Source organism: Aythya ferina, assembly GCF_964211825.1.
Source record: "Aythya ferina genome assembly, chromosome: 1".
NCBI classification, from domain to species: domain Eukaryota; kingdom Metazoa; phylum Chordata; class Aves; order Anseriformes; family Anatidae; genus Aythya; species Aythya ferina.
The window spans coordinates 7457680-7593806 of NC_140296.1; the positions used below are offsets into that span (position 1 = coordinate 7457680).

Below are 136127 nucleotides of genomic sequence, written 5' to 3' on the forward strand. Positions count from 1 at the left end.
TTGAGGTTGGAATGGACCTCCGAAGATCACCTGGTTCAATCCCCCTGCCAGGCAGGATCTGCTAGAGCATGTTGTGCAGGATGACATCCAGGCAAGTTTTGAATATCTCCAGAGAAGGAGACTCCACAACCTCTCTGGGCCACCTGTTCCAGTGCTCTGTCACCCTCACAGTAAAGATGTGCCCCCTCATATTCAGCCAGAACCTCCTGTGCTTCAGTTTGTGGCCATTGACTCTTGTCTTGTCACTGAGCACAACTGAAAAGAGACCAGCTCCATCCTCGTGACACCCTCCCCTCAGATATTTATATACATTAATGAGGTCTATTTATAGATACAGATTTAAAGATATAGATATTTATATATGTTAATAAGGTAATATATTTATATACATTAATGCAGCCAGGAGAAAATAAGGGCCCTTTAGCTTCTACACAGTCCTCTCCATCACAAGTCTAATTCTAACTCTGTATACAGGCATGAACATCCATGCCTAAGAGATATTCAGGACCGATTTATTTTCCCAAAATCTGTTTTGGGATTGTGTGTGAAATGAATTCTCAGCCTTCATGCCACTAGATGGTGCATTTTTTGATCATTTGGAATTCAACCTCCAGAGTTCAATTTGGCCTGATAATACTTTTTGTGCAAATGCTTCATGTCTGCACCTACACAGATCAGAATCGCTCTTGTAGGCAGCCTGCTTCTTTGGGTACTGCCTGTGCACAAATTATTCTAGCCTGAAGGCAGGTAACAGTACTGTTCTTACAAGGAAGGGTGCACACACTGTTTGGCAGCTAGGGAAGGTGTCTCTTACTCTAATTTTCAGATTAACACATAGACTGTTTTTCCAATTCTGGGTTGTGCCAGAGCACTGCTTATATCATCATTTACAGTCTAATCTCATCTTGAAATTGATTGCATGAGCTGGCCATGCAATCTATCATTTCCATAGTACCATCAGGTTCTCCATCACTGCAATGACAGAACACAGCCTGGCCGCACTGTCTTCATTCCACTCCAACCTCTGTGGTCTCTCATAGAGTGAGCACACCAAGCTCCCCTGGTGTCACCAATACCCAAGGTTGCAGGCTATGTTCTCAAGGCTATGCTGCTCCGTGCAGGGCTTTCTGCTGCAGCCGGCCCCTCAGATGTGCAGGCCTGAGTGATGCTGTGGCCATTAGCCAGGGAGCCACGAGGAAGCCTTGCGGTACTGGTGCAGTGAGAGGCTGTGGCTGTGAGAGCACCTGTGTGTCCACAGGGATGAGAGCACGGGGGCTCAGCTACGGGACCAGCTAGGAAGCTGGTAAAGGGCCGAGAACACAAGTCCTATAAGAAGCGGTTGAGGGAACTGGAGTTGTTTAGTCTGGAGAAAAGGAGGCTCAGGGGAGACCTTACCTCTACAGCTACCTGAAAGGAAGGTGTGGCGAGCTGGGTGGGCCTCTTCTTGCAGATAAGTAGTGATAGTACTAGTGGGATTGGCATCAAGTTGTGCCAGGGGAGGTTTAGGTTGGAAATTTCTTGAAATTTCTTCTCAGAAAGAGTATTCAGGCATTGGAACAGATTGCCCAGGGAGGTGGTGGAATCACTGTCCCTGGGTGTGTTCAAGGAAAGGTTGGATGTGGTGCTTCGGGACATGGTTTAGTGGGTGATACTGGTGGTAGGGTGATGGTTGGAGCTGATCATCTTGGAGGTCTTTTCCAACCTTAATGGTTCTAGGGCTCTGTAGCACATTATAGCACCTTTTCCACACTCAGCCCCTCCAGGTGAATAAACCCCCAGGCTCAAAAGCTCCTGACCAGAGTTTATAATCTGAGAGGCTGTAACGAAGATTGGATATGCAAGAGGCAAGTACAGCCTCTTTCACCCAGAAGCACCCAGAAAAGGAGAAGTGGCTTCTTCTATTTATTCCCTTTTTTCCAGCCCCTGCAAGATCAAGGGCTGAAAAAAAAAAAAAAAAAAAAAAAAAACCTGACAATCCAGGGGCTGTCTCTTTATCAGCCACAGCTGAGCTCATGGGTTTTGCCAGCTTACTTCCCTTCTCATGGACACATCACTCCTGAGTGCAGCCCTGTTGAAGAGCTTTGTTCAGGATCTGCATGATGGGGCTGAGTGTACCCTGCAACACCCTGCAGACAAAACAAGCCTGGGAGGACAGGCTGGGGAAGGGAGCCAACATGAACCTCCTGAAGCTCAACAAGGACAAGGGCCAAGTCCTGCCTCTGGGGAGGAACAAGTCCATCTACCAATTATGTGCTGGGGGCCAACGAACTGGAAAGTAGCTTGGCACAGAAGGACCTGTGAGTCCTGGTGGAAACTACGTGAAACATGAGCCCCCAGTGTGCCCTTGCTGCAGAGAAGACCAAGCATGTCCTGGGCTGCAGTAGACACGCCATCAGGTGGAGGAAGGTGATCCTTGCCCTCAACTCAGTGCAGGTGAGGCCACACTTGGAGCACAGTGCCCAGTTAGGGCTCTTCAGTGCAAGTGTGACACAGACATGCACATACAGGAGAGAGTCCAACAAAGGACCAGGAAGATGACAAGGGGACTGGAGTATCTCTCCTGTGGCTGGAACCCTTCTGCCTAGAGAAGAGAAGGCTTAAGCAGAAGGGGGGTGGGAAGGAGGAGGGAGTTAAGTGTGGCTTCAAAGCCAGAGAGGCTATGGAGTCTCCCATCTTAGCGAGATTCAAAAGCAGGTGGGATATTGTTATGGGAAACTTCCTCTGGGTATCCATGCCAGAGCAAGGGGCTTGGAAAAGGTGACCTAGAGAGGTCCCTCCCAACCTCATCCATTCTGTGCTTCTATGCAGATTGGAGCAGCACAGGGCATACTCACTGCTCCATTAAGTGCAAGGACCTGCTTCAGCAGACAGAGATGCTACAGGCTAAACACAAGCCTGGCACTGCTGCAGCACTACCACTGAAAGCTTCTCCACAGCATGCTTTAAAGCAATAAGCAGGGAATCTTCCTGCAGCTGCCCAGGGCCTTCCTCTCGCAGCCTTGCAAGAGCTGGCCTTAAGCACCCCTTCCCATTCAGGACAAGCCATCCAGTTACAGGATTCTCATGTTGTATCTGGTGTGCATTATGTTTATTAGCATTCCCATAGCTACCATATTTGCTACAGTATGGATAATTCCCTACTTCATGGGTAATATTTCCACACCGGGGTCAGCACTATTGCCCCAAGTTTCTGTCAATGTTGTTTAAAAGGCACCTTTGATAACACAGTATATTGCAGCCAGGATTATGTGTAGGGAACAAAACTTCAAAATCCTTCCTGGGACTGAGTATGATCTGTTGTTTTTAGAAATCTAGACAATCCAGACACAGTTGCTGCTGCTAATAGAACAGCAATCAGGGACAAGGCCTTTTCACTCTTTCTAGGCACCTGGGAGAAAGTCCAACATTTTTTTCAAGATAGAATTCGAGAGACGTTCCGGATTAATTGGAAATGCTGATTATTTCCCCCCATCCTATCACTAATCTATTGAGAACAAGTATTACCAAGATAAGGCTAAAATACATCATCTCTCTATATATATACCCCTACAATAACTAAGAAATAATGATTAAGAAAAATAATAAAAATCACAAACTAATAAGGATTCTTCTGGTGGGAATTAAATACTCCACCTTCTTTTTGTCCCACTTTCAGGGAGTTTTTCCTGGAAAAACTAGTGTACTAGCAGAGTGTATTACACTCTGTGTAATACAATACCTTTTACACATGCATTCATTAAGAATTCTTCTAAGGAGAAGCTAAAGGTTTACAATAGTTAGTTTCAACAGTTTTAACTTTAAAAGTCTTTGTTAAGGCAGTCTCTCAGGTATCAGGCTTAACTGATGCTTTTACCAGCGTATAGTGAGTACACTCTTTCTCAGCCATGCTTACTGACATCTCAGTAGTCAGGAGCACTTGGAACACTCCGTCCCACTCACGTTGCAGCTTCGATTCTCTCCATGTTCGTAGCAGAACACAATCTCCTGCTCGGAATTGATGGATCAGGACTTCCAAGGGCAGGGTCTGAGCAAACAATCCACAGGTCCTGAGAGATGACAAAGAGGATGACAGCACACATATATAGTTCTTAAGAAAAGCATCTTTTGTGTTGATTTGAGGCAATTCATTCCCTGTTTCCAGGTAGAGAAATCCAAATATTGGTTCATATGGTGAAACTACCACATCTTTTCTTGGTGCAGTTTGAATTCAGAGAAGAGCCAAAGGTCAGCATTTTGTTCAGGGGAGCCTTAATCAATTGCTTCTTTACTGTCTGACCTGCTCCACCCTTCCAGAAGAAGGAGGATGCCAAGGAGTATGAAATTTCCACTTAATTCCTAAAGTCCACATTAGCCCTTGCAATATTTGTGACATAAAGTGACTTCCTAGATCAGAGTCGATATTTTCAAAAATTCCATACCTGGGAATTATTTGTTTATGACTTACTTCAGCTGCTGTGTTTCCAGTAGCAGATACTGAAGGGAAAGCACCCCCTCCCCGCTGATAAATGTTCATCCAAGGCAAAGAAGTATTTAAAACTACCTACTCGAAAGAGTTCTGTAAAACCTCGGGTCCTTTCTAGGTTCTTTCTAGGGTCCTCAACTTAAGACTTCATTTCTGAAAAAAACAAACAAAAAACCTTAAACCTCCTAACTTCTCCACTGGTAAGTGGGGAGGTGGGGGGCATTCACATAACCAATTAGTCCTTATTCCACTGGAATCTCTGTAAGAGGATACACAGTTAGTGTTAGTACTTCTAGTATCAGGGAGGGCAAAATTCTCAATTTCTCTTCTCCATTGTTCTAATTCTTACCACAGCCTACCGTGTGCTCCTTCTCCAGGGACAGTGTCAATTGCAGTCCCTGTCGTCCTTGCTGGAGCAGCTACTCCTGCCTCCGGTGCAATATTAGGGTTAGAGGAAGCATAACTTGATTCCTCCTGCGGAAAAGGAGTCTTACTGTTTACATGTAAACTTGAAGTGGGAATTTTCATTAGACCTGTGTTGTGGCCAAAGGAGCAAAGTTCCTTTTAATGGCTTTTCAGGCCAGACAATTGGACAATATCTAACCTGTGCTTTTTTATCCTTTTCCCTAGTTTTGGGGTTGTTTTTCCAATTGCTTTTCTTTCTCCCCAAAGGACTAGCTTTACGCACCATTCTGAGGATTGTGCTTCTGAAGATCTCCAAGGATGGAGACGCCACAGCCTCTCGGGGCAACCTGTTCCAGCAAAGACACCGTTGTGTTACCAACACTGTTTCAGCCACAACTCTGAAGCATAGGACCTGCTTCAGCAGCCAGAGAAGCTGCGGGCTAAACAGCAGCGTGGCACAGCTGTGGCTCTGCCGCTGAAAGCTTCTCCACAGCTTGCTCTTAAAGCAAGGAGCAGGGAATCTTCCTGCGGCTGCCCAGGGCTTTCCTCTCGCAGCCCCGCCAGAGCCCGCCTCAAGCCACCTCTCTGCCAGCTCCACTGCCTCCCTGGTGCCTGCCTTCTCTGGGAGCCCTTCACAGTGCCTAGAGCCACAGGCCTCTGGCTGCCCGGACACGGGAGGAATCCCTGCTCCTGCTCCTGCTCCTGCTCCAGCTGCACTGCCAGGGCTGCCTGATGGGCGTCCAAGCTCGAGTGCAGTCTCTGCTGATGTGTGGGCAGTCAGGCAAAAGAGCCAGGAAGCTTACGAAGACGACCGAGCAGAGCATCTCCTGGCAGAGCAGGTAACGAGCACTTGATGGGACCAGTTAGAGAGCTAAGCTGACTCCCCTGAGAAAGACTGAGCTGGGGCTGAGCCAGGGGCACTGGCTGGAAGGAGCCAGAGGTACCTGCCAATGCAGACCCTGCTGTGGGTGTGTGAGACGGAGTCCCTGGGGTGCCTGCCAGGACATGGGCCTGAGACTGGACCCTCACCTCTGCACTCCTACACCATGCTGTAACCATGAGCCAGGGAGCCACGAGTAAGGTAGTTGCCCACTCGCTCTCAGGAGAGCAGCTCTGTCAGGAGGCAGCAGCTCCCCTGGGTGTCCATTGGACTTCGTGGTCAGAGGACCTGGAGCACAGCATGGAGGAGCAGCAGAATAGGGATGACTCCCAGCCCGCTGAAGGGCAGCGGAGCGTACAGGAGCGGCGCCAGGTGAGGCTCAGGGAGCGAGACATGGACAGCAGCGTGACAGGATGGCACCGAGAGCAGCAGGATGAGGAGAACGGTGCTGCAGCGAGTCAGCCAGCTGGCCCTCAGTACCTCCGACCTGGACACAAATATTCCCAAACCTGGGGCTTCTCCAAAAAGAGCCCACCCCCAAGACAGCCAAAGCCCACGTGGCCCTGGCAGTTCTGTGCTCAGAGGCACAAAGAGCAGCGTGGCCTAATTCAACCTGGCTGTGCGCAGCCAGGAGCTGCCTCCACTATCCCTCCATGCGGACAGGCTGCCAGTGCGGTCATGCCCAGAGAGCGTGCGTCACACTGGCACCTGCCACACGGAGTCGGGAGCCCCAGGAGGGTTCGGTCGAACATCTTTGGCAGCCCTGGCACCCTCCGACGAGCAGACGGCACTTGCAGGAAGAGAAAGACAGGTCATTACTCTGGCAGGCTGAGCCCTGCTCGTTGTAGGCAGCTGCCAGGACATGCCAGGGGCCGCTTAAGGGCAGCTCACAGCAGCACTTCTAGGGGGTACACTGAGCAGATAATGGCCAGAACTGGCAGAAATGGCCAAAGTAACTTGGCCTTTCTCCTCGCTTCTCTTGCAGATGGAGAAGAAGCCGCAAGACATGAAGACACTGCCTCACCGTGGGGTGCAGCAGGCAGAGAGAATGCAGCTGCCAGCCGTGCCGCCTTTGCCAAGGCAGACAGCGACTCAGGCAGCAGCACCCAAGCAAGTGCCTGCAGCACAGTCATCATCGTCTCAAAGGGCCACTTGCAAGCTGCCCCCTCTGCAAGCAGCAGCCTCTGCATCTTCAGGGGGAGGAAGGCCAAAGGCGTCAGGCAAAGAGGCCCGCAGCCACCAAGAGCTTTTGCCACCTCTTCCCTGCATCTCTGGCAACAGGGAAAGGGCAGTGAGGGCAGAGAGGCGGGAACGTGGCCCACACAGCCCGGTGGCCCCTGACGAGGATGTGGAGTACTCAGTACAGTCCTTCGTCTCCACAATCATAAGAAACGCTCTACCCTGCTACGAGGGAGCCAGCAGCAAGGCAAGGCTTTCTCCCTCAAGCAGAGGTCCCAGGACCAAAGGCCCCAGAACACCACCTCTTGCCACAGCAGAGGCCCAAAACTGGAAGAGCTGGCACTTGTCCAAAAGCAGCCTTGCATCCCCAGCTGAAGAAATGGAAGACCCAGTAAAGGTCTTCATCCCCACTGCCATTAGAAATGCCCTAGCCTGGAACCAGGGAGCCATGAGGGAGGCAAGGCTTTCTCCCGCGGGCAGACCTCCAAGGAGCAAAGGACACAGAACATCACCTCAGCCCGCAACAGGGCCCCAGAATTTAAAAGAAGAGCCGGCACCCTGCCCCACACAGCCCTGCAGACTCTTGCACGGCACTGCAGGACACAGCACAGTCCCGCGTGTCTGAAGTGCTGGCAAAAACGCCAAAAAGCTGGGAACGCGGCCAACGACCAGCAGCACTGCGGGACCTGGCACACACGGGGTGCAAAGTGACAGCAGCAAGAGCAGTTGAGGTGCAGACAGACATGCAGAGGAGGTGCTCTGCCAGGGCCTGATTCCCGGGTATGTGCAGGTAAAACGGCTGCCCGGAAAGACCCTGCACCAGCTAGCCCGGGCCAGGGTGAGAAGCAAAAACAACAGAGAGAGAAAAACGTCAAACCCAGGCAGGGGACAGGCAAGGATATGCGAAGCCTGGGCCGCAGCACGAAAGAAAGCAGTCCTGTGGGATGGGATGAAGATGAGGAGATCGTCATCCTCAACTCCTGCATCAACCCCAGGTTCCCCAGCCTCTGCACAGACCCACAGGACGTTCCCCAGAAAGAGGGCAGCTCAGCCAGCAGTGTGGACAGGGAGGCAGCAGAAGAAGAAGCAGAACACCCAACAAGCGCCTCTCCTGGCTCACTGCAAACCACGGACACTGCCCCACCAGCTGCTCCCCTGGCAGAATGTCCAGGGGAAGAGAGGCACAGCACGCCTCTCACCGCAACAGCACCGGCACAGAGCAGGCCAGCAAGTCCTCCAGCAGCCCCTGCTCTGGAAGATGAGGGACACAGAACGCCTCCCCTGACACGTGGGGCTCCACAGTCAAAACCATCAGCCTGTCCCAGCCCCAGTGAGCACAGCGCTGCGGTGATGGTAGAGAGCCAGGGATGTGCCCAACATGCCTCTAATGCCTGTGATGAAGAGCTGCATGAAACAGTCAAGACTGTTGTTTCCGTAGTCCTACGCCATGACCAGGGAGCCCCAAGCAAGGCACCGAGACACGGAGGAGGTGGACCACTGCTCTGGAAGGGCACCGTCGCCACGCAATTTCAGGAAAAAAGGCTGATGGCAGAGTCCCTGCATAACCCAGCCAAGGCAGGGGTGAGTAGCAAAGTCAGTAGAGACAGATACACCTCAAACCCAGGCTCTTTGAGATTCTCCCTTGACTACAGGACACAGGGTGCCTCGTCCCACAGCAGAGCCTGTAGACTGTACCTCCTCAGCCTCTGCCTTGGCTGGAGGCCCTCTCAGGGAGGCCAACAAAGCGGCTCTTGCTGCAGAAGCAGAATCATGAGAAGGAAATGTGGCTTCTCCCTTGGCTGGAGGCCCTGTATGGGACACCAAGGAAGACATTCTCTCTGAATCAGTAGCTGTAGAGTCCTCTTTATAGGCCTTTCCCCACAAAGTGTGCAGCTCATACAACTGCTCCCTCGGCCACAGGGAACAGGGTGCCTTCTTCCACAGCAGAGCCTATAGATTGTACTTCCTCTGCCTCTGCCTTGGCTGGAGGCCCTATGGAAGAGGCCCACGAAGCCCCCCTCCATGCAGAAACAGCACCGTGTGAAGGAGACACCCATTTGCCCTGGGCTGCTGACCCTGTGGGAGAAGACATTGAAGCCCCTCTTGATCAAGTAGCAGCACCAGAGGAAGAAGTAGCTTCTCTCTGGGCTGGAGGCCCTGTGTGGGAAGCCTGTGAAACCACTCCTGCTGCAAGTTTTCCTTCAGTACGAAGAAAACAACAGGCCACATGGGTCTAGATGCCGTCGGCCATCACTCACAGCCATGCTGGGGACAGCCCAAGGCCTCAGCGAGGTTGTGGTACGGGAGGAAACCAGAACTTCAAAATGGCCGCCAGTGCTGACACTGGATGTATTGGGAGGCGCCTTGTCAGGAAGAGGTTTTTCTCTGTCTGTTCACTAAGGCAGCATCTGTCTCGTAGGGTCACTAGCGAGGTGTGCAACCCAGGACGAAAAGCCACCTCTCACCACTTCTCAGCAGAGAAGTTCCCCAAAACTGCAAGAAGAGTTAGCACCCGGCCCCCCACAGCCCTGCAGCCCCCACTGAGGACATCGGAGACACAGTATTTGCCCTCCTCTCCACATCCATGAGCATTGCCTTAGCCTCGAATGAGAGAGCCATGAGGGAGGCGATGCTTTGTCCCTTACGCAGACCTTCCAGGAACAAAGGCCGCATAACACCCTGCTGCACACTGCCCCACAGACTCTTTCACAGCACTGTCTCTCATGGTTGACGTCCTGGCGAGGATGATGGCGGAACCTGGGAACATGACCAAGGACTATGATCCTGTGGGACCTGGCACACACAAGGTGCACAATGATAATTACAAGAGCAGTCGAGGTCCAGACAGTCAGGGACAGCAGATGGACCACTGCTTTGCCAGGGCCCGATCACCAGGCACGTGCAGCTACAATGGCTGTGAGCAGAGCCCCTGCACCAGCCAGCCCAGGCAGGGGTGAGAAGGAGGGGCAGCAGGGACAGCTAAACATCAAGCCCAGGCAAGGGAGAAGCAAGGAGGAGACAAGCCAAGGTGATGGCAGGAAAGAAGGACTTCCTGTGGGATGGGATGAACAGGAAGAGAACATAAAATTCAACTCCTGGATCTACCCCAGGTTCCCCAGCCTCTGCCAGGAACCACAGGCCTTTCCCCAGGAAGAGGGCAGTTCAGCCAGCAGCGTGGACAGGAAGACTGCAGCAGAAGAAACACAACCCCTAAAAAGTGCCTCTCTTGGCTCCTTGGAGTCCACAGATGCTGAACCATCAGCTGCTTCCCTGGCAGAAGGTCCAGGGGAAGAGAAGCACGGCACGGCTCTCAACGCAGCAGCACTAGCAGAGTGCAGGCCGGCAAGTCCTCCATTAGGACCCGTTGTGTTCCAGGGGCCCGGTGCTGCTCTGTCAAACCCAGGACCAAAAGCCACCTCTCACCACCTCTGAGCACAGCGATGACACAAAATTGTAAGAAGAGTCAGCACCCTGCAAAAAACAGCTCTGCAGACCCTGCCGAGGACATCACAGACACAGCAGAGGCCCTCGTTTCCACTGCCATGAGCAATGCTCTCGTGTGGAATGAGGGAGCCAAGCGGGAGGCAGACCTTGGGCAGACCTCCCAGGAACAAAGGCCGCATAACACCACCTCTCCTCACAGCAGGGCCCCAGAATTGAAGAAGATTTAGCACCCTGCCAAAAAAACAGCCCTGCAGCCCGTGCTGAAGAAATGGAAGAAGAAGTAAAGGCCTTACTCTCCAGTGTCATTAGCAGTGCAATAGCCTGCAGCGAGAGACCTACAAGGGAGGTAACGCTTCCTCCCTTGGACAAGGTCCGAGGAGCAAAGGCCGCAAAACACTACCTCTCATCATAGCAGTGCCCGAAAATTTGAAAAAGAGTCAGTGCCCTGCCAAAAACCAGCCCTGCAGCCCCTGCCAAGGACACAGAAGACCCAGTAAAGGCCTTCGTCTCCAGTGGCATTCGCAATGCCATAACCTGGAACTAGGGAGCCATGAGGGAGGCAAGGCTTTCTACCTTGGGCAGAGGACCCAGGAGCAGAGACCACAGGACAATACCTCTACCCAGAGCAGTGCCCCAGAACTTAAAGAAGACCTGGCGAAGACGACGGCTAAAAGCCAGGAGCATGGTCAATGACTGGCAGAATTGGGGGACCTGGCACACACGGGGAGCACAGTGCCAGCAACAAGATCAGCCGGGGTCCAGACAGACATGGAGAGGAGGTGGACCACTGCTCTGCCAGGGCCTGACCCTGGGTATGTGCAGGAACAACGGCTGCCATCAGAGACCCTGCACCAGCTAGCCCAGGCTGCGTTGAGAAGCAAAAGCAACAGAGAAAGGAAAACGTCAAACCCAGGCAGGGAAGAGGCAAGGATGTGCAAAGCCTGGGCCAGGGCAGGAAAGAAAAGGGTCCTGCGGGATGGGATGAAGAGGAAGACGTTGTCATCCTCAGCTCCTGGATCAACCCCAGGTTCCCCAGCCTCTTCACAGACCCACAGGACATTCCCCAGGAAGAGGGCAGCTCATCCAGCAGCGTGGACAGGGAGGCAGCAGAAGAAGAAACAGAACACCCAACAAGCGCCTCTCCTGGCTCACTGCAAACCACGGACGCTGCCCCATCTGCTACTCCCCTGGAAGAAATTCCTGGGGAAGAGAGGCACAGCACGCCTCTCACTTCAACAGCACCGGCACAGAGCAGGCCAGCAAGTCCTCCAGCAGCCCCTGCTCTGGAAGATGAGGGACACAGAACGCCTCCCCTGACACGTGGGGCTCCACAAGGCCATCAGCCTGTCCCAGCCCCAGTGAGCACAGCTCTGTGGTGATGGTAGAGGCAGGGACGTGCCCGACACGCCTCCAATGCCTGTGATGAAGATCTGCTTGAAACAGTCAAGACTGTTGTTTCCGTAGTCCTACACCGTGCTGTAGCCATGAGCCAGGGAGCCCCACGCAAGGCACCAAGTGCTCCCTCGGCCTCAGGACCCAGCGTGCCTCCTCCCACAGCAGAGCGTGCAGACTCTGCATCCTCAGTGCCTGTGACAAAGGTCTGCGTGAAACAGCCCAGAAGCACCAGCCACAACCAGTGATCGGGGGGGATGCAGAAGCCCCTCACAAATGATGGTGACAAGCAGGCCCCCACAAAGTGAGAGGCCACGGCACATAGCATGGAACCCCCAGAACTTGGAGAAAAGCGGCACTGCTCGCTCCAGACAGCACGTTCCCTTCAGCACAAAGAACAAGAAAGGCCTCTTGCATCTAGATACCGCCCACCATCGCTGGCAGCCGTGCTAGGGACAGCCCAAGGCCTCAGCCAGCTTGTGGCACGGGCAGAAAGCAGAACTGCAAAATGGCCGCCAGGGCTGCCAGAGGGTGGGGCTGGAGCCGCCCTATCAGGGAGCAGCTTTTCTCTCTCTCTCCCTGCACTCAGGGAGCTTCCTTCCTGTAGGGCCACAACTGAGCTGAGCAACCCAGGACTGAGAATAAAATTCTCTCGTTTCTGTCCCATACAAGCCTCGAGTACATCCCACAAAGTGTGTGCGGTGATCCATTTGGGTGTGGGAAGAAAATTCTAGAATTGCCAGTTATTTCTTTCTTAAATCATGAAAAGAAATAAGAAAGAAGCAATGTACAGTCTACAGAAGAGCCTGCAGACTGTACATCCTCAGCCTCTGCCTTGGCTGGAGGCCCTGTGGGGGAGGCCAATGAAGCCCCTCTCGCTGCAGCAGCAACGCCACAAGAAGGAGGTGGAGAAGTGGCTTCTCCTTTGGCTGCAGAGCCTCTCAGGGAGGCCAGCACAGATCTCCTCCCAGGAGCAGCTGACGAAGCAGGAGCAGCAGCCACTCCCTTGGTTCCTGGGCACCAGGTAAGCACAGCACGCGTGGTGGGCACCAGGCATCCAGGGCAGCCCCAGGCAGAAGCAGTGCATTGGGTGTGCGTGCCGGGAGCTGCCCGCTGCGCTCTGTTCCCACATGCCCCGGGCACAAGGGCTGACATCCCGTTCCTCCGCTGCCCGTGCTGTTCCTCTCCCCATGCAGGTGGCCATCGAGCAGGGAGGCCAAGCGCAGTCCTCCTCCAGCACCAAAGATACGCCAGCGGATGAGCCAGCAACGTCCCAGACACAAGCGCCGTCCCAGGATCTGTTGGCCGGACCTGTTCAGCGCAGCGAGCAGCACCAAGCACAAGGTTGGCAGCACCACGCGCAGGGGGGCTGGCTGGTCCTGTGCCACCCCTTCCCAGGGAAAGGCCTTGGAGGGGGGGGACAGGCTCGCCCAGCACCCGCTCAGGCCCTAACCTACACCTCTGTGTCCTCCACAGGCATCCTTGACCTCGCACAAGCCCCGGCGCGCCAGCCACGGCCCTCCCGCATCAGGAGGGCACTTCGCGCGCTGCGCAGGGCTTTCTGCTGCAGCTGCATCGCAGGACAGCGAGAGTAGCCGTACCCGGCTGCCAGTACCAGGAGGGCGCTCAGTGCTGGACGCTGGCATCACTGATAGGAACAGGACAGTGCCCCAGGAATTCAGATGCCCCACCACATCCTGCCCCCAACCTCAGCTCAGCTGCGGCTGCTTTCTGCTGTGAATAAAAGCTCAGGCAGACTTTGCCCCCCAGTGCTCCTCTCTGTGCCGTTGATCTCAGGAGAAAGAGTGGTGCAGGCCATGCCAACCTGGCACCCGGGGCCTCTCACAGTCAGAGAAGTACAGAATCATAGAATCTACCACTGAACCGTGTCCCTCGGCACCAGATCTACACGGCTTTCGAATGCCTCCGGGGATGGTGACTCAACTACTTCCCTGGGCAGCCTGTTCCAATGCTTCAGAACCCTTTCGTTGAAGACTTTTTGCCTAGTATCCACCTAAACCACCATCCCTGGAGGTATTTAAAAACGTTTAGATGTTGAGCTTAGCGATATGGTTTAGTGGAGTACTTGTTAGTATTAGGTCAGAGGTTGGACTCGATGATCTTGAGGTCTCTTCCAACCTGGACTATTTCTGTGATTCTGTGATTCTGTAAACCTCCCCTGGCCCCACTTTCTCCTCTTCTCCTACCACCTGTTGCTTGGGAGAAGGGACTGACCCCCACCGCACTAAAACCTTCTCTGAGGTCCTTGTACAGCGTGATAAGGTCTCCCCCAAGCCTCCTTTCCTCTAGGCTACATGTAATAAATGACTGAGTCCCCAGTGGGATTGCAATTAATGTTTACAATTTATTAAACGAATAGAGGCAAGCAAACAGCGCTGGGTGCGCCGGGAGTCTCTGCTCCACCAAGACGCACACCAGTCACATCAAGAGGTTGATTTTTATGCTCCTAGGCTAGTACTTATTCAATACTACTTCTAAAAAAAACAGGGTTATTATAATTAGTTTACGGAATCCGACCCTCCTACTGGAGCATGCATATCAGTCTCCGGTGGTGTCTCTGGGGGTCTCTCGTGCTGAAGGCTCATAGTCTTCCTCCCTCCTGTCCTTCTCCTTTGTCCATCTTGGCTGTATGTCAGAGACTTGTGCAGCGTCCCCTGCAAGCTTTGTCTTTTAGTCATTCTTCAGCTTTCCCCTGCTCCTTAATCTCCTGGACAGATGTCAGAGACTTGCATAGTGTCCCATGCAATAGTCATAATAGTTAGCAGTTACTCTGACACCTCCCCCCCCAGATATCAGAGACTTCAGGAAAAGCCTACAAATACATTTCCCTTGAAGCTCTCTATTGACACGAATTGCTAAAACATTCCTTTGCAAGATACAAGAACTATATACATTAACCACTCTGTTTTTCTTAGACTTGTGGTTATACAAGGGTATGTAAGACGGAAGATCATATTCATCATACCATGCGGCCCTAGCATTGTTCCATATTGACACGACTCAGATAAACACATTTCATACCTACACAATCCCTTTTGAAAATGCAAGGTTAGTGGAATTTTCCACTGCAAGAACCTGACGTGCTGTCAGCAGCCTGCAAGCACACAAGAGGAGGAAGTGCTGCAACAGCTGTTGCTCACCAAGCAGCTGCCCGGCAAGGAAAAGACAGTCAGTAGGACATGTGTCAGGACACTTTTCCTGCCGATGCGGCCAAATTCACCTGAGAAAGAAACAGGAAAAGTCTCTTTCTTATGTGGGACTCCAGGAAGACAGGCAAAGTTCTCCGAGAGCTGAAAAGTGGGCTTCTTTACCTGGAGGAGCTCAAAGCAAAAAACAAGAGCAGCCCCAGTTTAATAAGGAAGGAGGCACCCAGCCCAGGTACTAAGACACGCTGAAAAGCAAGAAAGGAGGAACAGTATTTAAGCATTTCTGGCACTGGAAATGCAGCACGGGGCTTCCCCAACAAAGAAGATGGGCCCTTGTGCTTTGGCCACTGCTCATGGGAAGGTGCCAGATGGCGTCACTGCGGAGAGCCCTGGAGATGGCCTCAGTGTCTGGGAGCTTCCCAGCTCCCTCCTTTTTGCCCCCTACAGAAGAGCTGGGCTAACACCCTCAGCTCAGGAAAAACCCTCCACGAGGTTCCCAACTAATAGGGAAAGCCTTGAGAACCGGCTCCGGCTACATGCTGGCTTGCCTACTCGGGCCATAGGCAACGCACAAGCGCCAGGCAGTACGGATCCCGTCCTTCTGCTGGAGCTGGGCTCTTCTGTTGTGCATATTGCCAGAGCAGCAAGGGGCCCCTGGCACACCTACACTTTCCAGGCTACCGTTGGGGTGTTTCTTCTGCTTGAGGAGGTGGGCTGTGGGGTGGCAGCTGCAGGAACGAGCAGGCTACGAGGGCAGGACGAGGCTGCAAAGCCCACCTTGTTCAGTGTGAACTGCCTGTGCACGTGGTGGGGTATTGCATCCCCAACGTTCCCAGACCCTGGAAAGCAAATGCCCCAAATCCCCTTTCAGCCGTGCCCTGGGGACGGCAACAAGGCCGCCACGCAGGCGCCAGCTGCCAGAGGCTGCAGGAAGGTTCCAGAAGCAGCGGCAGCAGCCCGGGCAGGGGCAGCCGCGAGTGCAGGAGCTGCTCCTGGGCTCTGGGCTCAGGGGCAGACGCCTGCCCCTGCAGGGAACAAGGCCCACCCAGAGCCTGCCCAGTGGCATGGGCCTGCCCAGACATCCTGGGGGGAAGCCCTGGCCGCAACAAGTGAGCGGGGGGATGCAGAAGCCCCTCACAAATGCTGACGAAAAATAGGGCCCACAAAGTGAGAGGCAACCCTGCAAGACTTGCAGCAAAGAGGCACTGCCTCTCCAGAGAGCACGTTTCCTTCAGCACGAAGAAAAGGAAAGGCCTCTTGGCTCTAGGTACCGCCCGCCATCACTGACAGCCGTGCTGCGGACAGCCCAAGGCCTCAGCCAGCTTGTGGCACGGGGGGCAGGCAGAACTGCCAAATGGCCGCCAGGGCTGTCAGAGGAAGGGTCAGGAGCTGCCCTGTCGGGGAGCAGCTTTTCTCTCTCTCTGTGCACTCAGGGAGCATCTTTCCTGTAGGGCCACCACCGAGCTGACTAAGCTGGGACCAAAGGCCACAGCTCCCCACCTCTCCCCACAGCAGGGCCCCAGAATTGAAGAAGATGTAGCACCCTGCCAAAAACAGCCCTGCAGCCTGTGCCGTAGAAATGGAAAACCAAGTAAAGGCCTTCGTCCCCAGTGTCATTACCAATGCCATAGCCTGCAACGAGGGAGCCACGAGGAAGGCAAGGCTTTCTTCCTCAGGCAGAGGTCTGGCAAAGACGACGGCTAAAAGCCGGGAACATGGTCAATGACTGGCAGAATTGGGGGACCTGGCACACGCGGGGAGCACAGTGCCAGCAACAAGATCAGCCGGGGTCCAGACAGACATGGAGAGGAGGTGGACCACTGCTCTGCCAGGGCCTGACCCCGGGTATGTGCAGGAACAACGGCTGCCATCAGAGACCCTGCACCAGCTAGCCCAGGCTGCGTTGAGAAGCAAAAGCAACAGAGAAAGGAAAACGTCAAACCCAGGCAGGGAAGAGGCAAGGATGTGCAAAGCCTGGGCCAGGGCAGGAAAGAAAAGGGTCCTGCGGGATGGGATGAAGAGGAAGACGTTGTCATCCTCAGCTCCTGGATCAACCCCAGGTTCCCCAGCCTCTTCACAGACCCACAGGACATTCCCCAGGAAGAGGGCAGCTCATCCAGCAGCGTGGACAGGGAGGCAGCAGAAGAAGAAACAGAACACCCAACAAGCGCCTCTCCTGGCTCACTGGAGTCCACAGAAACTTCATCATCAGCTGCTCCCCTGGCAGAAGGTCCAGGGGAAGAGAGGCACAGCACGCCTCTCACTGCAACAGCAGCGGCAGAGAGCAGGCCAGCGAGTCCTCCAGCAGCCACTTTTCTGGAAGATGAGGGACACAGAGCGCCTCCCTTGACACGAGGGGCTCCAAAGTCAAAGCCATCGGCCTGTCCCAGCCCCAGTGAGCACAGCGCTGCGGTGATGGTAGAGAGCCAGGGACGTGCCCGACATGCCTCCAATGCCTGTGATGGAGATCTACATGAAACTGCCCAGATCGTCGTTTCCGCAGTCTTACGCTGTGCTGTAGCAATGAGCCAGGGAGCCCCGAGCAAGGCACCAAGTGCTCCCTCGTCCACAAGGCCAGGATGAGGCAGAGAGAATGCAGCTGCCAGCTGTGCCGCCTTTGCCAAGGCAGACAGCGACTCAGGCAGCAGCACCCAAGCAAGTGCCTGCAGCACAGTCATCATCGTCTCAAAGGGCCACTTGCAAGCTGCCCCCTCTGCAAGCAGCAGCCTCTGCATCTTCAGGGGGAGGAAGGCCAAAGGCGTCAGGCAAAGAGGCCCGCAGCCACCAAGAGCTTTTGCCACCTCTTCCCTGCATCTCTGGCAAGGAGGACAGGGCAGTGAGGGCAGAGAGGCGGGAACGTGGCCCACACAGCCCGGTGGCCCCTGACGAGGATGTGGAGTACACAGTACAATCCTTCGTCTCCACAATCATAAGAAACGCTCTACCCTGCTACGAGGGAGCCAGCAGCAAGGCAAGGCTTTCTCCCTCAAGCAGAGGTCCCAGGACCAAAGGCCCCAGAACACCACCTCTCGCAACAGCAGAGGCCCAAAACTGGAAGAGCCAGCACTTGTCCAAAAGCAGCCTTGCATCCCCAGCTGAAGAAATGGAAGACCCAGTAAAGGCCTTCGTTTCCACTACCATTAGAAATGCCCTAGCCTGGAACCAGGGAGCCATGAGGGAGGCAAGGCTTTCTCCCGCGGGCAGACCTCCAAGGAGCAAAGGACACAGAACATCACCTCAGCCCGCAACAGGGCCCCAGAATTTAAAGAAGAGCCGGCACCCTGCCCCACACAGCCCTGCAGACTCTTGCACGGCACTGCAGGACACAGCACAGTCCCGCGTGTCTGAAGTGCTGGCAAAAACGCCAAAAAGCTGGGAACGCGGCCAACGACCAGCAGCACTGCGGGACCTGGCACACACGGGGTGCAAAGTGACAGCAGCAAGAGCAGTTGAGGTGCAGACAGACATGGAGAGGAGGTGAATCACTGCTCTGCCAGGGCCTGATTCCCGGGCATGTGCAGGTAAAACGGCTGCCCGGAAAGACCCTGCACCAGCTAGCCCAGGCCAGGGTGAGAAGCAAAAACAACAGAGAGAGAAAAACGTCAAACCCAGGCAGGGGACAGGCAAGGATATGCGAAGCCTGGGCCGCAGCACGAAAGAAAGCAGTCCTGTGGGATGGGATGAAGATGAGGAGATCGTCATCCTCAACTCCTGCATCATCCCCAGGTTCCCCAGCCTCTGCACAGACCCACAGGACGTTCCCCAGAAAGAGGGCAGCTCATCCAGCAGCGTGGACAGGGAGGCAGCAGAAGAAGAAACAGAACACCCAACAAGCGCCTCTCCTGGCTCACTGCAAACCACGGACGCTGCCCCATCTGCTACTCCCCTGGAAGAAATTCCTGGGGAAGAGAGGCACAGCACGCCTCTCACTTCAACAGCACCGGCACAGAGCAGGCCAGCAAGTCCTCCAGCAGCCCCTGCTCTGGAAGATGAGGGACACAGAACGCCTCCCCTGACACGTGGGGCTCCACAAGGCCATCAGCCTGTCCCAGCCCCAGTGAGCACAGCTCTGTGGTGATGGTAGAGGCAGGGACGTGCCCGACACGCCTCCAATGCCTGTGATGAAGATCTGCTTGAAACAGTCAAGACTGTTGTTTCCGTAGTCCTACACCGTGCTGTAGCCATGAGCCAGGGAGCCCCACGCAAGGCACCAAGTGCTCCCTCGGCCTCAGGACCCAGCGTGCCTCCTCCCACAGCAGAGCGTGCAGACTCTGCATCCTCAGTGCCTGTGACAAAGGTCTGCGTGAAACAGCCCAGAAGCACCAGCCACAACCAGTGATCGGGGGGGATGCAGAAGCCCCTCACAAATGATGGTGACAAGCAGGCCCCCACAAAGTGAGAGGCCACGGCACATAGCATGGAACCCCCAGAACTTGGAGAAAAGCGGCACTGCTCGCTCCAGACAGCACGTTCCCTTCAGCACAAAGAACAAGAAAGGCCTCTTGCATCTAGATACCGCCCACCATCGCTGGCAGCCGTGCTGGGGACAGCCCAAGGCCTCAGCCAGCTTGTGGCACGGGCAGAAAGCAGAACTGCAAAATGGCCGCCAGGGCTGCCAGAGGGTGGGGCTGGAGCCGCCCTATCAGGGAGCAGCTTTTCTCTCTCTCTCCCTGCACTCAGGGAGCTTCCTTCCTGTAGGGCCACAACTGAGCTGAGCAACCCAGGACTGAGAATAAAATTCTCTCGTTTCTGTCCCATACAAGCCTCGAGTACATCCCACAAAGTGTGTGCGGTGATCCATTTGGGTGTGGGAAGAAAATTCTAGAATTGCCAGTTATTTCTTTCTTAAATCATGAAAAGAAATAAGAAAGAAGCAATGTACAGTCTACAGAAGAGCCTGCAGACTGTACATCCTCAGCCTCTGCCTTGGCTGGAGGCCCTGTGGGGGAGGCCAATGAAGCCCCTCTCGCTGCAGCAGCAACGCCACAAGAAGGAGGTGGAGAAGTGGCTTCTCCTTTGGCTGCAGAGCCTCTCAGGGAGGCCAGCACAGATCTCCTCCCAGGAGCAGCTGACGAAGCAGGAGCAGCAGCCACTCCCTTGGTTCCTGGGCACCAGGTAAGCACAGCACGCGTGGTGGGCACCAGGCATCCAGGGCAGCCCCAGGCAGAAGCAGTGCATTGGGTGTGCGTGCCGGGAGCTGCCCGCTGCGCTCTGTTCCCACATGCCCCGGGCACAAGGGCTGACATCCCGTTCCTCCGCTGCCCGTGCTGTTCCTCTCCCCATGCAGGTGGCCATCGAGCAGGGAGGCCAAGCGCAGTCCTCCTCCAGCACCAAAGATACGCCAGCGGATGAGCCAGCAACGTCCCAGACACAAGCGCCGTCCCAGGATCTGTTGGCCGGACCTGTTCAGCGCAGCGAGCAGCACCAAGCACAAGGTTGGCAGCACCACGCGCAGGGGGGCTGGCTGGTCCTGTGCCACCCCTTCCCAGGGAAAGGCCTTGGAGGGGGGGGACAGGCTCGCCCAGCACCCGCTCAGGCCCTAACCTACACCTCTGTGTCCTCCACAGGCATCCTTGACCTCGCACAAGCCCCGGCGCGCCAGCCACGGCCCTCCCGCATCAGGAGGGCACTTCGCGCGCTGCGCAGGGCTTTCTGCTGCAGCTGCATCGCAGGACAGCGAGAGTAGCCATACCCGGCTGCCAGTACCAGGAGGGCGCTCAGTGCTGGACGCTGGCATCACTGATAGGAACAGGACAGTGCCCCAGGAATTCAGATGCCCCACCACATCCTGCCCCCAACCTCAGCTCAGCTGCGGCTGCTTTCTGCTGTGAATAAAAGCTCAGGCAGACTTTGCCCCCCAGTGCTCCTCTCTGTGCCGTTGATCTCAGGAGAAAGAGTGGTGCAGGCCATGCCAACCTGGCACCCGGGGCCTCTCACAGTCAGAGAAGTACAGAATCATAGAATCTACCACTGAACCGTGTCCCTCGGCACCAGATCTACACGGCTTTCGAATGCCTCCGGGGATGGTGACTCAACTACTTCCCTGGGCAGCCTGTTCCAATGCTTCAGAACCCTTTCGTTGAAGACTTTTTGCCTAGTATCCACCTAAACCACCATCCCTGGAGGTATTTAAAAACGTTTAGATGTTGAGCTTAGCGATATGGTTTAGTGGAGTACTTGTTAGTATTAGGTCAGAGGTTGGACTCGATGATCTTGAGGTCTCTTCCAACCTGGACTATTTCTGTGATTCTGTGATTCTGTAAACCTCCCCTGGCCCCACTTTCTCCTCTTCTCCTACCACCTGTTGCTTGGGAGAAGGGACTGACCCCCACCGCACTAAAACCTTCTCTGAGGTCCTTGTACAGCGTGATAAGGTCTCCCCCAAGCCTCCTTTCCTCTAGGCTACATGTAATAAATGACTGAGTCCCCAGTGGGATTGCAATTAATGTTTACAATTTATTAAACGAATAGAGGCAAGCAAACAGCGCTGGGTGCGCCGGGAGTCTCTGCTCCACCAAGACGCACACCAGTCACATCAAGAGGTTGATTTTTATGCTCCTAGGCTAGTACTTATTCAATACTACTTCTAAAAAAAACAGGGTTATTATAATTAGTTTACGGAATCCGACCCTCCTACTGGAGCATGCATATCAGTCTCCGGTGGTGTCTCTGGGGGTCTCTCGTGCTGAAGGCTCATAGTCTTCCTCCCTCCTGTCCTTCTCCTTTGTCCATCTTGGCTGTATGTCAGAGACTTGTGCAGCGTCCCCTGCAAGCTTTGTCTTTTAGTCATTCTTCAGCTTTCCCCTGCTCCTTAATCTCCTGGACAGATGTCAGAGACTTGCATAGTGTCCCATGCAATAGTCATAATAGTTAGCAGTTACTCTGACACCTCCCCCCCCAGATATCAGAGACTTCAGGAAAAGCCTACAAATACATTTCCCTTGAAGCTCTCTATTGACACGAATTGCTAAAACATTCCTTTGCAAGATACAAGAACTATATACATTAACCACTCTGTTTTTCTTAGACTTGTGGTTATACAAGGGTATGTAAGACGGAAGATCATATTCATCATACCATGCGGCCCTAGCATTGTTCCATATTGACACGACTCAGATAAACACATTTCATACCTACACAATCCCTTTTGAAAATGCAAGGTTAGTGGAATTTTCCACTGCAAGAACCTGACGTGCTGTCAGCAGCCTGCAAGCACACAAGAGGAGGAAGTGCTGCAACAGCTGTTGCTCACCAAGCAGCTGCCCGGCAAGGAAAAGACAGTCAGTAGGACATGTGTCAGGACACTTTTCCTGCCGATGCGGCCAAATTCACCTGAGAAAGAAACAGGAAAAGTCTCTTTCTTATGTGGGACTCCAGGAAGACAGGCAAAGTTCTCCGAGAGCTGAAAAGTGGGCTTCTTTACCTGGAGGAGCTCAAAGCAAAAAACAAGAGCAGCCCCAGTTTAATAAGGAAGGAGGCACCCAGCCCAGGTACTAAGACACGCTGAAAAGCAAGAAAGGAGGAACAGTATTTAAGCATTTCTGGCACTGGAAATGCAGCACGGGGCTTCCCCAACAAAGAAGATGGGCCCTTGTGCTTTGGCCACTGCTCATGGGAAGGTGCCAGATGGCGTCACTGCGGAGAGCCCTGGAGATGGCCTCAGTGTCTGGGAGCTTCCCAGCTCCCTCCTTTTTGCCCCCTACAGAAGAGCTGGGCTAACACCCTCAGCTCAGGAAAAACCCTCCACGAGGTTCCCAACTAATAGGGAAAGCCTTGAGAACCGGCTCCGGCTACATGCTGGCTTGCCTACTCGGGCCATAGGCAACGCACAAGCGCCAGGCAGTACGGATCCCGTCCTTCTGCTGGAGCTGGGCTCTTCTGTTGTGCATATTGCCAGAGCAGCAAGGGGCCCCTGGCACACCTACACTTTCCAGGCTACCGTTGGGGTGTTTCTTCTGCTTGAGGAGGTGGGCTGTGGGGTGGCAGCTGCAGGAACGAGCAGGCTACGAGGGCAGGACGAGGCTGCAAAGCCCACCTTGTTCAGTGTGAACTGCCTGTGCACGTGGTGGGGTATTGCATCCCCAACGTTCCCAGACCCTGGAAAGCAAATGCCCCAAATCCCCTTTCAGCCGTGCCCTGGGGACGGCAACAAGGCCGCCACGCAGGCGCCAGCTGCCAGAGGCTGCAGGAAGGTTCCAGAAGCAGCGGCAGCAGCCCGGGCAGGGGCAGCCGCGAGTGCAGGAGCTGCTCCTGGGCTCTGGGCTCAGGGGCAGACGCCTGCCCCTGCAGGGAACAAGGCCCACCCAGAGCCTGCCCAGTGGCATGGGCCTGCCCAGACATCCTGGGGGGAAGCCCTGGCCGCAACAAGTGAGCGGGGGGATGCAGAAGCCCCTCACAAATGCTGACGAAAAATAGGGCCCACAAAGTGAGAGGCAACCCTGCAAGACTTGCAGCAAAGAGGCACTGCCTCTCCAGAGAGCACGTTTCCTTCAGCACGAAGAAAAGGAAAGGCCTCTTGGCTCTAGGTACCGCCCGCCATCACTGACAGCCGTGCTGCGGACAGCCCAAGGCCTCAGCCAGCTTGTGGCACGGGGGGCAGGCAGAACTGCCAAATGGCCGCCAGGGCTGTCAGAGGAAGGGTCAGGAGCTGCCCTGTCGGGGAGCAGCTTTTCTCTCTCTCTGTGCACTCAGGGAGCATCTTTCCTGTAGGGCCACCACCGAGCTGACTAAGCTGGGACCAAAGGCCACAGCTCCCCACCTCTCCCCACAGCAGGGCCCCAGAATTGAAGAAGATGTAGCACCCTGCCAAAAACAGCCCTGCAGCCTGTGCCGTAGAAATGGAAAACCAAGTAAAGGCCTTCGTCCCCAGTGTCATTACCAATGCCATAGCCTGCAACGAGGGAGCCACGAGGAAGGCAAGGCTTTCTTCCTCAGGCAGAGGTCTGGCAAAGACGACGGCTAAAAGCCGGGAACATGGTCAATGACTGGCAGAATTGGGGGACCTGGCACACGCGGGGAGCACAGTGCCAGCAACAAGATCAGCCGGGGTCCAGACAGACATGGAGAGGAGGTGGACCACTGCTCTGCCAGGGCCTGACCCCGGGTATGTGCAGGAACAACGGCTGCCATCAGAGACCCTGCACCAGCTAGCCCAGGCTGCGTTGAGAAGCAAAAGCAACAGAGAAAGGAAAACGTCAAACCCAGGCAGGGAAGAGGCAAGGATGTGCAAAGCCTGGGCCAGGGCAGGAAAGAAAAGGGTCCTGCGGGATGGGATGAAGAGGAAGACGTTGTCATCCTCAGCTCCTGGATCAACCCCAGGTTCCCCAGCCTCTTCACAGACCCACAGGACATTCCCCAGGAAGAGGGCAGCTCATCCAGCAGCGTGGACAGGGAGGCAGCAGAAGAAGAAACAGAACACCCAACAAGCGCCTCTCCTGGCTCACTGGAGTCCACAGAAACTTCATCATCAGCTGCTCCCCTGGCAGAAGGTCCAGGGGAAGAGAGGCACAGCACGCCTCTCACTGCAACAGCAGCGGCAGAGAGCAGGCCAGCGAGTCCTCCAGCAGCCACTTTTCTGGAAGATGAGGGACACAGAGCGCCTCCCTTGACACGAGGGGCTCCAAAGTCAAAGCCATCGGCCTGTCCCAGCCCCAGTGAGCACAGCGCTGCGGTGATGGTAGAGAGCCAGGGACGTGCCCGACATGCCTCCAATGCCTGTGATGGAGATCTACATGAAACTGCCCAGATCGTCGTTTCCGCAGTCTTACGCTGTGCTGTAGCAATGAGCCAGGGAGCCCCGAGCAAGGCACCAAGTGCTCCCTCGTCCACAAGGCCAGGATGAGGCAGAGAGAATGCAGCTGCCAGCTGTGCCGCCTTTGCCAAGGCAGACAGCGACTCAGGCAGCAGCACCCAAGCAAGTGCCTGCAGCACAGTCATCATCGTCTCAAAGGGCCACTTGCAAGCTGCCCCCTCTGCAAGCAGCAGCCTCTGCATCTTCAGGGGGAGGAAGGCCAAAGGCGTCAGGCAAAGAGGCCCGCAGCCACCAAGAGCTTTTGCCACCTCTTCCCTGCATCTCTGGCAAGGAGGACAGGGCAGTGAGGGCAGAGAGGCGGGAACGTGGCCCACACAGCCCGGTGGCCCCTGACGAGGATGTGGAGTACACAGTACAATCCTTCGTCTCCACAATCATAAGAAACGCTCTACCCTGCTACGAGGGAGCCAGCAGCAAGGCAAGGCTTTCTCCCTCAAGCAGAGGTCCCAGGACCAAAGGCCCCAGAACACCACCTCTCGCAACAGCAGAGGCCCAAAACTGGAAGAGCCAGCACTTGTCCAAAAGCAGCCTTGCATCCCCAGCTGAAGAAATGGAAGACCCAGTAAAGGCCTTCGTTTCCACTACCATTAGAAATGCCCTAGCCTGGAACCAGGGAGCCATGAGGGAGGCAAGGCTTTCTCCCGCGGGCAGACCTCCAAGGAGCAAAGGACACAGAACATCACCTCAGCCCGCAACAGGGCCCCAGAATTTAAAGAAGAGCCGGCACCCTGCCCCACACAGCCCTGCAGACTCTTGCACGGCACTGCAGGACACAGCACAGTCCCGCGTGTCTGAAGTGCTGGCAAAAACGCCAAAAAGCTGGGAACGCGGCCAACGACCAGCAGCACTGCGGGACCTGGCACACACGGGGTGCAAAGTGACAGCAGCAAGAGCAGTTGAGGTGCAGACAGACATGGAGAGGAGGTGAATCACTGCTCTGCCAGGGCCTGATTCCCGGGCATGTGCAGGTAAAACGGCTGCCCGGAAAGACCCTGCACCAGCTAGCCCAGGCCAGGGTGAGAAGCAAAAACAACAGAGAGAGAAAAACGTCAAACCCAGGCAGGGGACAGGCAAGGATATGCGAAGCCTGGGCCGCAGCACGAAAGAAAGCAGTCCTGTGGGATGGGATGAAGATGAGGAGATCGTCATCCTCAACTCCTGCATCATCCCCAGGTTCCCCAGCCTCTGCACAGACCCACAGGACGTTCCCCAGAAAGAGGGCAGCTCATCCAGCAGCGTGGACAGGGAGGCAGCAGAAGAAGAAACAGAACACCCAACAAGCGCCTCTCCTGGCTCACTGCAAACCACGGACGCTGCCCCATCTGCTACTCCCCTGGAAGAAATTCCTGGGGAAGAGAGGCACAGCACGCCTCTCACTTCAACAGCACCGGCACAGAGCAGGCCAGCAAGTCCTCCAGCAGCCCCTGCTCTGGAAGATGAGGGACACAGAACGCCTCCCCTGACACGTGGGGCTCCACAAGGCCATCAGCCTGTCCCAGCCCCAGTGAGCACAGCTCTGTGGTGATGGTAGAGGCAGGGACGTGCCCGACACGCCTCCAATGCCTGTGATGAAGATCTGCTTGAAACAGTCAAGACTGTTGTTTCCGTAGTCCTACACCGTGCTGTAGCCATGAGCCAGGGAGCCCCACGCAAGGCACCAAGTGCTCCCTCGGCCTCAGGACCCAGCGTGCCTCCTCCCACAGCAGAGCGTGCAGACTCTGCATCCTCAGTGCCTGTGACAAAGGTCTGCGTGAAACAGCCCAGAAGCACCAGCCACAACCAGCGATCGGGGGGGATGCAGAAGCCCCTCACAAATGATGGTGACAAGCAGGCCCCCACAAAGTGAGAGGCCACGGCACATAGCATGGAACCCCCAGAACTTGGAGAAAAGTGGCGCTGCTCGCTCCAGACAGCACGTTCCCTTCAGCACAAAGAACAAGAAAGGCCTCTTGGCTCTAGATGCCGCCCGACACCACTGACAGCCGTGCTGGGGACAGCCCAAGGCCTCAGCCAGCTTGTGGCACGGGCAGAAAGCAGAACTGCAAAATGGCCGCCAGGGCTGCCAGAGGGTGGGGCTGGAGCCGCCCTATCAGGGAGCAGCTTTTCTCTCTCTCTCCCTGCACTCAGGGAGCTTCCTTCCTGTAGGGCCACAACTGAGCTGAGCAACCCAGGACTGAGAATAAAATTCTCTCGTTTCTGTCCCATACAAGCCTCGAGTACATCCCACAAAGTGTGTGCGGTGATCCATTTGGGTGTGGGAAGAAAATTCTAGAATTGCCAGTTATTTCTTTCTTAAATCATGAAAAGAAATAAGAAAGAAGCAATGTACAGTCTACAGAAGAGCCTGCAGACTGTACATCCTCAGCCTCTGCCTTGGCTGGAGGCCCTGTGGGGGAGGCCAATGAAGCCCCTCTCGCTGCAGCAGCAACGCCACAAGAAGGAGGTGGAGAAGTGGCTTCTCCTTTGGCTGCAGAGCCTCTCAGGGAGGCCAGCACAGATCTCCTCCCAGGAGCAGCTGACGAAGCAGGAGCAGCAGCCACTCCCTTGGTTCCTGGGCACCAGGTAAGCACAGCACGCGTGGTGGGCACCAGGCATCCAGGGCAGCCCCAGGCAGAAGCAGTGCATTGGGTGTGCGTGCCGGGAGCTGCCCGCTGCGCTCTGTTCCCACATGCCCCGGGCACAAGGGCTGACATCCCGTTCCTCCGCTGCCCGTGCTGTTCCTCTCCCCATGCAGGTGGCCATCGAGCAGGGAGGCCAAGCGCAGTCCTCCTCCAGCACCAAAGATACGCCAGCGGATGAGCCAGCAACGTCCCAGACACAAGCGCCGTCCCAGGATCTGTTGGCCGGACCTGTTCAGCGCAGCGAGCAGCACCAAGCACAAGGTTGGCAGCACCACGCGCAGGGGGGCTGGCTGGTCCTGTGCCACCCCTTCCCAGGGAAAGGCCTTGGAGGGGGGGGACAGGCTCGCCCAGCACCCGCTCAGGCCCTAACCTACACCTCTGTGTCCTCCACAGGCATCCTTGACCTCGCACAAGCCCCGGCGCGCCAGCCACGGCCCTCCCGCATCAGGAGGGCACTTCGCGCGCTGCGCAGGGCTTTCTGCTGCAGCTGCATCGCAGGACAGCGAGAGTAGCCGTACCCGGCTGCCAGTACCAGGAGGGCGCTCAGTGCTGGACGCTGGCATCACTGATAGGAACAGGACAGTGCCCCAGGAATTCAGATGCCCCACCACATCCTGCCCCCAACCTCAGCTCAGCTGCGGCTGCTTTCTGCTGTGAATAAAAGCTCAGGCAGACTTTGCCCCCCAGTGCTCCTCTCTGTGCCGTTGATCTCAGGAGAAAGAGTGGTGCAGGCCATGCCAACCTGGCACCCGGGGCCTCTCACAGTCAGAGAAGTACAGAATCATAGAATCTACCACTGAACCGTGTCCCTCGGCACCAGATCTACACGGCTTTCGAATGCCTCCGGGGATGGTGACTCAACTACTTCCCTGGGCAGCCTGTTCCAATGCTTCAGAACCCTTTCGTTGAAGACTTTTTGCCTAGTATCCACCTAAACCACCATCCCTGGAGGTATTTAAAAACGTTTAGATGTTGAGCTTAGCGATATGGTTTAGTGGAGTACTTGTTAGTATTAGGTCAGAGGTTGGACTCGATGATCTTGAGGTCTCTTCCAACCTGGACTATTTCTGTGATTCTGTGATTCTGTAAACCTCCCCTGGCCCCACTTTCTCCTCTTCTCCTACCACCTGTTGCTTGGGAGAAGGGACTGACCCCCACCGCACTAAAACCTTCTCTGAGGTCCTTGTACAGCGTGATAAGGTCTCCCCCAAGCCTCCTTTCCTCTAGGCTACATGTAATAAATGACTGAGTCCCCAGTGGGATTGCAATTAATGTTTACAATTTATTAAACGAATAGAGGCAAGCAAACAGCGCTGGGTGCGCCGGGAGTCTCTGCTCCACCAAGACGCACACCAGTCACATCAAGAGGTTGATTTTTATGCTCCTAGGCTAGTACTTATTCAATACTACTTCTAAAAAAAACAGGGTTATTATAATTAGTTTACGGAATCCGACCCTCCTACTGGAGCATGCATATCAGTCTCCGGTGGTGTCTCTGGGGGTCTCTCGTGCTGAAGGCTCATAGTCTTCCTCCCTCCTGTCCTTCTCCTTTGTCCATCTTGGCTGTATGTCAGAGACTTGTGCAGCGTCCCCTGCAAGCTTTGTCTTTTAGTCATTCTTCAGCTTTCCCCTGCTCCTTAATCTCCTGGACAGATGTCAGAGACTTGCATAGTGTCCCATGCAATAGTCATAATAGTTAGCAGTTACTCTGACACCTCCCCCCCCAGATATCAGAGACTTCAGGAAAAGCCTACAAATACATTTCCCTTGAAGCTCTCTATTGACACGAATTGCTAAAACATTCCTTTGCAAGATACAAGAACTATATACATTAACCACTCTGTTTTTCTTAGACTTGTGGTTATACAAGGGTATGTAAGACGGAAGATCATATTCATCATACCATGCGGCCCTAGCATTGTTCCATATTGACACGACTCAGATAAACACATTTCATACCTACACAATCCCTTTTGAAAATGCAAGGTTAGTGGAATTTTCCACTGCAAGAACCTGACGTGCTGTCAGCAGCCTGCAAGCACACAAGAGGAGGAAGTGCTGCAACAGCTGTTGCTCACCAAGCAGCTGCCCGGCAAGGAAAAGACAGTCAGTAGGACATGTGTCAGGACACTTTTCCTGCCGATGCGGCCAAATTCACCTGAGAAAGAAACAGGAAAAGTCTCTTTCTTATGTGGGACTCCAGGAAGACAGGCAAAGTTCTCCGAGAGCTGAAAAGTGGGCTTCTTTACCTGGAGGAGCTCAAAGCAAAAAACAAGAGCAGCCCCAGTTTAATAAGGAAGGAGGCACCCAGCCCAGGTACTAAGACACGCTGAAAAGCAAGAAAGGAGGAACAGTATTTAAGCATTTCTGGCACTGGAAATGCAGCACGGGGCTTCCCCAACAAAGAAGATGGGCCCTTGTGCTTTGGCCACTGCTCATGGGAAGGTGCCAGATGGCGTCACTGCGGAGAGCCCTGGAGATGGCCTCAGTGTCTGGGAGCTTCCCAGCTCCCTCCTTTTTGCCCCCTACAGAAGAGCTGGGCTAACACCCTCAGCTCAGGAAAAACCCTCCACGAGGTTCCCAACTAATAGGGAAAGCCTTGAGAACCGGCTCCGGCTACATGCTGGCTTGCCTACTCGGGCCATAGGCAACGCACAAGCGCCAGGCAGTACGGATCCCGTCCTTCTGCTGGAGCTGGGCTCTTCTGTTGTGCATATTGCCAGAGCAGCAAGGGGCCCCTGGCACACCTACACTTTCCAGGCTACCGTTGGGGTGTTTCTTCTGCTTGAGGAGGTGGGCTGTGGGGTGGCAGCTGCAGGAACGAGCAGGCTACGAGGGCAGGACGAGGCTGCAAAGCCCACCTTGTTCAGTGTGAACTGCCTGTGCACGTGGTGGGGTATTGCATCCCCAACGTTCCCAGACCCTGGAAAGCAAATGCCCCAAATCCCCTTTCAGCCGTGCCCTGGGGACGGCAACAAGGCCGCCACGCAGGCGCCAGCTGCCAGAGGCTGCAGGAAGGTTCCAGAAGCAGCGGCAGCAGCCCGGGCAGGGGCAGCCGCGAGTGCAGGAGCTGCTCCTGGGCTCTGGGCTCAGGGGCAGACGCCTGCCCCTGCAGGGAACAAGGCCCACCCAGAGCCTGCCCAGTGGCATGGGCCTGCCCAGACATCCTGGGGGGAAGCCCTGGCCGCAACAAGTGAGCGGGGGGATGCAGAAGCCCCTCACAAATGCTGACGAAAAATAGGGCCCACAAAGTGAGAGGCAACCCTGCAAGACTTGCAGCAAAGAGGCACTGCCTCTCCAGAGAGCACGTTTCCTTCAGCACGAAGAAAAGGAAAGGCCTCTTGGCTCTAGGTACCGCCCGCCATCACTGACAGCCGTGCTGCGGACAGCCCAAGGCCTCAGCCAGCTTGTGGCACGGGGGGCAGGCAGAACTGCCAAATGGCCGCCAGGGCTGTCAGAGGAAGGGTCAGGAGCTGCCCTGTCGGGGAGCAGCTTTTCTCTCTCTCTGTGCACTCAGGGAGCATCTTTCCTGTAGGGCCACCACCGAGCTGACTAAGCTGGGACCAAAGGCCACAGCTCCCCACCTCTCCCCACAGCAGGGCCCCAGAATTGAAGAAGATGTAGCACCCTGCCAAAAACAGCCCTGCAGCCTGTGCCGTAGAAATGGAAAACCAAGTAAAGGCCTTCGTCCCCAGTGTCATTACCAATGCCATAGCCTGCAACGAGGGAGCCACGAGGAAGGCAAGGCTTTCTTCCTCAGGCAGAGGTCTGGCAAAGACGACGGCTAAAAGCCGGGAACATGGTCAATGACTGGCAGAATTGGGGGACCTGGCACACGCGGGGAGCACAGTGCCAGCAACAAGATCAGCCGGGGTCCAGACAGACATGGAGAGGAGGTGGACCACTGCTCTGCCAGGGCCTGACCCCGGGTATGTGCAGGAACAACGGCTGCCATCAGAGACCCTGCACCAGCTAGCCCAGGCTGCGTTGAGAAGCAAAAGCAACAGAGAAAGGAAAACGTCAAACCCAGGCAGGGAAGAGGCAAGGATGTGCAAAGCCTGGGCCAGGGCAGGAAAGAAAAGGGTCCTGCGGGATGGGATGAAGAGGAAGACGTTGTCATCCTCAGCTCCTGGATCAACCCCAGGTTCCCCAGCCTCTTCACAGACCCACAGGACATTCCCCAGGAAGAGGGCAGCTCATCCAGCAGCGTGGACAGGGAGGCAGCAGAAGAAGAAACAGAACACCCAACAAGCGCCTCTCCTGGCTCACTGGAGTCCACAGAAACTTCATCATCAGCTGCTCCCCTGGCAGAAGGTCCAGGGGAAGAGAGGCACAGCACGCCTCTCACTGCAACAGCAGCGGCAGAGAGCAGGCCAGCGAGTCCTCCAGCAGCCACTTTTCTGGAAGATGAGGGACACAGAGCGCCTCCCTTGACACGAGGGGCTCCAAAGTCAAAGCCATCGGCCTGTCCCAGCCCCAGTGAGCACAGCGCTGCGGTGATGGTAGAGAGCCAGGGACGTGCCCGACATGCCTCCAATGCCTGTGATGGAGATCTACATGAAACTGCCCAGATCGTCGTTTCCGCAGTCTTACGCTGTGCTGTAGCAATGAGCCAGGGAGCCCCGAGCAAGGCACCAAGTGCTCCCTCGTCCACAAGGCCAGGATGAGGCAGAGAGAATGCAGCTGCCAGCTGTGCCGCCTTTGCCAAGGCAGACAGCGACTCAGGCAGCAGCACCCAAGCAAGTGCCTGCAGCACAGTCATCATCGTCTCAAAGGGCCACTTGCAAGCTGCCCCCTCTGCAAGCAGCAGCCTCTGCATCTTCAGGGGGAGGAAGGCCAAAGGCGTCAGGCAAAGAGGCCCGCAGCCACCAAGAGCTTTTGCCACCTCTTCCCTGCATCTCTGGCAAGGAGGACAGGGCAGTGAGGGCAGAGAGGCGGGAACGTGGCCCACACAGCCCGGTGGCCCCTGACGAGGATGTGGAGTACACAGTACAATCCTTCGTCTCCACAATCATAAGAAACGCTCTACCCTGCTACGAGGGAGCCAGCAGCAAGGCAAGGCTTTCTCCCTCAAGCAGAGGTCCCAGGACCAAAGGCCCCAGAACACCACCTCTCGCAACAGCAGAGGCCCAAAACTGGAAGAGCCAGCACTTGTCCAAAAGCAGCCTTGCATCCCCAGCTGAAGAAATGGAAGACCCAGTAAAGGCCTTCGTTTCCACTACCATTAGAAATGCCCTAGCCTGGAACCAGGGAGCCATGAGGGAGGCAAGGCTTTCTCCCGCGGGCAGACCTCCAAGGAGCAAAGGACACAGAACATCACCTCAGCCCGCAACAGGGCCCCAGAATTTAAAGAAGAGCCGGCACCCTGCCCCACACAGCCCTGCAGACTCTTGCACGGCACTGCAGGACACAGCACAGTCCCGCGTGTCTGAAGTGCTGGCAAAAACGCCAAAAAGCTGGGAACGCGGCCAACGACCAGCAGCACTGCGGGACCTGGCACACACGGGGTGCAAAGTGACAGCAGCAAGAGCAGTTGAGGTGCAGACAGACATGGAGAGGAGGTGAATCACTGCTCTGCCAGGGCCTGATTCCCGGGCATGTGCAGGTAAAACGGCTGCCCGGAAAGACCCTGCACCAGCTAGCCCAGGCCAGGGTGAGAAGCAAAAACAACAGAGAGAGAAAAACGTCAAACCCAGGCAGGGGACAGGCAAGGATATGCGAAGCCTGGGCCGCAGCACGAAAGAAAGCAGTCCTGTGGGATGGGATGAAGATGAGGAGATCGTCATCCTCAACTCCTGCATCATCCCCAGGTTCCCCAGCCTCTGCACAGACCCACAGGACGTTCCCCAGAAAGAGGGCAGCTCATCCAGCAGCGTGGACAGGGAGGCAGCAGAAGAAGAAACAGAACACCCAACAAGCGCCTCTCCTGGCTCACTGCAAACCACGGACGCTGCCCCATCTGCTACTCCCCTGGAAGAAATTCCTGGGGAAGAGAGGCACAGCACGCCTCTCACTTCAACAGCACCGGCACAGAGCAGGCCAGCAAGTCCTCCAGCAGCCCCTGCTCTGGAAGATGAGGGACACAGAACGCCTCCCCTGACACGTGGGGCTCCACAAGGCCATCAGCCTGTCCCAGCCCCAGTGAGCACAGCTCTGTGGTGATGGTAGAGGCAGGGACGTGCCCGACACGCCTCCAATGCCTGTGATGAAGATCTGCTTGAAACAGTCAAGACTGTTGTTTCCGTAGTCCTACACCGTGCTGTAGCCATGAGCCAGGGAGCCCCACGCAAGGCACCAAGTGCTCCCTCGGCCTCAGGACCCAGCGTGCCTCCTCCCACAGCAGAGCGTGCAGACTCTGCATCCTCAGTGCCTGTGACAAAGGTCTGCGTGAAACAGCCCAGAAGCACCAGCCACAACCAGCGATCGGGGGGGATGCAGAAGCCCCTCACAAATGATGGTGACAAGCAGGCCCCCACAAAGTGAGAGGCCACGGCACATAGCATGGAACCCCCAGAACTTGGAGAAAAGTGGCGCTGCTCGCTCCAGACAGCACGTTCCCTTCAGCACAAAGAACAAGAAAGGCCTCTTGGCTCTAGATGCCGCCCGACACCACTGACAGCCGTGCTGGGGACAGCCCAAGGCCTCAGCCAGCTTGTGGCACGGGCAGAAAGCAGAACTGCAAAATGGCCGCCAGGGCTGCCAGAGGGTGGGGCTGGAGCCGCCCTATCAGGGAGCAGCTTTTCTCTCTCTCTCCCTGCACTCAGGGAGCTTCCTTCCTGTAGGGCCACAACTGAGCTGAGCAACCCAGGACTGAGAATAAAATTCTCTCGTTTCTGTCCCATACAAGCCTCGAGTACATCCCACAAAGTGTGTGCGGTGATCCATTTGGGTGTGGGAAGAAAATTCTAGAATTGCCAGTTATTTCTTTCTTAAATCATGAAAAGAAATAAGAAAGAAGCAATGTACAGTCTACAGAAGAGCCTGCAGACTGTACATCCTCAGCCTCTGCCTTGGCTGGAGGCCCTGTGGGGGAGGCCAATGAAGCCCCTCTCGCTGCAGCAGCAACGCCACAAGAAGGAGGTGGAGAAGTGGCTTCTCCTTTGGCTGCAGAGCCTCTCAGGGAGGCCAGCACAGATCTCCTCCCAGGAGCAGCTGACGAAGCAGGAGCAGCAGCCACTCCCTTGGTTCCTGGGCACCAGGTAAGCACAGCACGCGTGGTGGGCACCAGGCATCCAGGGCAGCCCCAGGCAGAAGCAGTGCATTGGGTGTGCGTGCCGGGAGCTGCCCGCTGCGCTCTGTTCCCACATGCCCCGGGCACAAGGGCTGACATCCCGTTCCTCCGCTGCCCGTGCTGTTCCTCTCCCCATGCAGGTGGCCATCGAGCAGGGAGGCCAAGCGCAGTCCTCCTCCAGCACCAAAGATACGCCAGCGGATGAGCCAGCAACGTCCCAGACACAAGCGCCGTCCCAGGATCTGTTGGCCGGACCTGTTCAGCGCAGCGAGCAGCACCAAGCACAAGGTTGGCAGCACCACGCGCAGGGGGGCTGGCTGGTCCTGTGCCACCCCTTCCCAGGGAAAGGCCTTGGAGGGGGGGGACAGGCTCGCCCAGCACCCGCTCAGGCCCTAACCTACACCTCTGTGTCCTCCACAGGCATCCTTGACCTCGCACAAGCCCCGGCGCGCCAGCCACGGCCCTCCCGCATCAGGAGGGCACTTCGCGCGCTGCGCAGGGCTTTCTGCTGCAGCTGCATCGCAGGACAGCGAGAGTAGCCGTACCCGGCTGCCAGTACCAGGAGGGCGCTCAGTGCTGGACGCTGGCATCACTGATAGGAACAGGACAGTGCCCCAGGAATTCAGATGCCCCACCACATCCTGCCCCCAACCTCAGCTCAGCTGCGGCTGCTTTCTGCTGTGAATAAAAGCTCAGGCAGACTTTGCCCCCCAGTGCTCCTCTCTGTGCCGTTGATCTCAGGAGAAAGAGTGGTGCAGGCCATGCCAACCTGGCACCCGGGGCCTCTCACAGTCAGAGAAGTACAGAATCATAGAATCTACCACTGAACCGTGTCCCTCGGCACCAGATCTACACGGCTTTCGAATGCCTCCGGGGATGGTGACTCAACTACTTCCCTGGGCAGCCTGTTCCAATGCTTCAGAACCCTTTCGTTGAAGACTTTTTGCCTAGTATCCACCTAAACCACCATCCCTGGAGGTATTTAAAAACGTTTAGATGTTGAGCTTAGCGATATGGTTTAGTGGAGTACTTGTTAGTATTAGGTCAGAGGTTGGACTCGATGATCTTGAGGTCTCTTCCAACCTGGACTATTTCTGTGATTCTGTGATTCTGTAAACCTCCCCTGGCCCCACTTTCTCCTCTTCTCCTACCACCTGTTGCTTGGGAGAAGGGACTGACCCCCACCGCACTAAAACCTTCTCTGAGGTCCTTGTACAGCGTGATAAGGTCTCCCCCAAGCCTCCTTTCCTCTAGGCTACATGTAATAAATGACTGAGTCCCCAGTGGGATTGCAATTAATGTTTACAATTTATTAAACGAATAGAGGCAAGCAAACAGCGCTGGGTGCGCCGGGAGTCTCTGCTCCACCAAGACGCACACCAGTCACATCAAGAGGTTGATTTTTATGCTCCTAGGCTAGTACTTATTCAATACTACTTCTAAAAAAAACAGGGTTATTATAATTAGTTTACGGAATCCGACCCTCCTACTGGAGCATGCATATCAGTCTCCGGTGGTGTCTCTGGGGGTCTCTCGTGCTGAAGGCTCATAGTCTTCCTCCCTCCTGTCCTTCTCCTTTGTCCATCTTGGCTGTATGTCAGAGACTTGTGCAGCGTCCCCTGCAAGCTTTGTCTTTTAGTCATTCTTCAGCTTTCCCCTGCTCCTTAATCTCCTGGACAGATGTCAGAGACTTGCATAGTGTCCCATGCAATAGTCATAATAGTTAGCAGTTACTCTGACACCTCCCCCCCCAGATATCAGAGACTTCAGGAAAAGCCTACAAATACATTTCCCTTGAAGCTCTCTATTGACACGAATTGCTAAAACATTCCTTTGCAAGATACAAGAACTATATACATTAACCACTCTGTTTTTCTTAGACTTGTGGTTATACAAGGGTATGTAAGACGGAAGATCATATTCATCATACCATGCGGCCCTAGCATTGTTCCATATTGACACGACTCAGATAAACACATTTCATACCTACACAATCCCTTTTGAAAATGCAAGGTTAGTGGAATTTTCCACTGCAAGAACCTGACGTGCTGTCAGCAGCCTGCAAGCACACAAGAGGAGGAAGTGCTGCAACAGCTGTTGCTCACCAAGCAGCTGCCCGGCAAGGAAAAGACAGTCAGTAGGACATGTGTCAGGACACTTTTCCTGCCGATGCGGCCAAATTCACCTGAGAAAGAAACAGGAAAAGTCTCTTTCTTATGTGGGACTCCAGGAAGACAGGCAAAGTTCTCCGAGAGCTGAAAAGTGGGCTTCTTTACCTGGAGGAGCTCAAAGCAAAAAACAAGAGCAGCCCCAGTTTAATAAGGAAGGAGGCACCCAGCCCAGGTACTAAGACACGCTGAAAAGCAAGAAAGGAGGAACAGTATTTAAGCATTTCTGGCACTGGAAATGCAGCACGGGGCTTCCCCAACAAAGAAGATGGGCCCTTGTGCTTTGGCCACTGCTCATGGGAAGGTGCCAGATGGCGTCACTGCGGAGAGCCCTGGAGATGGCCTCAGTGTCTGGGAGCTTCCCAGCTCCCTCCTTTTTGCCCCCTACAGAAGAGCTGGGCTAACACCCTCAGCTCAGGAAAAACCCTCCACGAGGTTCCCAACTAATAGGGAAAGCCTTGAGAACCGGCTCCGGCTACATGCTGGCTTGCCTACTCGGGCCATAGGCAACGCACAAGCGCCAGGCAGTACGGATCCCGTCCTTCTGCTGGAGCTGGGCTCTTCTGTTGTGCATATTGCCAGAGCAGCAAGGGGCCCCTGGCACACCTACACTTTCCAGGCTACCGTTGGGGTGTTTCTTCTGCTTGAGGAGGTGGGCTGTGGGGTGGCAGCTGCAGGAAGGAGCAGGCTACGAGGGCAGGACGAGGCTGCAAAGCCCACCTTGTTCAGTGTGAACTGCCTGTGCACGTGGTGGGGTATTGCATCCCCAACGTTCCCAGACCCTGGAAAGCAAATGCCCCAAATCCCCTTTCAGCCGTGCCCTGGGGACGGCAACAAGGCCGCCACGCAGGCGCCAGCTGCCAGAGGCTGCAGGAAGGTTCCAGAAGCAGCGGCAGCAGCCCGGGCAGGGGCAGCCGCGAGTGCAGGAGCTGCTCCTGGGCTCTGGGCTCAGGGGCAGACGCCTGCCCCTGCAGGGAACAAGGCCCACCCAGAGCCTGCCCAGTGGCATGGGCCTGCCCAGACATCCTGGGGGGAAGCCCTGGCCGCAACAAGTGAGCGGGGGGATGCAGAAGCCCCTCACAAATGCTGACGAAAAATAGGGCCCACAAAGTGAGAGGCAACCCTGCAAGACTTGCAGCAAAGAGGCACTGCCTCTCCAGAGAGCACGTTTCCTTCAGCACGAAGAAAAGGAAAGGCCTCTTGGCTCTAGGTACCGCCCGCCATCACTGACAGCCGTGCTGCGGACAGCCCAAGGCCTCAGCCAGCTTGTGGCACGGGGGGCAGGCAGAACTGCCAAATGGCCGCCAGGGCTGTCAGAGGAAGGGTCAGGAGCTGCCCTGTCGGGGAGCAGCTTTTCTCTCTCTCTGTGCACTCAGGGAGCATCTTTCCTGTAGGGCCACCACCGAGCTGACTAAGCTGGGACCAAAGGCCACAGCTCCCCACCTCTCCCCACAGCAGGGCCCCAGAATTGAAGAAGATGTAGCACCCTGCCAAAAACAGCCCTGCAGCCTGTGCCGTAGAAATGGAAAACCAAGTAAAGGCCTTCGTCCCCAGTGTCATTACCAATGCCATAGCCTGCAACGAGGGAGCCACGAGGAAGGCAAGGCTTTCTTCCTCAGGCAGAGGTCTGGCAAAGACGACGGCTAAAAGCCGGGAACATGGTCAATGACTGGCAGAATTGGGGGACCTGGCACACGCGGGGAGCACAGTGCCAGCAACAAGATCAGCCGGGGTCCAGACAGACATGGAGAGGAGGTGGACCACTGCTCTGCCAGGGCCTGACCCCGGGTATGTGCAGGAACAACGGCTGCCATCAGAGACCCTGCACCAGCTAGCCCAGGCTGCGTTGAGAAGCAAAAGCAACAGAGAAAGGAAAACGTCAAACCCAGGCAGGGAAGAGGCAAGGATGTGCAAAGCCTGGGCCAGGGCAGGAAAGAAAAGGGTCCTGCGGGATGGGATGAAGAGGAAGACGTTGTCATCCTCAGCTCCTGGATCAACCCCAGGTTCCCCAGCCTCTTCACAGACCCACAGGACATTCCCCAGGAAGAGGGCAGCTCATCCAGCAGCGTGGACAGGGAGGCAGCAGAAGAAGAAACAGAACACCCAACAAGCGCCTCTCCTGGCTCACTGGAGTCCACAGAAACTTCATCATCAGCTGCTCCCCTGGCAGAAGGTCCAGGGGAAGAGAGGCACAGCACGCCTCTCACTGCAACAGCAGCGGCAGAGAGCAGGCCAGCGAGTCCTCCAGCAGCCACTTTTCTGGAAGATGAGGGACACAGAGCGCCTCCCTTGACACGAGGGGCTCCAAAGTCAAAGCCATCGGCCTGTCCCAGCCCCAGTGAGCACAGCGCTGCGGTGATGGTAGAGAGCCAGGGACGTGCCCGACATGCCTCCAATGCCTGTGATGGAGATCTACATGAAACTGCCCAGATCGTCGTTTCCGCAGTCTTACGCTGTGCTGTAGCAATGAGCCAGGGAGCCCCGAGCAAGGCACCAAGTGCTCCCTCGTCCACAAGGCCAGGATGAGGCAGAGAGAATGCAGCTGCCAGCTGTGCCGCCTTTGCCAAGGCAGACAGCGACTCAGGCAGCAGCACCCAAGCAAGTGCCTGCAGCACAGTCATCATCGTCTCAAAGGGCCACTTGCAAGCTGCCCCCTCTGCAAGCAGCAGCCTCTGCATCTTCAGGGGGAGGAAGGCCAAAGGCGTCAGGCAAAGAGGCCCGCAGCCACCAAGAGCTTTTGCCACCTCTTCCCTGCATCTCTGGCAAGGAGGACAGGGCAGTGAGGGCAGAGAGGCGGGAACGTGGCCCACACAGCCCGGTGGCCCCTGACGAGGATGTGGAGTACACAGTACAATCCTTCGTCTCCACAATCATAAGAAACGCTCTACCCTGCTACGAGGGAGCCAGCAGCAAGGCAAGGCTTTCTCCCTCAAGCAGAGGTCCCAGGACCAAAGGCCCCAGAACACCACCTCTCGCAACAGCAGAGGCCCAAAACTGGAAGAGCCAGCACTTGTCCAAAAGCAGCCTTGCATCCCCAGCTGAAGAAATGGAAGACCCAGTAAAGGCCTTCGTTTCCACTACCATTAGAAATGCCCTAGCCTGGAACCAGGGAGCCATGAGGGAGGCAAGGCTTTCTCCCGCGGGCAGACCTCCAAGGAGCAAAGGACACAGAACATCACCTCAGCCCGCAACAGGGCCCCAGAATTTAAAGAAGAGCCGGCACCCTGCCCCACACAGCCCTGCAGACTCTTGCACGGCACTGCAGGACACAGCACAGTCCCGCGTGTCTGAAGTGCTGGCAAAAACGCCAAAAAGCTGGGAACGCGGCCAACGACCAGCAGCACTGCGGGACCTGGCACACACGGGGTGCAAAGTGACAGCAGCAAGAGCAGTTGAGGTGCAGACAGACATGGAGAGGAGGTGAATCACTGCTCTGCCAGGGCCTGATTCCCGGGCATGTGCAGGTAAAACGGCTGCCCGGAAAGACCCTGCACCAGCTAGCCCAGGCCAGGGTGAGAAGCAAAAACAACAGAGAGAGAAAAACGTCAAACCCAGGCAGGGGACAGGCAAGGATATGCGAAGCCTGGGCCGCAGCACGAAAGAAAGCAGTCCTGTGGGATGGGATGAAGATGAGGAGATCGTCATCCTCAACTCCTGCATCATCCCCAGGTTCCCCAGCCTCTGCACAGACCCACAGGACGTTCCCCAGAAAGAGGGCAGCTCATCCAGCAGCGTGGACAGGGAGGCAGCAGAAGAAGAAACAGAACACCCAACAAGCGCCTCTCCTGGCTCACTGCAAACCACGGACGCTGCCCCATCTGCTACTCCCCTGGAAGAAATTCCTGGGGAAGAGAGGCACAGCACGCCTCTCACTTCAACAGCACCGGCACAGAGCAGGCCAGCAAGTCCTCCAGCAGCCCCTGCTCTGGAAGATGAGGGACACAGAACGCCTCCCCTGACACGTGGGGCTCCACAAGGCCATCAGCCTGTCCCAGCCCCAGTGAGCACAGCTCTGTGGTGATGGTAGAGGCAGGGACGTGCCCGACACGCCTCCAATGCCTGTGATGAAGATCTGCTTGAAACAGTCAAGACTGTTGTTTCTGTAGTCCTACGCCGTGCTGTAGCCATGAGCCAGGGAGCCCCACGCAAGGCACCAAGTGCTCCCTCGGCCTCAGGACCCAGCGTGCCTCCTCCCACAGCAGAGCGTGCAGACTCTGCATCCTCAGTGCCTGTGACAAAGGTCTGCGTGAAACAGCCCAGAAGCACCAGCCACAACCAGCGATCGGGGGGGATGCAGAAGCCCCTCACAAATGATGGTGACAAGCAGGCCCCCACAAAGTGAGAGGCCACGGCACATAGCATGGAACCCCCAGAACTTGGAGAAAAGTGGCGCTGCTCGCTCCAGACAGCACGTTCCCTTCAGCACAAAGAACAAGAAAGGCCTCTTGGCTCTAGATGCCGCCCGACACCACTGACAGCCGTGCTGGGGACAGCCCAAGGCCTCAGCCAGCTTGTGGCACGGGCAGAAAGCAGAACTGCAAAATGGCCGCCAGGGCTGCCAGAGGGTGGGGCTGGAGCCGCCCTATCAGGGAGCAGCTTTTCTCTCTCTCTCCCTGCACTCAGGGAGCTTCCTTCCTGTAGGGCCACAACTGAGCTGAGCAACCCAGGACTGAGAATAAAATTCTCTCGTTTCTGTCCCATACAAGCCTCGAGTACATCCCACAAAGTGTGTGCGGTGATCCATTTGGGTGTGGGAAGAAAATTCTAGAATTGCCAGTTATTTCTTTCTTAAATCATGAAAAGAAATAAGAAAGAAGCAATGTACAGTCTACAGAAGAGCCTGCAGACTGTACATCCTCAGCCTCTGCCTTGGCTGGAGGCCCTGTGGGGGAGGCCAATGAAGCCCCTCTCGCTGCAGCAGCAACGCCACAAGAAGGAGGTGGAGAAGTGGCTTCTCCTTTGGCTGCAGAGCCTCTCAGGGAGGCCAGCACAGATCTCCTCCCAGGAGCAGCTGACGAAGCAGGAGCAGCAGCCACTCCCTTGGTTCCTGGGCACCAGGTAAGCACAGCACGCGTGGTGGGCACCAGGCATCCAGGGCAGCCCCAGGCAGAAGCAGTGCATTGGGTGTGCGTGCCGGGAGCTGCCCGCTGCGCTCTGTTCCCACATGCCCCGGGCACAAGGGCTGACATCCCGTTCCTCCGCTGCCCGTGCTGTTCCTCTCCCCATGCAGGTGGCCATCGAGCAGGGAGGCCAAGCGCAGTCCTCCTCCAGCACCAAAGATACGCCAGCGGATGAGCCAGCAACGTCCCAGACACAAGCGCCGTCCCAGGATCTGTTGGCCGGACCTGTTCAGCGCAGCGAGCAGCACCAAGCACAAGGTTGGCAGCACCACGCGCAGGGGGGCTGGCTGGTCCTGTGCCACCCCTTCCCAGGGAAAGGCCTTGGAGGGGGGGGACAGGCTCGCCCAGCACCCGCTCAGGCCCTAACCTACACCTCTGTGTCCTCCACAGGCATCCTTGACCTCGCACAAGCCCCGGCGCGCCAGCCACGGCCCTCCCGCACAGGAGGGCACTTCGCGCGCTGCGCAGGGCTTTCTGCTGCAGCTGCATCGCAGGACAGCGAGAGTAGCCGTACCCGGCTGCCAGTACCAGGAGGGCGCTCAGTGCTGGACGCTGGCATCACTGATAGGAACAGGACAGTGCCCCAGGAATTCAGATGCCCCACCACATCCTGCCCCCAACCTCAGCTCAGCTGCGGCTGCTTTCTGCTGTGAATAAAAGCTCAGGCAGACTTTGCCCCCCAGTGCTCCTCTCTGTGCCGTTGATCTCAGGAGAAAGAGTGGTGCAGGCCATGCCAACCTGGCACCCGGGGCCTCTCACAGTCAGAGAAGTACAGAATCATAGAATCTACCACTGAACCGTGTCCCTCGGCACCAGATCTACACGGCTTTCGAATGCCTCCGGGGATGGTGACTCAACTACTTCCCTGGGCAGCCTGTTCCAATGCTTCAGAACCCTTTCGTTGAAGACTTTTTGCCTAGTATCCACCTAAACCACCATCCCTGGAGGTATTTAAAAACGTTTAGATGTTGAGCTTAGCGATATGGTTTAGTGGAGTACTTGTTAGTATTAGGTCAGAGGTTGGACTCGATGATCTTGAGGTCTCTTCCAACCTGGACTATTTCTGTGATTCTGTGATTCTGTAAACCTCCCCTGGCCCCACTTTCTCCTCTTCTCCTACCACCTGTTGCTTGGGAGAAGGGACTGACCCCCACCGCACTAAAACCTTCTCTGAGGTCCTTGTACAGCGTGATAAGGTCTCCCCCAAGCCTCCTTTCCTCTAGGCTACATGTAATAAATGACTGAGTCCCCAGTGGGATTGCAATTAATGTTTACAATTTATTAAACGAATAGAGGCAAGCAAACAGCGCTGGGTGCGCCGGGAGTCTCTGCTCCACCAAGACGCACACCAGTCACATCAAGAGGTTGATTTTTATGCTCCTAGGCTAGTACTTATTCAATACTACTTCTAAAAAAAACAGGGTTATTATAATTAGTTTACGGAATCCGACCCTCCTACTGGAGCATGCATATCAGTCTCCGGTGGTGTCTCTGGGGGTCTCTCGTGCTGAAGGCTCATAGTCTTCCTCCCTCCTGTCCTTCTCCTTTGTCCATCTTGGCTGTATGTCAGAGACTTGTGCAGCGTCCCCTGCAAGCTTTGTCTTTTAGTCATTCTTCAGCTTTCCCCTGCTCCTTAATCTCCTGGACAGATGTCAGAGACTTGCATAGTGTCCCATGCAATAGTCATAATAGTTAGCAGTTACTCTGACACCTCCCCCCCCAGATATCAGAGACTTCAGGAAAAGCCTACAAATACATTTCCCTTGAAGCTCTCTATTGACACGAATTGCTAAAACATTCCTTTGCAAGATACAAGAACTATATACATTAACCACTCTGTTTTTCTTAGACTTGTGGTTATACAAGGGTATGTAAGACGGAAGATCATATTCATCATACCATGCGGCCCTAGCATTGTTCCATATTGACACGACTCAGATAAACACATTTCATACCTACACAATCCCTTTTGAAAATGCAAGGTTAGTGGAATTTTCCACTGCAAGAACCTGACGTGCTGTCAGCAGCCTGCAAGCTCTCCTGACGTGCTGTCAGCAGCCTGCAAGCACACAAGAGGAGGAAGTGCTGCAACAGCTGTTGCTCACCAAGCAGCTGCCCGGCAAGGAAAAGACAGTCAGTAGGACATGTGTCAGGACACTTTTCCTGCCGATGCGGCCAAATTCACCTGAGAAAGAAACAGGAAAAGTCTCTTTCTTATGTGGGACTCCAGGAAGACAGGCAAAGTTCTCCGAGAGCTGAAAAGTGGGCTTCTTTACCTGGAGGAGCTCAAAGCAAAAAACAAGAGCAGCCCCAGTTTAATAAGGAAGGAGGCACCCAGCCCAGGTACTAAGACACGCTGAAAAGCAAGAAAGGAGGAACAGTATTTAAGCATTTCTGGCACTGGAAATGCAGCACGGGGCTTCCCCAACAAAGAAGATGGGCCCTTGTGCTTTGGCCACTGCTCATGGGAAGGTGCCAGATGGCGTCACTGCGGAGAGCCCTGGAGATGGCCTCAGTGTCTGGGAGCTTCCCAGCTCCCTCCTTTTTGCCCCCTACAGAAGAGCTGGGCTAACACCCTCAGCTCAGGAAAAACCCTCCACGAGGTTCCCAACTAATAGGGAAAGCCTTGAGAACCGGCTCCGGCTACATGCTGGCTTGCCTTCTCGGGCCATAGGCAACGCACAAGCGCCAGGCAGTACGGATCCCGTCCTTCTGCTGGAGCTGGGCTCTTCTGTTGTGCATATTGCCAGAGCAGCAAGGGGCCCCTGGCACACCTACACTTTCCAGGCTACCGTTGGGGTGTTTCTTCTGCTTGAGGAGGTGGGCTGTGGGGTGGCAGCTGCAGGAAGGAGCAGGCTACGAGGGCAGGACGAGGCTGCAAAGCCCACCTTGTTCAGTGTGAACTGCCTGTGCACGTGGTGGGGTATTGCATCCCCAACGTTCCCAGACCCTGGAAAGCAAATGCCCCAAATCCCCTTTCAGCCGTGCCCTGGGGACAGCAACAAGGCCGCCACGCAGGCGCCAGCTGCCAGAGGCTGCAGGAAGGTTCCAGAAGCAGCGGCAGCAGCCCGGGCAGGGGCAGCCGCGAGTGCAGGAGCTGCTCCTGGGCTCTGGGCTCAGGGGCAGACGCCTGCCCCTGCAGGGAACAAGGCCCACCCAGAGCCTGCCCAGTGGCATGGGCCTGCCCAGACATCCTGGGGGGAAGCCCTGGCCGCAACAAGTGAGCGGGGGGATGCAGAAGCCCCTCACAAATGCTGACGAAAAATAGGGCCCACAAAGTGAGAGGCAACCCTGCAAGACTTGCAGCAAAGAGGCACTGCCTCTCCAGAGAGCACGTTTCCTTCAGCACGAAGAAAAGGAAAGGCCTCTTGGCTCTAGGTACCGCCCGCCATCACTGACAGCCGTGCTGCGGACAGCCCAAGGCCTCAGCCAGCTTGTGGCACGGGGGGCAGGCAGAACTGCCAAATGGCCGCCAGGGCTGTCAGAGGAAGGGTCAGGAGCTGCCCTGTCGGGGAGCAGCTTTTCTCTCTCTCTGTGCACTCAGGGAGCATCTTTCCTGTAGGGCCACCACCGAGCTGACTAAGCTGGGACCAAAGGCCACAGCTCCCCACCTCTCCCCACAGCAGGGCCCCAGAATTGAAGAAGATGTAGCACCCTGCCAAAAACAGCCCTGCAGCCTGTGCCGTAGAAATGGAAAACCAAGTAAAGGCCTTCGTCCCCAGTGTCATTACCAATGCCATAGCCTGCAACGAGGGAGCCACGAGGAAGGCAAGGCTTTCTTCCTCAGGCAGAGGTCTGGCAAAGACGACGGCTAAAAGCCGGGAACATGGTCAATGACTGGCAGAATTGGGGGACCTGGCACACGCGGGGAGCACAGTGCCAGCAACAAGATCAGCCGGGGTCCAGACAGACATGGAGAGGAGGTGGACCACTGCTCTGCCAGGGCCTGACCCCGGGTATGTGCAGGAACAACGGCTGCCATCAGAGACCCTGCACCAGCTAGCCCAGGCTGCGTTGAGAAGCAAAAGCAACAGAGAAAGGAAAACGTCAAACCCAGGCAGGGAAGAGGCAAGGATGTGCAAAGCCTGGGCCAGGGCAGGAAAGAAAAGGGTCCTGCGGGATGGGATGAAGAGGAAGACGTTGTCATCCTCAGCTCCTGGATCAACCCCAGGTTCCCCAGCCTCTGCACAGACCCACAGGACATTCCCCAGGAAGAGGGCAGCTCATCCAGCAGCGTGGACAGGGAGGCAGCAGAAGAAGAAACAGAACACCCAACAAGCGCCTCTCCTGGCTCACTGGAGTCCACAGAAACTTCATCATCAGCTGCTCCCCTGGCAGAAGGTCCAGGGGAAGAGAGGCACAGCACGCCTCTCACTGCAACAGCAGCGGCAGAGAGCAGGCCAGCGAGTCCTCCAGCAGCCACTTTTCTGGAAGATGAGGGACACAGAGCGCCTCCCTTGACACGAGGGGCTCCAAAGTCAAAGCCATCGGCCTGTCCCAGCCCCAGTGAGCACAGCGCTGCGGTGATGGTAGAGAGCCAGGGACGTGCCCGACATGCCTCCAATGCCTGTGATGGAGATCTACATGAAACTGCCCAGATCGTCGTTTCCGCAGTCTTACGCTGTGCTGTAGCAATGAGCCAGGGAGCCCCGAGCAAGGCACCAAGTGCTCCCTCGTCCACAAGGCCAGGATGAGGCAGAGAGAATGCAGCTGCCAGCTGTGCCGCCTTTGCCAAGGCAGACAGCGACTCAGGCAGCAGCACCCAAGCAAGTGCCTGCAGCACAGTCATCATCGTCTCAAAGGGCCACTTGCAAGCTGCCCCCTCTGCAAGCAGCAGCCTCTGCATCTTCAGGGGGAGGAAGGCCAAAGGCGTCAGGCAAAGAGGCCCGCAGCCACCAAGAGCTTTTGCCACCTCTTCCCTGCATCTCTGGCAAGGAGGACAGGGCAGTGAGGGCAGAGAGGCGGGAACGTGGCCCACACAGCCCGGTGGCCCCTGACGAGGATGTGGAGTACACAGTACAATCCTTCGTCTCCACAATCATAAGAAACGCTCTACCCTGCTACGAGGGAGCCAGCAGCAAGGCAAGGCTTTCTCCCTCAAGCAGAGGTCCCAGGACCAAAGGCCCCAGAACACCACCTCTCGCAACAGCAGAGGCCCAAAACTGGAAGAGCCAGCACTTGTCCAAAAGCAGCCTTGCATCCCCAGCTGAAGAAATGGAAGACCCAGTAAAGGCCTTCGTTTCCACTACCATTAGAAATGCCCTAGCCTGGAACCAGGGAGCCATGAGGGAGGCAAGGCTTTCTCCCGCGGGCAGACCTCCAAGGAGCAAAGGACACAGAACATCACCTCAGCCCGCAACAGGGCCCCAGAATTTAAAGAAGAGCCGGCACCCTGCCCCACACAGCCCTGCAGACTCTTGCACGGCACTGCAGGACACAGCACAGTCCCGCGTGTCTGAAGTGCTGGCAAAAACGCCAAAAAGCTGGGAACGCGGCCAACGACCAGCAGCACTGCGGGACCTGGCACACACGGGGTGCAAAGTGACAGCAGCAAGAGCAGTTGAGGTGCAGACAGACATGGAGAGGAGGTGAATCACTGCTCTGCCAGGGCCTGATTCCCGGGTATGTGCAGGTAAAACGGCTGCCCGGAAAGACCCTGCACCAGCTAGCCCAGGCCAGGGTGAGAAGCAAAAACAACAGAGAGAGAAAAACGTCAAACCCAGGCAGGGGACAGGCAAGGATATGCGAAGCCTGGGCCGCAGCACGAAAGAAAGCAGTCCTGTGGGATGGGATGAAGATGAGGAGATTGTCATCCTCAACTCCTGCATCATCCCCAGGTTCCCCAGCCTCTGCACAGACCCACAGGACGTTCCCCAGAAAGAGGGCAGCTCATCCAGCAGCGTGGACAGGGAGGCAGCAGAAGAAGAAACAGAACACCCAACAAGCGCCTCTCCTGGCTCACTGCAAACCACGGACGCTGCCCCATCTGCTACTCCCCTGGAAGAAATTCCTGGGGAAGAGAGGCACAGCACGCCTCTCACTTCAACAGCACCGGCACAGAGCAGGCCAGCAAGTCCTCCAGCAGCCCCTGCTCTGGAAGATGAGGGACACAGAACGCCTCCCCTGACACGTGGGGCTCCACAAGGCCATCAGCCTGTCCCAGCCCCAGTGAGCACAGCTCTGTGGTGATGGTAGAGGCAGGGACGTGCCCGACACGCCTCCAATGCCTGTGATGAAGATCTGCTTGAAACAGTCAAGACTGTTGTTTCTGTAGTCCTACGCCGTGCTGTAGCCATGAGCCAGGGAGCCCCACGCAAGGCACCAAGTGCTCCCTCGGCCTCAGGACCCAGCGTGCCTCCTCCCACAGCAGAGCGTGCAGACTCTGCATCCTCAGTGCCTGTGACAAAGGTCTGCGTGAAACAGCCCAGAAGCACCAGCCACAACCAGCGATCGGGGGGGATGCAGAAGCCCCTCACAAATGATGGTGACAAGCAGGCCCCCACAAAGTGAGAGGCCACGGCACATAGCATGGAACCCCCAGAACTTGGAGAAAAGTGGCGCTGCTCGCTCCAGACAGCACGTTCCCTTCAGCACAAAGAACAAGAAAGGCCTCTTGGCTCTAGATGCCGCCCGACACCACTGACAGCCGTGCTGGGGACAGCCCAAGGCCTCAGCCAGCTTGTGGCACGGGCAGAAAGCAGAACTGCAAAATGGCCGCCAGGGCTGCCAGAGGGTGGGGCTGGAGCCGCCCTATCAGGGAGCAGCTTTTCTCTCTCTCTCCCTGCACTCAGGGAGCTTCCTTCCTGTAGGGCCACAACTGAGCTGAGCAACCCAGGACTGAGAATAAAATTCTCTCGTTTCTGTCCCATACAAGCCTCGAGTACATCCCACAAAGTGTGTGCGGTGATCCATTTGGGTGTGGGAAGAAAATTCTAGAATTGCCAGTTATTTCTTTCTTAAATCATGAAAAGAAATAAGAAAGAAGCAATGTACAGTCTACAGAAGAGCCTGCAGACTGTACATCCTCAGCCTCTGCCTTGGCTGGAGGCCCTGTGGGGGAGGCCAATGAAGCCCCTCTCGCTGCAGCAGCAACGCCACAAGAAGGAGGTGGAGAAGTGGCTTCTCCTTTGGCTGCAGAGCCTCTCAGGGAGGCCAGCACAGATCTCCTCCCAGGAGCAGCTGACGAAGCAGGAGCAGCAGCCACTCCCTTGGTTCCTGGGCACCAGGTAAGCACAGCACGCGTGGTGGGCACCAGGCATCCAGGGCAGCCCCAGGCAGAAGCAGTGCATTGGGTGTGCGTGCCGGGAGCTGCCCGCTGCGCTCTGTTCCCACATGCCCCGGGCACAAGGGCTGACATCCCGTTCCTCCGCTGCCCGTGCTGTTCCTCTCCCCATGCAGGTGGCCATCGAGCAGGGAGGCCAAGCGCAGTCCTCCTCCAGCACCAAAGATACGCCAGCGGATGAGCCAGCAACGTCCCAGACACAAGCGCCGTCCCAGGATCTGTTGGCCGGACCTGTTCAGCGCAGCGAGCAGCACCAAGCACAAGGTTGGCAGCACCACGCGCAGGGGGGCTGGCTGGTCCTGTGCCACCCCTTCCCAGGGAAAGGCCTTGGAGGGGGGGGACAGGCTCGCCCAGCACCCGCTCAGGCCCTAACCTACACCTCTGTGTCCTCCACAGGCATCCTTGACCTCGCACAAGCCCCGGCGCGCCAGCCACGGCCCTCCCGCACAGGAGGGCACTTCGCGCGCTGCGCAGGGCTTTCTGCTGCAGCTGCATCGCAGGACAGCGAGAGTAGCCGTACCCGGCTGCCAGTACCAGGAGGGCGCTCAGTGCTGGACGCTGGCATCACTGATAGGAACAGGACAGTGCCCCAGGAATTCAGATGCCCCACCACATCCTGCCCCCAACCTCAGCTCAGCTGCGGCTGCTTTCTGCTGTGAATAAAAGCTCAGGCAGACTTTGCCCCCCAGTGCTCCTCTCTGTGCCGTTGATCTCAGGAGAAAGAGTGGTGCAGGCCATGCCAACCTGGCACCCGGGGCCTCTCACAGTCAGAGAAGTACAGAATCATAGAATCTACCACTGAACCGTGTCCCTCGGCACCAGATCTACACGGCTTTCGAATGCCTCCGGGGATGGTGACTCAACTACTTCCCTGGGCAGCCTGTTCCAATGCTTCAGAACCCTTTCGTTGAAGACTTTTTGCCTAGTATCCACCTAAACCACCATCCCTGGAGGTATTTAAAAACGTTTAGATGTTGAGCTTAGCGATATGGTTTAGTGGAGTACTTGTTAGTATTAGGTCAGAGGTTGGACTCGATGATCTTGAGGTCTCTTCCAACCTGGACTATTTCTGTGATTCTGTGATTCTGTAAACCTCCCCTGGCCCCACTTTCTCCTCTTCTCCTACCACCTGTTGCTTGGGAGAAGGGACTGACCCCCACCGCACTAAAACCTTCTCTGAGGTCCTTGTACAGCGTGATAAGGTCTCCCCCAAGCCTCCTTTCCTCTAGGCTACATGTAATAAATGACTGAGTCCCCAGTGGGATTGCAATTAATGTTTACAATTTATTAAACGAATAGAGGCAAGCAAACAGCGCTGGGTGCGCCGGGAGTCTCTGCTCCACCAAGACGCACACCAGTCACATCAAGAGGTTGATTTTTATGCTCCTAGGCTAGTACTTATTCAATACTACTTCTAAAAAAAACAGGGTTATTATAATTAGTTTACGGAATCCGACCCTCCTACTGGAGCATGCATATCAGTCTCCGGTGGTGTCTCTGGGGGTCTCTCGTGCTGAAGGCTCATAGTCTTCCTCCCTCCTGTCCTTCTCCTTTGTCCATCTTGGCTGTATGTCAGAGACTTGTGCAGCGTCCCCTGCAAGCTTTGTCTTTTAGTCATTCTTCAGCTTTCCCCTGCTCCTTAATCTCCTGGACAGATGTCAGAGACTTGCATAGTGTCCCATGCAATAGTCATAATAGTTAGCAGTTACTCTGACACCTCCCCCCCCAGATATCAGAGACTTCAGGAAAAGCCTACAAATACATTTCCCTTGAAGCTCTCTATTGACACGAATTGCTAAAACATTCCTTTGCAAGATACAAGAACTATATACATTAACCACTCTGTTTTTCTTAGACTTGTGGTTATACAAGGGTATGTAAGACGGAAGATCATATTCATCATACCATGCGGCCCTAGCATTGTTCCATATTGACACGACTCAGATAAACACATTTCATACCTACACAATCCCTTTTGAAAATGCAAGGTTAGTGGAATTTTCCACTGCAAGAACCTGACGTGCTGTCAGCAGCCTGCAAGCTCTCCTGACGTGCTGTCAGCAGCCTGCAAGCACACAAGAGGAGGAAGTGCTGCAACAGCTGTTGCTCACCAAGCAGCTGCCCGGCAAGGAAAAGACAGTCAGTAGGACATGTGTCAGGACACTTTTCCTGCCGATGCGGCCAAATTCACCTGAGAAAGAAACAGGAAAAGTCTCTTTCTTATGTGGGACTCCAGGAAGACAGGCAAAGTTCTCCGAGAGCTGAAAAGTGGGCTTCTTTACCTGGAGGAGCTCAAAGCAAAAAACAAGAGCAGCCCCAGTTTAATAAGGAAGGAGGCACCCAGCCCAGGTACTAAGACACGCTGAAAAGCAAGAAAGGAGGAACAGTATTTAAGCATTTCTGGCACTGGAAATGCAGCACGGGGCTTCCCCAACAAAGAAGATGGGCCCTTGTGCTTTGGCCACTGCTCATGGGAAGGTGCCAGATGGCGTCACTGCGGAGAGCCCTGGAGATGGCCTCAGTGTCTGGGAGCTTCCCAGCTCCCTCCTTTTTGCCCCCTACAGAAGAGCTGGGCTAACACCCTCAGCTCAGGAAAAACCCTCCACGAGGTTCCCAACTAATAGGGAAAGCCTTGAGAACCGGCTCCGGCTACATGCTGGCTTGCCTTCTCGGGCCATAGGCAACGCACAAGCGCCAGGCAGTACGGATCCCGTCCTTCTGCTGGAGCTGGGCTCTTCTGTTGTGCATATTGCCAGAGCAGCAAGGGGCCCCTGGCACACCTACACTTTCCAGGCTACCGTTGGGGTGTTTCTTCTGCTTGAGGAGGTGGGCTGTGGGGTGGCAGCTGCAGGAAGGAGCAGGCTACGAGGGCAGGACGAGGCTGCAAAGCCCACCTTGTTCAGTGTGAACTGCCTGTGCACGTGGTGGGGTATTGCATCCCCAACGTTCCCAGACCCTGGAAAGCAAATGCCCCAAATCCCCTTTCAGCCGTGCCCTGGGGACAGCAACAAGGCCGCCACGCAGGCGCCAGCTGCCAGAGGCTGCAGGAAGGTTCCAGAAGCAGCGGCAGCAGCCCGGGCAGGGGCAGCCGCGAGTGCAGGAGCTGCTCCTGGGCTCTGGGCTCAGGGGCAGACGCCTGCCCCTGCAGGGAACAAGGCCCACCCAGAGCCTGCCCAGTGGCATGGGCCTGCCCAGACATCCTGGGGGGAAGCCCTGGCCGCAACAAGTGAGCGGGGGGATGCAGAAGCCCCTCACAAATGCTGACGAAAAATAGGGCCCACAAAGTGAGAGGCAACCCTGCAAGACTTGCAGCAAAGAGGCACTGCCTCTCCAGAGAGCACGTTTCCTTCAGCACGAAGAAAAGGAAAGGCCTCTTGGCTCTAGGTACCGCCCGCCATCACTGACAGCCGTGCTGCGGACAGCCCAAGGCCTCAGCCAGCTTGTGGCACGGGGGGCAGGCAGAACTGCCAAATGGCCGCCAGGGCTGTCAGAGGAAGGGTCAGGAGCTGCCCTGTCGGGGAGCAGCTTTTCTCTCTCTCTGTGCACTCAGGGAGCATCTTTCCTGTAGGGCCACCACCGAGCTGACTAAGCTGGGACCAAAGGCCACAGCTCCCCACCTCTCCCCACAGCAGGGCCCCAGAATTGAAGAAGATGTAGCACCCTGCCAAAAACAGCCCTGCAGCCTGTGCCGTAGAAATGGAAAACCAAGTAAAGGCCTTCGTCCCCAGTGTCATTACCAATGCCATAGCCTGCAACGAGGGAGCCACGAGGAAGGCAAGGCTTTCTTCCTCAGGCAGAGGTCTGGCAAAGACGACGGCTAAAAGCCGGGAACATGGTCAATGACTGGCAGAATTGGGGGACCTGGCACACGCGGGGAGCACAGTGCCAGCAACAAGATCAGCCGGGGTCCAGACAGACATGGAGAGGAGGTGGACCACTGCTCTGCCAGGGCCTGACCCCGGGTATGTGCAGGAACAACGGCTGCCATCAGAGACCCTGCACCAGCTAGCCCAGGCTGCGTTGAGAAGCAAAAGCAACAGAGAAAGGAAAACGTCAAACCCAGGCAGGGAAGAGGCAAGGATGTGCAAAGCCTGGGCCAGGGCAGGAAAGAAAAGGGTCCTGCGGGATGGGATGAAGAGGAAGACGTTGTCATCCTCAGCTCCTGGATCAACCCCAGGTTCCCCAGCCTCTGCACAGACCCACAGGACATTCCCCAGGAAGAGGGCAGCTCATCCAGCAGCGTGGACAGGGAGGCAGCAGAAGAAGAAACAGAACACCCAACAAGCGCCTCTCCTGGCTCACTGGAGTCCACAGAAACTTCATCATCAGCTGCTCCCCTGGCAGAAGGTCCAGGGGAAGAGAGGCACAGCACGCCTCTCACTGCAACAGCAGCGGCAGAGAGCAGGCCAGCGAGTCCTCCAGCAGCCACTTTTCTGGAAGATGAGGGACACAGAGCGCCTCCCTTGACACGAGGGGCTCCAAAGTCAAAGCCATCGGCCTGTCCCAGCCCCAGTGAGCACAGCGCTGCGGTGATGGTAGAGAGCCAGGGACGTGCCCGACATGCCTCCAATGCCTGTGATGGAGATCTACATGAAACTGCCCAGATCGTCGTTTCCGCAGTCTTACGCTGTGCTGTAGCAATGAGCCAGGGAGCCCCGAGCAAGGCACCAAGTGCTCCCTCGTCCACAAGGCCAGGATGAGGCAGAGAGAATGCAGCTGCCAGCTGTGCCGCCTTTGCCAAGGCAGACAGCGACTCAGGCAGCAGCACCCAAGCAAGTGCCTGCAGCACAGTCATCATCGTCTCAAAGGGCCACTTGCAAGCTGCCCCCTCTGCAAGCAGCAGCCTCTGCATCTTCAGGGGGAGGAAGGCCAAAGGCGTCAGGCAAAGAGGCCCGCAGCCACCAAGAGCTTTTGCCACCTCTTCCCTGCATCTCTGGCAAGGAGGACAGGGCAGTGAGGGCAGAGAGGCGGGAACGTGGCCCACACAGCCCGGTGGCCCCTGACGAGGATGTGGAGTACACAGTACAATCCTTCGTCTCCACAATCATAAGAAACGCTCTACCCTGCTACGAGGGAGCCAGCAGCAAGGCAAGGCTTTCTCCCTCAAGCAGAGGTCCCAGGACCAAAGGCCCCAGAACACCACCTCTCGCAACAGCAGAGGCCCAAAACTGGAAGAGCCAGCACTTGTCCAAAAGCAGCCTTGCATCCCCAGCTGAAGAAATGGAAGACCCAGTAAAGGCCTTCGTTTCCACTACCATTAGAAATGCCCTAGCCTGGAACCAGGGAGCCATGAGGGAGGCAAGGCTTTCTCCCGCGGGCAGACCTCCAAGGAGCAAAGGACACAGAACATCACCTCAGCCCGCAACAGGGCCCCAGAATTTAAAGAAGAGCCGGCACCCTGCCCCACACAGCCCTGCAGACTCTTGCACGGCACTGCAGGACACAGCACAGTCCCGCGTGTCTGAAGTGCTGGCAAAAACGCCAAAAAGCTGGGAACGCGGCCAACGACCAGCAGCACTGCGGGACCTGGCACACACGGGGTGCAAAGTGACAGCAGCAAGAGCAGTTGAGGTGCAGACAGACATGGAGAGGAGGTGAATCACTGCTCTGCCAGGGCCTGATTCCCGGGCATGTGCAGGTAAAACGGCTGCCCGGAAAGACCCTGCACCAGCTAGCCCAGGCCAGGGTGAGAAGCAAAAACAACAGAGAGAGAAAAACGTCAAACCCAGGCAGGGGACAGGCAAGGATATGCGAAGCCTGGGCCGCAGCACGAAAGAAAGCAGTCCTGTGGGATGGGATGAAGATGAGGAGATTGTCATCCTCAACTCCTGCATCATCCCCAGGTTCCCCAGCCTCTGCACAGACCCACAGGACGTTCCCCAGAAAGAGGGCAGCTCATCCAGCAGCGTGGACAGGGAGGCAGCAGAAGAAGAAACAGAACACCCAACAAGCGCCTCTCCTGGCTCACTGCAAACCACGGACGCTGCCCCATCTGCTACTCCCCTGGAAGAAATTCCTGGGGAAGAGAGGCACAGCACGCCTCTCACTTCAACAGCACCGGCACAGAGCAGGCCAGCAAGTCCTCCAGCAGCCCCTGCTCTGGAAGATGAGGGACACAGAACGCCTCCCCTGACACGTGGGGCTCCACAAGGCCATCAGCCTGTCCCAGCCCCAGTGAGCACAGCTCTGTGGTGATGGTAGAGGCAGGGACGTGCCCGACACGCCTCCAATGCCTGTGATGAAGATCTGCTTGAAACAGTCAAGACTGTTGTTTCTGTAGTCCCACGCCGTGCTGTAGCCATGAGCCAGGGAGCCCCACGCAAGGCACCAAGTGCTCCCTCGGCCTCAGGACCCAGCGTGCCTCCTCCCACAGCAGAGCGTGCAGACTCTGCATCCTCAGTGCCTGTGACAAAGGTCTGCGTGAAACAGCCCAGAAGCACCAGCCACAACCAGCGATCGGGGGGGATGCAGAAGCCCCTCACAAATGATGGTGACAAGCAGGCCCCCACAAAGTGAGAGGCCACGGCACATAGCATGGAACCCCCAGAACTTGGAGAAAAGTGGCGCTGCTCGCTCCAGACAGCACGTTCCCTTCAGCACAAAGAACAAGAAAGGCCTCTTGGCTCTAGATGCCGCCCGACACCACTGACAGCCGTGCTGGGGACAGCCCAAGGCCTCAGCCAGCTTGTGGCACGGGCAGAAAGCAGAACTGCAAAATGGCCGCCAGGGCTGCCAGAGGGTGGGGCTGGAGCCGCCCTATCAGGGAGCAGCTTTTCTCTCTCTCTCCCTGCACTCAGGGAGCTTCCTTCCTGTAGGGCCACAACTGAGCTGAGCAACCCAGGACTGAGAATAAAATTCTCTCGTTTCTGTCCCATACAAGCCTCGAGTACATCCCACAAAGTGTGTGCGGTGATCCATTTGGGTGTGGGAAGAAAATTCTAGAATTGCCAGTTATTTCTTTCTTAAATCATGAAAAGAAATAAGAAAGAAGCAATGTACAGTCTACAGAAGAGCCTGCAGACTGTACATCCTCAGCCTCTGCCTTGGCTGGAGGCCCTGTGGGGGAGGCCAATGAAGCCCCTCTCGCTGCAGCAGCAACGCCACAAGAAGGAGGTGGAGAAGTGGCTTCTCCTTTGGCTGCAGAGCCTCTCAGGGAGGCCAGCACAGATCTCCTCCCAGGAGCAGCTGACGAAGCAGGAGCAGCAGCCACTCCCTTGGTTCCTGGGCACCAGGTAAGCACAGCACGCGTGGTGGGCACCAGGCATCCAGGGCAGCCCCAGGCAGAAGCAGTGCATTGGGTGTGCGTGCCGGGAGCTGCCCGCTGCGCTCTGTTCCCACATGCCCCGGGCACAAGGGCTGACATCCCGTTCCTCCGCTGCCCGTGCTGTTCCTCTCCCCATGCAGGTGGCCATCGAGCAGGGAGGCCAAGCGCAGTCCTCCTCCAGCACCAAAGATACGCCAGCGGATGAGCCAGCAACGTCCCAGACACAAGCGCCGTCCCAGGATCTGTTGGCCGGACCTGTTCAGCGCAGCGAGCAGCACCAAGCACAAGGTTGGCAGCACCACGCGCAGGGGGGCTGGCTGGTCCTGTGCCACCCCTTCCCAGGGAAAGGCCTTGGAGGGGGGGACAGGCTCGCCCAGCACCCGCTCAGGCCCTAACCTACACCTCTGTGTCCTCCACAGGCATCCTTGACCTCGCACAAGCCCCGGCGCGCCAGCCACGGCCCTCCCGCATCAGGAGGGCACTTCGCGCGCTGCGCAGGGCTTTCTGCTGCAGCTGCATCGCAGGACAGCGAGAGTAGCCGTACCCGGCTGCCAGTACCAGGAGGGCGCTCAGTGCTGGACGCTGGCATCACTGATAGGAACAGGACAGTGCCCCAGGAATTCAGATGCCCCACCACATCCTGCCCCCAACCTCAGCTCAGCTGCGGCTGCTTTCTGCTGTGAATAAAAGCTCAGGCAGACTTTGCCCCCCAGTGCTCCTCTCTGTGCCGTTGATCTCAGGAGAAAGAGTGGTGCAGGCCATGCCAACCTGGCACCCGGGGCCTCTCACAGTCAGAGAAGTACAGAATCATAGAATCTACCACTGAACCGTGTCCCTCGGCACCAGATCTACACGGCTTTCGAATGCCTCCGGGGATGGTGACTCAACTACTTCCCTGGGCAGCCTGTTCCAATGCTTCAGAACCCTTTCGTTGAAGACTTTTTGCCTAGTATCCACCTAAACCACCATCCCTGGAGGTATTTAAAAACGTTTAGATGTTGAGCTTAGCGATATGGTTTAGTGGAGTACTTGTTAGTATTAGGTCAGAGGTTGGACTCGATGATCTTGAGGTCTCTTCCAACCTGGACTATTTCTGTGATTCTGTGATTCTGTAAACCTCCCCTGGCCCCACTTTCTCCTCTTCTCCTACCACCTGTTGCTTGGGAGAAGGGACTGACCCCCACCGCACTAAAACCTTCTCTGAGGTCCTTGTACAGCGTGATAAGGTCTCCCCCAAGCCTCCTTTCCTCTAGGCTACATGTAATAAATGACTGAGTCCCCAGTGGGATTGCAATTAATGTTTACAATTTATTAAACGAATAGAGGCAAGCAAACAGCGCTGGGTGCGCCGGGAGTCTCTGCTCCACCAAGACGCACACCAGTCACATCAAGAGGTTGATTTTTATGCTCCTAGGCTAGTACTTATTCAATACTACTTCTAAAAAAAACAGGGTTATTATAATTAGTTTACGGAATCCGACCCTCCTACTGGAGCATGCATATCAGTCTCCGGTGGTGTCTCTGGGGGTCTCTCGTGCTGAAGGCTCATAGTCTTCCTCCCTCCTGTCCTTCTCCTTTGTCCATCTTGGCTGTATGTCAGAGACTTGTGCAGCGTCCCCTGCAAGCTTTGTCTTTTAGTCATTCTTCAGCTTTCCCCTGCTCCTTAATCTCCTGGACAGATGTCAGAGACTTGCATAGTGTCCCATGCAATAGTCATAATAGTTAGCAGTTACTCTGACACCTCCCCCCCCAGATATCAGAGACTTCAGGAAAAGCCTACAAATACATTTCCCTTGAAGCTCTCTATTGACACGAATTGCTAAAACATTCCTTTGCAAGATACAAGAACTATATACATTAACCACTCTGTTTTTCTTAGACTTGTGGTTATACAAGGGTATGTAAGACGGAAGATCATATTCATCATACCATGCGGCCCTAGCATTGTTCCATATTGACACGACTCAGATAAACACATTTCATACCTACACAATCCCTTTTGAAAATGCAAGGTTAGTGGAATTTTCCACTGCAAGAACCTGACGTGCTGTCAGCAGCCTGCAAGCTCTCCTGACGTGCTGTCAGCAGCCTGCAAGCACACAAGAGGAGGAAGTGCTGCAACAGCTGTTGCTCACCAAGCAGCTGCCCGGCAAGGAAAAGACAGTCAGTAGGACATGTGTCAGGACACTTTTCCTGCCGATGCGGCCAAATTCACCTGAGAAAGAAACAGGAAAAGTCTCTTTCTTATGTGGGACTCCAGGAAGACAGGCAAAGTTCTCCGAGAGCTGAAAAGTGGGCTTCTTTACCTGGAGGAGCTCAAAGCAAAAAACAAGAGCAGCCCCAGTTTAATAAGGAAGGAGGCACCCAGCCCAGGTACTAAGACACGCTGAAAAGCAAGAAAGGAGGAACAGTATTTAAGCATTTCTGGCACTGGAAATGCAGCACGGGGCTTCCCCAACAAAGAAGATGGGCCCTTGTGCTTTGGCCACTGCTCATGGGAAGGTGCCAGATGGCGTCACTGCGGAGAGCCCTGGAGATGGCCTCAGTGTCTGGGAGCTTCCCAGCTCCCTCCTTTTTGCCCCCTACAGAAGAGCTGGGCTAACACCCTCAGCTCAGGAAAAACCCTCCACGAGGTTCCCAACTAATAGGGAAAGCCTTGAGAACCGGCTCCGGCTACATGCTGGCTTGCCTTCTCGGGCCATAGGCAACGCACAAGCGCCAGGCAGTACGGATCCCGTCCTTCTGCTGGAGCTGGGCTCTTCTGTTGTGCATATTGCCAGAGCAGCAAGGGGCCCCTGGCACACCTACACTTTCCAGGCTACCGTTGGGGTGTTTCTTCTGCTTGAGGAGGTGGGCTGTGGGGTGGCAGCTGCAGGAAGGAGCAGGCTACGAGGGCAGGACGAGGCTGCAAAGCCCACCTTGTTCAGTGTGAACTGCCTGTGCACGTGGTGGGGTATTGCATCCCCAACGTTCCCAGACCCTGGAAAGCAAATGCCCCAAATCCCCTTTCAGCCGTGCCCTGGGGACAGCAACAAGGCCGCCACGCAGGCGCCAGCTGCCAGAGGCTGCAGGAAGGTTCCAGAAGCAGCGGCAGCAGCCCGGGCAGGGGCAGCCGCGAGTGCAGGAGCTGCTCCTGGGCTCTGGGCTCAGGGGCAGACGCCTGCCCCTGCAGGGAACAAGGCCCACCCAGAGCCTGCCCAGTGGCATGGGCCTGCCCAGACATCCTGGGGGGAAGCCCTGGCCGCAACAAGTGAGCGGGGGGATGCAGAAGCCCCTCACAAATGCTGACGAAAAATAGGGCCCACAAAGTGAGAGGCAACCCTGCAAGACTTGCAGCAAAGAGGCACTGCCTCTCCAGAGAGCACGTTTCCTTCAGCACGAAGAAAAGGAAAGGCCTCTTGGCTCTAGGTACCGCCCGCCATCACTGACAGCCGTGCTGCGGACAGCCCAAGGCCTCAGCCAGCTTGTGGCACGGGGGGCAGGCAGAACTGCCAAATGGCCGCCAGGGCTGTCAGAGGAAGGGTCAGGAGCTGCCCTGTCGGGGAGCAGCTTTTCTCTCTCTCTGTGCACTCAGGGAGCATCTTTCCTGTAGGGCCACCACCGAGCTGACTAAGCTGGGACCAAAGGCCACAGCTCCCCACCTCTCCCCACAGCAGGGCCCCAGAATTGAAGAAGATGTAGCACCCTGCCAAAAACAGCCCTGCAGCCTGTGCCGTAGAAATGGAAAACCAAGTAAAGGCCTTCGTCCCCAGTGTCATTACCAATGCCATAGCCTGCAACGAGGGAGCCACGAGGAAGGCAAGGCTTTCTTCCTCAGGCAGAGGTCTGGCAAAGACGACGGCTAAAAGCCGGGAACATGGTCAATGACTGGCAGAATTGGGGGACCTGGCACACGCGGGGAGCACAGTGCCAGCAACAAGATCAGCCGGGGTCCAGACAGACATGGAGAGGAGGTGGACCACTGCTCTGCCAGGGCCTGACCCCGGGTATGTGCAGGAACAACGGCTGCCATCAGAGACCCTGCACCAGCTAGCCCAGGCTGCGTTGAGAAGCAAAAGCAACAGAGAAAGGAAAACGTCAAACCCAGGCAGGGAAGAGGCAAGGATGTGCAAAGCCTGGGCCAGGGCAGGAAAGAAAAGGGTCCTGCGGGATGGGATGAAGAGGAAGACGTTGTCATCCTCAGCTCCTGGATCAACCCCAGGTTCCCCAGCCTCTTCACAGACCCACAGGACATTCCCCAGGAAGAGGGCAGCTCATCCAGCAGCGTGGACAGGGAGGCAGCAGAAGAAGAAACAGAACACCCAACAAGCGCCTCTCCTGGCTCACTGGAGTCCACAGAAACTTCATCATCAGCTGCTCCCCTGGCAGAAGGTCCAGGGGAAGAGAGGCACAGCACGCCTCTCACTGCAACAGCAGCGGCAGAGAGCAGGCCAGCGAGTCCTCCAGCAGCCACTTTTCTGGAAGATGAGGGACACAGAGCGCCTCCCTTGACACGAGGGGCTCCAAAGTCAAAGCCATCGGCCTGTCCCAGCCCCAGTGAGCACAGCGCTGCGGTGATGGTAGAGAGCCAGGGACGTGCCCGACATGCCTCCAATGCCTGTGATGGAGATCTACATGAAACTGCCCAGATCGTCGTTTCCGCAGTCTTACGCTGTGCTGTAGCAATGAGCCAGGGAGCCCCGAGCAAGGCACCAAGTGCTCCCTCGTCCACAAGGCCAGGATGAGGCAGAGAGAATGCAGCTGCCAGCTGTGCCGCCTTTGCCAAGGCAGACAGCGACTCAGGCAGCAGCACCCAAGCAAGTGCCTGCAGCACAGTCATCATCGTCTCAAAGGGCCACTTGCAAGCTGCCCCCTCTGCAAGCAGCAGCCTCTGCATCTTCAGGGGGAGGAAGGCCAAAGGCGTCAGGCAAAGAGGCCCGCAGCCACCAAGAGCTTTTGCCACCTCTTCCCTGCATCTCTGGCAAGGAGGACAGGGCAGTGAGGGCAGAGAGGCGGGAACGTGGCCCACACAGCCCGGTGGCCCCTGACGAGGATGTGGAGTACACAGTACAATCCTTCGTCTCCACAATCATAAGAAACGCTCTACCCTGCTACGAGGGAGCCAGCAGCAAGGCAAGGCTTTCTCCCTCAAGCAGAGGTCCCAGGACCAAAGGCCCCAGAACACCACCTCTCGCAACAGCAGAGGCCCAAAACTGGAAGAGCCAGCACTTGTCCAAAAGCAGCCTTGCATCCCCAGCTGAAGAAATGGAAGACCCAGTAAAGGCCTTCGTTTCCACTACCATTAGAAATGCCCTAGCCTGGAACCAGGGAGCCATGAGGGAGGCAAGGCTTTCTCCCGCGGGCAGACCTCCAAGGAGCAAAGGACACAGAACATCACCTCAGCCCGCAACAGGGCCCCAGAATTTAAAGAAGAGCCGGCACCCTGCCCCACACAGCCCTGCAGACTCTTGCACGGCACTGCAGGACACAGCACAGTCCCGCGTGTCTGAAGTGCTGGCAAAAACGCCAAAAAGCTGGGAACGCGGCCAACGACCAGCAGCACTGCGGGACCTGGCACACACGGGGTGCAAAGTGACAGCAGCAAGAGCAGTTGAGGTGCAGACAGACATGGAGAGGAGGTGAATCACTGCTCTGCCAGGGCCTGATTCCCGGGCATGTGCAGGTAAAACGGCTGCCCGGAAAGACCCTGCACCAGCTAGCCCAGGCCAGGGTGAGAAGCAAAAACAACAGAGAGAGAAAAACGTCAAACCCAGGCAGGGGACAGGCAAGGATATGCGAAGCCTGGGCCGCAGCACGAAAGAAAGCAGTCCTGTGGGATGGGATGAAGATGAGGAGATTGTCATCCTCAACTCCTGCATCATCCCCAGGTTCCCCAGCCTCTGCACAGACCCACAGGACGTTCCCCAGAAAGAGGGCAGCTCATCCAGCAGCGTGGACAGGGAGGCAGCAGAAGAAGAAACAGAACACCCAACAAGCGCCTCTCCTGGCTCACTGCAAACCACGGACGCTGCCCCATCTGCTACTCCCCTGGAAGAAATTCCTGGGGAAGAGAGGCACAGCACGCCTCTCACTGCAACAGCAGCGGCAGAGAGCAGGCCAGCGAGTCCTCCAGCAGCCACTTTTCTGGAAGATGAGGGACACAGAGCGCCTCCCTTGACACGAGGGGCTCCAAAGTCAAAGCCATCGGCCTGTCCCAGCCCCAGTGAGCACAGCGCTGCGGTGATGGTAGAGAGCCAGGGACGTGCCCGACATGCCTCCAATGCCTGTGATGGAGATCTACATGAAACTGCCCAGATCGTCGTTTCCGCAGTCTTACGCTGTGCTGTAGCAATGAGCCAGGGAGCCCCGAGCAAGGCACCAAGTGCTCCCTCGTCCACAAGGCCAGGATGAGGCAGAGAGAATGCAGCTGCCAGCTGTGCCGCCTTTGCCAAGGCAGACAGCGACTCAGGCAGCAGCACCCAAGCAAGTGCCTGCAGCACAGTCATCATCGTCTCAAAGGGCCACTTGCAAGCTGCCCCCTCTGCAAGCAGCAGCCTCTGCATCTTCAGGGGGAGGAAGGCCAAAGGCGTCAGGCAAAGAGGCCCGCAGCCACCAAGAGCTTTTGCCACCTCTTCCCTGCATCTCTGGCAAGGAGGACAGGGCAGTGAGGGCAGAGAGGCGGGAACGTGGCCCACACAGCCCGGTGGCCCCTGACGAGGATGTGGAGTACACAGTACAATCCTTCGTCTCCACAATCATAAGAAACGCTCTACCCTGCTACGAGGGAGCCAGCAGCAAGGCAAGGCTTTCTCCCTCAAGCAGAGGTCCCAGGACCAAAGGCCCCAGAACACCACCTCTCGCAACAGCAGAGGCCCAAAACTGGAAGAGCCAGCACTTGTCCAAAAGCAGCCTTGCATCCCCAGCTGAAGAAATGGAAGACCCAGTAAAGGCCTTCGTTTCCACTACCATTAGAAATGCCCTAGCCTGGAACCAGGGAGCCATGAGGGAGGCAAGGCTTTCTCCCGCGGGCAGACCTCCAAGGAGCAAAGGACACAGAACATCACCTCAGCCCGCAACAGGGCCCCAGAATTTAAAGAAGAGCCGGCACCCTGCCCCACACAGCCCTGCAGACTCTTGCACGGCACTGCAGGACACAGCACAGTCCCGCGTGTCTGAAGTGCTGGCAAAAACGCCAAAAAGCTGGGAACGCGGCCAACGACCAGCAGCACTGCGGGACCTGGCACACACGGGGTGCAAAGTGACAGCAGCAAGAGCAGTTGAGGTGCAGACAGACATGGAGAGGAGGTGAATCACTGCTCTGCCAGGGCCTGATTCCCGGGCATGTGCAGGTAAAACGGCTGCCCGGAAAGACCCTGCACCAGCTAGCCCAGGCCAGGGTGAGAAGCAAAAACAACAGAGAGAGAAAAACGTCAAACCCAGGCAGGGGACAGGCAAGGATATGCGAAGCCTGGGCCGCAGCACGAAAGAAAGCAGTCCTGTGGGATGGGATGAAGATGAGGAGATTGTCATCCTCAACTCCTGCATCATCCCCAGGTTCCCCAGCCTCTGCACAGACCCACAGGACGTTCCCCAGAAAGAGGGCAGCTCATCCAGCAGCGTGGACAGGGAGGCAGCAGAAGAAGAAACAGAACACCCAACAAGCGCCTCTCCTGGCTCACTGCAAACCACGGACGCTGCCCCATCTGCTACTCCCCTGGAAGAAATTCCTGGGGAAGAGAGGCACAGCACGCCTCTCACTTCAACAGCACCGGCACAGAGCAGGCCAGCAAGTCCTCCAGCAGCCCCTGCTCTGGAAGATGAGGGACACAGAACGCCTCCCCTGACACGTGGGGCTCCACAAGGCCATCAGCCTGTCCCAGCCCCAGTGAGCACAGCTCTGTGGTGATGGTAGAGGCAGGGACGTGCCCGACACGCCTCCAATGCCTGTGATGAAGATCTGCTTGAAACAGTCAAGACTGTTGTTTCTGTAGTCCCACGCCGTGCTGTAGCCATGAGCCAGGGAGCCCCACGCAAGGCACCAAGTGCTCCCTCGGCCTCAGGACCCAGCGTGCCTCCTCCCACAGCAGAGCGTGCAGACTCTGCATCCTCAGTGCCTGTGACAAAGGTCTGCGTGAAACAGCCCAGAAGCACCAGCCACAACCAGCGATCGGGGGGGATGCAGAAGCCCCTCACAAATGATGGTGACAAGCAGGCCCCCACAAAGTGAGAGGCCACGGCACATAGCATGGAACCCCCAGAACTTGGAGAAAAGTGGCGCTGCTCGCTCCAGACAGCACGTTCCCTTCAGCACAAAGAACAAGAAAGGCCTCTTGCATCTAGATACCGCCCACCATCGCTGGCAGCCGTGCTAGGGACAGCCCAAGGCCTCAGCCAGCTTGTGGCACGGGCAGAAAGCAGAACTGCAAAATGGCCGCCAGGGCTGCCAGAGGGTGGGGCTGGAGCCGCCCTATCAGGGAGCAGCTTTTCTCTCTCTCTCCCTGCACTCAGGGAGCTTCCTTCCTGTAGGGCCACAACTGAGCTGAGCAACCCAGGACTGAGAATAAAATTCTCTCGTTTCTGTCCCATACAAGCCTCGAGTACATCCCACAAAGTGTGTGCGGTGATCCATTTGGGTGTGGGAAGAAAATTCTAGAATTGCCAGTTATTTCTTTCTTAAATCATGAAAAGAAATAAGAAAGAAGCAATGTACAGTCTACAGAAGAGCCTGCAGACTGTACATCCTCAGCCTCTGCCTTGGCTGGAGGCCCTGTGGGGGAGGCCAATGAAGCCCCTCTCGCTGCAGCAGCAACGCCACAAGAAGGAGGTGGAGAAGTGGCTTCTCCTTTGGCTGCAGAGCCTCTCAGGGAGGCCAGCACAGATCTCCTCCCAGGAGCAGCTGACGAAGCAGGAGCAGCAGCCACTCCCTTGGTTCCTGGGCACCAGGTAAGCACAGCACGCGTGGTGGGCACCAGGCATCCAGGGCAGCCCCAGGCAGAAGCAGTGCATTGGGTGTGCGTGCCGGGAGCTGCCCGCTGCGCTCTGTTCCCACATGCCCCGGGCACAAGGGCTGACATCCCGTTCCTCCGCTGCCCGTGCTGTTCCTCTCCCCATGCAGGTGGCCATCGAGCAGGGAGGCCAAGCGCAGTCCTCCTCCAGCACCAAAGATACGCCAGCGGATGAGCCAGCAACGTCCCAGACACAAGCGCCGTCCCAGGATCTGTTGGCCGGACCTGTTCAGCGCAGCGAGCAGCACCAAGCACAAGGTTGGCAGCACCACGCGCAGGGGGGCTGGCTGGTCCTGTGCCACCCCTTCCCAGGGAAAGGCCTTGGAGGGGGGGGACAGGCTCGCCCAGCACCCGCTCAGGCCCTAACCTACACCTCTGTGTCCTCCACAGGCATCCTTGACCTCGCACAAGCCCCGGCGCGCCAGCCACGGCCCTCCCGCATCAGGAGGGCACTTCGCGCGCTGCGCAGGGCTTTCTGCTGCAGCTGCATCGCAGGACAGCGAGAGTAGCCGTACCCGGCTGCCAGTACCAGGAGGGCGCTCAGTGCTGGACGCTGGCATCACTGATAGGAACAGGACAGTGCCCCAGGAATTCAGATGCCCCACCACATCCTGCCCCCAACCTCAGCTCAGCTGCGGCTGCTTTCTGCTGTGAATAAAAGCTCAGGCAGACTTTGCCCCCCAGTGCTCCTCTCTGTGCCGTTGATCTCAGGAGAAAGAGTGGTGCAGGCCATGCCAACCTGGCACCCGGGGCCTCTCACAGTCAGAGAAGTACAGAATCATAGAATCTACCACTGAACCGTGTCCCTCGGCACCAGATCTACACGGCTTTCGAATGCCTCCGGGGATGGTGACTCAACTACTTCCCTGGGCAGCCTGTTCCAATGCTTCAGAACCCTTTCGTTGAAGACTTTTTGCCTAGTATCCACCTAAACCACCATCCCTGGAGGTATTTAAAAACGTTTAGATGTTGAGCTTAGCGATATGGTTTAGTGGAGTACTTGTTAGTATTAGGTCAGAGGTTGGACTCGATGATCTTGAGGTCTCTTCCAACCTGGACTATTTCTGTGATTCTGTGATTCTGTAAACCTCCCCTGGCCCCACTTTCTCCTCCTACCACCTGTTGCTTGGGAGAAGGGACTGACCCCAACCGCACTAAAACCTTCTCTGAGGTCCTTGTACAGCGTGATAAGGTCTCCCCCAAGCCTCCTTTCCTCTAGGCTACATGTAATAAATGACTGAGTCCCCAGTGGGATTGCAATTAATGTTTACAATTTATTAAACGAATAGAGGCAAGCAAACAGCGCTGGGTGCGCCGGGAGTCTCTGCTCCACCAAGACGCACACCAGTCACATCAAGAGGTTGATTTTTATGCTCCTAGGCTAGTACTTATTCAATACTACTTCTAAAAAAAACAGGGTTATTATAATTAGTTTACGGAATCCGACCCTCCTACTGGAGCATGCATATCAGTCTCCGGTGGTGTCTCTGGGGGTCTCTCGTGCTGAAGGCTCATAGTCTTCCTCCCTCCTGTCCTTCTCCTTTGTCCATCTTGGCTGTATGTCAGAGACTTGTGCAGCGTCCCCTGCAAGCTTTGTCTTTTAGTCATTCTTCAGCTTTCCCCTGCTCCTTAATCTCCTGGACAGATGTCAGAGACTTGCATAGTGTCCCATGCAATAGTCATAATAGTTAGCAGTTACTCTGACACCTCCCCCCCCAGATATCAGAGACTTCAAGGAAAAGCCTACAAATACATTTCCCTTGAAGCTCTCTATTGACACGAATTGCTAAAACATTCCTTTGCAAGATACAAGAACTATATACATTAACCACTCTGTTTTTCTTAGACTTGTGGTTATACAAGGGTATGTAAGACGGAAGATCATATTCATCATACCATGCGGCCCTAGCATTGTTCCATATTGACACGACTCAGATAAACACATTTCATACCTACACAATCCCTTTTGAAAATGCAAGGTTAGTGGAATTTTCCACTGCAAGAACCTGACGTGCTGTCAGCAGCCTGCAAGCACACAAGAGGAGGAAGTGCTGCAACAGCTGTTGCTCACCAAGCAGCTGCCCGGCAAGGAAAAGACAGTCAGTAGGACATGTGTCAGGACACTTTTCCTGCCGATGCGGCCAAATTCACCTGAGAAAGAAACAGGAAAAGTCTCTTTCTTATGTGGGACTCCAGGAAGACAGGCAAAGTTCTCCGAGAGCTGAAAAGTGGGCTTCTTTACCTGGAGGAGCTCAAAGCAAAAAACAAGAGCAGCCCCAGTTTAATAAGGAAGGAGGCACCCAGCCCAGGTACTAAGACACGCTGAAAAGCAAGAAAGGAGGAACAGTATTTAAGCATTTCTGGCACTGGAAATGCAGCACGGGGCTTCCCCAACAAAGAAGATGGGCCCTTGTGCTTTGGCCACTGCTCATGGGAAGGTGCCAGATGGCGTCACTGCGGAGAGCCCTGGAGATGGCCTCAGTGTCTGGGAGCTTCCCAGCTCCCTCCTTTTTGCCCCCTACAGAAGAGCTGGGCTAACACCCTCAGCTCAGGAAAAACCCTCCACGAGGTTCCCAACTAATAGGGAAAGCCTTGAGAACCGGCTCCGGCTACATGCTGGCTTGCCTACTCGGGCCATAGGCAACGCACAAGCGCCAGGCAGTACGGATCCCGTCCTTCTGCTGGAGCTGGGCTCTTCTGTTGTGCATATTGCCAGAGCAGCAAGGGGCCCCTGGCACACCTACACTTTCCAGGCTACCGTTGGGGTGTTTCTTCTGCTTGAGGAGGTGGGCTGTGGGGTGGCAGCTGCAGGAAGGAGCAGGCTACGAGGGCAGGACGAGGCTGCAAAGCCCACCTTGTTCAGTGTGAACTGCCTGTGCACGTGGTGGGGTATTGCATCCCCAACGTTCCCAGACCCTGGAAAGCAAATGCCCCAAATCCCCTTTCAGCCGTGCCCTGGGGACGGCAACAAGGCCGCCACGCAGGCGCCAGCTGCCAGAGGCTGCAGGAAGGTTCCAGAAGCAGCGGCAGCAGCCCGGGCAGGGGCAGCCGCGAGTGCAGGAGCTGCTCCTGGGCTCTGGGCTCAGGGGCAGACGCCTGCCCCTGCAGGGAACAAGGCCCACCCAGAGCCTGCCCAGTGGCATGGGCCTGCCCAGACATCCTGGGGGGAAGCCCTGGCCGCAACAAGTGAGCGGGGGGATGCAGAAGCCCCTCACAAATGCTGACGAAAAATAGGGCCCACAAAGTGAGAGGCAACCCTGCAAGACTTGCAGCAAAGAGGCACTGCCTCTCCAGAGAGCACGTTTCCTTCAGCACGAAGAAAAGGAAAGGCCTCTTGGCTCTAGGTACCGCCCGCCATCACTGACAGCCGTGCTGCGGACAGCCCAAGGCCTCAGCCAGCTTGTGGCACGGGGGGCAGGCAGAACTGCCAAATGGCCGCCAGGGCTGTCAGAGGAAGGGTCAGGAGCTGCCCTGTCGGGGAGCAGCTTTTCTCTCTCTCTGTGCACTCAGGGAGCATCTTTCCTGTAGGGCCACCACCGAGCTGACTAAGCTGGGACCAAAGGCCACAGCTCCCCACCTCTCCCCACAGCAGGGCCCCAGAATTGAAGAAGATGTAGCACCCTGCCAAAAACAGCCCTGCAGCCTGTGCCGTAGAAATGGAAAACCAAGTAAAGGCCTTCGTCCCCAGTGTCATTACCAATGCCATAGCCTGCAACGAGGGAGCCACGAGGAAGGCAAGGCTTTCTTCCTCAGGCAGAGGTCTGGCAAAGACGACGGCTAAAAGCCGGGAACATGGTCAATGACTGGCAGAATTGGGGGACCTGGCACACGCGGGGAGCACAGTGCCAGCAACAAGATCAGCCGGGGTCCAGACAGACATGGAGAGGAGGTGGACCACTGCTCTGCCAGGGCCTGACCCCGGGTATGTGCAGGAACAACGGCTGCCATCAGAGACCCTGCACCAGCTAGCCCAGGCTGCGTTGAGAAGCAAAAGCAACAGAGAAAGGAAAACGTCAAACCCAGGCAGGGAAGAGGCAAGGATGTGCAAAGCCTGGGCCAGGGCAGGAAAGAAAAGGGTCCTGCGGGATGGGATGAAGAGGAAGACGTTGTCATCCTCAGCTCCTGGATCAACCCCAGGTTCCCCAGCCTCTGCACAGACCCACAGGACATTCCCCAGGAAGAGGGCAGCTCATCCAGCAGCGTGGACAGGGAGGCAGCAGAAGAAGAAACAGAACACCCAACAAGCGCCTCTCCTGGCTCACTGGAGTCCACAGAAACTTCATCATCAGCTGCTCCCCTGGCAGAAGGTCCAGGGGAAGAGAGGCACAGCACGCCTCTCACTGCAACAGCAGCGGCAGAGAGCAGGCCAGCGAGTCCTCCAGCAGCCACTTTTCTGGAAGATGAGGGACACAGAGCGCCTCCCTTGACACGAGGGGCTCCAAAGTCAAAGCCATCGGCCTGTCCCAGCCCCAGTGAGCACAGCGCTGCGGTGATGGTAGAGAGCCAGGGACGTGCCCGACATGCCTCCAATGCCTGTGATGGAGATCTACATGAAACTGCCCAGATCGTCGTTTCCGCAGTCTTACGCTGTGCTGTAGCAATGAGCCAGGGAGCCCCGAGCAAGGCACCAAGTGCTCCCTCGTCCACAAGGCCAGGATGAGGCAGAGAGAATGCAGCTGCCAGCTGTGCCGCCTTTGCCAAGGCAGACAGCGACTCAGGCAGCAGCACCCAAGCAAGTGCCTGCAGCACAGTCATCATCGTCTCAAAGGGCCACTTGCAAGCTGCCCCCTCTGCAAGCAGCAGCCTCTGCATCTTCAGGGGGAGGAAGGCCAAAGGCGTCAGGCAAAGAGGCCCGCAGCCACCAAGAGCTTTTGCCACCTCTTCCCTGCATCTCTGGCAACAGGGAAAGGGCAGTGAGGGCAGAGAGGCGGGAACGTGGCCCACACAGCCCGGTGGCCCCTGACGACGACGTGGGCAATACAGTACGGTCCTTCGACTCCACTGTCAAAACAAACGCTCTACCCTGCTACGAGGGAGCCAGCAGCAAGGCAAGGCTTTCTCCCTCAAGCAGAGGTCCCAGGACCAAAGGCCCCAGAACACCACCTCTCGCAATAGCAGAGGCCCAAAACTGGAAGAGCCAGCACTTGTCCAAAAGCAGCCTTGCATCCCCAGCTGAAGAAATGGAAGACCCAGTAAAGGCCTTCGTTTCCACTACCATTAGAAATGCCCTAGCCTGGAACCAGGGAGCCATGAGGGAGGCAAGGCTTTCTCCCGCGGGCAGACCTCCAAGGAGCAAAGGACACAGAACATCACCTCAGCCCGCAACAGGGCCCAAGAATTTAAAGAAGAGCCAGCACCCTGCCCCACACAGCCCTGCAGACTCTTGCACGGCACTGCAGGACACAGCACAGTCCCGCGTGTCTGAAGTGCTGGCAAAAACGCCAAAAAGCTGGGAACGCGGCCAACGACCAGCAGCACTGCGGGACCTGGCACACACGGGGTGCAAAGTGACAGCAGCAAGAGCAGTTGAGGTGCAGACAGACATGGAGAGGAGGTGAATCACTGCTCTGCCAGGGCCTGATTCCCGGGTATGTGCAGGTAAAACGGCTGCCCGGAAAGACCCTGCACCAGCTAGCCCAGGCCAGGGTGAGAAGCAAAAACAACAGAGAGAGAAAAACATCAAACCCAGGCAGGGGACAGGCAAGGATATGCAAAGCCTGGGCCGCAGCACGAAAGAAAGCAGTCCTGTGGGATGGGATGAAGATGAGATCGTCATCCTCAACTCCTGCATCATCCCCAGGTTCCCCAGCCTCTGCACAGACCCACAGGACGTTCCCCAGAAAGAGGGCAGCTCAGCCAGCAGTGTGGACAGGGAGGCAGCAGAAGAAGAAACAGAACACCCAACAAGCGCCTCTCCTGGCTCACTGCAAACCACGGACGCTGCCCCATCTGCTACTCCCCTGGAAGAAATTCCTGGGGAAGAGAGGCACAGCACGCCTCTCACTTCAACAGCACCGGCACAGAGCAGGCCAGCAAGTCCTCCAGCAGCCCCTGCTCTGGAAGATGAGGGACACAGAACGCCTCCCCTGACACGTGGGGCTCCACAAGGCCATCAGCCTGTCCCAGCCCCAGTGAGCACAGCTCTGTGGTGATGGTAGAGGCAGGGACGTGCCCGACATGCCTCCAATGCCTGTGATGAAGATCTGCTTGAAACAGTCAAGACTGTTCTTTCCGTAGTCCTACGCCGTGCTGTAGCCATGAGCCAGGGAGCCCCAAGCAAGGCACCAAGTGCTCCCTCGGCCTCAGGACCCAGCGTGCCTCCTCCCACAGCAGAGCGTGCAGACTCTGCATCCTCAGTGCCTGTGACAAAGGTCTGCGTGAAACAGCCCAGAAGCACCAGCCACAACCAGTGATCGGGGGGGATGCAGAAGCCCCTCACAAATGATGGTGACAAGCAGGCCCCCACAAAGTGAGAGGCCACGGCACATAGCATGGAACCCCCAGAACTTGGAGAAAAGTGGCGCTGCTCTCTCCAGAGAGCAGGCTTCTTTCAGCGGGAAGGCAAAGAAAGGCCTCTTGCATCTAGATACCGCCCACCATCGCTGGCAGCCGTGCTGGGGACAGCCCAAGGCCTCAGCCAGCTTGTGGCACGGGCAGAAAGCAGAACTGCAAAATGGCCGCCAGGGCTGCCAGAGGGTGGGGCTGGAGCCGCCCTGTCAGGGAGCAGCTTTTCTCTCTCTCTCCCTGCACTCAGGGAGCACTTTTCTGTAGATCCCCTTTCGTGTAGTACCACAGCTGAGCCGAGCATGCCAGCACTGAGAAGGAAACTCTCTCCTTTCAGTCCCATACAAACCTCGAGAGTGCCCCAGGGGGTGTGCAAGGTGATCCATTTGGGTGTGGGAAGGAAATGCTAGAACTGCCATTTGGTTATTCATGAAATCTTGAAAGGGAATAAGGAAGAAGGAATGCTTCACGAGTGTTTAATATAGAGCTTGTGCCTGGCACCCTCCCTCAGTGTCTCCATGTGTCAGATGGCCACGTCGCACGTGGTCTGTGAGGTGTCCTGAGGGACGAGCGTGTGCCCCACAACACGGAGGGCTTCTCCGTGGCACCCTCACTCGTTCACAAGCTTTCAGCATTATGTGACGTAGCAGATTACATGGGCCGGGTTCAGTAGACTTCAGGATGATGTGCTTAAAAGGGATTTGAGGAAATCAGTTCAAAGGATGCCTATAGATTGGGATCTCTAAGGCCAAGGGTAGCAATTCAGCAAGAGGTATTCCTCCCAAGTGGAATTGACAGCAACTTGCATCAAGGCTGCCTGATGAGAGATCAAAGTCCCTGAAAGTTTTAGGAGGAGAGAATGAAAACTGTGAGAGCATGTGAGAGAAAGAGAGCTCTTCACTTTCTTGTATGAGTGATGTGACAAAAAAAATTCAACTTGTCCTTCAGTTTTGTGAAGCTGTGCAGATTTAAAGTCCCTGGGATAGGCTTTGGCCCTGCTGGCTTTCCTTCCTTTCTCCCAAGTTTCAAACTCTCTCTCTCTCTGCTTTTTGGCTATGTGCAGACCCGAGAGGTCATGGAAAAGCCGTTTTCCAAAAAGAGGCTCTTAACTTCAAAGCTCCCTTGGCAGCAGTACCATCAGGGAAGGAAGACTTGTTGCTAATTCTGGGCTGAGTGAGGGCGGGTGCTTGATGCCATTTTTTAATTTATTTATTTATTTATTTTTTTCCTGGGACCAAAGGGAAGGTTGCAGTGAGCCGTTACCTTGAAGTTCCACCCTGGAAGGATCAAGAGCTCCCAGCTCTTCCCAGCTCTCCAGGCACAGGCAGGTGCTGATGCTGGATCCTAAGAGCACCTGGCTTTCAGCAAGGGCGAATCAGCAGCCTCAGCTAGGAGGCCTTCGTGGCTGTCTTGGGAGGCCACGAGTGGTGCTACTTGAACTGCTTAACAGTCCCACAAAAATTGTGAGGTGGATTATTGAGGGAACAGAGCATCTCTCCTATGAAGAGAGGCTGGGAGAGCTGGGACTGTTTAGCCTGGAGAAGAGAAAGCTCAGGGGGGATCAGTGGATAACTGCATGCCTGCGGGCAGGGTGCAAAGGCAATGGAGCCAGGCTCATTTCAGTGGAGCCCACTGACAGGACAAGAGGCGATGGGCACAGAAGCAAACACAGTGGCTTCCACCTGAACCTAACCTCAGGATACATTTCTGTAGTGTGTGGGTGAGCGAGTCCTCTCACGGGTTCTCCAGTGAGGCTGTAGAGTCTCCCTCCTCAAGGGGAGACACTTGAAAGCCATCTCCACAGGACATGCTCCTTGGACACTGGTGCCGGGTGGCAATGTTTGAGCAGGGGGTTGGCCAAGCTGACCTCTTCAGGTACCTTCCAACCTCAACCATTCTGTGTTTCTGCGAAATCAGAACACTAAAAAGCCCATGCTGGTCCTTCCAGCAGGAAGCAACAGACTTTATTGGGCTCGCAGCTGCTCACAGCTGCGAGGGGTCCTCGCTGGTTTCCCTGATGCTCGTGTCATCTTCGGCATTGGAAGCACAGGGATTTTCTCACCAACGCTAAGGAGAGAAAAAGAAAGGGTTCAAGTTTCCGTTCCAGTGAGGGCAGCGGAGTGACACTCCCTGCTCCCTTCAGCCCCAGTCCTGTGCATATGCAGGAGTCCCAAGGCTCTGTGTGGCCTTGCGGTGGCCCCTCGAGTCCCAGCCAGTGACAGGGAATCTACGCAGCGCCAGGCTGAGGCGCTGTGTGAGGCCGGACTGGAGACCTTTGGCCAAGCAGCTACGGAAGGCCAGGGCAAGGGTTCTCGTGAGCCCGGGGGCCTCATTGCCCAAGGAAGGGGCTGTTGCTAGCGGAATGAAGGCTGTTGCAGGAGAGGTTTACCAAATCAGAAGATCCTCTGCAGAATTTCCAGGGATGTCGACAGCTCTGATCTTGGTCTTGTCTTTCTGCAGGACCTCTTTTCTCTTCACCAGCTGTTTCCTCACCCGCACACTCCGCACTGAAAGGCAGCTGCAGCAACAGAGAAAAAAACTCTCAGGTGGGCTCTGAAGGCCCTCACCTCTGGCTGCCCAAAAGCAGGGAGCACAGCCTCCTTCCATTGTGGGTGCGTCACTGTCAGCTGCAGGGGAGCTTTAGGACTTTGGGTCTGCAGGGGGACAGCTGGAGGCAGGGCCTCTCCACGGTCATTCCCTCCGCGAGGCAGCCAGGGGATGGAGAGCCAAAGCCCAGAGCTGAGCAACCCACATGCTGGATCCCTCAGGCAGCTTGCTGCAGCTCAGCTTTTCCTGGCCTTTTTGGGTGCTGGCCCACACTTACTTGGCACTTGGTTTGCTCAGAGGAGCTGCCTCAGCCTTCTTCTCCGGGGGGTGAGGGATGAGGACATGCTGCTGATTCATGTCCACTGGCACCATCTGCAGAGACTTTTTCAGTTCCACAAGTGCCATGGAGGAGGCGCTCTCTGTCTGCAGCCTCTGCATTTCCATCTGCGTCTTCTGCTACAGGGGAAGTAGAAACAAGGAACGTTTTTAGATGGGGGTGCTAATGTGGGAGCTGTCCCATGGCAGTGGGGCAGTCGTCCCCTCAGGGTTTCCCCAGGCTCAGGGCAGTTTCCCTGCAGCCTGCTTTCTCTCATAAAGGCAGCATGAAAGGGTAACACCCTCAGCCTCTGAAACTAAGGGCAAGAACACTTTCAGGGCAGTGGGCTTTGGAGGAGGTCTCGTCCTTCAAAATACAAAACAAGGCTCAGGAAGGGCAGGTTTTTCTCTTGGAGGGAAGCTTCCTTGCAGAGCTAAGAGGGGAAGAGTGTTTACACGGCCCCCTGAGAGAAGAGAAAGGTTCTTTCTGGAGTGATTGAAAGCACTTGGCATACCCAGATACTCTCTCTCCCGTTCGTTTTGCCACGAGCCTTGCACTGTGCCCACATGTTCTGTCTCTCCCATTCTTTCTTCAGCTGCTCCTCAACCAACAATGCCTCCAGAGTTTTCTCATCTTCTTGCTGGTACAGGCAGCATATTTCCTACAGGAGAGAAGGGCATGCAACAATCAGAGAAACATCAAATCTCCACAGAGGCAACCCATGAAACAACCCGGCAATGGGCACACAGATGCAGTGGCTACCTGTCCTGTTCTCCGTTGACTCTCACAGGCAGGGGCTTGAGTTTGGGGCCAGGCCACAGCACAGCGCTTGCCCTTCCCCTCTTCTGCCATTCTTGAGGAGCTCTCCTCACGGGTTGTCAGCAGCCTGCAAGCACAGAAGAGGAGGATTTCCTGCTCTAGTTTTTGCTCACCAATCAGGTCCCCAGCAGGGAAAGGGAAGTTGGTGGGGCATGTGTCAGGACCCCTGTGGAATTCACCGAGACCCTGTGTCTAAGGAAAGCCGCTCGATGACTCAAGGAGAAGAGCCCAGGGGCTGCTTCTTTAAGGTTCCCCCCAGCCTCACCTGCGAGAAGGCTCTTTTTCCACTGCAGCCTGGCCCAGCTTTGCCTCCCCTTTCATCTTGGAGAGTCTGGATAGAGAGAGACTCTGGGGTGTGAGCAGCTGGCTCTTAATAGGAGGCATCCCTGTAAGGAGGAAACGAGAAGGACAGTCAGAGCTGCTGCTTGGTGGCCACACAAAGAGGCAGGGAATGAGCCTCCCTGCTGGATCCGGTGCTACTTGTAAAAGGCAGAGCAAGCTGGGAGATGGGTTGGCCTAGAAGGGAGTCTCCTTGGCCACTGGCATTTCACGGGTGGGGATGGGAGTCCTGGGACTCCCTGCTGCCATTGTACCCCACATGCTACCTTTGGACACATCTAATCCAGAGCGGGGCTTTCAGTAGACAGGAGCTCCAGGAGGCCAGCGTGGAAGAGGCCTGAGCACTGCCGAATGCTACGGGAAGCCCTGGGCTGCCCTGCCATTCTGGTTCCTACGAAGGCCCAGCAGAGCTACTGCCGCAGGGAACTGGGGTCAGAGGAGGGGCCTCATCCTGTGCAAAGCGCAGCCTTCCAGCTTTGCCTCCATACCCCTTGCCCTCAGGAGGACATTCAGAAGGGAAGGGCAGAGAGGTCTCCCAGGGGCTGTCACTCCCAGGAGCCCGCTCTCACATTACCTGTTCTGGTAGACTCTCCCTCCACACTTGCGTCTCCCTTCTTCTCCAAAGCAGGGTGCTTGGGTGCTTGGAGAGACCCTTCCCCTGCAGCTCTTCCCCGAGGTATGTAGAGCCCAATCCTGGAAGAAAGACCAAGGCAGTGTGACTCCGGGGCACCATATTCTAGGGCTGTAGGGTGCTGGTCTTGGTGCCAGCATCTGAGAGGGGCTTGCTGTGGGCTGGGCAGGGAATAGACATTCCCCTTGGTACACAAAGAGAATGGTCCCTCTTCCAAAACAAGCAAGAATCGGTGTGGAGTGGAGGAGGAACCAGTGCTTGGAGAAGTTTCCTTCCAGCTCCTCCCTGAGCAGCAGCCAAGCCCTGGCACTGCTGATCTTCCGGAGAGGAGCTGAAAAGCTGCCAAAAACTCTCAGCCAAGGGCTGCAGAAGCAATGCACCCACCTGGGAAAGATGATGACACCTCCAGAAGCTGGATGTGGGACCATGCTTTTTCTCTCCGATGTGGCCAAATCCGTTTTGCTTAACCTCTGCAGGAGAGACAGTCGTGGGTGAGACCATGGCCAGGAAGGGATGCCCTTGCCAACGAAGGCATCACGGCTGCTCAGGCAGAAAGCTGCCCACGGGCAGAGTTTGCAGGGCTTAGTGTTCACCCCTCCTTACAAGCAGCACAAGCTGCGCAGCGAGTGCCTGCACCTGGTAAATAACTGCCTGGCTTTGTGCAGGGGCCAGACTCCTGTGCCTCATCAGGAGACGAGTCTGACCCAGAAGGAGAAGTCCCTCCGAACGGCCTCTCGGGGCATTTCCCAGGAACCCTGGGCTGTGCTGGTGCAGTGAGAAACTTACAGTGAGGCGGCATTTCAACAGCTGGCCGTTGCTATTCAGGTTGTGAACAAAGTCGGAGGAAAAGTGCATTTGGACTCTGCTCTTGCGGAACACCAGACAGCCGATGTCCTTGAAGATGAAATCAACAGCCTGCTTCTTTGCAAGGGTGTAGGAGAGAAAGAGCAGGGTCTCCTGAATGCAGCGCTGCACGGTGTCCCGAGGAATGCCGATGTCCAAGGACAGCCAGGCATAATTCAGGAAAACAAATGGAGGTATTCCTGAGGGAGAGGAAGCAAGGAGAAAATAACTAAGACAGGCCTGCAGAGGAGGGCAGTCCCATTTGGGTAGCTTCTGGGCCCTCCAGCACTGCTACAGAGCTGTCTTGCTGACTGCTCGTCTGGAGGAGGAGAATCCCTGAAAGACAGAGCTCCAAGCGCCTAGGGCAGCACAATCGTGGGGCATCGCTGATGCCATAGAAGCCGATGCCCAGTGTCAGCCTGCACCTGCTGTTGTCCGAACTGCTTAGAGCAGAAGTCAACCACCAATGCAGCCATCAGGGTGCCAACAGGATAGGGAGGGACGTTTCTGGGAGCTGGTGTCTGGAGGGACGTGCAAGGCGTTGATGGGCCTTGGCTTGAGAGGAGCTCAGGCCTTTCTCTGGACCTCCTGGAGGAGCTGTGTAACCCCTTCACTGCCCTCCCAGCAGCAGCTGAGCATGCAGCCCAAAGTCCCCGCGCGTGGGAGCCCAGACAATCATCTCTCTTCTTACCAGGAAAAGTTTCTTTCTTGTAAGGGAGCCCATGAACATTGGCAAAGTGCTCCGAAACCTGGAAGACGGGCTTCTTTACATCGAGGAGCTTAAAGCCTGCCATGGGCCGGTCCTGTTTAACAGCAAAGAAGGTGCCCAGCCCAGGTACTGTGACACCCTGAAAAGCAAGAAATCAGGAACACGGGTCAGTATTTCTGGGGCTTCTCCAAGCAAGAAGATGGGCCCTCATGCCTTGGCCACAGCTCATGAGAAAGTGCCAGGCAGTGTCACTCTGCAGAGCCCTGGAGATGGCCTCAATGTCACGGATTTTCCCAGCTCCCTCCTTTTTTCCCTCTAAAGTGGAGCTGGGCTACTAAGAGCACAGCCAACACCCTCAGCTCCGTAAAATTCCCTCCAAGCAGTTCCCAACAAGTAGGGAAAGCCTTGAGTGCCAGCACCAGCGACATGCTGGCCTGCCCACTCTGGCCACGGGCAACACACAAACACCAGGCAGAATGGACCCCGTCCTTCTGCTGGAGCTGGGCTCTTCTTTTGTGCATACTGCCAAAGCAGCAACGGGCCCCTGGCACCTCTGCAGTTTGCAGGCCACCGCTGGGGTGTTTCTGCTGCTTGAGGAGGCGGGCTGTGGGGTGGCAGCTCTGGGAAAGAGCAGAGTAAGAGGGCAGGATGAGGCTGCAAAGCTCACCTTGTTCAGCGCGAACTGCCTGCGGATGAAGTGGGATACTGCATCCCAAACTTTCACAATCTCTGAAAAGCAAAGGAAAGAGACGTCATACTGCAAGCCAGCTTTCTCGTCCAGCACAGTCCTCGTGGCCAATGGGGCCAGTGTCTATGTCCCCAGACCCTCCCTCTCTCTCCCCACAAGAAACTGCAGCTCAAGTGGGCTGCGCTGCTGCCTGTTCCTCAGGCACCTCCTGTTGGGCTCACCATCGTCCTGGAGGTGCATGAGTGTTGGACACATGAGGCGGCCTTTGCACAGGATGGGAGCACTCCTGGCCTCCATCTCGCTCCGGGCCTCCTCCACTCGTCAGCAGGAATTGTCCCACGCGGGGACGCTGCTTCCCAGTGCCTTTGGCTCCTTTCTGCAAGGCGGCTCCTCAAGATCACAGCGGCAGCCCCAGCAGAGCAGCACCAGCCACTGCCTCCTGAAGGCCTCGCAGCCAAGTGAGGGCAGGTCGCGGCGCACAGGGCTTTTGAGCAGGACGTGGTGTGATGTCACAGACGGCCCTGCTATTGCCTCATCGCGTGTCACAATAGGGGCTGCAGCCTGCCCTGTCAGGGAGCTGCCTCCCCAAGGAGACTGCTGCACCCTGGAGATTCGGGCAGAGCAGTCCGCAGGCTGTGAGGGTCACTGCAGGGTGCTGGCCCCAGGCCTTGCCCCAGGAGCAGGAAAGGAGGCTGCAACTTCTCTTAGCACTGTCCAAGACTTTTCCTTGGGCTGAACCTTCCCACGTCATCCAGCTATAGGTGCAGGGAGCACCGTCCCCTTCCACTTTCTGTGCGTGACCCTCAGCTCTGGTGATTTTTTAGCCAGCAGGGTGACCACTGGAGTTAGAGCCTCTTTGTTTTCATTCCTTCTCTGAAGCAGCCAGTGGGTGGATGGCCAAAGACTGCACTAGAGTGTTGGGGAATACTGTGACTCCAAATGTGTAATAACACAAGTGCATTTTAAAAGAGGTCGGTCAGAAGCTTTATTAACACTGATCACACTGCAAACATTGGGCAGCATTTCTCTCTCCTCTTCCGCTTTTTCTTCCAAGTGGTTGCAGCTACCCCACTATAAATAAAACAAAGGAAATAAAGGAAAGTGGTGAGGAAAATGTAATGTTACCATAGCCAGGTGTGCAATCTTGTGAAAAATGGGCTCCAGACAGTTCTTTGTATGTTAATGAGGCCAAGTGCCCACGCCAGGCTCAGACTCTTTAGGTAGCTTGTTAACTGCCACAGACCACAACATGGAGTGATGGCACTTGGTGGAGCCTGCAGAACTGGCACACCCAGTATGGTCTTAGCAAAAGCTGTACATACCCGCCTGAGAACTTTTGCAGGACATACTAGGAGCAACAAGCAGATTAGGTGACAAAACACCAAAAATCCTGTTTTGAGAAAGCTTAACTCTGGAGAAGAGCAAGCTCTCAGGGAGACATAAATGAAGGACTGGTATCTACCCGAGGCCTCAGTCCAAAGCACCGCGTTGCATGGAAATGAGGAAGACGATTGGCAGAGTCAGGACTGGTGTAACAATGTGATTGTATATGTTCACACAGCATTTTGTTGCAAATTTTATATGAACTGCTGAATATTTTAATGGTGACCTCTCATTTCCCTAATGGCAGAGGGGTCACACGATCGTGAAACAAACTTCAGTAGAACCTTTGTAAATCTGCTCTTGGGTCCATGGTCCCTCTTCTGTCACATGTCCCGAGTCACTGTTGTGACACTGCCTCTCCGCATTCCACAGGCTCCTAATCCATACAGAATGTACCCCAACAATATTTTGCTTAGAATTTGGAACCTCAACTCAAATGCTATTAATCTATGAACAACCCTCCGCTTCGAAGAAAGCAAAACTATACAAATTATTTATAAAGTATCTCTAAATAGTTCTCAAAGGAAGTCCAGAGATTAAAAGAGCAGTTCAAGGTGTATCTAATTTGTGTGGTTGGAGACTGTAGCATCATGTGTCCTTGTGGCTGTAGTCCAGGGATGAAGTCAGGTCTGGAGAAGAGAGTTCAAGATTCAGGGTCCGTGTTGTGTCTTTTTCAGGGGGGGCACCTTTCTCTGCGTTGTGTTGCTAGGTGGTGGTGTCTTCTTACAATGGGCTGCATGTCTCCAATGGGGAAATCTGTCCCTTCTATTTGACGGCAGTGTGGGTAGTTACAAGTATCTGATGTGGTCCCTTCCAGCTGGGCTACCTGGACCAAAACAGTCGTCTGGTTCTAGAGTGTGAAAAACTTTATAGGAAAGCTCTGCAAGAGCTTCCTTTACATGCGAATAGACGTATCGTGCATGTTTCACTGGGGCCCTGAAATAAGTTCATATTGAACTGTCAGTCAACTACGTACCAGATTTCTGCGGTTCTTCGGGAAGGTGCATATGCCATCATGAGGAAGGTGCACGTGCCATGCCATAAGGAAATCAGGAGGAGAAAGGCCATGCTTCCTATTCGCTGTGCTTCACATATACATCAGTATAACGATTTGGGGTGTAACTGGCAAGCCAGTGTCCACTAGAGCCCTCTACTCCTGTGGGCCTGATATGTCAGGCCAGGCTCTCAAATCTGATATACAGCAAAAGACTGCTGCCTGCCAGAAGGTGCAAAGCATTGGCAGGTTTTGGCTTCTGAGGAGCTCAGGCCTTTCTCTGGACCTCCTGGAGGAGCTGTGTAACCCCTGCACTGCCCTCCCAGCAGCAGCTGAGCATGCAGCCCACATCCTTGCACATTGGAGCCCTGAAATTCATCTCTCTTCTTACCCGGAAAAGTTTCTTTCTTGTAAGGGAGCCCATGAATACTGGCAAAGGTCTCTGAAACCTGGAAGATGGGCTTCTTTACATCAAGGAGCTCACAGCCCACCATGGGGAGCTCCTCTTTAATCATGAAGAAGGCACTGAAGAAGGCACAATAATTGTCAAGATGTCACATCTCCAGAAGCATTTCCCTTCTAACAACCCAGGTAGGCGGACCACAGTGGCTACCTGTCCTGCTCTCCGGTGACCCTCACCGGCAGGTGCTTGAGTTTGGGGCCTGGCTGCAGCAGAGCGCTTGCCCTTGCCCTGTTCTCCCGTCCTTGTGGAGCTCTCCTGACGCACTGTCAGCAGCCTGCAAACACAACAGAGGAGGATTTGCGGCAAGAGATTTTGCTCACCTACCGGGTGCCCAGGCAGGAAACTGCTGTCAGCGGGACATGTGTCAGGCCCATTGTGGAGTTCACCAAGTCCCTGTGTGCAAGGAAAGCTGCTCGATGACTCAAGGGGAAGAGCTCTGGGGCTGCCTTCTATGGCTTCCCACCCCAGCCTCATTTGGGAGAAGGCTCTTTTTCCCCAGCAGCCTGGCCCAGCTGTGCCTCCCCTGTCACCCTGGAGAGTCTGGCTGGAGAGCGACTCTGGTGTGTGAGCAGCTGGCTCTTAATAGCAGGAGGCATCCCTGTAAAGAGAAAACGAGAAGGCTAGTCAGAGCTGCTCCTTGGTGGCCACAAAAATTCTTCACAAAGAGGATGGTGAGGATTGACATCCCACACAGAGTCTCCAGCCAAGAGAGAAGCCATTTCTCCTTCTTATGGTGCTGCTTCTGCAGTGAGAGGGGCTTTGCTGGGCTCCCCCACAAGGCCTCCAACCAAGGCGTAGATTGAGGAAGTACAGTCTACAGGCTGTGCTGTGGGAGGAGGCACCCTGTGACAGAGAGAGAATATGGATGAACTGCACACTTCCTCGGGAGAGGCCTGTGAGGAGGACGCTGAAGCTGCTGCTTCAGAGAGAACGGCTTATTTGGCATCCCACACAGGGCCTACATCCAAGGGAGAAGCCTCTTCTCTTTCTTGTGGTGCTGCTTCTGCACTGTAGACAGTACATTGCTTCTTTCTTATTTCTTTTCAAGATTTAAAAAAACTAAAAGCAAATTCTAGAATTTTCTTTCCACACCTGAGAAATGTGTTCATCAGATTTGTGTCAATATGGAAAAATGCTAGGGCCGCATGATATGATGAAATGTGACCTTCTGTCTTACATACCCTTGTATAACCAGAAGTCTAAGAAAAACAGAGTGGTTAATGTATATAGATCTTGTATCTTGCAAAGGAATGGTCCAGCAATTCGTGTCAATACGGGATAGGAGAACAAAGGGGTTTCAGAATAACTGCTAACTATGATGACTATTGCTTAGGACACTACGCAAGTCTCTGATATCTGGCCAAGAGATTAAGGAGAAGGGGAAAGCCAAAGGACAACTAAAAGACGAAGTTTGCATGGGACGCTGCACAAGTCTGTGACATCCGGCCAAGATGGACAAAGGAGAAGGACAAGAAAAAAACCCTGGGAGGAAGACTATGAGCCTTCAGCACGAGAGACCCCCGGAGACCCCCAGAGACACCACCGGAGACTGATACACATGCTCCAGTAGGAGGGTTTGGATTCCAGAAACTAATTATAATAACCCTGTTTTTTCTAGAAGTAGTAATGAATATGTATTAGCCTAGTAGCATAAAAATCAGCTGCTTGATGTAACTGGTGTGCTTCTTGGTGGAGCAGAGACTCCTGGCACACCCAGCGCTGTTTGCTTGCCTCTATTCTTTTAATAAATTGTAAACTTTGATTGCAATCCTATTTGGGACTCAGTCACCAGATATTTACAAATAAGACATACAGTATTACCACTCCAGTTCATATCCCTCCAGCAGCTGCAAAATTCCCCCAGGTAACCTTGTCACAACTGGGAGAGGCCCGCTTACCCTTCTCCTGCTTCTTCTATAGTCATTAGCAGGTATGTCCTGGCTCCCAATACTAGGATGCAGTGGTGACCTTGGATTTGCTCAGTCTGCTCCCAAGATTGCTAGCGGCCACCCTATCAGTCAGCAAATCCCCTTTGATCACTCTATCGGTCAGCACATACCCTTGACTGCTCTATCAGTCAGCCTGTAGGATACCCTCCTCCCTTACGGGGTACGCCAGACACCTCAGCGTGGTTTATTGGTGGCCCCGGCCAAGCGCAGGTGCCCCCTATGACTTACTGGCCCCCTTTGTTAAACATACCGCTTGTCCGCAGCTGTAGGAGGTCATGGTCTGCTCCCGCAGGGAGTGGCTGGGAGCGGAGGCTCCTCTGAGGAAAATACCCAGGGTACGCCTAGGGGCATCTGCTCTGCAGCCGATCCCGCAGCTGAGCAGAGTGTCTCCTGGCTGGCTTGACAAACTGATTTGCGGAAAACAGACTCCACAATCTGTAAAGTTGTAAAGTAGGTATGTTTATTTGGCACTGTGCACACACGCCGGATGCAAGGGGGATAGCTCCACCTCACTTGCACACCAACAATTACTGGCAGTGTGCTTATAGTAGTGGGACAAATACGTATTCAATTAATTTCCTGTAAGTCTTTTGTATATTCATCAGGTCTCTGAAGAATCATTAGTGTAGGTTCCATATGCGTACTGGTCAAATTATGCATGGTCTCTGAGGTGTCCTGAGGGACAAGTGTGTGCTCTGCAACACAGAGGGGAGCTTCCCCTGCAGCTCCTCCATGAGGTATATGGAGCCCAATCATGGAAGCAAAACTAAGGCAGTGTGACTCCAGGGCACTGCTTTCAATGCTGTAGAGTGCTGGTCTTGGTGCCAACATCTGAGAGGGGCTTGCTGTGGGCTGGGAAGGGAAGAGCCATTCCCCCAGCCCATGGTTTTTTCAGGCTGTGGAAAACTGTGCTTGGACTTTGCTCTTGCGGAGGAGCATGTCCTGGTGTCCAAGGACAGGCAGGCATAATTCAGGACACCAACTGAAGGTACGCCTAAGGGAAAAGCAGCAAGGAGCTTCTGAGTAACTAAGACTGGCCTGCAGAGGAGGGCAGTCACATATGGGCATCTGTTGGGTCCACCAGCACTATGAAAGAGCTGGCTGGCTGATGGCTCCTCTGGAAAGAAGGAAATGCCTAAAAGACAGAGCTCCAAGAGGCTGGAGCAGCACAATCACGGTGTGTCACTGATGCCACAGCATCTGATGCCCTGCTGCTGGCCTACACCTGCAGCTGTGCCAGCTGCCAAGAGCAGAAGGCAATCACTAACACACTGTTTTGCAATCTGCAAGCACACAAGTGGAGGATTTGCTGGCAAAAGCTGTTGCTTATTAACCAGACACCCAGCAAGGAACAAGGCATGAGATGGACCTGTGTCAGAACACCTGTGGAGTTCACCCAGCCTGTTCGGACTGGCCTAAGGGCTACTGCATGAACTATTTCCTGCGTAATTTGTTCAAATGCTTGTCATTGCTCAGGGCCCCATTCGAAATCATTCTTCTTACGGGTTACTTGGTAGAGCAGGTTTACAATCAGACTGTAATTTGGAATGTGCATTCTCTAAAACCCCACGACACCTAGGAAAGTTTGTTTCCTTTTTGCTAGTTGTTGGAGACATAGCTGTTATTTTGTTGGTCACATCCATTGGGATTTGCCGATGTCCATTTTGCCATTTTATTCCTAAAAACTGGATCTGTTGTGCAGGTCCTTTGACTTTGTTTTATGACAAAACCAGCCTTTAGAAGGATTTGAACTATTTTCTTCCCTTTCTCAAAAACTTCCTCTGCTGTGTCACTCCACACAATGATGTCATCAATGTACTGCAAGGTGTTCAGGAGCTTTCCCCTGCTCCAGCGCAGACTGGATCAGTCCATGGCAAATGGTAGGGCTGTGTTTCCACCCCTGGATTTCAGGTGTATTGGACTCCCCTCCAAGTGAAAGCAAACAGTGGCCTGCACTTTGCTGCTAGAGAGATGGAGAAAAATGCATTGGCGATATCAATTGTGGCGTACCACTTGGCTGTCTTTGATTCCAGTTTGTACTGGAGTTCTAGCGTTTCCAGCACTGCAGTGCTCAGTGGTGGTGTGACTTTGTTCAGGCCACGATAGTCCACTGTTAGTCTCCACTCACCATTAGACTTTCACACTGGACATATGGGACTATTAACGGGTGAATGAGTCTTGCTGATCACTCCTTGGCTCTCCAGTTGACGAATTAGCTTATGGATGGTGATGATCAGGTAGTCTCAGTTGGTGCGATATTGCCGCCGGTGCCCAGTTGTGGTTAGCAATTGGCACTTGTTGTTCTTTGCCCCTCAGCAGCCCCACAACAGAAGGGTCCTCCGAGAGACCGGGCAAGGTAGACAATTGTTTAATGTCCTCTGTCTCTAAGGCAGCTATGCCAAAAGCCCAGCAGAACCCTTTTGGGTCCTTGAAAAATCCTCTCCTGAGATAGTCTATGCCAAGGATGCATGGAGCATCCGGGCAAGTCACAATATGGTGCTTTTGCCACTCATTCCCAGTCAGACTCACTTCAGCCTCCAATACAGTTAACTGCTGGGATACCCCCATCAACCCATAAACACAGATGTGTTCTAGCCCTTTAGGGCCTGATGGCGTTACAGTACACTGTGCACCGGTGTCTACTAAAGCTTCATACTTCTGTGCATCTGATGTGCCAGGCCATCGAATCCACACAATCCAATAAACTCCATTGTCCCTTTCCTCCCCCTGGCTGGAGGCAGGTCCCCCCTAATACTTCATACAGCTGGATGAGGGCATCGAGTACACCCTCAATAAGTTTGCAGATGACACCAAGTTAGGTGCATGTGTCGATCTGCTCGAGGGCAGGAAGGCTCTGCAGGAGGATCTGGATAGGCTGCACCGATGGGCTGAGGTCAACTGCATGAAGTTCAACTGTGCTCAGGTGGCCAAGAAGGCCAATGGCATCCTGGCTTATATAAGAAGCAGCGTGGCCAGCAGGTCTAGGGAAGTGATTGTTCCCCTGTACTCGGCTCTGGTGAGGCCGCACCTTGAGTACTGTGCTCAGTTTTGGGCCCCTCGCTACAAGAAGGACATGGAAGTGCTTGAGCGGGTGCAGAGAAGGGCGACGAAGCTGGTGAGGGGCCTGGAGAACAAGTCCTACGAGGAGCGGCTGAGGGAGCTGGGCTTGTTCAGCCTGGAGAAAAGGAGGCTCAGGGGCGACCTTATCGCTCTCTACAGGTACCTTAAAGGAGGCTGTAGCGAGGTGGGGGTTGGTCTGTTCTCCCACATGCCTGGTGACAGGACGAGGGGGAATGGGCTTAAGTTGCGCCAGGGGAGTTTTAGGTTGGATGTTAGGAAGAACTTCTTTACCGAAAGGGCTGTTAGACATTGGAACGGGCTGCCCAGAGAAGTGGTTGAGTCCCCATCCCTGGAGGTCTTTAAAATGGTTGAGTCCCCATCCCTGGAGGTCTTTAAAATACATTTAGATGTAGAGCTTAGTGATATGGTTTAGTGGAGGACTTGTTAATGTTAGGTCAGAGGTTGGACTCGATGATCTTGAGGTCTCTTTCAACCTAGAAATTCTGTGATTCTGTGATTCTGTGAGAGTATCTGTTTATGCCAAGTGCTTTCAAGCACTCCAGAAGGAAACTTTTTCTTCTCTCAGGGGACCATGTGCACACTCTTCCCCTTTGAGCTCTACCAGGAATCTTCTCTCAAAGAGAAAACCTGCCCTTCCTGAGCCTTGTTTTCTTTTGTGAAGGACGAGGGCTCCTCCAAAGCCCACTGCAGTGAAAGTGTCTTGCCCTTAGTTTCAGAGGCTGAGGGTGTTACCCTTTCATGCTGCCTTTCTGAGAGAAAGCAGGCTGCAGGGAAACTGCCCTGAGCCTGGGGAAACCCTGAGGGGACGACTGCCCCACTGCCATGTGGTGGCTCCCACATTAGCACCTCCACCTGAAAACGTTCCTTGTTTCTGCTTTCCCGTAGCAGAAGATGCAGAGGGAAATGCAGAGGCTGCAGACAGAGAGCGCCTCCTCCATGGCACTTGTGGACCTGAAAAAGTCTCTGAAGATGGTACCAGTGGACATGAAACAGCAGCATGTCCTCATTCCTCACTCCCCCGAGAAGACTGAGGCAGCTCCGTGTGCAAATCAAGTGCCAAGGAAGTGTTGGCCAGCTCCCACAAAGGCTGGGAAAAGCTGAGCTGCAGCAGGCTGCCTGAGGGATCCAGCATGTGGGTTGCTCAGCTCTGGGCTTTGGCTCTCCATCCCCTGGCTGCCTCGCGGAGGGAATGACCGTGGAGAGGCCCTGCCTCCAGCTGTCCCCCTGCAGACCCAAAGTCCTAAAGCTCCCCTGCAGCTGACAGTGATGCACCCACAGTGGAAGGAGGCTGTGCTCCCTGCTCCTGGGACTGGTGGCAGGCAGAGTAAAGAGCCTTTTCCCAGGTGAGGCTGAGAGGGAGCTGGAGGATGCAGCCCCTGGGCTCTTGTCCATGAGTCAGCGAGCAGCTTTCTTCGGGCACAGTCTGGGTGAACTCCACAGGTGTTCTGACACAGGTCCATCTCATGCCTTGTTCCTTGCTGGGTGTCTGGTTAATAAGCAACAGCTTTTGCCAGCAAATCCTCCACTTGTGTGCTTGCAGATTGCAAAACAGTGTGTTAGTGATTGCCTTCTGCTCTTGGCAGCTGGCACAGCTGCAGGTGTAGGCCAGCAGCAGGGCATCAGATGCTGTGGCATCAGTGACACACCGTGATTGTGCTGCTCCAGCCTCTTGGAGCTCTGCCTTTTAGGCATTTCCTTCTTTCCAGAGGAGCCATCAGCCAGCCAGCTCTTTCATAGTGCTGGTGGACCCAACAGATGCCCATATGTGACTGCCCTCCTCTGCAGGCCAGTCTTAGTTACTCAGAAGCTCCTTGCTGCTTTTCCCTTAGGCGTACCTTCAGTTGGTGTCCTGAATTATGCCTGCCTGTCCTTGGACACCAGGACATGCTCCTCCGCAAGAGCAAAGTCCAAGCACAGTTTTCCACAGCCTGAAAAAACCATGGGCTGGGGGAATGGCTCTTCCCTTCCCAGCCCACAGCAAGCCCCTCTCAGATGTTGGCACCAAGACCAGCACTCTACAGCATTGAAAGCAGTGCCCTGGAGTCACACTGCCTTAGTTTTGCTTCCATGATTGGGCTCCATATACCTCATGGAGGAGCTGCAGGGGAAGCTCCCCTCTGTGTTGCAGAGCACACACTTGTCCCTCAGGACACCTCAGAGACCATGCATAATTTGACCAGTACGCATATGGAACCTACACTAATGATTCTTCAGAGACCTGATGAATATACAAAAGACTTACAGGAAATTAATTGAATACGTATTTGTCCCACTACTATAAGCACACTGCCAGTAATTGTTGGTGTGCAAGTGAGGTGGAGCTATCCCCCTTGCATCCGGCGTGTGTGCACAGTGCCAAATAAACATACCTACTTTACAACTTTACAGATTGTGGAGTCTGTTTTCCGCAAATCAGTTTGTCAAGCCAGCCAGGAGACACTCTGCTCAGCTGCGGGATCGGCTGCAGAGCAGATGCCCCTAGGCGTACCCTGGGTATTTTCCTCAGAGGAGCCTCCGCTCCCAGCCACTCCCTGCGGGAGCAGACCATGACCTCCTACAGCTGCGGACAAGCGGTATGTTTAACAAAGGGGGCCAGTAAGTCATAGGGGGCACCTGCGCTTGGCCGGGGCCACCAATAAACCACGCTGAGGTGTCTGGCGTACCCCGTAAGGGAGGAGGGTATCCTACAGGCTGACTGATAGAGCAGTCAAGGGTATGTGCTGACCGATAGAGTGATCAAAGGGGATTTGCTGACTGATAGGGTGGCCGCTAGCAATCTTGGGAGCAGACTGAGCAAATCCAAGGTCACCACTGCATCCTAGTATTGGGAGCCAGGACATACCTGCTAATGACTATAGAAGAAGCAGGAGAAGGGTAAGCAGGCCTCTCCCAGTTGTGACAAGGTTACCTGGGGGAATTTTGCAGCTGCTGGAGGGATATGAACTGGAGTGGTAATACTGTATGTCTTATTTGTAAATATCTGGTGACTGAGTCCCAAATAGGATTGCAATCAAAGTTTACAATTTATTAAAAGAATAGAGGCAAGCAAACAGCGCTGGGTGTGCCAGGAGTCTCTGCTCCACCAAGAAGCACACCAGTTACATCAAGCAGCTGATTTTTATGCTACTAGGCTAATACATATTCATTACTACTTCTAGAAAAAACAGGGTTATTATAATTAGTTTCTGGAATCCAAACCCTCCTACTGGAGCATGTGTATCAGTCTCCGGTGGTGTCTCTGGGGGTCTCCGGGGGTCTCTCGTGCTGAAGGCTCATAGTCTTCCTCCCAGGGTTTTTTTCTTGTCCTTCTCCTTTGTCCATCTTGGCCGGATGTCACAGACTTGTGCAGCGTCCCATGCAAACTTCGTCTTTTAGTTGTCCTTTGGCTTTCCCCTTCTCCTTAATCTCTTGGCCAGATATCAGAGACTTGCGTAGTGTCCTAAGCAATAGTCATCATAGTTAGCAGTTATTCTGAAACCCCTTTGTTCTCCTATCCCGTATTGACACGAATTGCTGGACCATTCCTTTGCAAGATACAAGATCTATATACATTAACCACTCTGTTTTTCTTAGACTTCTGGTTATACAAGGGTATGTAAGACAGAAGGTCACATTTCATCATATCATGCGGCCCTAGCATTTTTCCATATTGACACAAATCTGATGAACACATTTCTCAGGTGTGGAAAGAAAATTCTAGAATTTGCTTTTAGTTTTTTTAAATCTTGAAAAGAAATAAGAAAGAAGCAATGTACTGTCTACAGTGCAGAAGCAGCACCACAAGAAAGAGAAGAGGCTTCTCCCTTGGATGTAGGCCCTGTGTGGGATGCCAAATAAGCCGTTCTCTCTGAAGCAGCAGCTTCAGCGTCCTCCTCACAGGCCTCTCCCGAGGAAGTGTGCAGTTCATCCATATTCTCTCTCTGTCACAGGGTGCCTCCTCCCACAGCACAGCCTGTAGACTGTACTTCCTCAATCTACGCCTTGGTTGGAGGCCTTGTGGGGGAGCCCAGCAAAGCCCCTCTCACTGCAGAAGCAGCACCATAAGAAGGAGAAATGGCTTCTCTCTTGGCTGGAGACTCTGTGTGGGATGTCAATCCTCACCATCCTCTTTGTGAAGAATTTTTGTGGCCACCAAGGAGCAGCTCTGACTAGCCTTCTTGTTTTCTCTTTACAGGGATGCCTCCTGCTATTAAGAGCCAGCTGCTCACACACCAGAGTCGCTCTCCAGCCAGACTCTCCAGGGTGACAGGGGAGGCACAGCTGGGCCAGGCTGCTGGGGAAAAAGAGCCTTCTCCCAAATGAGGCTGGGGTGGGAAGCCATAGAAGGCAGCCCCAGAGCTCTTCCCCTTAAGTCATCGAGCAGCTTTCCTTGCACACAGGGACTTGGTGAACTCCACAATGGGCCTGACACATGTCCCGCTGACAGCAGTTTCCTGCCTGGGCACCCGGTACGTGAGCAAAATCTCTTGCCGCAAATCCTCCTCTGTTGTGTTTGCAGGCTGCTGACAGTGCGTCAGGAGAGCTCCACAAGGACGGGAGAACAGGGCAAGGGCAAGCGCTCTGCTGCAGCCAGGCCCCAAACTCAAGCACCTGCCGGTGAGGGTCACCGGAGAGCAGGACAGGTAGCCACTGTGGTCCGCCTACCTGGGTTGTTAGAAGGGAAATGCTTCTGGAGATGTGACATCTTGACAATTATTGTGCCTTCTTCAGTGCCTTCTTCATGATTAAAGAGGAGCTCCCCATGGTGGGCTGTGAGCTCCTTGATGTAAAGAAGCCCATCTTCCAGGTTTCAGAGACCTTTGCCAGTATTCATGGGCTCCCTTACAAGAAAGAAACTTTTCCGGGTAAGAAGAGAGATGAATTTCAGGGCTCCAATGTGCAAGGATGTGGGCTGCATGCTCAGCTGCTGCTGGGAGGGCAGTGCAGGGGTTACACAGCTCCTCCAGGAGGTCCAGAGAAAGGCCTGAGCTCCTCAGAAGCCAAAACCTGCCAATGCTTTGCACCTTCTGGCAGGCAGCAGTCTTTTGCTGTATATCAGATTTGAGAGCCTGGCCTGACATATCAGGCCCACAGGAGTAGAGGGCTCTAGTGGACACTGGCTTGCCAGTTACACCCCAAATCGTTATACTGATGTATATGTGAAGCACAGCGAATAGGAAGCATGGCCTTTCTCCTCCTGATATCCTTATGGCATGGCACGTGCACCTTCCTCATGATGGCATATGCACCTTCCCGAAGAACCGCAGAAATCTGGTACGTAGTTGACTGACAGTTCAATATGAACTTATTTCAGGGCCCCAGTGAAACATGCACGATACGTCTATTTGCATGTAAAGGAAGCTCTTGCAGAGCTTTCCTATAAAGTTTTTCACACTCTAGAACCAGACGACTGTTTTGGTCCAGGTAGCCCAGCTGGAAGGGACCACATCAGACACTTGTAACTACCCACACTGCCGTCAAATAGAAGGGACAGATTTCCCCATTGGAGACATGCAGCCCATTGTAAGAAGACACCACCACCTAGCAACACAACGCAGAGAAAGGTGCCCCCCCTGAAAAAGACACAACACGGACCCTGAATCTTGAACTCTCTTCTCCAGACCTGACTTCATCCCTGGACTACAGCCACAAGGACACATGATGCTACAGTCTCCAACCACACAAATTAGATACACCTTGAACTGCTCTTTTAATCTCTGGACTTCCTTTGAGAACTATTTAGAGATACTTTATAAATAATTTGTATAGTTTTGCTTTCTTCGAAGCGGAGGGTTGTTCATACATTAATAGCATTTGAGTTGAGGTTCCAAATTCTAAGCAAAATATTGTTGGGGTACATTCTGTATGGATTAGGAGCCTGTGGAATGCGGAGAGGCAGTGTCACAACAGTGACTCGGGACATGTGACAGAAGAGGGACCATGGACCCAAGAGCAGATTTACAAAGGTTCTACTGAAGTTTGTTTCACGATCGTGTGACCCCTCTGCCATTAGGGAAATGAGAGGTCACCATTAAAATATTCAGCAGTTCATATAAAATTTGCAACAAAATGCTGTGTGAACATATACAATCACATTGTTACACCAGTCCTGACTCCGCCAATCGTCTTCCTCATTTCCATGCAACGCGGTGCTTTGGACTGAGGCCTCGGGTAGATACCAGTCCTTCATTTATGTCTCCCTGAGAGCTTGCTCTTCTCCAGAGTTAAGCTTTCTCAAAACAGGATTTTTGGTGTTTTGTCACCTAATCTGCTTGTTGCTCCTAGTATGTCCTGCAAAAGTTCTCAGGCGGGTATGTACAGCTTTTGCTAAGACCATACTGGGTGTGCCAGTTCTGCAGGCTCCACCAAGTGCCATCACTCCATGTTGTGGTCTGTGGCAGTTAACAAGCTACCTAAAGAGTCTGAGCCTGGCGTGGGCACTTGGCCTCATTAACATACAAAGAACTGTCTGGAGCCCATTTTTCACAAGATTGCACACCTGGCTATGGTAACATTACATTTTCCTCACCACTTTCCTTTATTTCCTTTGTTTTATTTATAGTGGGGTAGCTGCAACCACTTGGAAGAAAAAGCGGAAGAGGAGAGAGAAATGCTGCCCAATGTTTGCAGTGTGATCAGTGTTAATAAAGCTTCTGACCGACCTCTTTTAAAATGCACTTGTGTTATTACACATTTGGAGTCACAGTATTCCCCAACACTCTAGTGCAGTCTTTGGCCATCCACCCACTGGCTGCTTCAGAGAAGGAATGAAAACAAAGAGGCTCTAACTCCAGTGGTCACCCTGCTGGCTAAAAAATCACCAGAGCTGAGGGTCACGCACAGAAAGTGGAAGGGGACGGTGCTCCCTGCACCTATAGCTGGATGACGTGGGAAGGTTCAGCCCAAGGAAAAGTCTTGGACAGTGCTAAGAGAAGTTGCAGCCTCCTTTCCTGCTCCTGGGGCAAGGCCTGGGGCCAGCACCCTGCAGTGACCCTCACAGCCTGCGGACTGCTCTGCCCGAATCTCCAGGGTGCAGCAGTCTCCTTGGGGAGGCAGCTCCCTGACAGGGCAGGCTGCAGCCCCTATTGTGACACGCGATGAGGCAATAGCAGGGCCGTCTGTGACATCACACCACGTCCTGCTCAAAAGCCCTGTGCGCCGCGACCTGCCCTCACTTGGCTGCGAGGCCTTCAGGAGGCAGTGGCTGGTGCTGCTCTGCTGGGGCTGCCGCTGTGATCTTGAGGAGCCGCCTTGCAGAAAGGAGCCAAAGGCACTGGGAAGCAGCGTCCCCGCGTGGGACAATTCCTGCTGACGAGTGGAGGAGGCCCGGAGCGAGATGGAGGCCAGGAGTGCTCCCATCCTGTGCAAAGGCCGCCTCATGTGTCCAACACTCATGCACCTCCAGGACGATGGTGAGCCCAACAGGAGGTGCCTGAGGAACAGGCAGCAGCGCAGCCCACTTGAGCTGCAGTTTCTTGTGGGGAGAGAGAGGGAGGGTCTGGGGACATAGACACTGGCCCCATTGGCCACGAGGACTGTGCTGGACGAGAAAGCTGGCTTGCAGTATGACGTCTCTTTCCTTTGCTTTTCAGAGATTGTGAAAGTTTGGGATGCAGTATCCCACTTCATCCGCAGGCAGTTCGCGCTGAACAAGGTGAGCTTTGCAGCCTCATCCTGCCCTCTTACTCTGCTCTTTCCCAGAGCTGCCACCCCACAGCCCGCCTCCTCAAGCAGCAGAAACACCCCAGCGGTGGCCTGCAAACTGCAGAGGTGCCAGGGGCCCGTTGCTGCTTTGGCAGTATGCACAAAAGAAGAGCCCAGCTCCAGCAGAAGGACGGGGTCCATTCTGCCTGGTGTTTGTGTGTTGTCCGTGGCCAGAGTGGGCAGGCCAGCATGTCGCTGGTGCTGGCACTCAAGGCTTTCCCTACTTGTTGGGAACTGCTTGGAGGGAATTTTACGGAGCTGAGGGTGTTGGCTGTGCTCTTAGTAGCCCAGCTCCACTCCAGGGAAAAAAGGAGGGAGCTGGGAAAATCCGTGACATTGAGGCCATCTCCAGGGCTCTGCAGAGTGACACTGCCTGGCACTTTCTCATGAGCTGTGGCCAAGGCATGAGGGCCCATCTTCTTGCTTGGAGAAGCCCCAGAAATACTGACCCGTGTTCCTGATTTCTTGCTTTTCAGGGTGTCACAGTACCTGGGCTGGGCACCTTCTTTGCTGTTAAACAGGACCGGCCCATGGCAGGCTTTAAGCTCCTCGATGTAAAGAAGCCCGTCTTCCAGGTTTCGGAGCACTTTGCCAATGTTCATGGGCTCCCTTACAAGAAAGAAACTTTTCCTGGTAAGAAGAGAGATGATTGTCTGGGCTCCCACGCGCGGGGACTTTGGGCTGCATGCTCAGCTGCTGCTGGGAGGGCAGTGAAGGGGTTACACAGCTCCTCCAGGAGGTCCAGAGAAAGGCCTGAGCTCCTCTCAAGCCAAGGCCCATCAACGCCTTGCACGTCCCTCCAGACACCAGCTCCCAGAAACGTCCCTCCCTATCCTGTTGGCACCCTGATGGCTGCATTGGTGGTTGACTTCTGCTCTAAGCAGTTCGGACAACAGCAGGTGCAGGCTGACACTGGGCATCGGCTTCTATGGCATCAGCGATGCCCCACGATTGTGCTGCCCTAGGCGCTTGGAGCTCTGTCTTTCAGGGATTCTCCTCCTCCAGACGAGCAGTCAGCAAGACAGCTCTGTAGCAGTGCTGGAGGGCCCAGAAGCTACCCAAATGGGACTGCCCTCCTCTGCAGGCCTGTCTTAGTTATTTTCTCCTTGCTTCCTCTCCCTCAGGAATACCTCCATTTGTTTTCCTGAATTATGCCTGGCTGTCCTTGGACATCGGCATTCCTCGGGACACCGTGCAGCGCTGCATTCAGGAGACCCTGCTCTTTCTCTCCTACACCCTTGCAAAGAAGCAGGCTGTTGATTTCATCTTCAAGGACATCGGCTGTCTGGTGTTCCGCAAGAGCAGAGTCCAAATGCACTTTTCCTCCGACTTTGTTCACAACCTGAATAGCAACGGCCAGCTGTTGAAATGCCGCCTCACTGTAAGTTTCTCACTGCACCAGCACAGCCCAGGGTTCCTGGGAAATGCCCCGAGAGGCCGTTCGGAGGGACTTCTCCTTCTGGGTCAGACTCGTCTCCTGATGAGGCACAGGAGTCTGGCCCCTGCACAAAGCCAGGCAGTTATTTACCAGGTGCAGGCACTCGCTGCGCAGCTTGTGCTGCTTGTAAGGAGGGGTGAACACTAAGCCCTGCAAACTCTGCCCGTGGGCAGCTTTCTGCCTGAGCAGCCGTGATGCCTTCGTTGGCAAGGGCATCCCTTCCTGGCCATGGTCTCACCCACGACTGTCTCTCCTGCAGAGGTTAAGCAAAACGGATTTGGCCACATCGGAGAGAAAAAGCATGGTCCCACATCCAGCTTCTGGAGGTGTCATCATCTTTCCCAGGTGGGTGCATTGCTTCTGCAGCCCTTGGCTGAGAGTTTTTGGCAGCTTTTCAGCTCCTCTCCGGAAGATCAGCAGTGCCAGGGCTTGGCTGCTGCTCAGGGAGGAGCTGGAAGGAAACTTCTCCAAGCACTGGTTCCTCCTCCACTCCACACCGATTCTTGCTTGTTTTGGAAGAGGGACCATTCTCTTTGTGTACCAAGGGGAATGTCTATTCCCTGCCCAGCCCACAGCAAGCCCCTCTCAGATGCTGGCACCAAGACCAGCACCCTACAGCCCTAGAATATGGTGCCCCGGAGTCACACTGCCTTGGTCTTTCTTCCAGGATTGGGCTCTACATACCTCGGGGAAGAGCTGCAGGGGAAGGGTCTCTCCAAGCACCCAAGCACCCTGCTTTGGAGAAGAAGGGAGACGCAAGTGTGGAGGGAGAGTCTACCAGAACAGGTAATGTGAGAGCGGGCTCCTGGGAGTGACAGCCCCTGGGAGACCTCTCTGCCCTTCCCTTCTGAATGTCCTCCTGAGGGCAAGGGGTATGGAGGCAAAGCTGGAAGGCTGCGCTTTGCACAGGATGAGGCCCCTCCTCTGACCCCAGTTCCCTGCGGCAGTAGCTCTGCTGGGCCTTCGTAGGAACCAGAATGGCAGGGCAGCCCAGGGCTTCCCGTAGCATTCGGCAGTGCTCAGGCCTCTTCCACGCTGGCCTCCTGGAGCTCCTGTCTACTGAAAGCCCCGCTCTGGATTAGATGTGTCCAAAGGTAGCATGTGGGGTACAATGGCAGCAGGGAGTCCCAGGACTCCCATCCCCACCCGTGAAATGCCAGTGGCCAAGGAGACTCCCTTCTAGGCCAACCCATCTCCCAGCTTGCTCTGCCTTTTACAAGTAGCACCGGATCCAGCAGGGAGGCTCATTCCCTGCCTCTTTGTGTGGCCACCAAGCAGCAGCTCTGACTGTCCTTCTCGTTTCCTCCTTACAGGGATGCCTCCTATTAAGAGCCAGCTGCTCACACCCCAGAGTCTCTCTCTATCCAGACTCTCCAAGATGAAAGGGGAGGCAAAGCTGGGCCAGGCTGCAGTGGAAAAAGAGCCTTCTCGCAGGTGAGGCTGGGGGGAACCTTAAAGAAGCAGCCCCTGGGCTCTTCTCCTTGAGTCATCGAGCGGCTTTCCTTAGACACAGGGTCTCGGTGAATTCCACAGGGGTCCTGACACATGCCCCACCAACTTCCCTTTCCCTGCTGGGGACCTGATTGGTGAGCAAAAACTAGAGCAGGAAATCCTCCTCTTCTGTGCTTGCAGGCTGCTGACAACCCGTGAGGAGAGCTCCTCAAGAATGGCAGAAGAGGGGAAGGGCAAGCGCTGTGCTGTGGCCTGGCCCCAAACTCAAGCCCCTGCCTGTGAGAGTCAACGGAGAACAGGACAGGTAGCCACTGCATCTGTGTGCCCATTGCCGGGTTGTTTCATGGGTTGCCTCTGTGGAGATTTGATGTTTCTCTGATTGTTGCATGCCCTTCTCTCCTGTAGGAAATATGCTGCCTGTACCAGCAAGAAGATGAGAAAACTCTGGAGGCATTGTTGGTTGAGGAGCAGCTGAAGAAAGAATGGGAGAGACAGAACATGTGGGCACAGTGCAAGGCTCGTGGCAAAACGAACGGGAGAGAGAGTATCTGGGTATGCCAAGTGCTTTCAATCACTCCAGAAAGAACCTTTCTCTTCTCTCAGGGGGCCGTGTAAACACTCTTCCCCTCTTAGCTCTGCAAGGAAGCTTCCCTCCAAGAGAAAAACCTGCCCTTCCTGAGCCTTGTTTTGTATTTTGAAGGACGAGACCTCCTCCAAAGCCCACTGCCCTGAAAGTGTTCTTGCCCTTAGTTTCAGAGGCTGAGGGTGTTACCCTTTCATGCTGCCTTTATGAGAGAAAGCAGGCTGCAGGGAAACTGCCCTGAGCCTGGGGAAACCCTGAGGGGACGACTGCCCCACTGCCATGGGACAGCTCCCACATTAGCACCCCCATCTAAAAACGTTCCTTGTTTCTACTTCCCCTGTAGCAGAAGACGCAGATGGAAATGCAGAGGCTGCAGACAGAGAGCGCCTCCTCCATGGCACTTGTGGAACTGAAAAAGTCTCTGCAGATGGTGCCAGTGGACATGAATCAGCAGCATGTCCTCATCCCTCACCCCCCGGAGAAGAAGGCTGAGGCAGCTCCTCTGAGCAAACCAAGTGCCAAGTAAGTGTGGGCCAGCACCCAAAAAGGCCAGGAAAAGCTGAGCTGCAGCAAGCTGCCTGAGGGATCCAGCATGTGGGTTGCTCAGCTCTGGGCTTTGGCTCTCCATCCCCTGGCTGCCTCGCGGAGGGAATGACCGTGGAGAGGCCCTGCCTCCAGCTGTCCCCCTGCAGACCCAAAGTCCTAAAGCTCCCCTGCAGCTGACAGTGACGCACCCACAATGGAAGGAGGCTGTGCTCCCTGCTTTTGGGCAGCCAGAGGTGAGGGCCTTCAGAGCCCACCTGAGAGTTTTTTTCTCTGTTGCTGCAGCTGCCTTTCAGTGCGGAGTGTGCGGGTGAGGAAACAGCTGGTGAAGAGAAAAGAGGTCCTGCAGAAAGACAAGACCAAGATCAGAGCTGTCGACATCCCTGGAAATTCTGCAGAGGATCTTCTGATTTGGTAAACCTCTCCTGCAACAGCCTTCATTCCGCTAGCAACAGCCCCTTCCTTGGGCAATGAGGCCCCCGGGCTCACGAGAACCCTTGCCCTGGCCTTCCGTAGCTGCTTGGCCAAAGGTCTCCAGTCCGGCCTCACACAGCGCCTCAGCCTGGCGCTGCGTAGATTCCCTGTCACTGGCTGGGACTCGAGGGGCCACCGCAAGGCCACACAGAGCCTTGGGACTCCTGCATATGCACAGGACTGGGGCTGAAGGGAGCAGGGAGTGTCACTCCGCTGCCCTCACTGGAACGGAAACTTGAACCCTTTCTTTTTCTCTCCTTAGCGTTGGTGAGAAAATCCCTGTGCTTCCAATGCCGAAGATGACACGAGCATCAGGGAAACCAGCGAGGACCCCTCGCAGCTGTGAGCAGCTGCGAGCCCAATAAAGTCTGTTGCTTCCTGCTGGAAGGACCAGCATGGGCTTTTTAGTGTTCTGATTTCGCAGAAACACAGAATGGTTGAGGTTGGAAGGTACCTGAAGAGGTCAGCTTGGCCAACCCCCTGCTCAAACATTGCCACCCGGCACCAGTGTCCAAGGAGCATGTCCTGTGGAGATGGCTTTCAAGTGTCTCCCCTTGAGGAGGGAGACTCTACAGCCTCACTGGAGAACCCGTGAGAGGACTCGCTCACCCACACACTACAGAAATGTATCCTGAGGTTAGGTTCAGGTGGAAGCCACTGTGTTTGCTTCTGTGCCCATCGCCTCTTGTCCTGTCAGTGGGCTCCACTGAAATGAGCCTGGCTCCATTGCCTTTGCACCCTGCCCGCAGGCATGCAGTTATCCACTGATCCCCCCTGAGCTTTCTCTTCTCCAGGCTAAACAGTCCCAGCTCTCCCAGCCTCTCTTCATAGGAGAGATGCTCTGTTCCCTCAATAATCCACCTCACAATTTTTGTGGGACTGTTAAGCAGTTCAAGTAGCACCACTCGTGGCCTCCCAAGACAGCCACGAAGGCCTCCTAGCTGAGGCTGCTGATTCGCCCTTGCTGAAAGCCAGGTGCTCTTAGGATCCAGCATCAGCACCTGCCTGTGCCTGGAGAGCTGGGAAGAGCTGGGAGCTCTTGATCCTTCCAGGGTGGAACTTCAAGGTAACGGCTCACTGCAACCTTCCCTTTGGTCCCAGGAAAAAAATAAATAAATAAATAAATTAAAAAATGGCATCAAGCACCCGCCCTCACTCAGCCCAGAATTAGCAACAAGTCTTCCTTCCCTGATGGTACTGCTGCCAAGGGAGCTTTGAAGTTAAGAGCCTCTTTTTGGAAAACGGCTTTTCCATGACCTCTCGGGTCTGCACATAGCCAAAAAGCAGAGAGAGAGAGAGTTTGAAACTTGGGAGAAAGGAAGGAAAGCCAGCAGGGCCAAAGCCTATCCCAGGGACTTTAAATCTGCACAGCTTCACAAAACTGAAGGACAAGTTGAATTTTTTTTGTCACATCACTCATACAAGAAAGTGAAGAGCTCTCTTTCTCTCACATGCTCTCACAGTTTTCATTCTCTCCTCCTAAAACTTTCGGGGACTTTGATCTCTCATCAGGCAGCCTTGATGCAAGTTGCTGTCAATTCCACTTGGGTGGAATACCTCTTGCTGAATTGCTACCCTTGGCCTTAGAGATCCCAATCTATAGGCATCCTTTGAACTGATTTCCTCAAATCCCTTTTAAGCACATCATCCTGAAGTCTACTGAACCCGGCCCATGTAATCTGCTACGTCACATAATGCTGAAAGCTTGTGAACGAGTGAGGGTGCCACGGAGAAGCCCTCCGTGTTGTGGGGCACACGCTCGTCCCTCACAGACCACGTGCGACGTGGCCATCTGACACATGGAGACACCGAGGGAGGGTGCCAGGCACAAGCTCTATATTAAACACTCGTGAAGCATTCCTTCTTCCTTATTCCCTTTCAAGATTTCATGAATAAACAAATGGCAGTTCTAGCATTTCCTTCCCACACCCAAATGGATCACCTTTGCACACCCCCTGGGGCACTCTCGAGGTTTGTATGGGACTGAAAGGAGAGAGTTTCCTTCTCAGTGCTGGCATGCTCGGCTCAGCTGTGGCCCTACAGGAAAGGGGATCTACAGGAAAGTGCTCCCTGAGTGCAGGGAGAGAGAGAGAAAAGCTGCTCCCTGACAGGGCGGCTCCAGCCCCACCCTCTGACAGCCCTGGCGGCCATTTGGCAGTTCTGCCTGCCCCCCGCGCCACAAGCTGGCTGAGGCCTTGGGCTGTCCCCAGCACGGCTGTCAGTGGTGTCGGGCGGCATCTAGAGCCAAGAGGCCTTTCTTGTTCTTTGTGCTGAAGGGAACGTGCTGTCTGGAGCGAGCAGTGCCGCTTTTCTCCGCATTCCGGGGCTGTCATGGTACGTGACATGGCCTCTCACTTTGAGGGCCCTGTTTTTCGTCAGCATTTGTGAGGGGCTTCTGCATCCCCCCCGCTCACTTGTTGCGGCCAGGGCTTCCCCCCAGGATGTCTGGGCAAGGCCCATGCCGCTGGGCAGGCTCTGGGTGGGCCTGGTCCCCTGCAGGGGCAGGCGTCTGCCGCTGAGCCCACAGCCCAGGAGCGGCTCCTGCACTCGCGGCTGCCCCTGCCCGGGCTGCTGCCGCTGCTTCTTGGACCTTCCTGCAGCCTTCCAGTTGCTGCTTTGGCAGTATGCACAAAAGAAGAGCCCAGCTCCAGCAGAAGGACGGGGTCCATTCTGCCTGGTGTTTGTGTGTTGCCCGTGGCCAGAGTGGGCAGGCCAGCATGTCGCTGGTGCTGGCACTCAAGGCTTTCCCTACTTGTTGGGAACTGCTTGGAGGGAATTTTACGGAGCTGAGGGTGTTGGCTGTGCTCTTAGTAGCCCAGCTCCACTTTAGAGGGAAAAAAGGAGGGAGCTGGGAAAATCCGTGACATTGAGGCCATCTCCAGGGCTCTGCAGAGTGACACTGCCTGGCACCTTCTCATGAGCTGTGGCCAAGGCATGAGGGCCCATCTTCTTGCTTGGAGAAGCCCCAGAAATACTGACCCGTGTTCCTGATTTCTTGCTTTTCAGGGTGTCACAGTACCTGGGCTGGGCACCTTCTTTGCTGTTAAACAGGACCGGCCCATGGCAGGCTTTAAGCTCCTCGATGTAAAGAAGCCTGTCTTCCAGGTTTCGGAGCACTTTGCCAATATTTATGGACTCCCTTACAAGAAAGAAACTTTTCCTGTTAAGAAAGGAGATAACTTGCAGGACCCCCACGCGCGGGGACTTTGGGCTGCATGCTCAGCTGCTGCTGGGAGGGCAGTGAAGGGGTTACACAGCTCCGCCAGGAGGTCCACCTCCCCAGACACCTGGAGGTCAAGAGTCAAAGCCATCAGCATGTCCCAGCCCCAGTGAGCAGGCAGAGAGCAGGCCAGCAAGTCCTCCTTCAGTGTGCACAAATGAGGTGTACAGAGCGCCTCCCCCCACAGCAGTGTCGCAAGAATCAAAGCCACCAGCCTGTCCCGCTCCCAGTGAGCACAGCACTGTGGCGATGGCCGAGAGACAGGGACACGACCAACATGCCTCCAGTGCCTGTGACGAACATCTGTATGAAACAGCCCGGATCATCATCTCTGCAGTCCTACGCCGTGCTGTAGCCATGAGCCAGGGAGCCCCAAGCAAGGCACCAAGTGCTCCCTCGGCCGCAGGGCCCAGGGTGCCTCCTCCCACAGCAGAGCCTGCAGACTCTGCATCCTCAGCCTCTGCCTTGGCTGGAGGCCCTGTGGGGGAGGCCAGCGAAGCCCCTCTCGCTGCAGCAGCAGCAGAGGAAGAACGAAAAGAAGTGGCTTCTCCTTTGGCTGGAGGCCCTGTGCGCGAAGTCAGCAAAGACCCTCTCGGTCCAGGAGCAGCGCCGCAAGAAGGAGCAGTGGCTTCTCCCTGGGCTGGACAACCTGGGGAGGAAGCCAGTGAAGCCCCTCTTGGTCCAGCAGCAGCACCAGAGGAAGAAGAAATGGCTTCTCCTTTGACTGCAGAGCCTCTCAGGGAGGACAGCACAGATCTTCTCAGCCCAGCAGCAGCTGATGAAGCAGGAGCAGTGGCTTCTCCCTTGGTTCCTGGGCACCAGGTAAGCACAGAGCGCGTAGTGGGCACGAGGCCCTCAGGGAGCTTTGCAGCACCCACAGAAGCATCACAGGGAGACACAGGACAGCGCCCCAGTGTGAGAAAAGTCTCAATATTGTTTCCAGTCAGGGTCTTCTGTGAAGCTATTTTATTCACGGTTGCAATGGCGGGCCTCCTGCGAGCAGGAGCGCACACGAAGAGTATGCCATAACCTTTTCTTCCCTATTACCCGACACCTGACTCATGGTGACCCTGTTTCCTCATGGGCTGCGTGCTACGGGTTTACAAACTCCTCGATGCCTTTCGATAGCATATATGTACAATTTTATTTGACCAACCTTTAATTTCTCCTTTTCCTTTCCTTCATCTCTCGTGACTAGAGGGCCTGTGATTTTTCTTTTTCTACTAATTTTGCGCAGCTCATGCTGGTTGTCTTAGCTATCCTCCTTATTCTGGGACAGCGGGACCTTCCCTTTATCTGCTTAATGTCCTCCCCACTGCTTTGCTACTGCCATGCCTGCACAATCGCTTTTGACTATGCAAGGTTAGCAGAGTTTTCCACTGCAAAAACACCAGCCACTGCAAAAACACAGCTTTGTTTCTCACAATGCCCCCCTCTTCTTTTCTCACTCCTATTGCTGTTTCTGCACTTCTACACGTCCTCCGTTCTTGAGCTTTTCCAACATTAGGGCCCAGTGGTTTTCTTCCAAAGTCAGGGGGATGCCAGATATGCAATGCCTTTATCATTGTAACACCAACAAACAGCTGTTTGAGCCAATTCCAGTCAGGTAACCGCAAAGCCAGTTTCTCCCAAATGTTTCTAAATCCCCTGGAAGCGTCATCTTGAGCCGCTCTGAGTAGGATTGGTTTCTTTCCCAAATACTTTGGAGATCAGTCACATTCGCCCCCTTTGATCTACATGCCTAGAGCAACTAGCAGTAATTACAGCACACGCTCTCCTCTGAGGCTACTAATAAACCGAATACCACTTGGTTCCAGAGTACTGTTTCTGACAAGCTTCTTAGCTCCTCTCGCAGTGCCTGGGCTGCATGCAGAGTGTTATTTTGTAGTTCTTCAGTGAGTGAAATTCCCTGTTTCGGTTTCCTAGAGGATTATCTGGAGTCCTCGTAATTCTGCGTGCGGTCTCAAGGGGGCTTTGGCGTTGTGGGTCTTCAATAATAGGCACACGTGGAATTATTGCCCCCAGGGTGCAAGCTCCCTTCCAGCCAAGGGGCAACACCTTCCTGGATTTATTGCCGCAGAGCCAGTGCTACCCCTTGCCATTGGGGACAGGCCATCCCGTTACAGGATTCTCATGTTGTATCTGCTGTACAGCAACTTCTACTGTTACTGTTACAAGTGTTACTCTAGAGTGAGGAGTCACTCACTTCACAGCAATACTTTGTCTCAAACACATACACTTACACATATACTTCCTTGCTGGTGCAGCTCCTGCTGCCTCTGCTGCAATATTAGGGTTAGAGGGAGCATAACTTGACTCCTCCTGCGGAAAAGGAGTCTTATTGTTTACATGTAAACTTGAAGCGGGAATTTTCATCGGACCTGTGTTGTGGCCAAAGGAGCAAAGTTCCTTTTAATGGCTTTTCAGGCCAGACAATTGAACAATATCTAACCTGTGCTTTTTTATCCTTTTCCCTAGTTTTGGGGTTGTTTTTCCAATTGCTTTTCTTTCTCCCCAAAGGACTAGCTTTACGCACCATTCTGAGGATTGTGCTTCTGAAGATCTCCAAGGATGGAGACGCCACAGCCTCTCGGGGCAACCTGTTCCAGCAAAGACACCGTTGTGTTACCAACACTGTTTCAGCCACAACTCTGAAGCATAGGACCTGCTTCAGCAGCCAGAGAAGCTGCGGGCTAAACAGCAGCGTGGCACAGCTGTGGCTCTGCCGCTGAAAGCTTCTCCACAGCTTGCTCTTAAAGCAAGGAGCAGGGAATCTTCCTGCGGCTGCCCAGGGCTTTCTTCTCGCAGCCCCGCCAGAGCAAGCCTCAAGACACCTCTCCGCCAGCTCCACTGCCTCCCTGGTGCCCGCCTTCTCTGGGAGCCCTTCACAGTGCCTAGAGCCACAGGCCTCTGGCTGCCCGGACACGGGAGGAAGTAAAACATGGTAAAGAAGTTCTTCCTAACATCCAACCTAAAACTCCCCTGGCGCAACTTAAGCCCATTCCCCCTCGTCCTGTCACCAGGCATGTGGGAGAACAGACCAACCCCCACCTCGCTACAGCCTCCTTTAAGGTACCTGTAGAGAGCGATAAGGTCGCCCCTGAGCCTCCTTTTCTCCAGGCTGAACAAGCCCAGCTCCCTCAGCCGCTCCTCGTAGGACTTGTTCTCCAGGCCCCTCACCAGCTTCGTCGCCCTTCTCTGCACCCGCTCAAGCACTTCCATGTCCTTCTTGTAGCGAGGGGCCCAAAACTGAGCACAGTACTCAAGGTGCGGCCTCACCAGAGCCGAGTACAGGGGAACAATCACTTCCCTAGACCTGCTGGCCACGCTGCTTCTTATATAAGCCAGGATGCCATTGGCCTTCTTGGCCACCTGAGCACAGTTGAACTTCATGCAGTTGACCTCAGCCCATCGGTGCAGCCTATCCAGATCCTCCTGCAGAGCCTTCCTGCCCTCGAGCAGATCGACACATGCACCTAACTTGGTGTCATCTGCAAACTTATTGAGGGTGTACTCGATGCCCTCATCCAGCTGTATGAAGTATTAGGGGGGACCTGCCTCCAGCCAGGGGGAGGAAAGGGACAATGGAGTTTATTGGATTGTGTGGATTCGATGGCCTGGCACATCAGATGCACAGAAGTATGAAGCTTTAGTAGACACCGGTGCACAGTGTACTGTAACGCCATCAGGCCCTAAAGGGCTAGAACACATCTGTGTTTATGGGTTGATGGGGGTATCCCAGCAGTTAACTGTATTGGAGGCTGAAGTGAGTCTGACTGGGAATGAGTGGCAAAAGCACCATATTGTGACTTGCCCGGATGCTCCATGCATCCTTGGCATAGACTATCTCAGGAGAGGATTTTTCAAGGACCCAAAAGGGTTCTGCTGGGCTTTTGGCATAGCTGCCTTAGAGACAGAGGACATTAAACAATTGTCTACCTTGCCCGGTCTCTCGGAGGACCCTTCTGTTGTGGGGCTGCTGAGGGGCAAAGAACAACAAGTGCCAATTGCTAACCACAACTGGGCACCGGCGGCAATATCGCACCAACTGAGACTACCTGATCATCACCATCCATAAGCTAATTCGTCAACTGGAGAGCCAAGGAGTGATCAGCAAGACTCATTCACCCGTTAATAGTCCCATATGTCCAGTGTGAAAGTCTAATGGTGAGTGGAGACTAACAGTGGACTATCGTGGCCTGAACAAAGTCACACCACCACTGAGCACTGCAGTGCTGGAAACGCTAGAACTCCAGTACAAACTGGAATCAAAGACAGCCAAGTGGTACGCCACAATTGATATCGCCAATGCATTTTTCTCCATCTCTCTAGCAGCAAAGTGCAGGCCACTGTTTGCTTTCACTTGGAGGGGAGTCCAATACACCTGAAATCCAGGGGTGGAAACACAGCCCTACCATTTGCCATGGACTGATCCAGTCTGCGCTGGAGCAGGGGAAAGCTCCTGAACACCTTGCAGTACATTGATGACATCATTGTGTGGAGTGACACAGCAGAGGAAGTTTTTGAGAAAGGGAAGAAAATAGTTCAAATCCTTCTAAAGGCTGGTTTTGTCATAAAACAAAGTCAAAGGACCTGCACAACAGATCCAGTTTTTAGGAATAAAATGGCAAAATGGACATCGGCAAATCCCAATGGATGTGACCAACAAAATAACAGCTATGTCTCCAACAACTAGCAAAAAGGAAACAAACTTTCCTAGGTGTCGTGGGGTTTTAGAGAATGCACATTCCAAATTACAGTCTGATTGTAAACCTGCTCTACCAAGTAACCCGTAAGAAGAATGATTTCGAATGGGGCCCTGAGCAATGACAAGCATTTGAACAAATTACGCAGGAAATAGTTCATGCAGTAGCCCTTAGGCCAGTCCGAACAGGACCAGATGTAAAGAATGTGCTCTACACTGCAGCCAGGGAGAACGGCCCCACGTGGAGCCTCTGGCAGAAAGAACCTGGGGAAACTCGAGGTCAACCCCTGGGGTTTTGGAATCAGGGATACAGAGGATCTGAGGCCCACTACACTCCAACCGAAAAGGAGATATTGGCAGCATATGAAGGAGTTTGATCTGCTTCGGAAGTGGTCAGTACTGAAGCACAGCTCCTCCTGGCACCCCAACTGCCAGTACTGGGCTGGATGTTCAAAGGAAGGGTCCCCTCTACACATCATGCCACTGATGCTACATGGAGTAAGTGGGTCGCACTGATTACTCAGCAGGCTTGAATAGGAAACCCCAGTTGCCCAGGAATCTTGGAAATGATTATGGACTGGCCAGAAGGTAAATATTTTGGGATATCACCAGAGGAGGAGATGGCGCATGCTGAAGAAGCCCCATTGTACAACAAGCTACCAGAAAATGAGAAGAAATATGCCCTGTTCACTGATGGGTCCTGTCGTATTGTGGGAAAGCATTGGAGATGGAAGGCTGCTGTGTGGAGTCCTACACGAAGAGTTGCAGAAGCTACTGAGAGAGAAAGTGAATTGAGTCAGTTTGCAGAAGTGAAAGCCATCCAGCTGGCTTTAGATATTGCTGAATGAGAAAAATGGCCAGTTCTCTATCTTTATACTGATTCATGCATGGTAGCAAATGCCCTATGGGGGTGGTTACAGCAATGGAAGCAGAACAACTGGCAGCACAGGGGCAAAACCATCTGGACTGCTGCATTGTGGAAAGATATTGCTGCCCGGATAGAGAACCTGGTTGTAAAGGTACACCATGTAGATGTTCATGTGCCCAAAAATCGGGCTACTGAAGAACATCAGAACAACTGGAAGGTGGATCAGGCTGCTGAGATTGAAGTGGCTCGGGACTGGCAACATAAGGTTGAATTATTTATAGCCTGATGGGCCCATGACACCTCGGGCCATCAAGGTAGAGATGCAACATACAAATGGGCTCGTGATCGAGGGGTGGACCTGACCGTGGACACTATAGCACAGGTTATTCATGATTGTGAAACATGTGCTCCAATCAAGCAAGCCAAACAGTCCAAGCATCTTTGGTATGGAGGACAATGGCTGAAATATAAAAATGGAGAGGCCTGGCAGATTGATTACATCACACTCCCTCAAACCCGCAATGGCAAGCACCATGTACTTACAATGGTGGAAGCAACCACCGGATGGCTGGAAACATATCCTGTGCCTCATGCCACCGCTCGGAACACTATCCTAGGCCTTGAAAAGCAAGTCCTATGGCGACATGGCACTCCAGAAAGAATTGAGTCAGACAATGGGACTCATTTCCAAAACAACCTTATAGACACTTGGGCCAAAGAACATGGTATTGAGTGGGTGTATCACATCCCCTATCATGCACCAGCCTCCGGGAAAGTTGAATGATACAATGGACTGTTAAAGACTACACTGAAAGCAATGGGTGCTGGGACATTCAAAAATTGGGACACACATTTGGCAAAGGCCACCTGGTTAGTGGATCTGCCAACCGAGCTGGACCTGCCCAATCAAACCTGTTACATACTGTAGAAGGGGATAAGGTTCCTGTAGTGCATGTAAGAAACATGCTGGGGAAGACAGTCTGGGCTACTCCTGCCTCAGGAAAAGGCAAACACATTCTTAGGATTGCTTTTGCTCAGGGACCTGGATGCACTTGGTGGGTAATGCAAAAGAATGGATAGGTCTGGTGTGTACCTCAAGGGGATTTAATACTGGGTGAGAATAACTCATGAGTTGAATTGTGTTATGTTAATTATCATATAATACTGTATGTCATCACTACTATGATTTCTATGTCAATGTCCTATTAATGGTATCACAGTAACAACCACGCAGATACTGATGAATGAATTTTGATAGAACTGGACAAGCACAGCAATGTGATGGAACAAGAACGGGCTTCAACGTGTGACAATCCAACATCACGCACCAATAAACAACATATAACAAAAAATATATAGGGGTGGCTGGCCGGGGTGGGGGAGGCCATGTCATCGGTCATCATGTGGTGAGCAATTGTATGGTGCATCACTTGTTTTGTACTTTATTATTATTATTATTATTATTATTATTTTCTGTCCTAATAAACTGTCTCTAACTCAACACAAAAGCTTCAATTGTCTCGTTTCTCTCCCCCATCCCAGAGAGGGACAGGGGAAGGTGAGCGGGGAAGGAGGGGAAATCATCATTTCCAATTAAGCCACAAGATCTCTCAAGTTCAATTTCAAAAGGATAGTTGGACTTGCTCCCTGATGGCTAGAAAGACAGAAACAGCCCTGATTCTGATTGCTATTCTATTAGCAGCAGCGACTGTGTCTGGATTCTCTAGGTTTCTAAAAACATTGGATCCTACTCAGTCGCAGGAAGGAATAGATTTTGAAGTTGAGCTCCCTACACATAATCCTGTCTACAATATAATGTGTTATCAAAGGAGCCTTTTAAACAATGTCGACAGAAACTCCCGGGGTAATACTACTGCGCCTGGGTGTGGACGATTCTGCCGTCTATGTTATTGATAAAAGTGTTGAAAAGCACGGGTCCCAAGACCGACCCCTGAGGGACACCGCTTGTGACCGGCATCCACCCAGGCAGAACCGTTGAGCACAATGCTTTGGTTGCAACCAGCCAGCCGATTCTTTGTCCACCTAATTGTCCATCCTTCAAATCCATACCACTCCAATTTAGAGAGAGGAATGTGGTGAGGGCTTTGCTCAAGTCCAGGTAGACGATATCCATCGCCCTTCGTTTGTCCACTGATGCCATCACTCCAGCATAGAAGGCCACCAGATTGGTCAGGCAAGGTCTGCCTTTGGTAAAGCCGTGCTGGCTGTCTTGGATTACCTCTTTATCTCGTGCATGCCTTAGCATGTCTTCCAGGAGGATCTGCTCCATGATCTTCCCAGGCACACAGGCTACGGGCTCACCGGCCTGTAGCTCCCCAGGTCTTCCTTGCAGGCCTTTATCAAAAATGGGAGTCATGTTTTCCAGTCACCGGGGACCTCACCTGACAGCCATGATTTTTCAAATATGATGGAGAGCAGCTCGGCAACCACATCAGCCATCTCTCTCTATACACATCCCATTTCATTAGGCAGTCCCGGACTTGTTCCACTGTCACAGTGGGATGGAATCTGCTCCTCTCACCCTCTCCTGGAGCTTCAGGGTACTGACAGACATAGGAAACTTGACCACCAGTGAAGACTGAAGCAAAGCACTTATTGAGTACCTCAGCTTTCTCCATGTCTGAGGAGGCCAGCTCTCCCGTCTCATTTATCAAAGGGGGAACACTCTCCTTGGCCTGTCTCCTCCTACCTATGTATCTGTAGAACCCCTTCTTGCTATTTTTCACATCCCGTGCCGAGTTCAGCTCCATCTGTGCCCTGGCTTTCCTGATCCCATCTCTACACATTCAGACGACATGCCTGTATTCCTTCCAGGATACTCAATCCTGCTTCCACTTCCTGTACATTTCCCTCTTTTCCCTCAGTTGTAGCTGCAGGTCCTTGCTCAGCCATGCCAGTCACCCGCCTCCTCTGCTCGATTTCTTCTGCTGGGGGATGGAGAGCTCGTGCACTCTCGGAAGCATGTCCTTAAAGGACCGCCAGCTCTGTTCCGTTCCTACACCCTTCAGGAGAGTTTCCCAGGGGATCCCAGCCAGTAATTCCTTAAGCAGCCGGAGGTTTGCTCTCCTGAAGTTCAGGGTCGTGACTCTGTTTTTTGCCAGACCCATAGTCCTGAAGATCACAAACTCCACCAGGGCATAGTCACTACAGCCCAGGCAGCCTCCAGTCTTAAGTTCTCTAATGCTCTCTTCCACATTGGTGAGCACCAGGTCTAGTAAGGCTTCACCTCGGCTCGGTCCATCTATTGCCTGGATTGGGAAGTTATCCTCAACAGACTCCAGGAATCTCCTGGATTGTCTGGAACCCGCCGTGCTGCTATCCCCAGTAGACCCCCAGCAGATATGCGGGTGGTTGAAATCCCCCATCAGGACAAGAGCTTGCGAGCGCGACACTTCTTGCAGCTGAAGCAAGAAGGCCTCGTCAACAGACTCCCCCTGACCAGGTGGCCTGTAGCAGACCCCAGCCACTGGATGTCCTTTACTGGACCGATCCTTGATTTTCAGCCACAAGCTCTCAACCTGGTCATGGCTGTGTTATAAATGAAGTCTCAACTCAATCTGAATTTAGTAATATTTATAAAATAAATATTTATAAAAGGTATAAAAGCTATAAAAGGTATAAAAGGCAAGTAAACAGTGCTGGGTGTGCAGGGAGTCTACGCTCCACCAACATGCACACACGAACATCAAACTTTCTAAATATACAGAACATTGCTTTACATACTAAACCCGAGTACGCCTATATGTATGTACAATCAGAAAAGGTAACAAACAATCCTTTAAGTTCCATGACTTGAGTCATTACCCCTTTTTTATCTTGAGGGCAGGCTCCCCTCTCATACCCTTCTCTCCACAGCAGTTCTTTTCAAAACAACTTTTAATTGGTCAATCAACTTTGCCTATAACAGCAATAGCAAACACACAGAAACTTCCATGCCTTAATGGCTGGAGAACAGCAACCTGAGACTGCATGGAGTCTCCTGAATCACCTTTCTTTGTTCTCTCTAAACTCTTTTACATTCCTGATGGCCTCATCATTAAGAGTCCAATGTTATTTCAACCACGGGGCTTTCCAACTTCCATTCCCAAATCTCCCCCTTCTTTATTAATATCAACCATTGTCTCGACACGAATTACCACTCCATATATAACAACAACATAAAGCAAGACATATTGTTCCCATGACTAGCCCTGGAATTTTCCGGTGTTTGTAATCAAGAAAAGGAACGGAAAATGGAGAGTGTTATATGATCTGAGAAAAAATTAATGAAGTCATAGAAGATATGACTTCAACCGGGATTACCAACTCCAACTATACTCCCCCAGTCATGGAACTTAAAGGATTGTTTGTTACCTTTTCTGATTGTACATATGTATAGGCGTACTCTGGTTTAGTATGTAAAAGCAATGTTCTGTATATTTAGAAAATTTGATGTTCGTGTGTGCGTGTTGGTAGAGCATAGACTCCCCGCACACCCAGCGCTGTCTACTTGCCTTTTATAAATATTACTAAATTCAGATTGAGTTGAGACTTCATTTATAACAGAAGGAAGAGTTTAATCCCAGAGAACTGGGACATTTGGGAAGAAGATTAGGAAAAGATAGTAAAAACCTGTAATAAAAAGGTTTGCATGGAAATTGAAACAAGGGACAGTAACTAATAAGGAATACATAAATAAATAAATAAAATGGAATGGGAAATCAAGGAAACGAGTAACATCCAAAACAAAGACATTTTAAAGAAAGCTTCCTTGGGTGCATATTGGCACATTGGAAGGATATTGTTAGAATTGGGGGCACAGGAAGCAAGAGGACTTTCATTAAGTATTGCAATCAATGGTGGCCACTATATAAGCTAAATGGCCACTTTATGGATCAATCAACTTTAACGCTATCTTGCAATTAATTTTTTGAAGAGAGAAAATAGGATGAAATATTGTATAATGATATGTTGTTTCAGCATTTTAGAGGGAAAAGGTATGGAATTAAGTTGGCCCCTGACTGAGCCTTTGGTGTTGGCATTAGAAAACTACAGGCAGGAGAAAGATAAAAGAAGTGTTAAAAGGGTTGTTGAAGGTGTTAAAGGTATGGCATGTAGTATTTAACAGAGCTGTTTGAAGTTGAATGAGCAGGGAAAGAGAATGTAGGAGATCTCAAAATCACAGGTGTGAGTCTTCTGGGGCAGAAGGATCATGATGGGTCTGAGAGAGTTGTCATGGAACAGCTAACTCTTAAAACAACTTGAGTTCATGTGTGAGCTCAGATTGCCAATGGGACCGCTCAGGGAACTGTCAACGATTGCATTCCCCTGACCAAACTTCCCACTGAAACCCTAATCATCCTGGAAATTAAATACTAAAATCTGGTTAAATTGGGAATTGAGAATCTATTCCAACAAGGTCCAAAAGAAACCCCTATGGAATTTCTGGACCAACTTTGAAATGTAATGAAGAAAAAGTAATAATAATAACCAATATAAAAAAAAAAAAAAAAAACACCACACACACAAAAAAGCAAACAAACAGAAATTTGGACCTGGCTTCAGAAAACAAACAAAAGCAATCGGCTAGCCTCTTTCTAGGGCAATCAGCCCCTGATGTCAGAAAGAAACTGTCTTAGGTTGTAGGATAAACTTACAACAGTCAGGAATGATGGGGACCTGGGGCATCTAGCTTAGCAGGTCCACTGGTTGAAATAAAGCTAGGGAATGAAGAGAGAGGCTTGAATTTTTTGTTGGTTAAGGGAGCTTCTTTCTCTGTGTTAATTAGTCTGTAAATGTAATAGGAGCAACTGGCCAACAGGAAAAGGCATTTTTTGCAATGCTTGAAATTTAAATTGGGAACAATGATTGGAATTACAAAAACAGTCAAGTTTGGTTCATGGTACTAGATTGAAAGGATGCCTTTTCCTGCCTGCCTGTGGCAACTGAAAACCAGAAACTCTTTGCCTTTGAATGGGAAAATCCTATCAAAGGATGGAAAACTCAGCTTACTTGGACTGTGCTACCACAGGGGTTCAAGAATAGCCCCACCATTGGGCACTGTGATCTTGAAGCCTTGATAAGAGCTTTTGAGCTGGTAAACATTTGAACAGATTTGAAATATGACTTTGTTGTGGTGCATGCACACGGGGCAATTCGGAAGGAGAGAGGACTTTTATCTTCCTCAATTAAACATGCAGAAGATATACTGAAATTACTCCAAGTGGTATACCTGCCTACTAAAGTTGACATTAACGGACATCAAGCAGGGGATACTGATGTTGAAAGGGAAAATAGATTGGCTGGTGCAGGAGCCAAAAGGGTGGCAGAATGGGCATCTGAGCGTCAAATTTTGGCACTAGTACCAGGAACAGAAAACCAGGCATTAACAAAAGCTTTAGAAAATGAAGTAGAATATTCTAAGATGTAAACGGAAAATGTTACTTACAGGTTTAATGCAAATAAAGGATGAGAGAGTTGTGATATTAAATTGAATGGTAATTGGAGAACAAAATAAAGCATTCTGGGGAGCTGAAAAGTAAACCACAGACAGGAATCAAGCTCCAAACAGTACCAGTATTTATTGGTATTAATTTACACCTTTTCAGGATGGCCAGAAGCATTCCCGACTAGAACAGCCAAGGCTCGGGAGGTAACTAAGATACAAGAAATAATACCTCATTTTGGAGTTCTAGCAACTATATCTTCTGACAGGGGCAAAGGTGGTACAACAAATTAGCTGCCATTTGGGTATAGACTGGCAAATTCATACCACATATCGCCCTCAATCGAATGGCCAAGTAGAAAAAATTAACCACTTAATCAAACAGCAAATTGTGAAATTGGGACAAGAAGCAAATTTGGTCTGGCCTCAGTCTCTTCCTTTAGCCCTTTTGCATATACCAAGGGCAAAGGAAGGGCTAAGCTCCTTTGAAATCTTATATGGATGACCCTATGGAATACAAAGAGGAATATCCATGCAAGCTGGGGATGAAATTATGACATCCTATATGGTGGCCTTGGGCAAACAGCTGAATGAGATTGGAAAACATGTAAGTGGGACTCGGGGTAGAGGACTACATGGGCCGGTGCATGATGTACAGCCTGGGGATTGTGTGTATGTAAAGTCTCTTGCAGAAAAAACTTTGAAACCACAGTGGGAGGGACAATTTCAAGTGCTCCTTACTTCTTTCATGGCAATCAAGATTAAGGAGCAAAATGCCTGGATTCATCCCACCAGAGTGGAAAAGGCTCCCAGGACTCCATGGAAGGTTACTCAGGTGAAGCCTGGAAAAATACGTTTTTTGTGGTCTTAATGATATTATTGAATCAGGAAACTGGACGGTGTGACTTACGTGAAACTCACCCAAGCTGTGAGCAATAGCTTTAACTTTTCTGATTGTTAGGTATGTACGCAACTGACTAAGGGTAACCTGGAACTTCCTGTATGGGGAATACCCAGTATGAATTGGATGCTAACCATTGCACACCCAAGAAATGGAACATGTCCGTTTGGTAAGGATGATGATCATGGATATTTAGGTGAGAAATTTGAATTACTCCCACGTGGGAAAGTTAATGCTTAAATGACAAGTTCCCATGCGTGGGTACAGGTCCACTTAGTTGGCTAGCCCAGGAACCTCATAGTTGTAACACGTCAGAACATGTGGGAATTTTTATTCTTACTGAAATTAAAATGTCGGGTGCAAGAGTCACACAAATTTTCAAGTTACAGAAGGGGTTTTATTGGTTGTGTGGAGACAGGCACGCCCGGAAAAAGCCTCCTCCCAAATTGGGAAGGTCATTGTATTGGAGGCTATCTTAACCCTCAAGGAGGTACTGACCCGCCCCCAGGAATAATTCAGACTTTATGGAGGCAGACCCATGCTGTCCCCAGATAATCCCCTTGTAATAAGGCCCACAGAGTTCCACAGTTTCATTAGATGGTTGATCCCATCCTTGGGAGTGAGTGAATTAGAGAAAGCTATTGTAAATATTTCAGCCACACTAGAAGCCATTAAGAATGCTACAGCTGATGCTCTTTCAGCATTGCAAGAGGAGGTTTCGTCCCTACATAAAGTGGTGCTCCAAAATAGAATGGGACTGGACATGCTTTTAGCTAAGAAAGGGAGACTATGTACAGTAATAAATCAGACTTGTTGTGTATATGTAAACAAGCAAAAACAGATCAAGACAGATTTAGGAAAAAATAAAATCCTTCATGTAATAGCTCAGGATGCTTCCTCCTGCGGGATTACAGGTTTTTTAGAAAAATCAACTTCCTGGCTACCAAATTTAACTTGGCTGAAACAGCTATTTGTCACAATAATCATAATCATGATTTTGTCCATTGCACTCTGCATAGTAATACAGAATCACAGAATTGTCTAGGTTGGAAGAGACCTCCAAGATCACCTAGTCCAACTTCTGACCTAACACCAACCAGTCCTCCACTACGATGTGCCTTGTGGTGTTAAGAATATGGGAGACTCCTATAGTGAGGAAGAAGAATCAATTAAGACGAAAATTGGAGTCCAATGAATACTTTGAGAGAATGTTGGACAAAAGAAACACTGTAGTAAAATAGTGAAAGAATTTACTAATCCTCTCAAAAAGGGGGGACTAAGAGGAGGCTGAAAGAATTTTGGTAGATAAGATAGGCTAATGAGCATATGAAAGGAAACCAAAAGAATTTTAGTAAATAAGGCATGTAAAGGACATGTACTATATCTTCTGCTCCCTATTGTGCAAAGAAACTGAGGCAGGAAATTCTGGGATTCCTCACGAAAAATAGTTCCTGATAGAAAACAGGAAACACATTTCAAGAACCAACTGAAACCGAATCTGCAGTTTAAGCAGAAGCTGAGAAGCTTATGAGTCTGCGCTGAGATGAGAGGTCAACCAGCGGTGACGAGGAAGACTCACTAATCTTCATCCCCACAACCCCTGGCGACCACTACCAGAAAACACTGCGCAAGCACGGATAGGAGAAATCTATGAAAACGAATCCCTGGAACTAATTTTAATACAAAGCAGGGATAGGTCATGCATATGTATAGGCATCTTGAGAAACTTCATGCATATGTAACTCTTCACCACATATAACCAAGGCAAGTGCTGCATTGGGGCGCACACGACTTTGGTGGGACTACCCCCCGTGCTGCCCAGCACTAAATAAACATACCTACTTTACGATCCTACTGATTGTGGAGTTTGCTTTCCGCACATAAAGCCCTAAAAGCGGGCACAAAACATAGCTCACATGGACAAGGTTGCCTCAGGGCTTTAAAAATTCACCGACCTTATTCGGAGACCAACTCATGAAGGACTTGGAGCCATGGGAAGCCCCACCTGGGGGAGGAAGACTGTTGCAATACATAGATTACATCCTAATAGCCACCCAGACAAAAGAAGCCTGTGTGGCCTGGACGGTAAGCCTTTTAAACTTTCTGGGACTTCAGGGGTACAGGATATTGAAGAAGGCTCAGGTGGTAAAGCAGAAGGTGACCTACCTGGGTTATGAAGTTAGTGCCAGACAACGGGCCTTGGGGCAAGACCACAAAGAAGCAATATGTCAAACCCCGAAACCTGAGACAATAAAGGAACTGCGAACCTTTTTGGGAATGACGAGGTGGTGCAGATTGCAGATCTATAATTATGGACTGCTGTACTGGGTCTGGCTGGAATGTTAACTTTCCCTGCAGCAGCCCATACAGTGCTGTACTCTGCACTTGTAGCTGGAACAGCAGTGTTATCACACCAGTGTTGTGTCTACTGCTGAGCAGCACTGGCACAGCATTGGGCCTTTCTCTAACCCTCCTAGGGGGTGGGCAAAAAAGTGAGGAGAGAAACATCACTAGGGCAGCTGACCTAAACCAATCAAAGGGATATTCCATACCATGTGATGTCACACTCAGCAATGAAAGGTGGAAACAGGAAGAAGAGGGGAGGGGTGGGCTCTCGTTGAGAAGATGTCGGTCCTCCTCTCGAACACCGGCTGCGTGCGTTGAGGCCTTGCTTCAAGGACGTGGTCAATCATCGCTCATTTGTGGGAAGTAGAGAGTAATTTCTTTCCTCTGCACTTCCATATAGCTTTCATTTATTTTGTTTGTTTGTTTTCCTCCCTTTTTTCCCCTTTCCCTTTTATTTCCCCTTAGTTAAATTGTTTAGTTCATGGTAGTCTTTATTTAATTATTATAATTATTTCCCTTTAATTAAATTATCCTTATCTCAACCCGTGAGGTGTTCTTTGCTTTACTTCTCCCCCTCCTCATCTAAAGGAGGGGGAGTGAGAGAGCGGTTGTGGGGTTTAGCTGCCCAGCACGGTAAAACCACCACACCTTGCACACCAGGACACCGTGCAGCGCTGCATCCAGGATAGCCCTGCTCTTTTTCTCTTATGCCCTTGCAAAGAAGCAGGCTGATGATTTTGTCTTCAAGGACATGGGCCTATCCCTTCTGAACAGTTTGTAGCCATCATCAGCCACACTCCAGTCATGGGAATCATCCCACCAGGTTTCCGTGATGGCAGCTACGTCATAGTTTCCTTCTAGCACGGTGGCCTCCAGCTCCTCCTGTTTGTTACCCATACTGCGTGCATTAGTGTAAATGCACCGCAGCTGGGCCACTTTTTGGGCAGGAGAAGCCCTAGTACTCTCTTGACCATACTCGCGTGTTTCCGTAGTAACTAACCTCTCACCAAGCCTTGTGTTCTTCCTGCAAAATGTCATCCTCATCCTTCACCAAGACACAAGACTGCAAGGTCTTGCTAGCGTCACATCAGGTTGGAAAGGAACAATTAGTGAGATTAAAAGAGATCAAGAACATCGATGAACGATTGTCCGAGGCATTGGTTGTCTTGAATCGCTTATGCTTGACTAGGGACCGAGAAGACCCTCCTGCAAGTATTCATTTTCAAACAATAAATATAGCAGCACCAAATGTGTTACCACAAATAAGAATGAATTACCGAGATCCTGCTACAGGAACTTGGAAAGGGCCATACCGGTACAGAAATACAAGTAACACCTGTGATTACAATGACACTGCTAGGCAGGGTTTAGGGGTTTATGGCACGGAGACAAGGGGTAACAACTGTAGCGTTTGGAACAATTGTACAGCTATGGCCTTACCTCCTGATGTTTTTCTGATTTGTGGGGATAGGGCCTGGCAAGGTGTCCCTGCAAATGCTATCGGAGGTCCATGTTGCTTAGATAAACTCATTACATTTGCTCCTAGCTTGTCGCAGTTGCGTGAGATCACCAGACATAAATGGGCATTGCTCGCACCGGATCGCAATGATAATGCTGAATTGCTTGGTGTTGCAGCTAGAGCGGCATTGGCAATTTTAGTGCCAAAATGGCCTCTGCAGCCGCACTTAAGAACTTAGAAAAATTGGTATGCTGGGCCGAGAAGCAAGCCCATGCCACGACAGAGATACTTGAGGAGGTGTTACCAGATCAAAATAGTCTGCAACATGTGCTTTTACAGGATCAAGCTGCTATTGACTTCTTGCTTTTGGCTCAAAGGCATGTGTGTGAGGACTTTGACGGAATGTGCTGTTTAAACCTTTTTGATCATAATGAGTCAATTCACAAATCCGTTATTTTCCTGAAAGAGCACATGAGAAAGATTCAATATGATATCAATCCTTTCAATCAATGGTTCACTGATTTGTTTGAAACGATGCATAGATGGTTACTGAGATTAGTCAAAGAGGGATTAAGGATTCTGTTTGTTGTGGTGTTAATCATCATTGCGTGTTGTATTGTAATAAATGTGGTTAAAGGGTTCCTTGCAAAACTGTTACATCGGGCTTGGTTTACTCAAAGAAAAAGAAAAAAAAAAAAAAGGAAAAAAAAAAAGGTGGGGGGGAGGGAACTGTTGAGGGATTTTTTGAAACAGCAAAAATCCCATGGCTTGCTGCAGCTGAGCAAACCAAGCTACCGGGGCAACTGTGAGAAATTCCCATGACAGTGTTCCCACATTGCCCAATTGAGGAATTCAGAAAAACATTGTTACCAGCATCTGGCTTCAAGGACAAGGTCTACGTGACTGCTAATCACAAGGGGCTTGTTTTCTTGCAGGTGGGGTTGTTTTCTTGTAGTTGTTTGTCTGAGTGCTTTTGACCAATAATCTTGGGTGAGACACTATCCGCCCCTGCTAAGTTCACTAGAAAAGTTAGGCTATTCGGGCAATAGAATGGAGCATGATCTGACCATACTGGTGTCTGTCGTGCTTTCGGCCGTGCTTCCTGCGACATGCTGGCACATTCCTCACCCACGAGAACTGGCATGGTACATTCAGCCTCACAGGAGGAGCGTTGCCAGTTGCTATGTGTATATAACGGTTGGACGTGATGATCTTTGAGGTGCTTTCCAACCTAAAGGATTCTATGGTTCTATAATTCTATGACTGTGAGAGGCCCAGGGCGCCAGGTTGGCGTGGCCTGCACCACTCTTTCTCCTGAGACCAACGACACAGAGAGGAGCACTGGGGGCAAAAGTCTGCCTGAGCTTTTATTCCCAGTAGAAGGCAGCTGCAGATGAGCTGAGGCTGGGGGCAGGATGTGTTGGGGCATCTGAATTCCTGGGGCACTGTCCTGAATTCCTGGGGCACTGTCCTGTTCCTATCAGTGATGTCAGCTGCCAGCACCGAGCGCCCTCCTGGTGCTGGCAGCTGGGCGCTGCTACTCCCACTCTTCTGCGATGAAGCTGCAGCACAAAGCACTGCACAGAGCCCGAAGCGCCTGTCTCCTGATGTGGGTGGGCCGTGGCTGGTGTGCCGGGGCTTGTGCGAGGTCATGGATGCCTGTGGGAGACAGAGAGGTGTAGGTTAGCGCCTGAGCGGGTGATGGGCAAGCCCCTGCCTTCCCCCCACACCACCACCAAGGCCTTTCCCCCAAGGGGAGGGGTGGCCCAGGACCAGCCAGCCCCCCTGCGCGTACCTAGCCCTTGCTCCTGCTCGCTGCTCTGAACAGGCCCATCCAAAAGTCCCCGGGATGGCTCTTGTTTCTGGCACGTTGCTGGCTCGTCTGCTGGTGTAGCTTTGGTGCAGGAGGACTGCGCTTGGCCTCCCTGCTCGGCGGCAACCTGCATGGGGAGAGCAAGAGCACAGGTAGGTGATGGAAGGGATGTCAGCCCTTGTGCCTGGGGCGTCTGGGAATGGAGAGCAGCAGGCAGCTCCCCAGCACGCACACCCCACGCACTGCTTCTGCCTCGGGCTGCCCTCGGTGCCTGGAGACCACCACGCGCTCTGGGCTTACCTGGTGCCCAGGAACCGTAGCCAAGGGAGTAGCCACTGCTCCGGTTTCATCAACTGCTGTATAGTCAACAGGCTCTGGGGTGGGAGGAGGCACCCTGGGCCATGCAGCCGAGGGAGCAGTGGGTGCCTTGCTGGTGGCTCCCTGCATGAGGGCTACAGAATGGAGTAGCACTGCAGCAACGACAATCTCGGATGTTTCATCCAGCTCTTCCTCAGAGACACTGCAGGCGTGTCGTGCGCGTCCCTGGCTTTCAACCACCACCGCAGTGCTGTGCTCACTGGGGCAGGGACATGCTGATGGCTTTGCCTCTTGACCTCCAGGTGTCTGGGGAGGCTCTCTGTACCCCTCATCTTCGCAAATAGGGGCTGAGGGAGGACTTGCTGGCGTCCTCTCTGCTGGTGCTGGTGCTGGTGCTGTGAGAGGCGATCCGTGCCTCTCTTCCCCGGGACCTTCTGCCAGGGCAGCAGCTGACAGTGCAGTGTCCGTGGGCTCTGATGAGCCAAGAGAGGCGCTTGTTGGGTTTTCTACTTCTTGTGCTGCGGCCTCCCTGTCCACGGTGCTGGATGAACCGCCTTCTTCTGGGGGAAAAGCCACTGGTTCCTGGAAGAGTGTGGCGAACCTGGGGTTGATCCAGGAGTTGAAGATGACAATCTCTTCCTCTTTGTCCCATCCCACAGGACCGCTTTCTTTCCTGCCTCGGCCCTGGCTTGTCCCCTCCTTGCTGCTCCCCTGCCTGGGTTTGACGTCGTGGGCTCTCTCTTGCTTGTGCTTTTCAACCCTGCCTGGGCTGGCTGGTGCAGGGTCTCTGCTGGCAGTTGTTTTTCCTGCACCTCCCCGACGATCGAACGCTGGCAGAGCAGCGGTCCACCTGCTCTCCATGTCAGTCTGGACGCCGGCTGATCTTGTTGCTGTCACTGGGCACCCCATGTGTGCCGGGTCCCCCAGTGCTGCCGGTCGTTGGCCTTGTTCCCGCATTTTAGCCATCGTCTTTGACATGACTTCAGACACAACAGACTGTGCTGTGTCCTGCAGCGCCGTGAAAGAGTCGGTGGGGCTGTGTGGGGCAGGGTGCCGGCTCTTCTTCAAATGCCGGGGCACTGCTGTGGGGAGAGGTGGTGTTCTGTGGCCTTTGGTCCTGGGACCTCTGCCTGATGGAGAAAGCCTTGCCCTGCTCTTGGCTTGCTCGTTGCAGGCTACAGCGTTTCTTATGACTGTGGAGACGAAGGACCGTACTGAGTACTCCACATCCTCAGCAGGGGCCACAGGGCTGTGTGGGACATGTTCCCGCCTCTCTGCCCTCACAGCCCTGTCCCTCTCAGCAGAGATGCACGGAAGTGGTGGCAAAAGCTCTTGCTGGCTGCGGGGCTCTTTTCCCAATGACTTTGCCCTTCCTCCCCCTGAAGATGCAGAGGCTGCTGCTTGCAGAGGGGGCAGCTTGCAAGTGGCCCTTTCAGACGATGATGTCTGTGCTGCAGGCACTTGCTTAGGTGCTGCTGTCTGAGTCACTGTCAGCCTTGGGAAAGGTGGCACGGCTGGCAGCTGGATTCTCTCGGCCTGCCTCACCCCACGGTGAGGCAGTGTCTTCATGTCTTGCGGCTGCTCCATCTGCAAGAGAAGGCGAGGAGAAAGGCCAAGTTACTTGGGCCATTTCTGCCATTTCCCTCCACGTCCCCCCTAGAAGTGCTGCTGTGAGCTGCCCTGCAGCGGCCCCCGGCACGCCCTGGCAGCTCCCCAAGCAGAGCCGGGCTCAGCCTGCCAGGGTAATGCCCTGCCTGTCTCCTCCTGCAAGTGCTGCCTGCTCATCGCAGGCTGCCAGGGCCGCCAAAGATGTTCGACCGAACCCTCCTGGGGCTCCCGACTCCGTGTGGCAGCTGCCAGTGTGACGCACGCTCTCTGGGCACGACCGCACCGGCAGCCTGTCCGCATGGAGGGACGGTGGAGGCAGCTCCTGGCTGCGCACAGCCAGGTTGAATTAGGCCACGCTGCTCTTTGTGCCTCTGGGCACAGAACTGCCAGGGCCACGCGGGCTTCGGCTGTCCTGGGGGTGGGCTCTTCTTGGAGAAGCCCCAGGTTTGGGAATATTTGTGTCCAGGTCGGAGGTGCTGAGGGCCAGCTGGCCGACTCGCTGCAGCACCGTTCTCCTCATCCTGGTGCTCTCGGTGCCATCCCGTCACGCTGCTGTCCCTGTCTTGCTCCCTGAGCCTCACCTGGCGCCGCTCCTGTACGCTCCGCTGCCCTTCAGCGGGCTGGGAGTCATCCTTATTCTGCTGCTCCTCCATGCTGTGCTCCAGGTCCTCTGAGCAAGAACTCCAACGGGCACCCAGGGGAGCTGCTGCCTCCTGACAGAGCTGCTCTCCTGAGAGTGAGTGGGCAGCCCGGGGCTCGGGCTTTATAAGGGACACCGTTGCCGTGGGTACCCCTCCGTGTCACAATGGCCTTTGGGTACGCATCACAATGCCCCGGTGGTTGCCATGGGGCCCTCAAGCCCATATTCTGGCAGACACCCCAGGGACACCGTCTCACACACCCACAGCAGGGTCTGCATTGGCAGGCACCTCTGGCTCCTTCCAGCCAGTGCCCCTGGCTCAGCCCCAGCTCAGTCTTTCTCAGGGGAGTCAGCTTAGCTCCCTAACTGCTCCCATCAAGTGCTCCTTACCTGCTCTGCCAGGAGACTTGTCTGGAGAACAAGTCCTACGAGGAGCGGCTGAGGGAGCTGGGCTTGTTCAGCCTGGAGAAAAGGAGGCTCAGGGGCGACCTTATCGCTCTCTACAGATACCTTAAAGGAGGCTGTAGAGAGGTGGGGGTTGGTCTGTTCTCCCACGTGCCTGGTGACAGGACGAGGGGGAATGGGCTTAAGTTGCGCCAGGGGAGTTTTAGGTTGTGTTATAAATGGCTCAGTCTTCAAAATAGGATTAAATAAAAAAATAGGATTTATTAAAGGAATAGAGGTAAGCAAACCGTGCTGGGTGCACCGGGAGTCTCCGCTCCACCAGGACACACACCAGTTACATCAAGTAGCTGATTTTTATGCTCCTAGGCTAATACATACGCATTACTACTTCTAAAAAAAAAAAGGATATTGTAATTAGCTTCCGGGGTCCAGTCCCTCCTACTGGAGCAGGCGCATCAGTCTCCGGTGGTCCCTCTGGGGGTCTCTAGGGGTCTTTCATGCTGAAGGCTCGTAGTCTTCCTCTCCAAGTTTTTTTCTTGTCCTTCCCCTTTGTACTCCTTGGCACCGTGTCAAGTTTACGCAGCATCCCCTGCAGGTCTTGTCTCCTAGCCGTCCTTCAGCTTCTTTTTTTTCTTCTTCTTAATGTCTTGGCCACCTGGCCAGATATCAGAGGCTTGCACAGTATGCCATAACAGTCACTAGCTGTTATCAGGTGTTCTGAAACCCCCAGACATCAAAGGCTTCATACAAACACAAATAGTTTTCTTATTGACACTTCACAAGTAATTAAAACATTCCTCACCAGCCATTCACAGGGACAGTCACACCTATAGCAGTGTTAAGTTAATCCTGAAGAAGACAAAAAAAAAGGCTGTAACTGTTAGAAATAGAAGTTCAGAATAACAAAAGCAAACAGGTTCATAAATTTGAGGAGTATTTTCTGAAGACTTGGTAAATTGACTAGAATGAGGGGGAGACTGGGACACACTGCATCTGTGGTTCAAGAATTAAATTGCCAGTGCAGGACCCAGAGGCAGACAGGACTGTTCTTTATGGACACGAATTGTTAAAACATTCCTCACAATTGGATCTGAGGAAGAACTTCTTTACCAAAAGGGTTGTTAGACATTGGAGCAGGCTGCCCAGGGAAGTGGTGGAGTCACCACCCCTGAAAGTCTTTAAAAGACGTTTAGATGTAGAGCTTAGGGATATGGTTTAGTGGGGACTGTTAGTGTTAGCTCAGAGGTTGGACTCAATGATCTTGAGGTCTCTTCCAACCTAGAAATTCTGTGATTCTGTGAGATGCTCTGCTCGGTCGTCCGCGTAAGCTTCCTGGCTCTTTTGCCTGACTGCCCACACATCAGCAGAGACTGCACTCGAGCTTGGACGCCCATCGGGCAGCCCTGGCAGTGCAGCTGGAGCAGGAGCAGGAGCAGGAGCAGGAGCAGGAGCAGGAGCAGGAGCAGGAGCAGGAGCAGGAGCAGGAGCAGGAGCAGGGATTCCTCCCGTGTCCGGGCAGCCAGAGGCCTGTGGCTCTAGGCACTGTGAAGGGCTCCCAGAGAAGGCGGGCACCAGGGAGGCGGTGAAGCTGGCGGAGAGGTGTCTTGAGGCTTGCTCTGGCGGGGCCGCGAGAAGAAAGCCCTGGGCAGCCGCAGGAAGATTCCCTGCTCCTTGCTTTAAGAGCAAGCTGTGGAGAAGCTTTCAGCGGCAGAGCCACAGCTGTGCCACGCTGCTGTTTAGCCCGCAGCTTCTCTGGCTGCTGAAGCAGGTCCTATGCTTCAGAGTTGTGGCTGAAACAGTGTTGGTAACACAACGGTGTCTTTGCTGGAACAGGTTGCCCCGAGAGGCTGTGGCGTCTCCATCCTTGGAGATCTTCAGAAGCACAATCCTCAGAATGGTGCGTAAAGCTAGTCCTTTGGGGAGAAAGAAAAGGAATTGGAAAAACAACCCCAACACTAGGGAAAAGGATAAAAAAGCACAGGTTAGATATTGTTCAATTGTCTGGCCTGAAAAGCCATTAAAAGGAACTTTGCTCCTTTGGCCACAACACAGGTCCGATGAAAATTCCCGCTTCAAGTTTACGTGTAAACAATAAGACTCCTTTTCCGCAGGAGGAGTCAAGTTATGCTCCCTCTAACCCTAATATTGCAGCAGAGGCAGCAGGAGCTGCACCAGCAAGGAAGTATATGTGTAAGTGTATGTGTTTGAGACAAAGTATTGCTGTGAAGTGAGTGACTCCTCACTCTAGAGTAACACTTGTAACAGTAACAGTAGAAGTTGCTGTACAGCAGATACAACATGAGAATCCTGTAACGGGATGGCCTGTCCCCAATGGCAAGGGGTAGCACTGGCTCTGCGGCAATAAATCCAGGAAGGTGTTGCCCCTTGGCTGGAAGGGAGCTTGCACCCTGGGGGCAATAATTCCACGTGTGCCTATTATTGAAGACCCACAACGCCAAAGCCCCCTTGAGACCGCACGCAGAATTACGAGGACTCCAGATAATCCTCTAGGAAACCGAAACAGGGAATTTCACTCACTGAAGAACTACAAAATAACACTCTGCATGCAGCCCAGGCACTGCGAGAGGAGCTAAGAAGCTTGTCAGAAACAGTACTCTGGAACCAAGTGGTATTCGGTTTATTAGTAGCCTCAGAGGAGAGCGTGTGCTGTAATTACTGCTAGTTGCTCTAGGCATGTAGATCAAAGGGGGCGAATGTGACTGATCTCCAAAGTATTTGGGAAAGAAACCAATCCTACTCAGAGCGGCTCAAGATGACGCTTCCAGGGGATTTAGAAACATTTGGGAGAAACTGGCTTTGCGGTTACCTGACTGGAATTGGCTCAAACAGCTGTTTGTTGGTGTTACAATGATAAAGGCATTGCATATCTGGCATCCCCCTGACTTTGGAAGAAAACCACTGGGCCCTAATGTTGGAAAAGCTCAAGAACGGAGGACGTGTAGAAGTGCAGAAACAGCAATAGGAGTGAGAAAAGAAGAGGGGGGCATTGTGAGAAACAAAGCTGTGTTTTTGCAGTGGCTGGTGTTTTTGCAGTGGAAAACTCTGCTAACCTTGCATAGTCAAAAGCGATTGTGCAGGCATGGCAGTAGCAAAGCAGTGGGGAGGACATTAAGCAGATAAAGGGAAGGTCCCGCTGTCCCAGAATAAGGAGGATAGCTAAGACAACCAGCATGAGCTGCGCAAAATTAGTAGAAAAAGAAAAATCACAGGCCCTCTAGTCACGAGAGATGAAGGAAAGGAAAAGGAGAAATTAAAGGTTGGTCAAATAAAATTGTACATATATGCTATCGAAAGGCATCGAGGAGTTTGTAAACCCGTAGCACGCAGCCCATGAGGAAACAGGGTCACCATGAGTCAGGTGTCGGGTAATAGGGAAGAAAAGGTTATGGCATACTCTTCGTGTGCGCTCCTGCTCGCAGGAGGCCCGCCATTGCAACCGTGAATAAAATAGCTTCACAGAAGACCCTGACTGGAAACAATATTGAGACTTTTCTCACACTGGGGCGCTGTCCTGTGTCTCCCTGTGATGCTTCTGTGGGTGCTGCAAAGCTCCCTGAGGGCCTCGTGCCCACTACGCGCTCTGTGCTTACCTGGTGCCCAGGAACCAAGGGAGAAGCCACTGCTCCTGCTTCATCAGCTGCTGCTGGGCTGAGAAGATCTGTGCTGTCCTCCCTGAGAGGCTCTGCAGTCAAAGGAGAAGCCATTTCTTCTTCCTCTGGTGCTGCTGCTGGACCAAGAGGGGCTTCACTGGCTTCCTCCCCAGGTTGTCCAGCCCAGGGAGAAGCCACTGCTCCTTCTTGCGGCGCTGCTCCTGGACCGAGAGGGTCTTTGCTGACTTCGCGCACAGGGCCTCCAGCCAAAGGAGAAGCCACTTCTTTTCGTTCTTCCTCTGCTGCTGCTGCAGCGAGAGGGGCTTCGCTGGCCTCCCCCACAGGGCCTCCAGCCAAGGCAGAGGCTGAGGATGCAGAGTCTGCAGGCTCTGCTGTGGGAGGAGGCACCCTGGGCCCTGCGGCCGAGGGAGCACTTGGTGCCTTGCTTGGGGCTCCCTGGCTCATGGCTACAGCACGGCGTAGGACTGCAGAGATGATGATCCGGGCTGTTTCATACAGATGTTCGTCACAGGCACTGGAGGCATGTTGGTCGTGTCCCTGTCTCTCGGCCATCGCCACAGTGCTGTGCTCACTGGGAGCGGGACAGGCTGGTGGCTTTGATTCTTGCGACACTGCTGTGGGGGGAGGCGCTCTGTACACCTCATTTGTGCACACTGAAGGAGGACTTGCTGGCCTGCTCTTTGCCTGCTCACTGGGGCTGGGACATGCTGATGGCTTTGACTCTTGACCTCCAGGTGTCTGGGGAGGTGGACCTCCTGGCGGAGCTGTGTAACCCCTCCACTGCCCTCCCAGCAGCAGCTGAGCATGCAGCCCAAAGTCCCCGCGCGTGGGGGTCCTGCAAGTTATCTCCTTTCTTAACAGGAAAAGTTTCTTTCTTGTAAGGGAGTCCATAAATATTGGCAAAGTGCTCCGAAACCTGGAAGACAGGCTTCTTTACATCGAGGAGCTTAAAGCCTGCCATGGGCCGCTCCTGTTTAACAGCAAAGAAGGTGCCCAGCCCAGGTACTGTGACACCCTGAAAAGCAAGAAATCAGGAACACGGGTCAGTATTTCTGGGGCTTCTCCAAGCAAGAAGATGGGCCCTCATGCCTTGGCCACAGCTCATGAGAAGGTGCCAGGCAGTGTCACTCTGCAGAGCCCTGGAGATGGCCTCAATGTCACGGATTTTCCCAGCTCCCTCCTTTTTTCCCTCTAAAGTGGAGCTGGGCTACTAAGAGCACAGCCAACACCCTCAGCTCCGTAAAATTCCCTCCAAGCAGTTCCCAACAAGTAGGGAAAGCCTTGAGTGCCAGCACCAGCGACATGCTGGCCTGCCCACTCTGGCCACGGGCAACACACAAACACCAGGCAGAATGGACCCCGTCCTTCTGCTGGAGCTGGGCTCTTCTTTTGTGCATACTGCCAAAGCAGCAACTGGAAGGCTGCAGGAAGGTTCCAGAAGCAGCGGCAGCAGCCCGGGCAGGGGCAGCCGCGAGTGCAGGAGCCGCTCCTGGGCTGTGGGCTCAGCGGCAGACGCCTGCCCCTGCAGGGGACGAGGCCCACCCAGAGCCTGCCCAGCGGCATGGGCCTTGCCCAGACATCCTGGGGGGAAGCCCTGGCCGCAACAAGTGAGCGGGGGGGATGCAGAAGCCCCTCACAAATGCTGACGAAAAACAGGGCCCTCAAAGTGAGAGGCCATGTCACGTACCATGACAGCCCTGGAATGCGGAGAAAAGCGGCACTGCTCGCTCCAGACAGCACGTTCCCTTCAGCACAAAGAACAAGAAAGGCCTCTTGGCTCTAGATGCCGCCCGACACCACTGACAGCCGTGCTGGGGACAGCCCAAGGCCTCAGCCAGCTTGTGGCGCGGGGGGCAGGCAGAACTGCCAAATGGCCGCCAGGGCTGTCAGAGGGTGGGGCTGGAGCCGCCCTGTCAGGGAGCAGCTTTTCTCTCTGTCTCCCTGCACTCAGGGAGTACTTTCCTGTAGATCCCCTTTCCTGTAGGGCCACAGCTGAGCCGAGCATGCCAGCACTGAGAAGGAAACTCTCTCCTTTCAGTCCCATACAAACCTCGAGAGTGCCCCAGGGGGTGTGCAAGGTGATCCATTTGGGTGTGGGAAGGAAATGCTAGAACTGCCATTTGGTTATTCATGAAATCTTGAAAGGGAATAAGGAAGAAGGAATGCTTCACGAGTGTTTAATATAGAGCTTGTGCCTGGCACCCTCCCTCAGTGTCTCCATGTGTCAGATGGCCACGTCGCACGTGGTCTGTGAGGTGTCCTGAGGGACGAGCGTGTGCCCCACAACACGGAGGGCTTCTCCGTGGCACCCTCACTCGTTCACAAGCTTTCAGCATTATGTGACGTAGCAGATTACATGGGCCGGGTTCAGTAGACTTCAGGATGATGTGCTTAAAAGGGATTTGAGGAAATCAGTTCAAAGGATGCCTATAGATTGGGATCTCTAAGGCCAAGGGTAGCAATTCAGCAAGAGGTATTCCTCCCAAGTGGAATTGACAGCAACTTGCATCAAGGCTGCCTGATGAGAGATCAAAGTCCCCGAAAGTTTTAGGAGGAGAGAATGAAAACTGTGAGAGCATGTGAGAGAAAGAGAGCTCTTCACTTTCTTGTATGAGTGATGTGACAAAAAAAATTTAACTTGTCCTTCAGTTTTGTGAAGCTGTGCAGATTTAAAGTCCCTGGGATAGGCTTTGGCCCTGCTGGCTTTCCTTCCTTTCTCCCAAGTTTCAAACTCTCTCTCTCTCTGCTTTTTGGCTATGTGCAGACCCAAGAGGTCATGGAAAAGCCGTTTTCCAAAAAGAGGCTCTTAACTTCAAAGCTCCCTTGGCAGCAGTACCATCAGGGAAGGAAGACTTGTTGCTAATTCTGGGCTGAGTGAGGGCGGGTGCTTGATGCCATTTTTTAATTAATTTATTTATTTATTTTTTTCCTGGGACCAAAGGGAAGGTTGCAGTGAGCCGTTACCTTGAAGTTCCACCCTGGAAGGATCAAGAGCTCCCAGCTCTTCCCAGCTCTCCAGGCACAGGCAGGTGCTGATGCTGGATCCTAAGAGCACCTGGCTTTCAGCAAGGGCGAATCAGCAGCCTCAGCTAGGAGGCCTTCGTGGCTGTCTTGGGAGGCCACGAGTGGTGCTACTTGAACTGCTTAACAGTCCCACAAAAATTGTGAGGTGGATTATTGAGGGAACAGAGCATCTCTCCTATGAAGAGAGGCTGGGAGAGCTGGGACTGTTTAGCCTGGAGAAGAGAAAGCTCAGGGGGGATCAGTGGATAACTGCATGCCTGCGGGCAGGGTGCAAAGGCAATGGAGCCAGGCTCATTTCAGTGGAGCCCACTGACAGGACAAGAGGCGATGGGCACAGAAGCAAACACAGTGGCTTCCACCTGAACCTAACCTCAGGATACATTTCTGTAGTGTGTGGGTGAGCGAGTCCTCTCACGGGTTCTCCAGTGAGGCTGTAGAGTCTCCCTCCTCAAGGGGAGACACTTGAAAGCCATCTCCACAGGACATGCTCCTTGGACACTGGTGCCGGGTGGCAATGTTTGAGCAGGGGGTTGGCCAAGCTGACCTCTTCAGGTACCTTCCAACCTCAACCATTCTGTGTTTCTGTGAAATCAGAACACTAAAAAGCCCATGCTGGTCCTTCCAGCAGGAAGCAACAGACTTTATTGGGCTCGCAGCTGCTCACAGCTGCGAGGGGTCCTCGCTGGTTTCCCTGATGCTCGTGTCATCTTCGGCATTGGAAGCACAGGGATTTTCTCACCAACGCTAAGGAGAGAAAAAGAAAGGGTTCAAGTTTCCGTTCCAGTGAGGGCAGCGGAGTGACACTCCCTGCTCCCTTCAGCCCCAGTCCTGTGCATATGCAGGAGTCCCAAGGCTCTGTGTGGCCTTGCGGTGGCCCCTCGAGTCCCAGCCAGTGACAGGGAATCTACGCAGCGCCAGGCTGAGGCGCTGTGTGAGGCCGGACTGGAGACCTTTGGCCAAGCAGCTACGGAAGGCCAGGGCAAGGGTTCTCGTGAGCCCGGGGGCCTCATTGCCCAAGGAAGGGGCTGTTGCTAGCGGAATGAAGGCTGTTGCAGGAGAGGTTTACCAAATCAGAAGATCCTCTGCAGAATTTCCAGGGATGTCGACAGCTCTGATCTTGGTCTTGTCTTTCTGCAGGACCTCTTTTCTCTTCACCAGCTGTTTCCTCACCCGCACACTCCGCACTGAAAGGCAGCTGCAGCAACAGAGAAAAAAACTCTCAGGTGGGCTCTGAAGGCCCTCACCTCTGGCTGCCCAAAAGCAGGGAGCACAGCCTCCTTCCATTGTGGGTGCGTCACTGTCAGCTGCAGGGGAGCTTTAGGACTTTGGGTCTGCAGGGGGACAGCTGGAGGCAGGGCCTCTCCACGGTCATTCCCTCCGCGAGGCAGCCAGGGGATGGAGAGCCAAAGCCCAGAGCTGAGCAACCCACATGCTGGATCCCTCAGGCAGCTTGCTGCAGCTCAGCTTTTCCTGGCCTTTTTGGGTGCTGGCCCACACTTACTTGGCACTTGGTTTGCTCAGAGGAGCTGCCTCAGCCTTCTTCTCCGGGGGGTGAGGGATGAGGACATGCTGCTGATTCATGTCCACTGGCACCATCTGCAGAGACTTTTTCAGTTCCACAAGTGCCATGGAGGAGGCGCTCTCTGTCTGCAGCCTCTGCATTTCCATCTGCGTCTTCTGCTACAGGGGAAGTAGAAACAAGGAACGTTTTTAGATGGGGGTGCTAATGTGGGAGCTGTCCCATGGCAGTGGGGCAGTCGTCCCCTCAGGGTTTTCCCAGGCTCAGGGCAGTTTCCCTGCAGCCTGCTTTCTCTCAGAAAGGCAGCATGAAAGGGTAACACCCTCAGCCTCTGAAACTAAGGGCAAGAACACTTTCAGGGCAGTGGGCTTTGGAGGAGGTCTCGTCCTTCAAAATATAAAACAAGGCTCAGGAAGGGCAGGTTTTTCTCTTGGAGAGAAGCTTCCTTGCAGAGCTAAGAGGGGAAGAGTGTTTACACAGCCCCCTGAGAGAAGAGAAAGGTTCTTTCTGGAGTGATTGAAAGCACTTGGCATACCCAGATACTCTCTCTCCCGTTCGTTTTGCCACGAGCCTTGCACTGTGCCCACATGTTCTGTCTCTCCCATTCTTTCTTCAGCTGCTCCTCAACCAACAATGCCTCCAGAGTTTTCTCATCTTCTTGCTGGTACAGGCAGCATATTTCCTACAGGAGAGAAGGGCATGCAACAATCAGAGAAACATCAAATCTCCACAGAGGCAACCCATGAAACAACCCGGCAATGGGCACACAGATGCAGTGGCTACCTGTCCTGTTCTCCGTTGACTCTCACAGGCAGGGGCTTGAGTTTGGGGCCAGGCCACAGCACAGCGCTTGCCCTTCCCCTCTTCTGCCATTCTTGAGGAGCTCTCCTCACGGGTTGTCAGCAGCCTGCAAGCACAGAAGAGGAGGATTTCCTGCTCTAGTTTTTGCTCACCAATCAGGTCCCCAGCAGGGAAAGGGAAGTTGGTGGGGCATGTGTCAGGACCCCTGTGGAATTCACCGAGACCCTGTGTCTAAGGAAAGCCGCTCGATGACTCAAGGAGAAGAGCCCAGGGGCTGCTTCTTTAAGGTTCCCCCCAGCCTCACCTGCGAGAAGGCTCTTTTTCCACTGCAGCCTGGCCCAGCTTTGCCTCCCCTTTCATCTTGGAGAGTCTGGATAGAGAGAGACTCTGGGGTGTGAGCAGCTGGCTCTTAATAGGAGGCATCCCTGTAAGGAGGAAACGAGAAGGACAGTCAGAGCTGCTGCTTGGTGGCCACACAAAGAGGCAGGGAATGAGCCTCCCTGCTGGATCCGGTGCTACTTGTAAAAGGCAGAGCAAGCTGGGAGATGGGTTGGCCTAGAAGGGAGTCTCCTTGGCCACTGGCATTTCACGGGTGGGGATGGGAGTCCTGGGACTCCCTGCTGCCATTGTACCCCACATGCTACCTTTGGACACATCTAATCCAGAGCGGGGCTTTCAGTAGACAGGAGCTCCAGGAGGCCAGCGTGGAAGAGGCCTGAGCACTGCCGAATGCTACGGGAAGCCCTGGGCTGCCCTGCCATTCTGGTTCCTACGAAGGCCCAGCAGAGCTACTGCCGCAGGGAACTGGGGTCAGAGGAGGGGCCTCATCCTGTGCAAAGCGCAGCCTTCCAGCTTTGCCTCCATACCCCTTGCCCTCAGGAGGACATTCAGAAGGGAAGGGCAGAGAGGTCTCCCAGGGGCTGTCACTCCCAGGAGCCCGCTCTCACATTACCTGTTCTGGTAGACTCTCCCTCCACACTTGCGTCTCCCTTCTTCTCCAAAGCAGGGTGCTTGGGTGCTTGGAGAGACCCTTCCCCTGCAGCTCTTCCCCGAGGTATGTAGAGCCCAATCCTGGAAGAAAGACCAAGGCAGTGTGACTCCGGGGCACCATATTCTAGGGCTGTAGGGTGCTGGTCTTGGTGCCAGCATCTGAGAGGGGCTTGCTGTGGGCTGGGCAGGGAATAGACATTCCCCTTGGTACACAAAGAGAATGGTCCCTCTTCCAAAACAAGCAAGAATCGGTGTGGAGTGGAGGAGGAACCAGTGCTTGGAGAAGTTTCCTTCCAGCTCCTCCCTGAGCAGCAGCCAAGCCCTGGCACTGCTGATCTTCCGGAGAGGAGCTGAAAAGCTGCCAAAAACTCTCAGCCAAGGGCTGCAGAAGCAATGCACCCACCTGGGAAAGATGATGACACCTCCAGAAGCTGGATGTGGGACCATGCTTTTTCTCTCCGATGTGGCCAAATCCGTTTTGCTTAACCTCTGCAGGAGAGACAGTCGTGGGTGAGACCATGGCCAGGAAGGGATGCCCTTGCCAACGAAGGCATCACGGCTGCTCAGGCAGAAAGCTGCCCACGGGCAGAGTTTGCAGGGCTTAGTGTTCACCCCTCCTTACAAGCAGCACAAGCTGCGCAGCGAGTGCCTGCACCTGGTAAATCACTGCCTGGCTTTGTGCAGGGGCCAGACTCCTGTGCCTCATCAGGAGACGAGTCTGACCCAGAAGGAGAAGTCCCTCCGAACGGCCTCTCGGGGCATTTCCCAGGAACCCTGGGCTGTGCTGGTGCAGTGAGAAACTTACAGTGAGGCGGCATTTCAACAGCTGGCCGTTGCTATTCAGGTTGTGAACAAAGTCGGAGGAAAAGTGCATTTGGACTCTGCTCTTGCGGAACACCAGACAGCCGATGTCCTTGAAGATGAAATCAACAGCCTGCTTCTTTGCAAGGGTGTAGGAGAGAAAGAGCAGGGTCTCCTGAATGCAGCGCTGCACGGTGTCCCGAGGAATGCCGATGTCCAAGGACAGCCAGGCATAATTCAGGAAAACAAATGGAGGTATTCCTGAGGGAGAGGAAGCAAGGAGAAAATAACTAAGACAGGCCTGCAGAGGAGGGCAGTCCCATTTGGGTAGCTTCTGGGCCCTCCAGCACTGCTACAGAGCTGTCTTGCTGACTGCTCGTCTGGAGGAGGAGAATCCCTGAAAGACAGAGCTCCAAGCGCCTAGGGCAGCACAATCGTGGGGCATCGCTGATGCCATAGAAGCCGATGCCCAGTGTCAGCCTGCACCTGCTGTTGTCCGAACTGCTTAGAGCAGAAGTCAACCACCAATGCAGCCATCAGGGTGCCAACAGGATAGGGAGGGACGTTTCTGGGAGCTGGTGTCTGGAGGGACGTGCAAGGCGTTGATGGGCCTTGGCTTGAGAGGAGCTCAGGCCTTTCTCTGGACCTCCTGGAGGAGCTGTGTAACCCCTTCACTGCCCTCCCAGCAGCAGCTGAGCATGCAGCCCAAAGTCCCCGCGCGTGGGAGCCCAGACAATCATCTCTCTTCTTACCAGGAAAAGTTTCTTTCTTGTAAGGGAGCCCATGAACATTGGCAAAGTGCTCCGAAACCTGGAAGACGGGCTTCTTTACATCGAGGAGCTTAAAGCCTGCCATGGGCCGGTCCTGTTTAACAGCAAAGAAGGTGCCCAGCCCAGGTACTGTGACACCCTGAAAAGCAAGAAATCAGGAACACGGGTCAGTATTTCTGGGGCTTCTCCAAGCAAGAAGATGGGCCCTCATGCCTTGGCCACAGCTCATGAGAAAGTGCCAGGCAGTGTCACTCTGCAGAGCCCTGGAGATGGCCTCAATGTCACGGATTTTCCCAGCTCCCTCCTTTTTTCCCTCTAAAGTGGAGCTGGGCTACTAAGAGCACAGCCAACACCCTCAGCTCCGTAAAATTCCCTCCAAGCAGTTCCCAACAAGTAGGGAAAGCCTTGAGTGCCAGCACCAGCGACATGCTGGCCTGCCCACTCTGGCCACGGGCAACACACAAACACCAGGCAGAATGGACCCCGTCCTTCTGCTGGAGCTGGGCTCTTCTTTTGTGCATACTGCCAAAGCAGCAACGGGCCCCTGGCACCTCTGCAGTTTGCAGGCCACCGCTGGGGTGTTTCTGCTGCTTGAGGAGGCGGGCTGTGGGGTGGCAGCTCTGGGAAAGAGCAGAGTAAGAGGGCAGGATGAGGCTGCAAAGCTCACCTTGTTCAGCGCGAACTGCCTGCGGATGAAGTGGGATACTGCATCCCAAACTTTCACAATCTCTGAAAAGCAAAGGAAAGAGACGTCATACTGCAAGCCAGCTTTCTCGTCCAGCACAGTCCTCGTGGCCAATGGGGCCAGTGTCTATGTCCCCAGACCCTCCCTCTCTCTCCCCACAAGAAACTGCAGCTCAAGTGGGCTGCGCTGCTGCCTGTTCCTCAGGCACCTCCTGTTGGGCTCACCATCGTCCTGGAGGTGCATGAGTGTTGGACACATGAGGCGGCCTTTGCACAGGATGGGAGCACTCCTGGCCTCCATCTCGCTCCGGGCCTCCTCCACTCGTCAG

At 54.1% G+C, this 136127-nt stretch overlaps 11 protein-coding genes across 11 annotated transcripts; 9 read left to right on the forward strand and 2 right to left on the reverse strand.

Moving 5' to 3' along the window:
- The first annotated feature begins 12351 nt into the window (after nt 1-12351).
- LOC311420549 (uncharacterized protein) lies at nt 12352-13524 on the forward strand. The gene is made up of 3 exons (XM_084491582.1): nt 12352-12786; nt 12959-13106; nt 13239-13524. Exons 1-3 carry the CDS (start codon nt 12524-12526, stop codon nt 13500-13502), a joined length of 675 nt encoding a protein of 224 aa, XP_084347708.1. The 5' UTR covers nt 12352-12523; the 3' UTR covers nt 13503-13524.
- Nucleotides 13525-19610: 6086 nt separating this feature from the next.
- On the forward strand, nt 19611-20787 carry LOC311429854 (uncharacterized protein). Its single transcript, XM_084506097.1, has 3 exons — nt 19611-20044; nt 20217-20364; nt 20497-20787. The coding sequence occupies exons 1-3, from the start codon at nt 19782-19784 to the stop codon at nt 20758-20760; spliced, it is 675 nt and encodes a 224-aa protein (XP_084362223.1). The 5' UTR covers nt 19611-19781; the 3' UTR covers nt 20761-20787.
- A 6080-nt stretch (nt 20788-26867) lies between these two features.
- On the forward strand, nt 26868-28040 carry LOC311430272 (uncharacterized protein). The gene is made up of 3 exons (XM_084506814.1): nt 26868-27302; nt 27475-27622; nt 27755-28040. Exons 1-3 carry the CDS (start codon nt 27040-27042, stop codon nt 28016-28018), a joined length of 675 nt encoding a protein of 224 aa, XP_084362940.1. The 5' UTR covers nt 26868-27039; the 3' UTR covers nt 28019-28040.
- Nucleotides 28041-34125: 6085 nt separating this feature from the next.
- Nucleotides 34126-35298, forward strand: LOC311429880 (uncharacterized protein). Its single transcript, XM_084506144.1, has 3 exons — nt 34126-34560; nt 34733-34880; nt 35013-35298. Exons 1-3 carry the CDS (start codon nt 34298-34300, stop codon nt 35274-35276), a joined length of 675 nt encoding a protein of 224 aa, XP_084362270.1. The 5' UTR covers nt 34126-34297; the 3' UTR covers nt 35277-35298.
- Nucleotides 35299-41391: 6093 nt separating this feature from the next.
- On the forward strand, nt 41392-42555 carry LOC311420604 (uncharacterized protein). The gene is made up of 3 exons (XM_084491658.1): nt 41392-41818; nt 41991-42138; nt 42271-42555. The coding sequence occupies exons 1-3, from the start codon at nt 41556-41558 to the stop codon at nt 42535-42537; spliced, it is 678 nt and encodes a 225-aa protein (XP_084347784.1). The 5' UTR covers nt 41392-41555; the 3' UTR covers nt 42538-42555.
- Nucleotides 42556-48679: 6124 nt separating this feature from the next.
- On the forward strand, nt 48680-49843 carry LOC311440081 (uncharacterized protein). The gene is made up of 3 exons (XM_084526532.1): nt 48680-49106; nt 49279-49426; nt 49559-49843. The coding sequence occupies exons 1-3, from the start codon at nt 48844-48846 to the stop codon at nt 49823-49825; spliced, it is 678 nt and encodes a 225-aa protein (XP_084382658.1). The 5' UTR covers nt 48680-48843; the 3' UTR covers nt 49826-49843.
- Nucleotides 49844-55960: 6117 nt separating this feature from the next.
- On the forward strand, nt 55961-57131 carry LOC311430344 (uncharacterized protein). The gene is made up of 3 exons (XM_084506895.1): nt 55961-56394; nt 56567-56714; nt 56846-57131. Exons 1-3 carry the CDS (start codon nt 56132-56134, stop codon nt 57107-57109), a joined length of 675 nt encoding a protein of 224 aa, XP_084363021.1. The 5' UTR covers nt 55961-56131; the 3' UTR covers nt 57110-57131.
- A 7782-nt stretch (nt 57132-64913) lies between these two features.
- Nucleotides 64914-66086, forward strand: LOC311429907 (uncharacterized protein). The gene is made up of 3 exons (XM_084506151.1): nt 64914-65348; nt 65521-65668; nt 65801-66086. The coding sequence occupies exons 1-3, from the start codon at nt 65086-65088 to the stop codon at nt 66062-66064; spliced, it is 675 nt and encodes a 224-aa protein (XP_084362277.1). The 5' UTR covers nt 64914-65085; the 3' UTR covers nt 66065-66086.
- Nucleotides 66087-73847: 7761 nt separating this feature from the next.
- LOC311429641 (uncharacterized protein) lies at nt 73848-76796 on the reverse strand. The gene is made up of 7 exons (XM_084505718.1): nt 76510-76796; nt 75862-75982; nt 75540-75663; nt 75292-75438; nt 74739-74917; nt 74304-74432; nt 73848-73981 (listed from the first exon to the last, which is right to left on the reverse strand). Exons 2-7 carry the CDS (start codon nt 75978-75980, stop codon nt 73879-73881), a joined length of 801 nt encoding a protein of 266 aa, XP_084361844.1. The 5' UTR covers nt 75981-75982; nt 76510-76796; the 3' UTR covers nt 73848-73878.
- Nucleotides 76797-96296: 19500 nt separating this feature from the next.
- Nucleotides 96297-99245, forward strand: LOC311430275 (uncharacterized protein). The gene is made up of 7 exons (XM_084506815.1): nt 96297-96583; nt 97111-97231; nt 97430-97553; nt 97655-97801; nt 98176-98354; nt 98661-98789; nt 99112-99245. Exons 2-7 carry the CDS (start codon nt 97113-97115, stop codon nt 99212-99214), a joined length of 801 nt encoding a protein of 266 aa, XP_084362941.1. The 5' UTR covers nt 96297-96583; nt 97111-97112; the 3' UTR covers nt 99215-99245.
- Nucleotides 99246-130843: 31598 nt separating this feature from the next.
- LOC311432908 (uncharacterized protein) lies at nt 130844-133792 on the reverse strand. The gene is made up of 7 exons (XM_084511499.1): nt 133506-133792; nt 132858-132978; nt 132536-132659; nt 132288-132434; nt 131735-131913; nt 131300-131428; nt 130844-130977 (listed from the first exon to the last, which is right to left on the reverse strand). Exons 2-7 carry the CDS (start codon nt 132974-132976, stop codon nt 130875-130877), a joined length of 801 nt encoding a protein of 266 aa, XP_084367625.1. The 5' UTR covers nt 132977-132978; nt 133506-133792; the 3' UTR covers nt 130844-130874.
- Nucleotides 133793-136127: the final 2335 nt, after the last annotated feature.

Coding starts and splice junctions, on each gene's coding strand:
- LOC311420549 (XM_084491582.1), top strand. CDS start 12,524: ATGAAAAGAAATAAGAAAGAAGCAATGTACAGTCTACAGAAGAGCCTG. Junction 12,787..12,958: donor CCTTGGTTCCTGGGCACCAG/GTAAGCACAGCA, acceptor CTCCCCATGCAG/GTGGCCATCGAGCAGGGAGG. Junction 13,107..13,238: donor CGAGCAGCACCAAGCACAAG/GTTGGCAGCACC, acceptor TGTCCTCCACAG/GCATCCTTGACCTCGCACAA.
- LOC311429854 (XM_084506097.1), top strand. CDS start 19,782: ATGAAAAGAAATAAGAAAGAAGCAATGTACAGTCTACAGAAGAGCCTG. Junction 20,045..20,216: donor CCTTGGTTCCTGGGCACCAG/GTAAGCACAGCA, acceptor CTCCCCATGCAG/GTGGCCATCGAGCAGGGAGG. Junction 20,365..20,496: donor CGAGCAGCACCAAGCACAAG/GTTGGCAGCACC, acceptor TGTCCTCCACAG/GCATCCTTGACCTCGCACAA.
- LOC311430272 (XM_084506814.1), top strand. CDS start 27,040: ATGAAAAGAAATAAGAAAGAAGCAATGTACAGTCTACAGAAGAGCCTG. Junction 27,303..27,474: donor CCTTGGTTCCTGGGCACCAG/GTAAGCACAGCA, acceptor CTCCCCATGCAG/GTGGCCATCGAGCAGGGAGG. Junction 27,623..27,754: donor CGAGCAGCACCAAGCACAAG/GTTGGCAGCACC, acceptor TGTCCTCCACAG/GCATCCTTGACCTCGCACAA.
- LOC311429880 (XM_084506144.1), top strand. CDS start 34,298: ATGAAAAGAAATAAGAAAGAAGCAATGTACAGTCTACAGAAGAGCCTG. Junction 34,561..34,732: donor CCTTGGTTCCTGGGCACCAG/GTAAGCACAGCA, acceptor CTCCCCATGCAG/GTGGCCATCGAGCAGGGAGG. Junction 34,881..35,012: donor CGAGCAGCACCAAGCACAAG/GTTGGCAGCACC, acceptor TGTCCTCCACAG/GCATCCTTGACCTCGCACAA.
- LOC311420604 (XM_084491658.1), top strand. CDS start 41,556: ATGAAAAGAAATAAGAAAGAAGCAATGTACAGTCTACAGAAGAGCCTG. Junction 41,819..41,990: donor CCTTGGTTCCTGGGCACCAG/GTAAGCACAGCA, acceptor CTCCCCATGCAG/GTGGCCATCGAGCAGGGAGG. Junction 42,139..42,270: donor CGAGCAGCACCAAGCACAAG/GTTGGCAGCACC, acceptor TGTCCTCCACAG/GCATCCTTGACCTCGCACAA.
- LOC311440081 (XM_084526532.1), top strand. CDS start 48,844: ATGAAAAGAAATAAGAAAGAAGCAATGTACAGTCTACAGAAGAGCCTG. Junction 49,107..49,278: donor CCTTGGTTCCTGGGCACCAG/GTAAGCACAGCA, acceptor CTCCCCATGCAG/GTGGCCATCGAGCAGGGAGG. Junction 49,427..49,558: donor CGAGCAGCACCAAGCACAAG/GTTGGCAGCACC, acceptor TGTCCTCCACAG/GCATCCTTGACCTCGCACAA.
- LOC311430344 (XM_084506895.1), top strand. CDS start 56,132: ATGAAAAGAAATAAGAAAGAAGCAATGTACAGTCTACAGAAGAGCCTG. Junction 56,395..56,566: donor CCTTGGTTCCTGGGCACCAG/GTAAGCACAGCA, acceptor CTCCCCATGCAG/GTGGCCATCGAGCAGGGAGG. Junction 56,715..56,845: donor CGAGCAGCACCAAGCACAAG/GTTGGCAGCACC, acceptor TGTCCTCCACAG/GCATCCTTGACCTCGCACAA.
- LOC311429907 (XM_084506151.1), top strand. CDS start 65,086: ATGAAAAGAAATAAGAAAGAAGCAATGTACAGTCTACAGAAGAGCCTG. Junction 65,349..65,520: donor CCTTGGTTCCTGGGCACCAG/GTAAGCACAGCA, acceptor CTCCCCATGCAG/GTGGCCATCGAGCAGGGAGG. Junction 65,669..65,800: donor CGAGCAGCACCAAGCACAAG/GTTGGCAGCACC, acceptor TGTCCTCCACAG/GCATCCTTGACCTCGCACAA.
- LOC311429641 (XM_084505718.1), bottom strand. CDS start 75,980: ATGCCTCCTATTAAGAGCCAGCTGCTCACACCCCAGAGTCTCTCTCTA. Junction 74,918..75,291: donor ACGGGAGAGAGAGTATCTGG/GTATGCCAAGTG, acceptor CTTCCCCTGTAG/CAGAAGACGCAGATGGAAAT. Junction 73,982..74,303: donor GCAGAGGATCTTCTGATTTG/GTAAACCTCTCC, acceptor TTCTCTCCTTAG/CGTTGGTGAGAAAATCCCTG.
- LOC311430275 (XM_084506815.1), top strand. CDS start 97,113: ATGCCTCCTATTAAGAGCCAGCTGCTCACACCCCAGAGTCTCTCTCTA. Junction 98,355..98,660: donor CTGAGCAAACCAAGTGCCAA/GTAAGTGTGGGC, acceptor CTGTTGCTGCAG/CTGCCTTTCAGTGCGGAGTG. Junction 98,790..99,111: donor GCAGAGGATCTTCTGATTTG/GTAAACCTCTCC, acceptor TTCTCTCCTTAG/CGTTGGTGAGAAAATCCCTG.
- LOC311432908 (XM_084511499.1), bottom strand. CDS start 132,976: ATGCCTCCTATTAAGAGCCAGCTGCTCACACCCCAGAGTCTCTCTCTA. Junction 132,660..132,857: donor GAAAAAGAGCCTTCTCGCAG/GTGAGGCTGGGG, acceptor CTGTGCTTGCAG/GCTGCTGACAACCCGTGAGG. Junction 130,978..131,299: donor GCAGAGGATCTTCTGATTTG/GTAAACCTCTCC, acceptor TTCTCTCCTTAG/CGTTGGTGAGAAAATCCCTG.